Here is a 144,179-nt window from a genome sequence, read left to right on the forward strand (position 1 = left end):
ATTCCTTTGAAGCCCTAGCCATTCCCTTTGTTCCATGATATCCTATTGTTCGATTTCATCATTATTCGGTTGATTCGAGAGTGTTTTGATCAAGTTTTTGCATCCTCTTTGTAATCTCCAGGTATCCAAGGTATAATAACATTGATTTTATGTCCTTTCAATCATATAATCAGATCCATAACTGGTCTAGGTTATTAGAAGATCAATTGATGTCAAAAACGTGTGTTTTGATCGATTCGGTAACCTAAAACGTTTAACTATGTGATGCAAATCAAGTAAGGATTAATCAATGATTTCATTGCATCATTATGGTCTTAAAATGGTGAATTTTGAGGTGCAAAAGTCGTTCATAAGGTTAGGGGTCATTTGGGGTGTGTTTGGTTAAGTTTTGGAGGTTAAACAATGAGTTTTGTGCAGAATCGGGACTAGTTGTGGCGCAACTCTATAGCTACGGCGCAACTGAAAAACAGTGACGTTTAGTTGCGACGCAATTTGGTAGTTGCGACGCAATAGCGACAAAATTTTCAAATGGCCATAACTTTTGAACCGTAACTCCGTTTTTGACAAATAAGATATCCACGAAATCGTAAGAGAGTCTACTTTCTAATGGAAATATTTTTGAAAGATGATTGTAATGTCAAGTTTCCAGAAAGGTTAATTTAGTGAGTGTATCCCGAGTTTCGTCGAGTTATGTAAGCTTTAAAGTATTAATCGAATGTCCGATGCATCAAGCATTGTCATGAGTCATGTTTATAGGTATTTATACGTGATTCATGACCATAAGTGAGTGGGTATTTATTAGCTCATTATGTCGTTTAATGATTATAGGTAGTCGGGAATACTTGCAAAGCTCGGTAACTTACGCTATCATTTGTTGCGTGCTTCTACGAGGTAAGATACACTACTTTGACATGCTGAGGGTTCAACAAAAGATGGTTTTCTTATAATAACTTCCATTTGATATCTTGATCGTTTATGGGTAATCGGGATTACACGGGAGGTGATATGGGCTATGTATATGCATATTGAAGCTTGAAATGCTACCCCGAAGATATGTGACGTTATGATATGATATGTAATGATATGCTATGAAATTTTATGCAAGGATCCGATATGAAATGAAATGCTATGAAATGTGATGTATGATGATGATATGTGAAATGTGCATGATTACATGGCTTGTTCATCTAGTTCACTAGAATTATTAAGTTGCCATGACACGTGCACGTTTAAGGGCCCAAACGTAAAAGATGTATATGTGATGATTGTTTAGGTTGTGTAAACACCTAACTATATGTGATGTGAAATCGAGCTCGTAAATTTGATGTGAAAGTGTTAAGCTTAACCCGTACTTGCCCTAGCCCGGTTAAGTGCGTTGATGTGGTTGCTTGGTGGCTCCTTGCAACATGGTACAACATGAAGAGTAATACGGGAGGTCTTACCACCCCATTGTCATTGAACATACGGATTACTCCTGGATTGGCTTGCCATTCCTTAACGACATTGATGTACTACTGAATGGTGGTTCATCTAGTCGGGTGCGACTTATGTCACACTTAACGAGATGCATATGTTATATGAGATGCGTGACTTTGTCACAATTATAAAGATGTTCAAATGTGATATGTGATGATGCAAAAGATGACTAGGCACATTTAGGATGACCCATCCTAATATGAAAGATGTTGATGCTATGATATGTGAGATGATATGTTGATGATAGTGTGCCTTAACGATTAATATGACTTTTATATAATGTTTTAAAGGACAACGTTTCATAACTTATGTGTTATCTTACTTAGCTAATTCATTAGCTAACACTTACTCTTAAAATGTGTTGTGCCCTCAGGTCCAACAATAGTGAGCAGGTAGATGTGAGAAGATGTGAGGCATAGGTAGATGATCTGAAGCTGGTTATAGTTTACCCATAGTGGCTGCTCGCTTTAGACATTTGCTTATTGTTTAGATAATAATGACTGTATTGATGATGTGCTCGGTTGTTTAATGTTGGGCAACCGATGGATTTCCATTTAGACTTATTTTGATGATATGGCTAGTAACACCATTTAACGAATAAACCAAACAGATTTTGCTGGTTTGGACTTTTAAAGTTTAATTCCGCTTTCTTTGACGCCGTTAGGCAAAAGTTTTTTGGAAATCCTTATTTTTAAATGATGGGTGTTACATGAATGTCAAGTAATTGATCTAATTAATATGGTTTTTTAAGGGTTGGAGAATTTATGTTGTAATTCATTTTATTAAGGGTATTATAGATCAATTGGTGAAGATATTTAAATTAGTGAATAAAGAAGATGGGTGATATGATCATTTCAATATCTTAATTACTTAAAAGAGAAAATGATAGTTTGTTTTATAGAGTAGTATAGAAGTATAGATAATACTTTAAATCTATCATTAATTTATTTATATTATTTTTTTTGATAATCAATAATGTTTTAAAAAACAAATCAAACACTGAAACGGTCTCATAATATTTTATTAGTTAGACCGATTGGACCATAGTCGGATCAAATAATTATACATTATACATGTACATATATATATCTTAAATAAATTGTTTATGTACTTTTAAAAGTTTAATATTGAATTGAATGAAACAATAAAATAACTTTGTGCTTCGTTGCGATTTTATTAGTTTTAGTTTTTGCTAACAATAAATTTATAATGTTTACTTTTAATACATTTTATCGAATATTATTTAAGAAAAATTAAAATGATTAATCATCTTAAAACTTTAGCTTAATAATCTTATTTATATAATAAAAATTTGATATGTATAATTCACTTATTATCTTTATTTATCTCTTCCCAATTGATTATGATGTTGACCAACTGATAAGATACTTAAACATTAAATTTTAATATATTTATAGCTTATTATTATGTGAATGTGAATAATTAGAACAAATTCTTAATTTTAACATACATATAGTCAAAAATCTTTTATATGAATGTTGCGGAAAAATTCTCTTAACTACTAGATGGAGACATGTGGCAAAATCAAAGGGCAAGATTAAAAAATAAAATTAATGAATATCACGTGTCACTTTTTTATACCTTTAGAAGGATTTTTGGCTAATATTTAGAAGGATATATTATTTTCCTAAATGTTTGTAAAATAATAAAGACAAAAAGAAATAATAAAGACAAAAAGAACAAATAAAAACCATCACTACCGTTTTGTCAGGATGGTTTTCAATACATATATTTACTCTATGCCTTTTACAGTTTATATCAATAAATGCACCACCAAACTTTTTCCCTTATCTATAACAAACAAAATCCAAAAACAAATTTTAGACAAAAGCTTTTGAAATAATTTGGATAATCCACAATGATTGCATCTTCATCCTCATCAATTACCGCTCAATCTCTCATTATCATATCTACCGTTATCAGGTTTATTTTTTATTATATATATATATATATATATATATATATATATATATATATAGGGGATAATCAAAATAAGAACAGTTTTAAAATAAGAACGGTGAGAACACTTAAAAAGCATCATTTTGATGCATTAAAAGTCCATAAAACTAACATACTGCTTAACTAATTATCATTATTTAAGTGTTTAACAACACATTGATCCGTCAAAATCGAAAAAATCACGTTTTTTTGTGGACGCATTATTTTGAAGAATATGCATCCAAGATGGATGCACAAAACAAAAAACATGATTTTCTTGATTTTGACAGGCCAATGTGTTGTTATACACTTAAATAATGATAATTAGTTAAGCACTATGTTAGTTTTATGGACTTTTAATGCATCAAAATGATGTTTTTTACGTGTTCTCACCGTTCTTATTTTAAAACTGTTCTCACTAGAGTGTTACCCTATATATATATATATAATATAACCAAAAGAGGGGGTTGGGGGTACACTTGACACCCCTAATCCACCTCCTTGAGTCTAATTCTCCCTCCTTATTAATCCTCTAGTTTTTTTAATATTAATCTAAATTAATTTACACTTTTTGGTTTTCCATCACCAATTTACACTTTAACCCCAATTTAAAACAATTAATTTACACTTTTTAGTTTTCCATCACCAATTTACACTTTAACCCAATTTAAAATAATTAACTTACACTTTTTGATTTTATATCACCAATTTACACTTTAACCTAATTTATATTTAATTATACTTTTATATATATAGTTTACATTTTTAGAATATAAGAAACTGTAAATTTTTTATTTAACTAAAGTTGAAAAAAAAGGGGTAAACTGAAATCAATATTTATATGGAGTTAATTTTCGTATGTTTCTTCGTTGGGCGGATAATTTTTGGAGTATTTTGACCGATGGAGTGACTATTCAGCTAGCAAATTTTCAAGTTGATTTCGATATATCTATTTAATATATTTGAAATCCAATTTTTTTAGCTTTGATTAATATATTTTGAGACTACCCGTCCATTGGACGGGCCTGACCACTAGTATATATATATAGGATAGAGATCAAATACCTTAAGGAGAGAAGGGAGAGAAGACTCGTTTTTTTTTATAATTTTTTTAGCATCTTTTTTTGAACTTATTTTCTTTTCTTTTTTTACTTTTTTCATTCTCTCTTTAATTAATCAATTTCATATAAAAATTTTAAAAATTTTTTAAAAATATTTTTTTTCCAAAGGGCGTAGCTCATAAGCTGTAGGCGAAGCCTCTCAGACTATGGCAGAGCCATGATAGCTAAGGGCGAAGCCCCTTAGGTAGGTCATCCCATCACCGATCACCCATGTGACCTATCACCCTCTCTATGATATATCACTCCCACCAGTCACCCCTTATTAATATCCTTAAGGGCAAAGCCCGTACCGTACCCTTAAATGTATAACTCATTAACTCGGGTTAGAAAAAAAAATAATTTTTTTAAAAATTTTTTTATGGATAGAGTTAATTAAAAAAAAGAATGAAAAAAGTGGAAAAAATGAAAAAATATCAAAAATACAAACTAAAAAAAATAAAAAATGAACCTTCTTTCCATTTTCTCCTTAGGAACCTTCTCTCTGGATCTCTACCCTATATATAATAATAATAATAATAATAAATAATAATAATAAATAATAATAATAATAATAATAATAATAATAATAATAATAATAATAATAATAATAATCTTATTAGTTATGGCTCCCCATACCCCGCCCAGGGTTAGGTAGAATTGTTGTTGTTGTTGTTGTTGTTAGTTATGGTTGGTATATGGTGGTCGGAAACCTGCAACCGATGATTTTCGAGCAAATATGTAATTAATGGTTGTAACTTGTGTGAATGAAGAATAGAGTGGTGGTGTGACTCGTCATATACTCGACGAGCAGAGTTCACTGGCAGCAGAAATGCGAAAACGACAGTGAGGTGGTGACGGCGTGGGACTGTGGGAGGCGGCGATGTGGGACTTTTCCGGCGTGTGTTTTTAACTTGACCTCACTCCTCCACCTTCATCTCAAAGGAAACTACTTTTCTGGTGAGATTCCACCGTCACGCGGTGGATTTCCGTCGCTTAGATACCTTACCATTCCCGGAAATGAGCTCACTGAATTCAACACATACTCCGCCGAAAGCGAAACACGGGAAATCGGGAAAGTCTCGGCAGTGGCAGCGACGATGACTGGCGGCGGTGGAGGTGTCGTTGGAGTTGGTGGCAGTGGAGGTGAAGCGGTGGTGGAGGTGGGAGACTTGGTGAATTGTTTTTTTTTTTTTTTTTTTTATCTCTTTATGATTTAACTTTAAACATATCAAAAAATATATATGAGTGTCTGAGCAATTAAGCTTGATTTTTCACTATGATTTCACTTACTACCTACTTACTTTAAACATGTTATTTCCATGATCGAAAAAGTTACTTCATGTTTTGACAACTTGACCAAAATTGACCCGCTATTCAGCCACTCGAGAACGATCAAGAAGAACTTGGAGATGTTTTTTGTCTTCATTTCCGAAGTAGCCAAAAAATTATGGGTGAGTGGAGTAATGAACAAAGTTTATCAAACCAACGTGGCGAAACAAGACTTTTGTACAGGGACATATCACACCCTTTATACAACCTGGGACACTATTCCGACTGGAGTAGACACATTAATATTGATTGGGTTACGATTTTTGAAGATCTTAAATAGGAAGATATAAGCCTATTGGAAGATCATGCTCCAACAAGGTGGAGGCAAAAGAATTTTGGCAGTTAAGAATCTTAATGAAGACGATACCATCAATAAGTGGGGACAGGTTGTTTTTGCGAGATATGTATAGTCTTCTGAGGTATTGTAGAGTTTGGTATTTCCATAAGTGAAATTAGAGTTTGTTGTTTGGAGTACCCGTAACTAATGAGGCACATAAAATCCAAAAACTTTCAACCAATAGTTTCACTGACGCAAATACCAAAACCTTACAACACCTCACAAGACTATACATATCTAGCAAAAACAACCACCTCCACTAGTTGGTGGTATCATGTTCATTAAATTTCTTGACTGCCAAAAATCTTTCTGCATCCATGAACCTTGTTAGAGCATGATCTTCCAATAGACTTATATCTTCCTCTTCAAAAAATTATTACCTGGGCAATACTGATGTGTCTACTCCAGTCGAAATAGTGCTCCCAGGTTGTATAAGGGGTGTGATGTTTCCCCGTAGAAAAATATTGTTCAACCAACGTTGCTTTGATAAACCTTGTTCATTGCCTTACTCACCCATAAATTTCTGGCCTCTTCGGAAATGAAGAAATAAAACATTTCTAAATTCTTCTTTATCGTTCGCGAGTCGCTGAGTCCTTTGGTCAAGTTGTTGAAACATGAATTAACTTTTTCGATCATTGAATTTGAAATAACATGTTTAAAGTAGGTTGTTAGTGAAATCACAATGACAAATCAAGCTTAATTGCTCGAACAAATAAAAGTTTTTACTACTTGTATATATCTTTTGTTTTGATATGTTTAAAGTTAAATTACAAAGGGATAAAAAAAAAAAAAAAAGATTTATTAGTAGTTGGTTGTTAAGTCGAGTATATTTCCAGAGATTATTAGCACGTTTTATTTTAGGAAGAATTGAGTCTTTATTAACCCGTTTTGTTGGTGTAAGTTACACATGAAAACTGGTTCTTTAGGTAGTGTTTTATTTAGTGGGTCACGTGTCTTGAATTTTTTGGCTACATATACTAGCCATTAGTTTATGAACGAAGGCACAACTAATTTTATTTCTGCAAACAAAAGCTAGCTTACTTAACTTCTTTATCATCTTTCTTGTAACACATTCAGTAAATAGAAAAACACGAAAGGGGCTTGATATCCAACATGGCAACATTTGTGACATTGGTGTTGAACGGGAGTCGAGAAAATAAAAAATAGTAGCCAAACTAGTGAGAAGCTAAATATATTCAAATACCATGTGTCGAAAATATGTACTCGACTCCACTTGACTATAATGTTCTGTTGTATTTGAGCTGTGTCGGTTTGTATGAATTTTACGAGTTTCTGTTGTCGAGTTCTCGTATGTAGTTCTTTGAGGTATCAATATAAGACCAGATACTTGTTCAAAATTTTAAATTATGGTGTCAAATTTGTTTAGTTTTTAGTCTATTTGATGCCTAATTATAGACTCTGCTTGTTTATTTTATTTATTGCTCAAAAGCTCAAAATCGAGTCCATAATGCATATCATTTGCAAGATGTACAGACTACAGAAGACTATGGATTCCTTTTCTTTCCACTCATTAGATTGAGCATATCATTTCCCAATAGTTAAACAAACTCCATATTGACAACCACTTTGACAAATCTTCTTTGTTTCCAAATTTACTATTACATACCTTTAATTTCGTCAAAGCTTCTTGAAGTTATATTTGATCTTAACTCTTGTACGAGCATGAATTCTTATGAGTTTATTATGAGATATAATATAATAAGTTAAGAAATATTGTAATTATTCATAACGGAATGTGGAAAGTTTGATCAGTTAAATTCAAGTATAAGTATTGATTTGCTTCTGTATAACCCCTTGGGATAGTAAATGTGGCCTTTTTTTTAAAAAAAAAAAAAATAATAATCATTAGGGAAAAATTATTTACTTAAAAAAACCGACCACAGTGGGAGTCGAACCCACGACCTTCTGATCCGAAGTCAGACGCGCTAATCCACTGCGCTATGCGGTCCACTTTGTTATTAGTTCATACAGAAATTATATAGAGAGTGCTTGTTTAAAAAAAAAAAAAAAAAACTGAAACAACCAACAAAGTTGCAAACAATCTTATAATACAGGAAAAGGTGTTTCAAATGGATGGAATGCAAAATGATTAACTTTGTTTTTGGCTATTAATTTGCTAGGAATGCGAACAAGTAATGTATTCCATACTTTCTACTACTTTCGGTTTTCCGCACATTGTAACAAAGTGGAGCTTGAACATGGAACATTTTGGTTAGGGGGTTTAGGTCGATAACCATCAGGCCAAGGCCGTTTGGTTCACTCAACAGATATCAAATTTAAAGGCAGGACACAAAACAAGCCAAACAGGAAAACACAACCAAAAGGCAGGTTGGGAGCGTAAATAACTAAATACCATGCAACTGAACAGACTATGATTTTACATACGATTTAAAAAAAAAACATTGAGTAACATCAGAAACAATACCCATTGTAGAAATAGTCAAATAACCATACATTGGGGTTTTAATCCCCAATAAATCAGAATTCAGAGACTTCGTGTGACTTTTCCTTTGTAAAGCTATTGCATCTTGATAACAAAACAATCTCCGCATTTCTCTAAATTAAGGTATCTTTCCTCTACATCCCATTAAAAGAAGGAAAAAATTTAACAAGCTTCCCCTATTCCTCAAGAGTTACATACATTAACTGCTACCCAACATTGTGAATCGCCCGTTTTAAATTCTTGTATCAATACATGACGGAAGGCTTCAAACTTTAGTATGGTAATAAAGTACAAAAAGTCCAGGAATCCGCTGCGAGTGTTCTTCCTACAAAAGGGTTCTAGTCGCATTTGATGTTTCGGTAGATCCTTCTTACAAAAAGGTTAGAGCCCAAATGACCAACCGCTCCTGAAAATATGAAAGAGTCCCAATTATTAGATATGCAGCGGCAGAAATTTCAACGCGTTAACACAGTGAAAGAGGGTTGTAATCTATCTCTCACTGGTCAAATTCAAGAGTGTAGCCGATGAAAAAACCAGTCAAGCATGTCAAAAGCTGTTCAAAGTCTACCTTTGAAGCATGCAGCCTCCTAAATCATTTTACTATAACTAATTTACCTTTTACTGAAATAAAAATAATGATTTGTAACCAAAGTTTCCATATCCACACTTGCTATAACAACAAAAAACCTGGACATAGGTTTCGGTAAGCTCACCCCTGACTCGCATAAAAAAAAAAAACTATTTTGACCAGTCACCCAACCCTTCAGTTTTGCCACCTCTGTAATGACGAAATTCACATCAAGTATTACGATTTCATAAGTTGTATATATAAAGAATAGGATTCTATAACTATCATTGGAGGGAGTACACAAACAAAAAACTAAGTATGATAAAGAGATAAAACTCACCACAGAGAATTCCTAAGCCAAGGCAGAACATGGCTGTATATCCAAAGTAAAAGCTGGTTTGGAAAAACCCAGACATTTTAGTCTTTACGTAGTAGTAATATATTGAATACAAATACACATAAATAGCTGTAGAGGCTGCAGAGAAGAATGAAGTCCATTGCCAGTAGTAATTCTCCGCGTTTAGTAAAAAGTATGTTCCCACGATTGTAACGCAAACAGTAACAATGACGAGAATGATAAAAACAAGTAGCATAAAGCCATAGACGTAGTACACCTGTAAAAGAAAATGAAAAGGAAACAAAGAATTGGAAGAGATTTTACAGCTCGGATTTGAGGTGAAACATCAAAGATTAATAACGGTAGATAAAATGGGTCAACCGGGTAGATAAAAGTGAAAACTTAATCTTCAAACTTCGTTACTCATTTCATAGAATACAATAGTTGTGATCATATTTGACACACTAAAATTAAGATTTCTGAGGAAAAGGTGTTCCAAGTCAACCCATTATGATGTGTTTTGGTTAATACAAAAAACACACTGGTTTTAACCCGGTTTCATTTAGACCAGTTACCCAAATCCACCCATTTTCCCATCTCTAGAGACCATATATGATATATCAATACAACTGTATAGTGTATCAAACTTGACCACACACACCCAATAGGAACCGTGTTGTATTAACACTCAACCTGATAGTGCATACATGGGTAGATAACTAGATATGATGTATACAGATTAGAGGGTACCTTGTAATTCCAAAAGGACGTGAATACAAAGTACATCTCAATAAAGATACTACCAAAAGGTAGCAGTCCTCCCATTATCGATACTACCGACGGAGTGAGATACCATTTCTTTTCAGGAATTGGGCGAGGAATGGTCTTCACACGACATGGGTTGTTTGGAGCACCACTCCAGTTCCTTCCCACAACCGTACCAAAAAGAGAAAGAGGGGCAGAGATACAACCCCATATAAGAAAAAGAACCACCATTGTGCCAAATGGAATGGCAGCTAGAGACCCATAAAATATAGCAACTGTATTTAGAACAAAACCAATCCCAAAGCATAAAAATGGGAAAAGCGAAGCTGTCAAGATCATCGACTTTATCCAATTTTTCCCTGTTCAATAACACAAAGTTTTAACATTACTATAAAAGTTTGCCTGGGGGTAGATAGACAATGCCATGATATGAGGTACATACCACCATTGCGCGAATACATCCCACCACTCACATAGCCAGAAACAAAAGAGGTAAGAGCATAGCAGACTATAAATGTTGTGACGATAGCTCCTCTCCTGAACATAAGTTAATACTAGAAATTACAGCTCAACAACTTTCTACAAAAACATAACATCAACAGAGGCATCATATAATAAACATTTAATGATTTTTTTCACATTTTTATATAAAATTTTTAAGATGAATGCAAAATATATAATCACCATCTTTCAATGAATAATTTAAAACTGGACCCTAGGATAAACAAGAGTATCACAATTTGCCACAGAAGGGCTGCAGTAGGTCAGAGTGGATCACTGTGAGACCTAAGTGTTTCATGGCTAGAGGTGGTTGAAACGAGCACTTTCGTTGTGGATCATAATAAGCTGAACCATGACATGTCAAAATTTTCTGGGCCAACGTTATCGCATCTTACAAATAACTAATGCACTAAATACTATCAAGATAGTATCTTGGTTATATACATCGATTTAGGAGATTTAACACATTTGAGCAATACTTTGGACGAACCTAAACCAATTGCCAAATTCAATTATAGCCAAATTTTAAATTGACCCATCCAACCCGATGGAGTCGAAATGTAATCCAAACCAACCCATTTTGAATAAATGGACCAAAACTGCCTCTTCTGGTGGTAGCAGATGCCTAACTGCAATATATAGCATACTTACGATTTGTTGACATGTATATTTCACTTTTTTAAAGCGAATCTTATCACGTACCCGACATACAACATTCCAACAATTGCAAGCAAGATGACAAGAAGTATCAATACTGCCATTTGGGCACCTGTACCAACAACAGCCGACAACAAAACCATATTGCGAGGGGGGCGGAAAACATCCCCATGAACAAGTTTCCAACCAGATTCTTCACTTACATCTCTCTCCTGAAAAACAAAAAAAAATCAAGAACTGGTGCATATCGATCACTAACACGTGGAAACTATGACCACCCAATGTCTTACCAAAGTTTCAAGATCATCATCTTCCCGTGCATACTTGGCATAGTCATTTCTGAGAGTGCGCATGAGTATCATTGAAACCAGTCCAGTAAGAAAGATAACCATCATAAATGAATTGAATATGGAGAACCAATGTATCTGCATGACAACATAGTGACTTAAAACCTTGTAATGAATGTATCATCAAATCGCAGGTAGTGAAAAATACAATTGCAAGTTTGAAAAGAAGTTAAGGCTGCAAGAAAAGGAGAAAAAAGTTCACCTGATGCTCAAAAAAATGGTAATCCAGGTAAACATCAAAACGGCGACCAAATGTGATGTTAGTTTCACTCCACTTGACTGAATATGTCATGTCTAACTTTTTCCCAACTTCCAAAGGTTTTGGGTTCTCTTGGGTAAGATTAACATGTATGATCTACAGGAGGAACAAACCATGAGTCTAAAAGCATGGTGACAATAGGATCCATCATTAATACTGATCAAATGAAGAAAGTCAGAGTGTCAGACCTTATCTTTGTTGTATTTTATAGTAATGTTTTTATGTGTGAACAGCATATGCTTGTTATCACTATTCCTATCAGAATTTAGCTCACCAACAAAACCTATAAGACCAGTAAAAACGCCAAATAAAAAAATTTGTTTGAAAGATACTAATGACTAATATAGATAGAGTTTGATGAATACATACCCCACAGTGGTAGATCATCTGGATCCGCATTCAGCACATCAACGATAAGAAAAATGAGATCAGGAGTGCAGATTACAAAATAAATATTTGCAACAAGATTGTTATTTAAGCATATGAAGGCATAAAAGTCAGTAATTACTATAGTTTAAAAAATTAGATTTCAAGATTGTGGTCAACATTTTAGGATTTATAGCTAAACATTTTGGTCATTTAGCCATCCCTTTTGTGGGTCCCATTTAAACGGTCAAAAAGAAAATGAAGTGACCAAAGCTCCTATTTATTTGTGTGATGCAATGAAGATAGGACTCAGATATGGAAAACCCAAAATGCAGGAATACATTACAAACCAGCAGAATATAAATACAACAGAGACTGCCTGGTAATGCATATAACCACATCTCGAAAACACAAAGAATTGCATACCCATGAAAAATTCGAACCAATAGTTATTCTCAATAGCTTGTTTAAACTGCAGGACCTTTGGTTCATCTAGTACGAGCTCACAAATAGTATCCTTTTCCACATTCTCTGCCAAAGAATATATACGTCATGTAAGCATTAATATGTCACTACAACAATTTCAACAAGAATGACACAAGAATTGAGCATATCTGCATACTTTGAAACTTGACATCGATTTGACTATCAATTAGCTCATTTCCACCCAATACTTCACCCAGACCACCCCATTTGTGCCCAGCATGACCAGGTGGGCGACAAAATGGAAGGACATAATAATTATATGTTTCCTGTGGGTTATTATAAGGCCCAACTTTATTCACCCAAAGGTCAACCACATCATCTGCTTGGTACTGCAAAATAAACAGCACGGATTCAAAATAGAAGCTAACCAGTTTGACAAGAATGAAAAGAACATATAGTCGAGGATAAGATTCCTTCAAATTAGTTACATTACATATAAATCCAAATCCAAGAGTAAATAACTACATACACGGTCATATACACACGTGAGCTTATGTAGATACATATACATTGTATGTATATCAACTAGCTAACCAAGGACAAATACCTTGGCCAAGAGAACCCCTGAAAAGCCAAGAGAACCCAGAAAAAAATAACTTTTACCAAGGTGTCAACTGTCAAATAAGTAAGCAACAAACTCATTAAAAAATGTAACGAGTCTTTGCCTGGCAAAATTAGCTTGTAGTTGGAGCTTTTGTTTATGGCCTGTACATGAAGCATTTGTTTGTACCAAGTACCAACATGTTCAAAAAAGTGATTGGAGGTTGAGTTGAAAACACAAAATAACAAACAAATATAACCCAATATGTGAAATGCGAATAAAGAAGGGGATTTAGGTTATTTATATTTTACATTAGCTCGAGCTCTTCTCTAGAAACTACTTCAACTAGCTTATGGTTTATGAATTTACTAGCTTATGATTTAGTAGCATAAGACTACAGTTTGGTAGCTTACTTTCTCAATAAGACAATAATCTCTTTAAAGTTTTGTAAACCAAGAAAGCTCGGGAATTTGAGCTTTAAAAAATACATTACGAAAATCTCTAGTAAGCTCCAATAAGCTATGCGCCAAATACCCTCTAACCGAAGAAAGGGTAGCCGGGTGGGTAGAGCTATGAACTATCAAGGCTAATTCTATAGCTTCACAAGTCTAAGTTTTTACTTCTTTCCAGTCAAACGAATCAAGCATTCGAGCCTATAGGATTTTAAATACCAGACGATTTTATTATACTTTACAGTCAACATACATGAAAATACAATGCAGTCAGGATACGATCACCGCGGTTTCACAAAGTAAGCTCGAGTCCCCATATGATTATATAAAGCATATATTTGAGTTACAAATATCTTCATGTATTTCATTTTTCATAAAATCATAATAAAATCCTACTACATTCTTGCATTATGGCATTATTTGTGTGTGTGTGTGTGTGTGTATATATATATATAACATACACAGTAAACCCTGACACTATAATCAAGACCTAAACTTTATCAGTAAAATTGCTCAAAAACTAAAAAAAAAATAATCCCAAAAGTGTAAATATAGATTAAATTGTTTAAAAAATACTGCAAGTAATTTAGAAGTCAAAATTGGGGTTGAGGTGTTACATAACCTTATGATCATAATCTGAAGCGAACGCCGGCGAGGAAATGAAAAGGAGCAAGGTGGTGACAGCGACGGAGAGAGTGGCGGAGGAACACATCGGAGCGCCGGCGATTGGATTTTGGATCTAACGGCAATGATTGTTTAGAAAAATAGTATGGTGTGATTTTATTTTATTTTATTTTTCTGACTTTCGAAATAAAACACGCACTAGTAGTGTATAAATTTCTTTTTTAATGAGACTGTGAGACTAATTTTTCTGTGCGTGTAAAAAATATTTAAAATATTATAAAGTTAATTTTTCTGGCTTTTATAGAAACAAACTTTGTACTGAAATCTCCATACTCAATTTTATAAAATAAACTATTTTTAAATTGATAAAATAACTATCATGTTTATTCTTTTTAGTTTTAGCTTAAAAAAACTTCTTTTTTACTCTAATTGCATTGGCAATTTTAGTTAACATAAGTAACTAACATTCTACCCGCGCAATGCGGTGGTTATGGTGATAGCGGCGGTGTGGTGGTGGCGGCGGCAGTTGGCAGTGGTGGTGGTGTGACGTTATTGTTATAAAAATAATCAATGCAAAAGGGTAGTGTAATATTTTAGGAATTGATGGTCAATTTCATTAAGGGTATTATAGTTATATTAAGTGAAGATATCTAATTCAATGAACAAAAAAGAGAGAATTAATTACTCGTAATTCATTAAGGGTAGAATGACCATTTTGCATAGATACATTTTTATAATAAAGACTGTTGGAAATTGTTAGGAGGAAGAGTATAATAATTTTTATAAAGTAATATAGATATATGCGTTTGTAAGACATAGAGAAAAAATTGCATAACAAGAAAGTAAGAAATGAGAATTCAAAGAATGGATAATCAACTAATCTATTATAAATTTGAATTCCATAACCATAATCATAATGGAGACTTGTAAAGTTTTGTACGAGAAAAACAAAATAGCTTAGATTTTTAAAAAGAATGATGAAAGAATATATGTTCATATTGTAGTCCTAATTTAAATTTGAATCTTTTAAGTTTAAAACTAATAAAAACCTAATAATAATATTTCTAATATAATAGCATTAAACTGGGAGCCCTAACTATCAACCTTATTTAAACAAATCACCTACTTTATTACTCGTATTTACTATAATAACTATATAAAGCATGTCTAATACGTGCTTTTAAAAGATTAAGATCCTTTAATGAGTGTTTATTTGTATTCTTACATTTACATTAAATAAACACAGATGAAACAAACATGAACCCAAATTTATGTTTCTTAATTAAGAAAATTGGATTGTTCATGTTCGTTGAGTTAAACAAACTAACATGAAAATTTTAATTTTAATATTCCGTCCGTTTTGTTTGACGCCCTAAATTAACAAAATTAACGAAAAACTGGACACTGTATTAATGAACACCTTGTCCTAAAATTATATCGGATACTTATCATGACTTGCTCGTAAAAATTTTATGCCGGTAATATCTGTTTGTTTGCTTATTTAGAGAAAATTACACTTTTAGTACCTTAAATTGGCAGCTTTTGCACTTTTAGTCTCCAACTCAAAAAATTGCAGTTTTCAAATCTAAAGTTTTGTGTTTTTTTTCAGTTTTGGTACCACTTACATACGACGTTAATTTTCGTTAACACCCTCACGTGAGGGGTATTTTTGTTTTTTGACCCCCCTCTTTTTAAGAAAATTACACTTTTGATACCTCAAATTGTTAATTTTTCCACTTTTGGCACCTCAAGTAGACAACATGTTTTTATTATACTCTCCAATTTTCATCTCACACATTAACATCTATCAAACAACACACACTCAAAAATCAACACACATTGCGATCATCCATATATCCATGTATACCTATATCTCTATACCATACCAAATCCAATACATAAACATGCGTAAACAAATTCAAATCTCTTATATGAATCCTACACCACCAGAAAGGGTTACCGACTATCTCCTTCCCCACCAGGCACCACGACCTCCACCTTAGCTAGATATTCCGATCTAATCGCGTCCGTAACAAATATATTCATCTGTAACTGATTCCGTTTAGATCTCGTTTGTACCAGATTCCAATCAAATTTCGTTTGTAACATATTCCGATCGAAGAATAGGGTAATTTAAGGGTGAAAGTGTTTTCAATAATATAAAGAAAAGAGATCGATGGTGGGTGCGTATTCCGACGACATGAGTTTTTTCCGGCCATCGATCCACCAATGCATTCAGTTCCTCCACCATCACCCGTAATTACACCAACAACATATAATATTTAAAGAATTGATACACACAATTGGGTGTTTTTTTAAGAGCCGTAAAAAAAAAAATCACGTGTGTTGATTTTTGAGTGTGTGTTGTTTGATAGATGCTAATATGTGAGATGAAAATTGGAGAGTGTAATAAAAATATGTTTGTCAAAAGTGAAAAAATTGACAACTTGAGGTATCAAAAGTGTAATTTTCTCAAAAAGAAGGGACAAAAGACTAAAATACCCCTCACGTGTTTGTCACATGAGGGCGTTAATGGCAAAAATTAACGCCGTATGAACGTGGTATCAAAATTGAAAAAAACACAAAACTTTAGGTATGAAAACTGCAATTTTTTTAGTTAGAGACTAAAAGTGCAAAAGTTGTCAACTTGAGGTACTAAAAGTATAATTTTCTCATTTATTTAAATGGAAAGAAATTCTTTTAAGTTATTTCTCTAACTTAACTCAAATTGTTTTTGAATCTTGTCCCTTAATTTTTAATGAAGGGTAAAGAACAAGTCTATGTTAAAGTAACTGGAATCCTCTCCCTTGAGTGCTTTCATATCACCAGCGACCAAAACCTTAAAAGTCAATCACCGACACCAACATATACATATACGTCATGCATACAAACTTGTACTATAATCCCAATATTTTACTTACAACCCTTGTAGAACAACAATCTTCCGATTCAATCCCTTCTTGTTTTTGTCTTCTTCCCTATCCCTTGTTTCACCATTTCCAGGAAACTTCAAAATATCTATATCTATATCTATCTATTTTTAGATATACCCATAATAATGTCATTTTCTCTCTCTCCATCTGAAAAGTGATAAATCCATAAACAAACACAATTTCTGATTGCATATTTTCTCACATTCAAAGATTCCCCTTTTTTTTGCATGTTTCTTTCATAATTCATAATAATAAAAATAACTTTTTAATTATTTTCTTTCAGTAATTTTCATTTCAATAAAGTTTCCATTTTATAACAATTAAACAAAAACCCATATAAGATTTTTAATCAATTTCTGAAATTTATCACAATCTCATCACCAAATTGGATTTCTTGAATAAGTTGGGGTTTCTTGTTTTCATGGTGAAAATTATAATATCAACAATGAATTGAACCTGAAAATTCGTGTAATTGTTTCTTAATTTATTATCTAAAAAACCCATATTCCCATTTTGAAGAAATTTGAGGTAATTTTTTATATATAAGTTTTTTTGGTACATAATTATTTGTATTTATAAGAAGATATTGTTTTTTTTTTAATATGTATTTGTTTTATTTTTGGTTAGAAAATGGAAAAGTATGAGCTTGTGAAGGATATAGGATCTGGGAATTTTGGTGTTGCAAGGTTGATGAGGAACAAAGTTACAAAAGAACTTGTTGCTATGAAATATATAGAAAGAGGGCATAAGGTATATATATAATATTATTATAATAAATTAATTTATCTTTGTGTTATTGGTAGGATTTTGCATGATGGAATTGTTTTAACATACTTTATGATTGTTAGTTGGAATTTGGTTGTTGATTATATATATGGCCCACTTATGATGATTTCTTTATCTATATATAAAAGTGAGTTTGTGTTTTACTAATTTGGATGTATTGATGACACATAGGCTGAATTTTGAAGCTGCTATATGTTCTTTTGTTTTGTCGTTGTAGATTGATGAGAATGTTGCTCGAGAAATTATTAATCACAGATATCTTCGACACCCTAATATTATTCGGTTTAAAGAGGTAAGCAGCCTTTTTTTGCTTATTGCGGTTGATATTTGAGTATTCTTACCTCACAATACAAGTACTTCTATGGTCCCATGGGAAATACAAAGTTTTATAATAAATGATATAGTCTACGTGTGGCAATTTTGACCCTGTTACTGTTGGGTGGGTCGATTTGGGTTATGTTGTGTTTCCTAACAGGAATTTACTTGAAGAGAGTTGATCAAATGGGTTGAAAGTTACCAAAAGTGTATTTTTAGTGTATAAACCTCTTAATTCATTTATCTGAGATATGATGTTTATCAAAATAGTATAATTATTGTAATCATATTTGACACGCGAGTTATTTATCAAAGTTTTAATTTGGGAGCAAACGTGCCCAGGTCAAGTCAATCAACCTGTTTTAACCTGCGCTAAAAGTTACATGTTTGACGCAGTTAAACGACCTGCCTACCAGCCTATTTTCCCTTATCCTATATAATGGTAACTTTGGATTATGAACTTATAATCATGCTGATGCTCATAGGTGGTGCTGACTCCCACCCACCTTGCTATTGTCATGGAGTATGCTGCGGGAGGTGAACTTTTTGATAGGATTTGCAATGCTGGAAGATTTAGCGAAGACGAGGTTTGTTTCAATGGCACAAATCCCTTAAGATATACAGTCAAAATATTAAAAGTTAGCTTATAATGTTCATATATCTTGATGCTATCTGTCAAAAATTACAGGCTAGATACTTCTTCCAACAGCTTATATCAGGAGTTCACTACTGCCATTTCATGGTAAGCAGCTTTATCAATGATGAACTCTCAAAATAAATGTTGAAGGTTAATACTATGTATCAACGTTCTGCAGCAAATATGCCATAGAGATTTGAAGCTCGAGAACACTCTATTAGATGGAAGCCCTGCACCGCGCCTGAAAATCTGTGATTTTGGCTACTCAAAGGTGTTCTATTATCTATTGAATTTGAGGCGAACTTGTAAATATATGTATCCAGATGCTAATAGTGTGACGTTTTTCAGTCATCTCTGCTTCACTCGAGACCCAAATCCACAGTTGGAACTCCTGCATACATTGCCCCGGAGGTTCTTTCTCGTAGAGAGTATGATGGCAAGGTAAAAGTTATAAGCTGTCATATAGAATGAAAACATTGTTTGAATTTTGAGATGAAATATGGTTCTTCTTTGTACATTTCAATATTTAAAATTCCGGTGTTTATTTACAACTTGAAGTCTCAATCATCCGCTTTTCTTGTTTGAGAAAAGTGATTTAGATTAGCTGCTAATATTCAAAGAACCATTTTCAAATATAAGAATTCTGCAAGTTAATCGGAATTTTTCCTTATTTTAAACACCAAAAACTTTAAGCAGCTTAAACACGTCTAAACATTATTTTCATCAAATATTTCTTTTAGGCCATGGCTTACTTTGTTGATGTAATTTCTTATTCTCATTACAAAGATTGGTTTGAATTCTGTATGCTTATTTTCTACATGTATCAATAAGGCTTTGCAGTATTTTGATTTTTGTTTATCCTCAGTTGGCTGATGTGTGGTCTTGTGGAGTGACACTTTATGTTATGCTCGTGGGAGCATACCCTTTTGAAGACCAAGAAGATCCTAAAAATTTTAGGAAGACTATCCAAGTAAGTTAAAAAAAATTCTTTCTGATTAATTATTACTGTAACTTTTCTTATGTATGATGACGTTGTCTTTTGATTTTTGTTTTGGCAGCGAATTATGGCTGTGCAATATAAGATCCCCGACTATGTTCACATTTCTCAAGAGTGCAAACATCTTCTTTCTCGGATATTCGTCGCCAGTGCTTCCAGGGTACGTATATACCGATACATCTATACCGAACTCGTTATATATATTTAATAACTCCAAGTTGTTTTAGCTTCTTAAAACATGAAGTCTTTGATTGAGGATTTGATCAATGATTTAGTGCATTGTCCAATGTCCACTTCTCATTTCTTAGTTACGGAACTTGCAAAATAAAAGTCAACATGTCAAATGGCTTTACTTTGTTCACACTTAAAGTCAGAGTTGAAACATTATGCAATATGCCAAGTTGTTCCCTGTTTATATAACAAACTATTAATCTTTGTTTAATGTGTGACTTAAGTGAACTTCTTTGACTATCATGACTTCATGAGTTTTTTTTTTGTCTTCTGTTTGCAACGTTTATCTGTATGTGGGCCCCATCTTTATGTCTCTTTGCTGCATCTCCTTAAATTAGGTGTACAATATCAAATAGTAAACAGACAAAATGAATTAGGACACTCATTTGGTATATTTTATTCTAGTTTATATGAATTTCCAATACTTGATTTTATTTATGTTAGAGGTGTCAAAATAGGCGGACAGGTTGAGTTCCTTGTTAAAAACGAGTAAGTTATAGTAGTTGGCGTTGTTTTGGTAGGTCTAACTCATGAACTTTTTGTCATTTTGGAACCATATTTAGTAATTTTTATAGGTTTTTAGTCTATTAAATAAGATTTCAAATATATATGTTTTGACGAGTTATTATACTATGAACTTAATAGTGTGTCAAAGTTTCTGTTGGCTTAAATACACCTTTGTCGACTTTGACCTCTCGACCCATCTGATCTGTTTTTTTTAAGTTAATATTTTTGAAAAATTTAGGGTTACCCGTTATAGATAAATTTGACCCAAATCGACCCAATTACATATCAATGGGTCAAAATTTGCCACCTTTAGTTAAAATATTAGATGTTCAGCATTGATTTACTCCGGTGGTTAACTTCTCAATACAACTCCATATCTTTGTATCGCTGCATTTTACTGCCAGATCTTTTAGTTGACTAGCATTTGCTAACTTTGCCTTCTTGTGTGTTTTGACTTTTGATAACACAAAGTGCGTAAAATTTGACTTATTACTGTTCCCTTTTGCATAGAGGATTAGCCTAAAAGACATCAAAAGCCACTCATGGTTCCTGAAGAATCTGCCAAGGGAATTGACCGAAGCTGCTCAAGCCGTGTACTACAGGAAGGAAAACCCGACATTTTCACCACAAAGTGTAGAGGAAATCATGAAAATTGTTGAAGAAGCAAGGTCCCCTCCTGCAGCTTCTCGTTCTATTGGAGGGTTCGGGTGGGGCGAGGAAGAAGAAGACGATGACGACAAAGAAGCCGGTGAGAATGACGCCGAGGATGATGAAGATGAATATGACAAAAGGGTCAAAGAAGCTCATCAAAGTGGAGAAGTATGTCTCACCTGAAAAGTTATCTATGTTTTAAGTTTGTAAAAAGAGTCAGGGAGCTTAATAAGCAAAGTATGTAAATCTCTACGACATCTTGCCGTGTGAGAATATTTAGGTGTGTTGATGACTTGATGCTGTTGTATACTGATATCTGGTTTGAGTCATTGAATTTTTGTGTTTTATGGAAGCCAGAAATGCCGGTCCTTGGGGTAAATTTGGTATTGTTGAAAGACCTTAGTATTACTAATCGATAAAAATGTTTGATCTCGTTTTAAGGCTGCTATATGTGACTTCTATTGCATATAACATGGTCATGATATGGTTCGTGTTTCTTTGATTCTTGGCTTCTAGCATTAGTTAAATTTACAACTGAATTTTCAAGCTCTTTGTAATTTGTACCGACTCTGTATGCTGTCTCTTAGGCAGGGCAAAAATTTAGATATCTTTTTACAATCAAGAAAAGAAAACATCTACAAACAGCAGAAAGGTGTCAATGTTGTTAATCCTAGTTCTTGAGATGCAGACAGGGGCAGGCGGGTACCTTTTCTTACTACTTGAAACCAAGGAACACTATCCGCAATGCGGATACGTGAAATAGGGGTGTTCATTGGTTCGGTTTTTGGTTATTCGGCTTATTTGGTTCGGGTTTTTCGGGTTTTTTATTTTTAATTTTCAAAACTGAAACCAAACCAAAACCTAATTCAAAATATAAAAAACCAAACCAAAAACCAAATTACAATTCGGTTCGGTTTCGGTTTAAAACCGAGAAAACCAAATATGAAAAACACAAATTCACCATTTTTTTGTGTCTAAATTGTGTTCAACTAAGATAGGTTCCTAATTTCAATTTTCACCAGAGTAGTAAATTTAGAGTGTAAACACAATATGGATAAATAATTAACATAGTCATCGGCAAAGAAACTAGTTTTAGAAAGTAATGAAACAACTAAACTCTTGTTTGTCATCATTATTAAAAATTATTCATCAAGTTCTTCATTGTTTGTCACTTGAATTTTTATAATTTCGAGAAAAGCTAATTTAATAAATAAATAGACTTAAAAAGTAAAAAATACATTAATAATTACCCATAAAAAAGATATGTGTTAAATATTTTTAAAAATACATAATAATAATATTAATTATTCGGTTTTTTCGGTTTAACCAAATTCATTATCATGTATCCATAACCAAACCATAAACCAATTATATAATTCAGTTTCGGTTACAAACCAAACCCAAAACCAAATTTAAAAACGGTTTGGATTTTTTCGGTTTTTTAAACGGTTCGGTTTACAGTTTAACCGGTTAAAAACCAAACCGCGAATACCCCTAACGTGAAAACTTACTTGCGGTTTGGATAACGGGTAATCATTTTGTTACTATAAAAGTTCAAGTCATCTCTAAGTAGTCAATGTTAGCTACTCAATTTCCTAGTCGGTTTCCTAGTCGGTTTAGATTGTTACCTGCTTAATTTCTCATAACTAATATTAGCTGTGTTTATATTTTGTTTATAATCAAAACATACTTATATCTGATTTTGAATTTTCAAGATTGTATATCTATGTAATATAATAAGTTTCTAAGTACAAGTTCTCTATTATAATCCTTAGAGTATTCACAGTTCCAGGACTCATCCTTGAACTAGTCCCTGTTAGCACCACATCAACCCAAAGACTAACCAAAGACTAATTCCCCAAAACACTCACAATGTCAGGATTAGTTTAGGACTCACCATTTATTTAATTTTACTTTTTCATACCAATATTCTATCATCTATTTAATTATACACTTTAACACTTTAACTTATACAACTTCAATTTTTTTAATAAAAACACGCTTAAAGATTTCATTAAATAAGAAAACGTAGGCTAGTGTTGATCCTATTGTGTTATGATTATTATGTGATATTAATAGTTATGAAATGATTTTGTTAATAATATAAAAAATCAGCAAATGTTTTCAAATGCTTGTTATCTTACTTAGCTTTGAAAGCTAACACTTGCTCTTTTGAAAAACATTGTTCCCTCAGGTTAAGCAGGTTTGAGCTAGTGAAAGACTTAGCTTGGTGAGGCGGGTAGTTGCTATAAAGAAGACGTTTAGTTTTCCCGCTTAAACATTCATGTTTAGCCATAATGATGTTGGGCTACTTTTATCAAGACTTATGTAATATTTATGTTGGCATTCATGTTGGTACAAAATCTAGATTATCTCATACTATTTTGATGATATGAACATAATAACACCACTTTTTATAATTAAACTATCCGCTGAGGATTAGTTATGTTTTAATGGTTCTATTTCCGCATTTATAAACGCCGTTAAGCAAAAGTTTTTGAAAATTCAGGTTTTAAAATGACGGGTGTTACAAATCGCTGATATACAAGGGGGATCCTGGATATAAGTGACATCATTAGCCTTACATAACACAACGCACGCGTTTTGGGTGCATTGGCTATGGATGAGAGGAGAACTCCATAGTTAAGTGTGCTCGGGCGGCAACAATGCCAAATGGGTGACCCTTTTGGGAAGTTTGCCCGAGCAACAAGAAACAAGACCGTTAGCCTGTGGGCAAAGCGGACAATATTGTGTTGTGGTAAGAGAGTGTTACAAGTGGTATCAGAGCGAGATTTGTCGGAAGTGTATGACGCACTTACATACCAAAATGCCCCTAATGAAAAGAGTTCTCAAAAGTCCTTTCTCAATATAACCTTTCCTAGGAAAATGTTCAAGCGAGAAACATTTGAAATGGAAGAACCATGAGAACCTTTTAATTATAACTTGGTGATGTCCTTCACTGATTACCTCAGGGTTGGACACCCGGACTTTTGTCCAAGAGGTCACAGGTTCGATACTCTCGGCCTATGATTGCCCGCCAGGATTTTGTCCTGGCTTTCGTGGAGCTTTTACCGGGTGGGCCGGGGGGGGGGGGGGGGGATCAGGTAGGTCCACGGTATCCAGTCCGGATACCCGTGATCCGGCCCTTGCTGTTCTAAAAAAAAAATTAAAAATAAAAATATTATAACTTGGTGCTCATATGTGAATAGTATATGTGAACAAATTCATGCACATATGAACATGTCAAGTTATCACTAATAGTATCTATGTTCATATATGAATATTTCTCAAATAAACTTTAAATATATATATATACATATATATATAGGGGTGAGATATTTTGAGACCTCCTCTTATTTTAGGACCAACTAGGACCATTGATTTTTGTACACCATCATCATTTACTACGATATACAAGACTTTTTTGTAAAAACACTAAGACTTTCCAGCGACGGACCCACAGAAAAATCATGTGTAAGTAACTTACACACACTTACACACACATGTGTAAGTTACTTACACATGATTTTTCTGTGGGTCCGTCGCTGGAAAGTCTTAGTGTTTTTACAAAAAAGTCTTGTATATCGTAGTAGATGATGGTGGTGGTATGTAAGTTACGAAAATCAATGGTCCTTTTTTAGTTGGTCTCAAATTATCTTTCCCATATATATATATAATTTGTTAAGTGGGTTAAGAAATTAGATGTCATATTTCATACTAAAATATGCTTTAAAGTTAAACAGTGAAGTATAATGATTTATTTAAGAAGATTTGAGTAAACATTAGACTATTGGACAAACTATAAACTTTTGACGTATACATATTGGTGTTCGGCATTATTAATAATGTCTTAATAATTAATTTATAAGTGGGGATTATATATGTAGGATTGTAGGTAATTATACTGGATAAATCAAGTTATATAACAAGGAGTCAAGGTGAGTTCAAGTTATTTATAAATTGGGATACATATTATTACGGTTTTTTTCATGCATTTATTTTATTAGAGTTATATTTATTTATGCATCATTAGATTTGAGTTATTTTATAATACATTTGTGTGGATTTTGTTGGGACGCCGACTTATTACAGATATACATGTTATTACCGATATAAGTGTTTACTCACTAAATTATTCGGTAACATACAACTAGAGTACAGTTCCACATGATATATTTTCTACAGTATGAGCTCTTTATGTTGTTTACAGTATATTATTTGATAATATTATTGTATATTATGAACTTTTGAACTCACTAGGCCATTTTCCGTTTATTAGTAAATAAACATGTATCTCAGGATCTGATTAGTAGGTACTTCAAAGGGAAAGAGAAAGTGTAAAGTTCTACGAGATAGCTATCATGTTACTAAGTTATGCGTAAAATAAGTTAAGGTTATACTTAAGTTATCATAAAAAGGCTGTAAGACTTCCGCTCTTCTGTATTGTATGACTTAAGTACAAGACCTTATTGTGTACTAATATGGAATTAACAGTGTCTTGAAATAACATGTGTGATAAGACCGCGGTCAGACAAGTCTGACCGACCGACTTGAAAACAATGTTTTTCACCAATCTTCATCTTCTTGACCACCACTACTAGCCATTGTGTCCTCACCATTTTCATTAGTCATCGGCCAAAAAATCACTACCCAAAAAATGTCAAGTTTGTTGCGACCCTCATTAACGATACCAAAAGTCACAACCATAACAATGAAGACCATTTGTGGGACATGTATCAAAAAAGTAACCTAAACAATCAAGCTACATGAAATGTCACATTGACAAAATTATGAAGACCCGTCAAACTATATCTTATTTGCCTTAGTTTTTATATATAATTTTTCGATTGTTATGAAACTAATGTTACTCATAACAAAAAATCAATTTACTAAAACATAAGGAAAGTGTTAAATGTGGGTTACACTTATAAAAAAATTACTTTTTTTTTATAAAAAAGTTCACTATTGAATTTTATATTCTATGTTAACTTTATAACTATTGAATGAAAATGAAATAAAAAGGTTTCTCAATATTAAAATATCGAATTTTACAAACTTTCATGGTATAATTGAGTATTCTTCCAAAGGGTCTAAAAATACAAAATACTTAGAAGGGTGGAATATGACATATCCTATATTCATACGGACACAATTAGGGCACAAAATATCTTCATCCCCAAGCTAAAACCCTGCAACATAACAATTATTATATCCCTTTTCTACAAACACTCGAATCACATTCAGTTTCACTTCATATTATTATTATAATTATATCTATACTTTTTATTATATTTTGTAGATATAAACTTTCATCAATGGCTACACGAAAGCTTGTTCGAGATATTTTTCTTTCTAATAGATTACCTATATATCGCCATCTTTTAGGTTACAAACAGGTATATATATATATATATTTTATCGATTAATTATGTTTTAATTGTGTTGAATTTGATAAATTTGATTGCTTTTTGTAATGGGTTTAGGGTTTAACAGCAGCTCCGAGATTAAGGCTACTTGGTAATGGGAATTCAACGTATCGTGAATTCAGTGTTTTTAATAAGATTAAAGAAGAATATAAAAGGTAGTTTTTTTATTTTTTATTTTATATATTTGAATCTACTATATGTATATGCATATGTATAGAATGAATGGTTTGTTCAAGAAACTATATCTGCGAGAACTTTTATATCATGAGTTGTATGTGTACATAAGATTGGTTATACTGAAATAAGTAAGAAAAAAACGAGAGGGCAAACGGGTTGAGGCGTGTTTTGTTGTACCGGTGTGGATCAGATTCTATACAAGTGATGCATACCTGCTCGTAAGAACTGTTTTATATGAACTAGTCTCTAGATATAAGTGACATGAATTCCTAAAAGGAAAAAGGAGCGCCTTTAATAGTATACGACATTACGACTTTGGGAATGGTGGTTTGAAAGGGAATTTAATTAGTAGAAGTGAGAAATATCGATATGGTAGAATCTGTTTGAATGTGATAAAGTCCCGTGCTTTTTATGTGATATGAATACTATATTGTCTTATATAAACAAATACGACTTTGGGAATGATTTTTTTTTCCTGATAAAATCTCGTGTTATGTGATATGAATACTATTTTGTTTCGTGACAAAAATTGGTAACGAAGCTAAAATGAAAACGAAGACAGATAAATGTTACTTTTGGCTGGTATAAATTCCTGGCATTGTGTTTCTGACCTAGAAATGGTAATTGGAAAGTATTCCTCCATAGTGATAATTTACTGTCCTTCAGAAATCAGGATTTTCAACAAACCGTGAAAGAATTTAAGGAAAAGACCGAAGAGCTAAAAGGGGCGACAGAAGATCTAAAAGTTAGGTAATTTGTACCACAAAGCCCTTTTAAAGTTTTAAAGTTTTGCTTTAGTAGTTGCTTATAGGCTGAGACATACCGTTGTATGTCAAAGCTGGGCAGACACTTCTATTGAAGGCCCTGAGATGGTGAACTGGCGAATGCAGAACGAAGCAGACAACTGAGCAGCTTTACAAGCATGTGGATGGTGCATGGACTGAAGCTGAAGCTACAGCGAAGAAGGTTACTTTCTAATATATATTTGGATAATCTTTCTATATCATTCTAGTTCTTTCAAGTTGAAATAGTGACCGACTATTTTCAAGAAAATTAACTATACCAGGTATGTGGAAATCGTAATAGATGGAATTATTATATTGTATACCACCACACACCAAACCCCCAATAGTGATGAAAAGTGAGGCCCGTTATTGGGATATTTGCTCTGTTCTGGATCATAAACTCTATCGAAATTTGAGAACGAAGCACAAAATGTCAACTATAAAGTTAGCATATATAAATGAAGAAAGATAGCACAAATAATTTTATTTGTTGCTGTTACTTCCGATAATGAGGTATTTGCTCTGTTCTGGATCATAAACTCTTTATCGAAATTGGAGAACGAAGCACAAAATGTCAACTATAAAGTTAGCATATTTAAATGAAGAAAGTTAGCACAAATATATTATATTTGTAGCTGATACTTCCTCTCTCCACCCCTCCCAAGATGTGTACCCTTTCTACACCACATTGTAATTATAACTAGGATGCTGCTATTTAAAATATCATATGTTATGACATTATGATCTGAAGCTGAGTAATATAGAAATTGTGACATATTATTGCAGGTATCCGAGAATCTTAAGGAAACGGTTTCTGCCGCTACAGAGGAGGTTTGTGGAGCTATATATTCTTTACATTGAATGACTATGTTAGAAGTGGTAAAATAAGTGAGGATTTGGCAATGGGTCAAAATCAACACCTTATGGGCCAGGGCCGGATTTTAAACCTGGTTTTCTTTGCCTTTGTTTTATAAAACTTAATGTGTTTAATATGATAATTGTTGAGAAAACTATATTTTTAAACACATATGATTTAAATATCGAAAAGGACAAGCTAGGAGTTTTCCATGTATATTCAATATGTGTTGGGTTTGTTTTCATGTTCCCAGTTATGTTAGTTAATTGAAAGATACCCATCAAACCCGTTAAAACAATGTATATCTTTAACAGACCCGTTTACCAATTAATGAGTTGAAATTCCCATCTTTAACTTTAATGCCGCCATAAGTTATTTGAGAACGAGCATATAAACCTGTTCCATCTTGTTATAGATGAAAGAAACCTTAGGAATGGGGAAGCAGGAATCCTCGGAATCGTCCAGCTTTTCAGCTGACAATGCATCTGCAGAAAAAGATGGTAAGACTGATAAGCAGTCGGCAGATGGAGAAGATACGAAACAACAGTCTGGATCTGATCATGCAGCAGAAACAATTTTTGGCAAGGTCCGGTCTGGTGTTTCTTCTTCCTTTCAAAAGGCTAAGGATGCAAAGGTCATTGACCTAGCCAAGAAGGGTTATGACATCGTGAAGGAGGAGCTGAGTACTAGCCCAAGTAAGAGGAAAAGGGCCATGGCTGCTTATGCTGCTGCCGCACAAGCTAATGTTGAAAGAAGTACTAGAACAGATGTCACCGTTGTACCTGTAAAACAGTCACGATTTAGCAAGAAGTGGGAGGAGTTTAAGTTAAAAGTAAGAATTCACATTTTTTTGAGTTTTGAATTATAGCTGTGTGCTCGAAATCTGTGTTTTGGAACTGATTATCTAATGACAAGTTTTTAGTTTTTAGGATGAAACAAGTTCTGCTTTTGATTTTCTAATCATAGGGTGTTTTAATGTCCAGTTTTGGATTATCTGTTTTATATGAACTACTGCAGAACTGACTATCTATCTGTTAAATGAAGTTTGGCTATATTCCGTTTGAGTATATTTCTAAAATCTCTCATTTATTAACAATACGTGTCTCCTTTTCTAAAATCGATGTCTTTTATATTTTCATACATCAATGTCTGATTATCTGAGTTATATAACCCTTAGTGTGAAATGCTCTCAGCTGATATAGTTTGTCTTATTATCTAGATGCAAGGACATCCAGTCTTCAAGCGAGTCAGTGGCTTTAGTGAACCTGTCGTGACAAAGAGCCAGGAGGTACAATCACTGTCAGTTTTGCTAATCATCTCTTCTTTGTTTATCATGATTTATGACAAATCATGGTAGTTGGTGCAATTTGCTTGTTTAATTGGGTTGTGTAGTTAATCTACGTTCACAGTGGTATTATTTTTCTCAGTATACAGCTCTGCGGATGGCTATTGTTTCTTTGTGTTTTCGGTAGTTCATTCCTGATATTTTTTGATGATGTGATTCTCAGATTGCAGAAGATATACGGGAAAAATGGGAGACTAGTGATCATCCAGTAGTTCACAAAATTCAGGAGTATGCTGCTAATTTATATAGCTTTCACATTATAAAGCTTGTATTTTATGATTCCAAGGTAATGATTTATTGATATGGATGTTTTTTGTGCATCAGTATCACTGAAAGTGTTTCTAGAGAGACAGATGCAGCAACATCATTCAAGGAGATTCGGCGGCGTGACCCGTATGTTGATGAATTTTGGTTTCCTTATTTGTTGTTTTCGTAGAATTTGATGACCCCCTAACCAGCAAGTTTTTAATTTGGCCCTGTTCAGGTACTTCTCTTTACCTGACTTTGTATCTGATATCCAAGAAATCGTGAAACCAGTTCTCGTAGCTTACATTAAAGTAAGTTTGAAGTCTTATTAAATGGTGGAGAGGTTATCCTACATTACCTTGGATTTTTATGTTAACTGCCAAGTATCTTTTTTCCCATAGTAAAGTAAATGTTTCAATTCGATCTGTATGCTGTCTGATATTTGCCATTATTGTGTTTCTGATCTTAAATGTGACTGTTTGTAGGGAGAAATTGAAGTACTGGAGAAATATTGTACCAATGAAATAGTTGAGCGGTGTAAAGCCGAGCATAAGCATTGTGAGGCGGCAGGAACTTTTTATGATAACAAGGTTAGTTAACTTAACAAAACTAATTAAGAAGCTTTATAAACTGAAGCAATCTGAACTTGTTGAACAACATTTTGCTAATTGTTTTGCTTGACAGATACTGCATATATCTGATGTTGATATAAGAGAGACAAAAATGATGGGTGACAGTCCATTAATTATTGTTGGGGTATATACCTTTTAGTCCTAAAGCTAATATCCCCCTTCCTAACACCCAAAAAGTTATACTGAATCTATTTAATTTTGCTTGTGCAGTTCAATACACAGCAGGTCTTTTGTGTGCGGGATAAGCTTGGTGAAATAACAGATGGAGGCCAGGTAATTTGCTTCATGTTACTTGTTGTGCACATACATTTACACTTGCACATGTTCATCTTGAATGATAATGTATAGCAATGAATTCCAATATCATTTTAACTCTTGTACTCGAAACTGATACTAAGAAGTCTGATCCTATGTTGATAAAATGTATGGCTTGACATTTCTAAAATCATATCCAGAAAAAGATAATCTCGTTGTGGACTTCATTCTATGTTCAAAGTTTTGTTGAACGTTGAAAGATGCAACAAAAGACGGGGTTCTGTGATGCTGTTTTTTTGCTGTGCCACTATTTCTACTTACCTTTTCATGCATTAGTACTCTCTTGTCACTACAAAACATTGATTTATTTTTATCTGCAAGATTTTTTGGTTACTATTGGGTATATTAGAATTTAAATACTTCTCTTATTTTAGTAGACATACATCAATGATGCCTAGAGGCAGTAAAGAAGTGACAAAAATTGGAACTAATGAATAATTTTGTACTTAAGAGTTATGGGTTGAGAATTGATGTTTCAAACACCCTTTTCATAAATTTGGGCTTCTTGTTAATGACTAAGTATGGTCAATGATTTGGGTTTCCAGGATACCATTCACCATGTCTTCTATTTGTGGGCGATGCAACTTGTGGAGGCAGAAGAAGGTGCAGAAATACCACACATGCCTATGTGGAAGCTTAGAGATATGCAACAAGTTGGCATCCGGGCACTTATTTGATCATAATATTGTTCCCATGAGGTCGATTATAGTCGCATTAATCTTTTGGCTGCAGGGAAATTTTTGTTTTTTAGCTTTAGTTTACTTTTGTTATAAATTCCTATTTATCTAAGGAATGAGATTGACATGAGTTCCATTTTCTATTTTCTTACAAATTTTCTCATTGGAGTAGAGTTTACACATGAGCAGTTGCTCCATAAAATTGAGCAGCATAATAAGGTTTTGATGCTTGGAAGAGGCTAATTGGAGATGTAATTGTTATAGGTTTCTTTCCTATTTGGTGGATAGTTTTTTTTTTCCAGTTTTTTTGGAAGGCGTTGGATGCGTCTCATGTTTTTTGTTTTGAGGCATTACTGTACATCTATGCAATGATTAATGGGTAACTTATATTAATTTCTCATATTCCGCTCTATATTTGATCTATGAGTAAACTCACTCTAATCCAACCCATCCTCTGCGGGTGTTTCTAATTTGTTACCCATCTTTTCATTTTAAAACCCAATACATACTAGAATAGCTGGAGGAGGTAATTTTGTTCGGGATATTTGGATGGTGATCCTTTTATCTTTTGACTCACCTTCTGTTTACCACGGGCTAGGCAGCTAGGATAAAGTGGCCTTCTTGCTCTTTTTTTAAAACGTTATGGCCTGTTCTAAACATAGTCACTAAGAATCCAACTGAGGCAGATCAAAAAATAAAAATGGTACTATCGGTATGGAAAAACCAAATTATTTCTTTTGACCCAAATGACATACAATTCAGAATTCAGACTATAAGCAGTGAAGCATCCGACTATCCGAGGGGCCAGGACCACTTGTCATGTTCTATTAGACTAGTCGTACGTCCACGCAATGTATCGGCGATGGTGGTCGGCAGTTGTGTGGTGGCGGCGGTTTAGTGGCGTTGGTGGTGGTGATGGGTGTCGGCACTTGACGGTGGTGGTGAGTGGCGGTGATAGGTGTTTGGGGCGGCAATGTTGGTGAATACAAAGCCAATTGATGTTAAATATGATATAGTTATATAATAAATTATTTCATTAAGTGTATTATAAGTATATTAGGTTGAGAGATTTAAATGAGTGAACAAAGTATAGAGGTATTTTAGGTCGTTTTAAGTTTTAATTTGAGAAAAAAAGAGAGGAGTTGAAGCTTTTATATAGTGTTTTTAACTAAGATAATTAAAATGGATGGTCCAGATTGATCCATTTATCCTCTCTTGATTGCTTGTCCCTACTTTTACCCAACCAACCAACATCAAACTAAAGATGTTCTATTTTTTCCGGGTTATAAACTTTGTTCAAGTTCCCTATGCATATTTCCATAATTCTGTTCCAATAAGGTTCATGGCGTTCATCCACAATTGAAGTTTGCTACTTTTCACAGTTTACAGAAACAACATACGATAATTAATCTTTTCCAATGTAGAACCACGTATTTAAGTTCAAAGGAAAAAAAAAGTATATATTTTAAAACATCTTTAATGGTGAATTGTAATTAAGATGTATTAAAATGTATTAGATTGTTAAGATTTTTTAGTTAAAAGACATAATTAAATCATATATAAACTACATGGATGGTAACTGAAACATACTGGTTTGAACAAACCAAAATAGTTCTCAACGAAATGTGACAACCGTCAGAAATAAATATTGTCCGGTTAAAAATTTACAAGTTGGGCTGGGGTATGGTCCGAATTGAAGATCAAAAATTTGTATCCAAAAGTAAATATAAAAGCCCTTCCATTCCCCCTGCTGCTTGTTTAAATAAACCCTAATTTATCAACGATCCAAAATCATAATCGATCGTACTGGCAGACATGAATATACCACCATTCGAAATCCAAGGGCAAATCTTAAAAGTGAAGTCACTCCTTCGGTTTAGATCCGTTTCGAAATCATGGAATCGGTTACAAACCCCAGCGACCACGTCGTCATATATTTGTAGAGCATTATGATCCTGAGCCAATTGATAATTTTGAAATTTATGGTAGTTCTCGAGGCTATATCGAAGTTTTGGAAATTCACCTGTAGCTTATCTGTGGAACCCTACCATTAGAAAATTATCTGTTGCTATTGATGTGCCGTTTGATACACCTACTAAACCTATAATCGGTTTTGGGGTCAGCCCCTATTCTAGTGACCCTAAGCTCGTCAAGATTCAAAGCAGGGTTTTTGTGTCGGATTTGAAACCTTGGCGAGTCGAAGTTTTGCCTCGTTTGTCAGTTGTATTTAACCGTGATCACCATATTTTGCTCAAGATAGTAAATATGTGAATGGTATGTATATGGAACGAGAGATGATTACGTTATTTGATATGATTAGTGATAAGTTTATGGAAATATACCGAGTGGCCATCCTATAATCCGAGTGGAACAATGGTGGTGAGTATGAACTTGCTGTTTATGAACCTGACACGGAACAGTTCACTCTGATAACGGCTTCTAGTTATAGATTTACATGGTATGCGTGTTCCTACATAGAAACGCTACTTTTGCATAATCACTAAGATTGTAGTTTTTTATTTTTGCTCGGCGTATATCAACGGCAAAGAGAATGCCAACATTTGAAACTGTGGAGCTCAAAACAAGCGACTTTCGGAGCAAGCAAAGTAGATTGAGGTATACGGCTGATTTGGCGAAACTTAAATAGGTCGCTACTAGTGGTTGTAGTAAGATAATATTTTGGTTTTGTCAGCGAAATATATATAACGTACATACATGCTCAGTTATTTTGGTTTTTATCATGCGGGCATTTATTTGATCGTGAAATTGTTCCCGTAAGGGTTGATTATTGTAGCGTTAATCCTTTCGGCTGCAAGATTTTTTTTGTTTTTGTTTATTAATTTACTTTTGTTATTAGCTTCCTATTTATCAAAGGTATGAGATTGATATGAGTTTTTCGGATCCTTTGGTAATTTTGGAGGGCGTTAGATTCCTGTAAATGTATCTGATTTGAGGCATGACTTTATATTTTTGCGGGTCAACTTATATTTCATATTCTGCTCTATATCTGTAAGTTGATTCAGCCTAATCCGACCCATCCTATGTGGGTGTTTCTAATTTGTTACCTGTCTTTTCTTTTTGAAAGCCAAAACATACTAGAATAGTTGTAAACGGAGGAGGTTCTCCTGTTTGGGTTATTCATGATGGCGATCCATTTATTTGACTAAGATGAATTGGCTTTACTTGGTTTTTTTAGGCAATGGATAGTTGCCTATGACAGGATTTGAAACTTAGATCTCTTCATAAACATACTAAAATAGTCATTTAACAAAAAAAAAAAAAAAAAATTTAAATCTGTAAGAGGCACACACTGGTACATGGACAAAAACAATTAAAGTAAATTCAACTTCAGCTAGCTACATGCCTACATGACATCTCGATACTGATCGACAAACCAAAATTTGATTTAGTGGTTACCTACGTGTTGATGCGTTCGACTTTCCCTTCCATATATCTTAAATTTTTCTTTGGGTGCGATATTTTTACAGATTACATCTGATCATATTTGAAACTCCAGGAACACATTCTTCCGCGTGTTGTGTTATAGTCGAAAATCAAATTGTTTCTTTTGACCCAAATGGCCATATGACATACAACCGCTTGCCATGTTTTCGTTCAGACTACAATGGACGCATACCAGGACCACTTAATTACCAGTTACCATGTTTGATTAGATCTATAGCCAACATCAAGATCTCGCGTTTGATAGATTGATGCCACCACAAGTAGCTTTGAAGCCAAGCAAACCTCTTTCAGGCCATCCAAACCAATGGTCCAGCCGTTCACTTTCGTGTTTGTAGGGAATACGCCTCCTGATCCTATGTAATCAGAACCACCTGCCCATGCTTTTAGAGCATGCTCTGGTGTCTTGCATGATACACCAATAATCTTTTTTGACCCATCTTTTCTTTTTGAAATCCAAAACATAGTAGAATAGTCATCTGACAGGCCGGGAGGTTTTTCTATTTGGGTCAGGGGGATAGTTCTAACCGGCAGCTTACAGTTCATTTAAACCATTAACCAGGTTCTATATACAAGTCAAGATAAAAAACAACTTTTTTGTGATAACTTTTGTAGTATCTTATTGTTGGTTTTGAAGAAACAATCACAACCAAAATAGTTGAACATGAAAGTTTAAAATCAGATAGTAGCTATTTTAAGTCACCAAACTTACATAACCATTAACCACCTTCTAGATACAAGTGCAAAGACTCCCTCTAGATTACCTTAATGTTAAACAAAATTATGTAACTTGTATAAACAGATCTTTAAAAGGAGACTGAGAATTCGACAATGAAGCTTGATGTTGCACATAACTCCAATAAATTACTCTTATATGATGGTGTCATCGATCCAAAGGTCGTTCTTTCAATACCGGTTCATAAGGTAAAATTATTTATTACTACCAGTTTTGATGTGATCTCTATATATCCATAATGTAAATCTCAATTTTGTAACATTTTCTGAGTCCTCCGTTCACAGGTCCTTTTCTCACCACTGATTAAAGAGTTAAAGAAGGCAGGATCGATATAGTGAGAGATGCAAGAATGTTCCCAATGAGTTTGGAAGGCTCACTTAGTCATGTCAGATTCTCTCAATGTCCACAATGACAACGTATACCTCGTCTGGTCTTTGCATTGGTTCGAAGCCCTCGTCTACGTTTTTATGCAGAAGGCATTCTCATAGATTATCGGATATATATACCTTTAATGTCACACGTATTATATCCTTGTTTTTTGATTTTCATTTTTGAGTTATGTTATTGATAAGAGTATAATAATTTTATAAATCTTTACCAGTAATATAAAAAAAATATAGTATAATTCAAAAGCCCAACGAAAAGTAAAAGCAGAGCCCATATATGGGCCTGGACAGAGTGTGCAGGGGCCGGGTTGTTTATTTAAAAAGAAACATCTTCCGTTTCATTCCATCATCAAAAGTTGAAAACCCTAATCGAAAATTCAAATCATTAATATCATATCATCAAATAGATATTTAGACTGAAATGAAAAGAATGATGATGTTACAATTGGGATTGGATATAGAGATTGAAATAATGAAAAGGCTTCCCCCGAAATCATTAATTGGTTAGGTTCACTTCAGTTTCTAAACAATGGAAATCCGTCATCCGATTCATCTCCGGTTACAGCAGCAGCAGACTTTTGATTTCTTTTTTGTAGGTTTTAATAATAGCAGAAATTTAAAGAAAAACAAGCGAACAAATTATATATGCAATGATGATGATGATATGGGTTTTAAACAACTCCTTACTCTTCCGGAGTCAGATGATAATTTTCAGGACTTGGACTCCCGGTGTGAATTGATAGGTTACTCGCAAGGATTGTTTGGATTTTCCAATGGAAAGGATAGATTAGTCATTTGGAATCCGTCTATTAGAAAATCCAAAGTTTATTTATTGGATTGTTTATGATCGGAGTGACGATGATCATTCATCAATATATGTGATTTTGTCATTTAATATCATTAATGAACAGTTTACAGAATTATGCCTCCCCCCTACTTTAGCAGAATCAGAAAACACTTGTTTGCAATTATCTAAGCTTAGGGAGTCCCTTGTTGTGATTCAAATCCATGAAAGGAAACAAGAAATGAGTGTATGGATGATGAAGATGGAGGCGCGTGGTGTTGAAAACTCATTCACACTATCAACCCACCAAACCATCCAACATATTGGGAAAGCTGGAAAGTAAAAGTACTTTGATTCACAATAGATGGCCAAATTATATTACAAATGAAGGTCGATCCTGGGAAATCGCAACTTCTTTATTTTGAACCTGACTCGAAAAGCTTCAAATATATTGGAAAACCTATGAATAAGTTTCTACGCCTTGCAGGTTCATACATGGAAACACTATTGTTGCTTGATCACTAATATTTTTCTCATATGTTGTTTTTGAAATACACTTGTTGGGTACCGGCCAAGTGTGGAACTTAGCGATGAGGACTTACGTGAGATGTAGATTTTCATATCTTTATCCCATTAGCGAGGTCAACTCTTTAACGTAGTTTTTTAATCAAACGTTGTATGTGAAACATTTTGTGTTCTTTAATGCTGTCCTACATTAACACTTGTAATGAGATGATGTTTCGTAGAAATTTATTCACACTTTTATCTAAAGCAACAAGTGAGTATCATGCTCGACCACTGCAACTGAGATGATGTTATAAGTATAAGTAACTGAATTGATTCTTATTTTCTGTTATTTTAGGCTGATTCTTATAAACTTTGTCCAAGACCCCTTCTTGCATATTTCTGGGATTCTTGGACCCAACTCAATATAGTTGAATCTTTCATTCATAGGTTCATCCACAATTGGAGTTTCCTACTTTCCACAGTTCACAGAAACAAGATATGATAATTAATCTCTTTCAATAATCAACCACCATCAGATATTTAAGTTCAAACAACTGATGATCTTCTATTGTTACAGCCTAAAGAAAAATAAAACAGTCAAAACACCAACACTTGCAACATGTCACAGCTAATTACATGATTCTTGTTGTTTTGTTATAGAAACCTTTCAAAACGAATCCCCAAACACTTGTGTAACTTATTACGAGGGAGTATCATCACATATTGCATTTGCATATGAGGTAAATGGTTTTTCAGCGAAAACCACATTTTCTTTGTTTTACCATAACCCCCAAGCCTAAGGAGCCTTCAGTTAGCAGTTGCTCCTACTTTTGCAACGGTTTCCGTCAACAAACCATGGAGTTTTCTTGTCTCCGCAGAAACACATTCTCTATCAAACAGGGCAGAAACAACAGCCACCCCTTCCAGATTCACCACCCCTAATTCCATCACAGATCTCGCATTCGAGAGATTGATGCCGCCAATAGCCACCACAGGTAGCTTTGAAGCCAAGCAAACCTCTTTCAGACCATCCAAACCAATGGTCCGGTTGTTCGCTTTGGTGTTTGTAGGGAATACGCCTCCTGATCCTATGTAATCAGCACCATCTGCCCATGCTTTTAGAGCGTGCTCTGGTGTCTTGCATGATACACCAATAATCTTTTCTGGCCCAAGAAGAGCTCGTACAGTGTGGACTGGCATGTCGGATTGACCAACGTGGACTCCATCAGCATCACAAGCCATTGCAATATCAATCCGATCATTGATCAGTAAAGGGATGCTATGGGCACGACAAATTTCAAGACATGCTTTAGCTGCTTCTAGGAAATCTCCTGTTTCAGCATCTTTTTCCCTGATGAACAGTAGAAGAAATAGTCTATGTTAGGGTACCATATACTAAGTCATTTATGTGATAGCACTCTAACAGGTTGATGTGGTCTGTGATGTTGACAGGCTGAAACTAGCCAAAGCATAACCAACATTTTTAACATAATGAAATATTTTATAATCATATTCAATATCCTAATGTTTACAATAAAAAGTAAGCAGATTAACTAAACCTGCCTGTTTTGACATTACCCAACCGACCGACCTGTTCATTTTGCCATAACTCTATGCCATACAAAAAAAAATTGCATTACTTGCAGTATATAAGTATATAACTTTGTTACTAATTACATAACAAGTACTATGATTATCTGAATAGAATTGGCAATAGAACCCAGTATGAAGATTCTTAACTGTATAGTTCTGTACATTTTATGCAAGCATTGCAATGCTTCCCATTTTGACAAACATTTTCAAGCTAAATTTACATAAGGTGTTGACTCTGTCCAGGAGACTATCTCCTCTCTTGTCAACTTTGAAGTTCAACAACACATCTTTTGAAGCATGTATGAAGAAGAAAAAAAAACTGCTCTCTAGGGCAGTCAAGATTGGCTCGTGAGTCAGAATGGATTTGCGTTGAAGTGGGTCATTATTTGGTTTAAGGGTCAAAACAAGATGAGTTGGGTTAGGTTGACTTGCAAACACTTTTTTGTTCGTTTAAAAAAAGAAAAACTGAGGAACTAATGCACAAACCATTATTCCAAAAAAAATATTATCATAACATAAGTAATCCAGATCTTATTAAAGCCAAAAGAACCTTTGCACCTATTTATAGTCTTCTAAAACATTGCTTCTTGTTGCAAAACTTAGTGCTCATGGATCAATTTCGCTATAATGATAACTTATCTGCACTAAAAAGCATAATATTATGGTCGTAAATCCCTCCAGCTGGATATGATGACATACCCATTGCTAAAGCCTAACATACTCAAAACATCCGAGTGACTTTTCAAGGAAGTATCACACAAAGTTGGGACCCATACCCCATAGAGATGTAATAAGAAGATTTACATCTCATAATCATAAACCAAGAAAGCAGGGGATGGAAAGGGAAAAAAAAAAAAAGATAAACCTTATCTGCACAATAGTGGCACCTCCTTCGATGGCAGCTTTAACAGCATCTGTAATGGGACGACCCCATTTTTTATTCATCCCTGAATCTGTGACGGCATATAAGAAGAGATCACTAGGATCAAACGGTTGCAGCCTGCTTAAAATGTTCCTCTTTAGCTTAAATGTATGATCAAAAGGACCTTGAGGTCCGTTTCCAATATAAATGCATTTGCTATATTCCAGGGCAGTCTCAATATATCGTTTTGCTACCTTCATAAGACAGTTCAATTAAATGAGGGCTAGAGCTACAATCAAGGAAACACAAATGCAATATCGGAGCCTTAGCCAATACAATATCCTAACTTTTCATATTAAGATAGGTTTCAGATCTTCCTTTTTGCTTTTACCATTGGTTATAACTTAACTCAACACATTATGTGCTCATATGATCATTTCTTATCAAGCGTATACTCAACACATTATGTGCTCATATGATCATTTCTTATCAAGCGTATACTCAACACATTATGTGCTCATATGATCATTTCTTATCAAGCGTATACACTGAGCTGAGTTTCAATCAGTGATATAATGAAACTTGTCTAATTCCTCAACATTTTAGAACTAAACCTATAACATCAAGATATAATGAGACTTAGGCACTATATAAGAAAGCTTGCGAGATGCTCATTGACACATTGAGCACCACTTACTTACGAGAAGCTAAGATCTCCCAAAGTTATAAAAGTAGTAAAATACCTTAACAGCTGATAACATTGAAGCACCCTTTGCCAACTCAGCTGCTATACATGATGCCATGGTACAACCAGTTCCATGAGAATTTCGAGTTTGTATCCGTGATGAACGTAATTCATAAATATCATTACCTGCATGATCAATTTAAGCATATATAAAAAAAGTAGATACGAAGGTAACAAAGAAAAGTACAAATACGCCCCAAACACAAATTATATATGAAAACATAAACTATAATACAGAACAAAAGAATAATTAGGCTCGAGCCTTTAAAATGTAGTATTATTGATATGAAAAACTACCATCAAAGAATATATCTACAGCATCTGAGGAAGAAGGAAGGTCGCCTCCTTTCACAAGAACATTTCTGAAACAATTTGAAATATGTTACTTCCATTACTAGTATAAAAGAGAGCAAGAGTAATGTTGACTAAAAGTGGCAAAAGGACATAAAAGATGTGATCAATGATGCATGTTAAAAGAATTACCGTGGTCCCAAATCATGTAAAGATTTTGCAGCAGTGCGCATGTCACTAACCGTCTCCAATTGCCAACCACCAAGTAAAGCAGACGCCTCTTTTAGATTTGGGGTCACAATGTCAGCCATAGGAAGAAGATCCTTCCTGCAATAAACAAACATATTGAAACCAGTCACAAATTATTTAGTATAATACAAATGCATCTAGAAGATACTGATTATTTTGCAAAACAACAAAAGAGCACTTGAAATGACGAGGGTATAACTATCAATATTGGCATAAGCGGATATAGTATAAGAAGTGATATCATACCGGAACGTGTCAAGCATTGAAGGCCCGGCAAGCACATCTCCACTGGTAGAAACCATGACAGGATCAACCACCAAAGCTGCCTCTAATAATGTTAGACCAACTCAATTCAGAAGTCATATTTACTGTAATTCAAATCAATGTGTCATACCTTGAACAGGAAATTGCTTTAGACTGTCATGAAGAATCTTGACCATAGTGATAGACGGAAGCATGCCCGTTTTCACCTAAGTTCATATCCATATTAAATTGATGTCAATACGTATGCACAAAACAACATTATGGAAGAACTCAAAATCACACAATTATCAAAAACAAATATAACAAGTAGATTGTAAGCAAATGTAAAATCAATCTTACAACATCAACCCGCATGTCTGACAGCACAGACTTAAATTGTGCTGCAACCGACTCTTCTGGAAGAATGCTCACATCCTAAGTAGCAGCAAAAATACTCGTCAATGTTCAAAAAATAAAACTAAGAAAACAAAAGAAACATCTTCATGTTACTTGTACTAAATATATATATATATGAATGTTTTCAAAACCTGAACTCCAAGGGTATTTTGTGCAGTAACAGCAGTGATCACAGTGGAACAGTAGACTCCGCGTGCAGCACAAGTTTTGATATCGGCTTGAATTCCTGCACCAGCTCCTGAATCCGAGCCAGCCACAGTCAGAACATGTGGGACCTTTTTAGCACTGGATCCATTTGTGTCGGTTAACGCCTTTTCCTCCGGCATTGCCTTGACAGTTAAACCACCAAACTGATCAACCCCTTGTTTCGAACTGAATACTGTACATATCTAATTGGGTGATCATCCACAAAGTTAGAAAACATCTAATACATATTATTTTCATTACTACATACAATTACAGTACCGATTAATCGCCAAATACAACGGTTATCGTTTTAGTTAAAAAAAAAAATATTATTATTAACTGCAGAGGTACTCAAGCACTAAAGTGGACAGTCATTTTGGGCCGAAAATTGAGTAATTCTTTTTAACAATAATTTACCTAGAAAATAAGTACATATAAATAAATACATGTAATAAATTTACATACTAGATTATTTCTGTTTAAGAATTAACATTAATTTACAAGAAATAACAAACTAGCATCAATTTCACTCTCAATTTTTACAGCGGGTAACAAAATTGAGGTGTGAATTACGTATGAAGGTATTAAAAATACGAGAGTAAATAAAAAGTGTGTGTGTACCTTGTTGGTGGTGTGATGAAAAATTGGGGTTGAAATGGTGCTTGAAATTGTTATGGAATTCATGTAATTTTTGTTTATTCAGTTAATAAAATAATAATGAGTAAAGTGTGAGAGATATAGCAGTCTTTTTAAGAAGTACATTGTCTGTTACTTAAAATAGGACACGTGGTAACTAGCTATTTGTCAGTCACACAAATTAACATAAAACTGGATTTAGGTGTTTTCTCGTAATTCTTTGGATTTTGATATTGAAAATTGTCGTAAAAAATAACCTAAAATTTATTTTTTGATTATTTTTTTTATAAGGTTGCTTTTATTTTCACTAAGGTCAAAACTAACAATTACAGTAACTAGAAATTTTACCCGCACTTCGCCGCGAGAGTAAATACATAATTTGCGTTATTAGAAAAAGTAATTAGTGAACATATAAGTTGGCACGTAAATATATTTATGAGTTGTATCATTTGAAACGTAATATGGCTTTGTCAATTGGACTTCTATATGTTTATTACCCAGAAAATATAAATGTAAGAGGTTTTTTTTATTTAAATTGGTTGTGAACCACTAAAATCTAATCTATAATATGAAATAATATAAGTGTAAATTAAACGACAACCTATGAGTGTGTACCTTATGCAAAAGTGTTTGTACAGTCAGATATTGGTAAACAGTGTGCAAGTATTTTTATGCTGTTATTAAATCCAGTAGATGTTAATGATGTTGATAATATATTTTGTGTGAAATTAACCACTGTTGTATTAGTTATACTTTACGCATTAAATATTGTACATTTTAGCTATAGTATGATGAACATTTAAAAGAATATGTAGGAAATATTTTGTAGGGCCCACCAACTAAGTTTTTACTATATTTTAAGCTTATGTATTTGTACCTTGCGCATGAAGAATTTTTGTTTGGGCCCACCAAGTAAGTTGTTACTATATAGTAGTGATATATTAAAGCTTATTTACTTGTACCTTATGCATGAAAAAGTGTACTAATAGCTACAGTAAAAAGTTGTGCAATAAGTACTTGTAACTTAAGCATGTAGGGGTGTACTTTTAGCTACAGTACTCCCCCTTCACATGCCAAAGTTACATTTTAGTATATATATATATAATTTGCATTGTTTATGACTTTATCAGTACAAACATGAGGTTAAGTTAGGAAACTTCATTTCATTTATAGTTTTCCATATATATAGCAAATAGGAAAAAATTTCAAAAGAGAAAAAATTAAAAAATTCATAAAAAATAATTTTAAAAGGGGACAAAATGTTAAAACCTATTAGAAAATTTTAAAAAATCCATGAAAAATACAAAATTTAAATTTAGGGGGAGCCTAGGCCCCTCTTGCTCCTTTCATGTAAAGATCTTTTTAGTAACCCAATATAGGCAAAAAGACATGTTTCCAAAAGCACGCTTCATACATATATGAAAATGTGTCACAAGTTGCTGATTTTGATTATTATGTGTTATTTTGACTATTCAATACAAGAATATTGACTTTCTTAACCCTAAAACGGTAATGATGATAATGCAAGAACATGAAAAAGATAGATTGAGTGATAGATGAAATGTAAGGAAAAAGGAAAAAAATAGAGGAAGACAAACACAAACGACCCACCGAAATAGCTAAAGGGGTTAAGCAATAGTCTACAACCCCCACGTAGCTAAGACCCTCAAGTTTATACACTAGGTTGGTTTTATGGGCTTCAAATTTTATATAAAATAGGGCAAGTTACAAAATTATGAAAGTGAGAGAAAACAACAACAAAAAAAGTCATTATTTCTAACAAAATTAAAATATCTTGTCTATTTAATCGAAAATTGGACTACAGCCACTCAAAATTTAACATCACCCTTAGTCAATGTTAGCCTGTCTTGAGGATTCATATGCTCATGGCTAGATGGTAGAAAATACGCCCATGCCAAAAACTTTATATAATACAACTCAATTTTTTCAAGGGTTTGAAACCTAAGTCAAGATATGTGGCTCATCACACACGATTTATTGAATAAATAAAAAGTTATACGTTTACAATCCGAGAAGTTAAATTTTGAACTGAAACCAGAACATACCAATCGCCTAAAATGATGTCTAAGTGCATTTTTTGATGCAAGAACCTCGATATTCCGTCATAATTTACATTAGCTAAAATCTACTTTCAATAATTAAAATTGCTAACTGTTTAACTGCTTTTGACTCGTGAGATATATTATATATATCCTATACAGCGTAAGTTATATTGAACTATATATAAGAAAAAATTAAGAGAAGTTATAAGTTAGATAGCTATAACGCCCCAAACCATTTTGACTCGAAAAGCATACAACCATTTAAAAACTTATGTTAGATAAGTTGGACATTTTTATACTTAGAAAAATATTGCCGATTTTCGTCAAAAATCAAAGTCATCAAAATTGAAAAATAACAAATATAACCTTCTTAGGATGTTAATATAAGTCTATGGTGTGAGTTTCAGGTTCCGGAAAAGTCGTACAAAGCCTCGGCAAATTTTTAGTAAATTTCACAGAAGAGCACAGCTCTTGTGTCCTGCATAGGTCGTGCTCAAAGGCCGTCTTGCACATAAAGGCCGTCCCCTGCAGTTTCGTACAATTTGATACTTTAAACTTCATTTAACCTATTTTACTCAAAACCGGGCTTTTAACAACTGATAATCAACTTTATTTTGACCAAAAACACAAAACAAAACATTTCAAAAGTCTTCATACCATTCATTTATACAAACCAAGTTTATACAAGTAAATGGGTCATTTTACCCATTTTGCCAAACCAAATTTCACACTTTAACCTAATTCTTACAATACTAAATGTTGAGTTGAAACAAAACAAGACACATTACCATAACATTCAAATTCATCATTTCATAAACAAAACCACAAGTTTTGGGGGTACTTGGGAGCAGATGGACCAAAAAGGGAATTCTAACCGTCAAATACGACCAACCATCACATGATGGTTTATTACCCAAAAGCTTCTTCAAATCACTTCTATTTAGCCGCTTCCTTACCTCGGCTACTACCTTCTCCTATAAGAAAATTTAAACAACTAAACCATAAGCAAAACGCTTAGTGAATGCATATACATATGATCATAATCAAGTTACCGAAACATCAAAGCAACATATATATAGCCTATCTTTTGATAGCCATTACATTCATATCTAGCATAAACACAAAATCATCACAAATCATTTTCAACATGGCCATGGATAATGCTAGTAGGACTTTACCCACGACTAGTCTTAATTAAACAACTCACTAGTAGGAATTTACCCACCTACTAGTTTCACATTAATTTGGCTAGTAAGAATTTACCCACCTACTAGCTCATAAAATCAACAATCATAATATGCTAGTAGGAATTTACCCACCTACTAGCTTACATAATCAACAAATATATGGGTCATAGGAATTTACCCACCTATGACCTCTATTAACAAGAACATGATTATATGCATATACACTCACCTTAATTTTTGTCTATTAGGCTCTACTTGACTATTAAGCACAATTTGGTGGTCTTCACCATCACCTATTCATATACAATACATAAGAGTTTAATATTCTTAACTCTTTCACAATCATCTAACTAAATTCACCATAAACTCAATCATTATGGTGTTTGGCTACTCAAGACATTTCAACACAATTTCTATAATCATTTTCATAACATAATTTTAGCCAAACACCTAAAACATAAGGTTTATCACTATGGGGTTTTATTATAAAAACTCATTTAAATTAACCTAATTTTCCCCTTTTTAATTCCATTAGGGTTCATTTCTAAAAATCCCCAAAAATAACAAAAAACCCTAATTTCAATAATCAAGAACCCTAATTTCTTAATTCAATTAGTAGGATAAGTCTTACCTCAAGAAGAAAACCACTAAAACAATTGAAATTCTAATTTTCTTCCTTTCTTCCTTGCTAAATTTGATCCCACCAAGCAACCACAATTTCTCAATTAATTTCTTAATTCTTTAAATTAGATAGAAGAATTTAGGGGATTAGTTTCATAGACTAATTTTGTGAATTGGAAGAATGAATGGAAGAAAGACTTGAGAGGAAAGTCTAACTAATGGATTTGTGAATCATCAAATATGTTGGCTGGCTAGTCTCCCTATTTGCCACGTTTTGTTTAATTTTAAATAGGTATTATACCCGCTAGCTACTATGATCCCAACTAAATTAACCCCTTATCCCAAAACAAAATACTAGTAAATTAATTAAATGTCAAAACTATGATAAGGGTTAATTTTATATTACCTTAAATTATTGGGGTGTTACAATAGCTATCACCTTAAAAAAACAAAAATTGTTTGTATCATTTTTAAAAATCTTTTTATGTGTTGGGCTCTTGCAAAAACAAAGATTTCTTCAAGAAAAAATTACATAAATATATATAGCTAATATAGAAACACCAAAATATATATAGGTTCATGTGTTATGTGTAGGTTTATGATTGATGATTAAAGGTAAAGACTTATGATTGATGAAGTATTTCTCATCAATTATGAAAAAAAGATAAGAAAAAAACTATCGACCAATAGAATAATATTTGAAAACCCTATGCGTTAAGTTAAAACCCTTGTGTGGTTTCATTTAATGGGTTGTAAACCTAATATTGTATATGAATTATACAAAAAGACTAAAATTAAACCTACTATATAATAATTAGGGCTGAAGTCTTATTGGTCCTAGTCCATAGGTTGCTCAGGTCTTGAGATCAACATGCCCATAGCCAAGGCCGACATTCACATCTCATGGTGAACTCAAAGAGTGTTCAAGAGGTCTTAAGCTTGATCAAGTAAAGAAGGAAGATTTTGTTAGACTTTAAATAAAGTCCCCAAACAAATCCCCTTTAAAGTTAAAGAATACACACAATGAAAATAAATATTGAACAATTGTTATTTCATGTCCTCTGAATTGATGACTACATATAAGAGATATCAAAACTATATTGGGTAATGCCCACTCATCAAGACCAATCACTAATATATGTGTACAACTATAACTTTGTAATTATCTACTAAGTGACAACTAGAGTATATCCACATGATACGTTAATTAAAATAACTAAAAATCTTGAAGTGACATTGCAAACACGTACATATATTAATGATCATTTTGGAACTTTTTATAGAGCCAGATAACAACCACGATATAATTTTTCGAGATAAAAACGATTAACAATTTGTACAAGCCACACATATAAGTATACAACCGTGTATATATCATAGTTGGTCCATTGGTTGGTGAGTGCCTTGGTGACATCCTTGTCCCAACTTCGAATCCTATTGCCAATTTTGATATATATTGGAGGTCCCTTTATGAGGGTTTGTTCTGGGTATACCCAGGTTTAAGTTTGAGGGGGCAGGGTTTACCTCAATTTAAAGGTTCTGTCTTCAAACGGTTTAATTGGGGGTTTTCCCCCCACGTGGTCATGGTGATGCGAATCTGAGGTGTCCTAGCACGGGTCCGGTTAAAACAACGTATGTTTAGACCCTCAGAAATTCACCTTTCCAAAAGAAAAAAAAAGTATACAACCGTGTAACTTACTCTAAAACAAAAATAGAATAGATACAATTATTGAAACTAGGGTTGCCAACGGCCGAGCTTTTTCGAGCAAGCTCGAGCTCGACTCGATCGAGTCGAACTATTATCAAGTTCGAGCTCGAGCCCTAAATTAAGGTTCGAAATAACTATCGAGTCGAGCTAGAGCTTTACATAGCTCGGCTCGAGTACTTATTGAGCTTTTCGAGTATTCATATATTATGTATATATTTATATATATAATTCTTAAATACAAGTAGTAAATTTCTAATCTAAAAGAGCTATTTATATAAATTTTGTTATAGGTGATATATATTTTCAAGCCGAGCTCAAGTCATGTTTATAGATACAAGCCAAAATCGAGCCTTTTTCAAGCTGAGCTCGAACCGTATTGTAGATAGAACGAGTCGACTCGATAACGCTCCTAATTCAAACAAGTGATTCGGTAAGACAAAAATATAATAAGAAAACCACCCACGTGTCAACACGCTATTCCTTTTTTAGCAACTCATCCGAGCCCGGTCCATCAAACCCCAAACACCTCACCTGACCTCATTTCTTGTCCAGATACATCCATCCCCTCCGTCAAACCCACGCCATTCTCATTCCCATCCCATTCTCTCTCCATCACTAATCAAAATCAATATCAAAGAATCTAAATCCCCAAATTTAAACAAATCTCTTCATCTCCACACACACACACACTCACACACAGAGGTACGCCCAAATACATATACATATATCTATAATTCTGTATCTATCTTTATCTATATCTATACATATGTAAATTAGGGTTTATTATTACAAATCATAAATTTAATGGACAATGAATTTATTAATCACTGTAATCACTTCATTGTTATTCTCTTCAGGCACTGTTATTAGTCTTTCATAATTCGAAACGACACCGTTTCCTTATTCTATCTATATACATATCTATACACATATATCTATATATATATATATATATATATTCTATATCTATCTCTATATAAATGGACATGACTCGTGCAACACAATCAAACTTATCCTTAGGGTTTGTACCCCACAACATACCAAACGACACAGTTTCATTTCAAATTGATTCGAGTTTTCGAAATGGTTCGAGTCATGCTGGTTCCGCGGTTCCGTTACAGTTAATGGAACAGCAGACGGTAACAGACGCTAAAAACGTTGATTTGAATGAAACGAATGGTGTGAGTATGGACTTGAATGAAGAGAGTAGAGTTGGTGGTGATGATGATGAGGAGGAGGGGGAGAAAGATGTTGAGGAGTTTCGAATTTTAGGTCATTCGATGTGTTTGAAAAGACGACGAGATAATAATAATAATAACAATAATAGTGTTAATAATAATCATAATAGTAGTTTGGCTATTGCTGATTCGGGGTCTTCGAATGTGTTATCTAAACGAGTTCATGTAGAGTCAACATGGCAAGGACAGAGTTTGGAATCGCGTAGGCAGGCGGTTAGGGCTTGGGGGAATCAGTCTTTGCAGGCTGCTGATCCGGATATATTTGAGATTTTGGAGAAAGAAAAGTGTAGACAGTATAAAGGGATTGAATTGATTGCGTCGGAGAATTTTGTTTGTAAAGCTGTTATGGAAGCGTTAGGTAGTCATGTGACGAATAAGTATTCTGAAGGTATGCCTGGTGCTAGGTACTATACTGGGAATCAGTATATTGATGAAATTGAGATGATTTGTTGTCAACGTGCTTTGACTGCTTTTGGACTTGATTCGGAGAGTTGGGGTGTGAATGTTCAGCCGTATTCATGTACTTCTGCAAATTTTGCTGTTTATACTGGTTTGTTGTTGCCAGGTGATCGGATTATGGGGCTGGATACTCCTTCGGGAGGTAATACAAGTCATGGATATTATACACCGAATGGGAGGAAAGTTTCTGGTGCTTCAATCTTCTTTGAAAGTCTTTCATATAAAGTTAACCCGAAAACGGGGATTATTGATTTTGAGAAACTTGAAGAGAGAGCACTTGATTTTCGTCCCAAGATTCTTATTTGTGGTGGTAGCTCGTATCCTCGGGAATGGGAGTATTGTAAGTTTAGGCAGATTGCTGATAAGTGTGGTGCGGTTTTGATGTGTGACATGGCTCAAATTAGTGGGCTTATTGCTGCCAAGGTATATTATTTTTTAGTTTTTTACTAATTGCTAAATTGATGCTGGCTGCTTTATGTTAGTATCGGTTCATCATTTTTGAACTACATTGTGATGTAGGTTATATTATGGCTTGAGTATACATTATTTTTTGTTTTGTTTTGTTTTAAACTTACTATTATTTTTGCAAGTTCTATTTTTGCTATTAAAGTTTTTTTTGTCAATTGTTTCTCATTTGCACTCCCTTTTTCATTTTACTGGACTAAACATGAATTTTTTTTAATGTTTCATTTTTTAAAAGGATTTTTGGCACTTTTAGTAGTTTTTCCTTATCATTTAGTTGTAAAGATACATCTTTATAAGTTTTATTGATAAAAAAATGTTTCAAAAGTTTAAAGTTGGTTACATGACCGGTATCCCATATTTATTTGACCCGTAGCACCAATAAAAAATACATCATTTTTTGAAAAATTTAAACTACGTGAATTTAGCGGACCCATAGCCCAGGCTACCCCTATAAACAATGTAGTTCCGCCCCTGACTAAACATTGATGTGAAATTGAGTTTTTTCATTTATACTTCCTTCACTAGACTACCTTTTTAGGTGTATCATTGGCTTATTATGTTCTGCCATTGAGTAACAAGAATATTTTCATCTATTTACATTTGTTGGTGTCTATTGTTTGTGTAACAATTCTTATTCCTTATACGAGTAACAATTTCTGTTTACGAATCCATATTATTCTTTCATTTGACTTCCATGTATTGACGTATTGTTATATGTTAACAATTTTGTGCCCTGTGTTCTATAGGAATGTGCAAGCCCCTTTGAGTTATGTGACATTGTAACCTCAACTACTCATAAAAGTCTTCGTGGCCCTCGAGGAGGTATAATTTTTTACAGAAAGGGTCTTAAGGCTAAGAAAAGAGGCATGCTTTTGAATCAAGGTGATGGTAGTGACAAATATGACTTTGAAGAGAAGATTAATTTTGCTGTATGCCCTGCGCTTCAAGGTGGGCCACACAACAATCACATTGCTGCCCTTGCGATTGCACTTAAACAGTTGGCTACTCCAGAGTACATGGAATACATGCAACAGGTGAAGAAAAATGCCCAAGCATTGGCATCTGCTTTATTGAGAAAGAACTGCAGGCTGGTAACAGGAGGGACTGACAATCATTTAATACTTTGGGATCTTAGAAATCTTGGATTGACTGGTACCAGTTCTCTCTTTTCATATTATTCTTTTTTTCTGTGTATTCTTGTACTTCTAGTTGTTTTGCTTCACTACCCAGTGCCATATTTGTCATCATCTCATCACTAGTTTACTTTTCTTTAAAAGGCCTGTAATGACCCAGGAGTTTCCAGTAGTTTATAAGGATGTGTTTTATATGAATATAGTGCCAGTTAAATAGAAATATTCTGGTACAATCTTATATTCTGAAAAGGTAAGGACAATTTTTAGTTAATAAGACCTCTGGTAGTAAAAAGGTGTGCCAAATCTATACATTGCAGAACTGTTAAAAGTTAAAACACGGAATAGAACAGAATGAAATCCACATCTTCTATATGGTTATCGAAAGACATTTATTGCTGAGATTTAATAAGACCCGGGAGATGATGAAATAGGCCTCTGCCAGTGTGTTTAGTTCAATGGGTCTTTTAGTTAGTGACATAGTGTTAAGTTTGTTTTTTGTGTATCTCGGAGGTTTGTTATATCACTATATATGCATTAATTTATGAAGGGATTTGCTAACTAGTGCCCCTAGTGCACTAGTTAAGACCATTGACCCCCCCCCCCCCCCCCCCCCCCCCCTTATTTTTCCTCTCTCTCTCTCTGATAACATGGGTTTTCTGAATTGGCGTGTACTTTCTCTATACGAGACTTCTGTTTCAGCCCCTTGAACTTAAAAAAATATTTATTAAAGTTATAATCTGCCTCTTAAATTTAATTGCTAGCTTTTTTAACCATGTTACTTTTTCTTTTTATGGAGGGGTGTAGTAGCTTCATTTTTTTTTTTTTTGCATCCGTACCTTTTTTAGATTACTTCATGTTTATTGGGGCTAGAAATAAGATGCAACATGTGTTTAATATTATATATCTTTTAGTTATATCTCTCAGTTAGTTTTTTGTATTTGTTACCTTTTATTCCTTTTGGCACAATGTCTTGCTCTTGCATATAGGTTAATCTTTTAAGTTATCTGTTAAATTTAGTTGATAACATTTTTTAACCATATCGCCTTTTCCTTTTATGGCAGTGTGCTCTTCAATTTTCTTTCTTTCCATCCGTGCTAGTTTTTGATTACTTTATGTTTATTTGGGCTAGAAAACGGGTGCTTAAGTTTGTTATATCTTTTAAGTAATTTTTTTTTACAATTTTTAAATTTTTTTTGGTCAAAAATTCTTGCATATAGATAAGTATCAAATAAATTATTGTCACAAATGTATTAACAAGTAAAATAAAACTTTCTTTTCGTCTCCTCGAACTTATGAAAATAATTTTTCTGCCATATTATTTTCTCCCTCTGGATGCTCCTTGCTAATGTAAAACCTTTGTTTCACCCCATCGAGCTTTATCATTTTTTATTTCAGTTTTTCTAGAATTTAATTGCTAACTGTTTTTTAACCATACAATTTTCTTCTTTTATCTCACTGTGCACTAATTTTTTTCATTCCACATGTTTATTGGAGCTAAAAATAAGATGCAGTAATGCAGTATATGCTTGAATTTAATATATCTTGTTTAATGCCTTGAGTTATCTTTTATGTTACTGGAGGTTCTAAATAAGCTATCTTTTACGTTACTGGAGGTAATAACTAATAAACGAGTTGCCATCGCGTATGTATATATATAAACGATTACATATTGATATTTGTTCGCGCTCCACTTCCACAGCGAAGCGCGGTTCCTTTTGTGGAGTACATGTTGCTGCACATGGCCTTGCCTTTTCCCTCCCACAGTTAGATTCCACTTAGAGTTTAGATATTTTCACTTGTATGCAACATTAGAAAATTGTAGTTCAGGAGCTATTTTATTACAACCAAACTTTTAGAGGAACTTATGATGGCTGCTACTTTGTATTGCATTATTTATTCATGTATGTCGAATGTTCACAAATGTTGCAGGGTGTCTCAAATTGCGTTGTATATAAATAATTCAATGCTGCTAAAGCAGGATATGTGCTTGTTTGTAAAAGCCCAAGGTGTTTACGGTTATTGTCACTTTTTCTGTTTGGGCTTTTTGCTATTTAGTCGTTGTGGGAATTGGAGCCATCGTTCTCAGATAACAAAATAAGAATTGCTTTCATAGTATGTCTCTTGGACTTGTCGTATGATTGTCTTTGAATTCAATAGTTGAATCTGAACTTGACCACCTCATGCGTAGAATCATATTACAATAACTAAGAGCCAACTCGTTTACTGACATGGAGTATATACTCACATTTTCTTTTACGGACTCGTTACTAGTTGCATCGCCTTGTACTAGACTGTTCTAGACATCAAACAATTTCACCGGTCTTTACTCTGACTATTGGTTCAGCCTCACCCATGATCATCTGTCCAGCCTCAAGTTTAGTTTTAGGTTACCTTCTTCACTATGATCATCTGTCCTCAAGTTTGCATGGATTCTTGCTCAAGTCTTCAGTTCTGTGGTTGTCATTTCCTTGGTCCTGTGTCTGCCTAGAACACACATTCAAATATATATAAATAGGTTAATGTCTTTTTAGCTGGACACATTAACTGCTTTTTAATTATTTCATGTAATTCCGCCTTATATAGATTTTATAATGATATAGTTTTTATTTTCGATCTTTTAAAAATATGTTATATTCTTCAATAACATAGGTGGTCTGTTTTTCGAAAGGATTTCTTTGATTTTAGTTTTCCCACGTATTTTTTGTTTGTTATATAAATTCACCAATATTTAATATCTTTGCTTGTCGCCTTGCCGGTTACGAGTTGAAGTTTTAGGATTTTGAGTCATGAGTTGACAACTATGGTTGTGGTAATTCGTTATTTATTTTTGTTCCTGTCTTTTGAGCGACAGAATTATCACATATTCACATACAATCACCTATTATTTACACAATTTATTTCAAGCGAGAGTTGAACTCCCAAGTCCCAACCTTTTGGTTTATGGGTCACCCCGGTGGCCAAAGGTCATTAGCATGGGTGTGGGAATTGAGGTCAACTAAGTTACAAAACAGTAGTTTCTTGCAGTTGCCCGTAGAAGTATATGTTCCTAGAAACCTATTCTATGATGCCTATAGATATAGTATATATGGAACAATACAAAGTTTTTATTCAGTTTTTATATTTTTAGGAAACATTATTTTCAGACGTGATGATTTAATGCATGGTCTGGGATAGATGGTGTGGTGTTCTATCCAACGAGGAACAAACTAAAACTGCAAGTTATTGCGTATATTGAGAAAGTGGTATTACGTACTAACATGTTTCAGCGCTTGCTTTGTGTTTGTGTTGTGATAGACAACTGGGACATATCCTTGAGAATACAGTTTGACCATGTGCATTTGTCCTAGCACATACATTCTTTGGTTTTTATCAAAAGAATGTGGTCCTCATTTTTGTTGCTCTCTTTTTCAGGTAAAAACTTGGAGAAAGTATGTGAAATGTGTCATATTACTGTCAACAAAATTGCCATATTTGATGATAATGGTACTCTGATCCCAGGAGGAGTGAGGATTGGTGAGTAGAAACGTTTAGTCTTTTTTTGTCTATTCATGTAATAATTTATCATCATTAAACTAAGGAAAGAAGGCAATTTTGACCCATTTATGGGTGAACTTGTCCTCCTGGTTATACTTTGTCTGCAACTGGTCAGATGAGAAAAATTTTAAACATTAGTATAAATGGAAGCAGTCTAGCAGATCAAATAGGGTGAAGTAACCCAAAATGTGTTCAAAATGCATAACCTATGAAATTGTTCTATTTTACAAGTTATAATGTTAAGATTATTGTTGTACATTTGTACTTTCGTAATTACATAAAACATTGTAACTTTTGTGGGGACCTTCCCCTTTACCTAAAAAAAAAGTAACCGTAAATTTAGTCGTTTTAGCCAGCTGCCCAAACTGACCAGCATGACCCATTTAAAATTGATCTAAAAATGTGTTGCCCATTACCGCCTCGACTTGTTTGTCCTTTATATATACACAATTTGAACATACTCATGAATATTTGTACTTCAGGTACTCCTGCGATGACTTCACGAGGTTGCCTGGAATCTGATTTCGAGACAATGGCGGACTTTCTTTTTCGAGCAGCTCAAATTACAAGTACAGTGCAGAGGGAACATGGAAAAGTGCTCAAATCTTTCTTGAAAGGACTTGAAAACAACAAAGACATTACTGATCTTAGAGCCCAAGTTGAGAACTTTGCAACTCAGTTTGCGATGCCAGGTCAAGATTTGTAGTAAAACCCTTTATGTGCCTCGGTGTCCATAAAGGAAGATTGCAAGTGCATATTGGTGTTGATGTGTTATGCTGGAACCTATGAAGTCTTCTCTGGATGCCATGTTGCCATAGGTTTTCCATCAAAACCAAGTTGGTCGCAGGTAAACAGAATTTCCTGCATATTTAGTTAATATTACGTGGAAGGTGAATTAGAAAAACGAAAAAGAAAAATCGAAGAATGACAGCTGGGTCAGTTACTATTCTTTTGACTTTGTGATTAAATGTTGATAATATTGAATAGCATTTTTTGTTTTGTTGGTATTATTGTTGTCCGATCTTTTTGTGTTGAAATTTGTTCTAGCCTTATCAAATATAAAAAAAGTTATTATCAATGGAAGGAGTGTTATTTTATTTTGGTATTGGAAGTACGTAAATTAGAGCAACATGAGTTTAAGATTTAAACCTGGAAATATGATCTGAAACATGCAAGCATTCTTCCAAAATTGTCTTTACAAATCCACCATCTGGTTGAACTGGCGGTTTCTGGCTTATGAAATAGGGAAAAAGAATTGTTGTAGGTGTTTTATTTCTAGGTGTTGGGTACTTGATCTTGCTTTGACATAATCTTCCAATCTTCCATCCTGGATTGTTTTGGTGACATGGATTTTAAAGCGTTGTATGATACCATGGTTATAGAGAGATCAAATTGTGAATTGTCTAGTTACCATTTTGTCAATTGTGACAGTTTATTAGTGTAGTTATGTCTATTGCCAGTTTCCCTTACGTAAATTCTTTTCCTCATATATATGATGATTCATAATCATATTCAACTTGGTAGTTGCTTTCATCAATGTTGAATCAGATAATAATAAGAAATTAGCTTGAAAAATACCAAGTCAAATGACATTCTTTTTGTATTAAAAAAAACTTATCATACAGAACAAAATTTTGGTGGGAATAAATTGAAAAATAATTATTGGTATGGAGAATATAAAATGCTCTTGTGACACACATGTATGTGCGTTTGTGCTTTCTTTTGAAGCTACATTTATCATGATTTTATTATATTCTTTCTGTCCCCTAACTTGTATGCAAATCTCTTTTACTTTAAAAGAAGAATCCACAACCCATTTCCATATTTCGATAGTTATATCATATCACTTGAGCTCAAAACAAAAGCGAATTCTAGAAGTTGTATTTGTCAATCAATAAAGATAGAAAGAAAAAACATATCAACGGTTTTGATATTGCTATATTTTCAAATCAATTTATATATAGCTCTCTATATATATAGACTTTTTGCATGGTCAAAATCATCATATTGATAAACAATTTATTGTATCTATCATGATCATTCATAAAATGGGTGGACCCACGTTAATAATAGAAGAAAGTTAAAAAGATAGAAGCTGAATACAAATAAAAATAATATAGAAGGGCAAATAGCTAATATGTCAAAAAAAATTATAGTTCCAAGAGTTTCTTCCTACTTTCAACAATCTCATCAAATAAATCATCAAGTTGGACAATAGTATTCTCAACTCCACATTGCAACCTTCCAAAACAATTCTTTAAATATTCAATCCTTTCACTTGTATCAATTTCCAAGTCAAATTCTCTAATTCTCTCCAACTCTGTTTTTAACTTGTCAATGGTGTGTCTTGTGTTTTGAAACTCATAGAGTAAGATGCCAGTTTGCCCCTCTTCTTGCTCATTCACTCTCTCGTTTAATCTTGTAGCCGAGACCATAAAACTTGATCCGAATACCTTGTGATTTTCGTTGTAACTAGTACTAGTATTCTCATAGTACGAAGAAGAGGAACAAGTTGTTTCGTTTGAACAATAAACTAGTCCATTAACCATCATCTTTAAAAGCAACGAGCTTATGTTCTTTAATGCATATAGTACTCCTCTAAAACCATTAAAACCATTATACTTTGATTGGATTAGAATACTTTCATCAAATTTGATTGACAATGGTTTAATTCTAGTTTCTAACAAGCTCCTATTTTCTTCCTCCAATCTAGCACTCTCCCTTTGGCAACGATTGATCGCTCTAAGCACCTGAAATATTCAACGTATAAGTTTATAATTCAATATATAGTGCTACTAAAGACTAAAGAAAACAAGTTTTTATATAATTAAGATGATTTTACCTCGCGTGATAGTTGTGAATTTAAATCATGGTTTTCAAGAATAGAAAGGATGTTGGCACCCGTGGAACAATAATTTTCTACATTTGAGATGCCCGATTTCAAGACATGACATACTTCCCAAAGGCGAGCACTCTCATCCATATATTCATCAAGCCATTTGTCGCCTACGGGCAAGTGTAGTTTATGAACCAAAAGGGTCAATTGAGCATGGAAAGATTGGAGGGATGAGAGGACAAGTTGTAGAAAGTTGATGGACATGACATTTTGAGAATGATACGACCGATAAAGATCGTCGAGACTACGAGTAAGAAAGTTATAGTAGCCATTAACGGATGTAGTGCTAGTGGTGGTGGAGGAGGAACAAGAAGAAGAATGATGCATCATATCATGTGGTGGTGGAGTTTAAATTATGAAAATGTGAAAGAATAGAAAGTGAGTAAAACTTTGGAGGTGAGGTTTAAATATGTTGAAAAGAGAGGGGTAGTTGGGTGCTATTATGGGTGTTTTCTATTGGAGTGGAAGGGATGATTAAAAATCTAGCACTTTTATTGTTTAACGCGACAGAAAATGTATCATTATAACTTTAGATATTTAATGGTTGTTACAAAAAATTGATGTTGTGGACATTATCCTTATAAAGTTCTATTTATTACTTTCCCTGTCTCATAAATATTATTATTTTTGTCAAATAAAGTGTCTAAAAATATGGTAGATATAAATATGATAAATAAGTTTGTTATCACATAATTGATAAATAGGTTTGTCATTATATTACCAATAACACCCTTGCATTCAAAACTTTTTGCCTCACTAAATTGAAATGGAAAATAATTGTTAGGGAATAAAAGTGGGTAGTTGGTAAAATTAGCAATTAAATAGAAAAACCGAAAAAGCAGACAATAGAGTTAGGAAAAACAAAATCAGTAATGTAATTCATAAAATAGGTAGAATGAAGTATGTTTTACTAAAATTGATGATAGTGTAAATATGTGATCAAACTAGCATGCAATAAAGTGTAATGAAATTTCATAATGTCCGACAATTTATTATGTGATTTATATATAGTTTAATTTAATAGTCAGACAAATAATATGATTTGTTACATGTATTGCTTTTGATAAATTAACATCCATTTGAAAATTTAGAACTAATAATATATCACGTACAAAAAAGTTTCTTTAATTATTATTCATAAACCATGTTTTCATGTAATTTTTAAGGACAAAGTTACAAGTTATGTTGGTAGCTAATTGATATAATCATTGAAATGTAGAAATTTGATTAAAAGTCCAAGGAAAGTATAAATTAAGGTGCAAGTTACGGTAAACATTTGATATTTGTTTGTGAGTACGTGTCTATGAGATATTTTCTGGGGGTCACTTTATGTTACCATATATATGATCGGTTAAAACATTGAGTGATACCTTTTCTTGTATAATGAGTTAGAGGCGATTGAAAACACATTGTTTCATAAAAAAAAAAAAATAGTTAGATATTGATCAACTTAAACTAAATGAACTTATAACTGATAATTATTATTTATATATTTTAAAATTTGAAAAATTAAAGGATTAGACAGAAGTAATAAAATGTTTATCAGGATTTTCAGATTTTATGTACGTAAAAGATGAAATGCCAAATGAAAAGATAGCAAATTGTAAGTATTGGCAAGGTACCAAGTAAGAATCACATGAAAGTAATTTGTGGCTGAAAATATGTGTACTATGTTTATTGATTCACCCTTATCATTTTCACGAATCGTGTCATTTGGGATTTTAAAATTTCTTCAAACAAAACTACTAATACATCATACAATTATTAATATATATGATCTAATGTTATTTTATATATTGGTGAATGGTGATGGTAACTGACTTTAAGCCATGATGATGAAACATGGTTTATGTCGTTCATGTTGTTTCAAATGCCACTAAAACTCACAGCCTATAAATCATGTTTTGTTGGATACATTAAAAGTTTTTTTGTCAGAAATTAAAAGATGATAACGCAAAAGGGAAATATACGAAAATTACTTGATGTACCCTGCACATGATTCATCATTCTTTTGGTTATAAAGAAACATACATAGATGTCTATTTTTTCATATACACAAAAAGTTGACAAATGGGATCTAAAACGAATAGAAACCTTAAAAAAGTGAGTGTTTTTTCTTCATAATGTTGTTTAGAACAATCAAAGTATGATGTTACGATGTTGCATATTACATATGGGGATGAGAATATAAAGCTGTTATGTATCTAAGTTTAGGTGTTAAACACTCACATATTGTTTTTTTAATCCATAAAATTCATAGGGGCCTAAACATTTACTCATTAATTGAAAAAATATTAAAAATTTTGTATGTGAGGGATTTCACACCCAAGCTTAGGTGCCGGATAACCTTATATTCACTTTTCCATATATATATATAGGGTAACACTCCGGTGAGAACAGTTTTAAAATAAGAACGGTGAGGACACATTTAAAACATCATTTTGATGCATTAAAAGTCCATAAAACTAACATAGTGCATAACTAATTATCTTTATTTAAGTGTTTAACAACACATTTATCCGTCAAAATCGAAATAATCATGTTTTTTGTTTTGTGCATCCATCTTGGATGCATAATCATCAAAATGATGCATCCAACAAAAAACGTGATTTTTTTTATTTTAATGAATCAATGTGTTGTTATACACTTAAATAATGATAATTAATTATGCACTATGTTAGTTTTATGGACTTTTAATGCATCAAAATGATGTTTTTTAAGTGTTCTCACCGTTCTTATTTTAAAACTGTTCTTATTTGATTGTCCCTATATATATATATATATATAGCGAATGCGAATATAAGATTATCCCGATCTAAACTAATTAGATGAGGGACCTCACCTGTTATTATATTTTTATTTGTTTTGAAAATAAATCAATGATGGAACACCTATGAATTTTATGATTAAAATTATAATATACGAGGGGTTTCTCATTTAAGCGTAAATAAACTTCATATTCACCTTCTCTGTATATGTAAGTATGTCCTATGTGTACACACACACACACATATATACACACACAACTAGACAGATGCCCGCGTGATGTAGCGCTGATGGTGGTTTCGACGACGGTGTGGCGACAAGGCAATGGTGGTGCCGATGTGCGACGACAATGGTTATAGCGTGATAGTGATTGTAAATTAATTTGATGTAAGAGAGGTTAATATGGTTATTTAAGAGTTGAAAAATCTATGTTGTAAGTTATTTCATTGAGGGTATTATTGGTATATAGGTCAGAATGCATGTTTAAATTGATGAATAAAGAAAAAGGGTAATACTGTCATTTCAAAGTCTTAATTACTTCAAAAAGGAAGGAGAGTTTGCTTTATATAGAAGTATACATATAGATATAGAAGTATAGAAGTATAGATGTAGATATAGATATAGATGAGATAGATATATAGATCATAACAGCACCTTTGTATTAACAATACATCTTTCAAGTGGTTTCTAGTAAAAGTAATATTAATAATGATAATAATGTGTTAAATCACCTCTTAAACGATTAACAAGTCGATAATAAAGTTGTTGATATCAAGTAAATTTAATAAATAAAAACAACAAAATGTACCTACTTGTATAGTAGTCGACTCTCTTGGGGTCCAATGTATGATGATAATTAGCAAAGAAAATCTTGAAAGTTGTTTTCTTTAATGTATTTTATTGAATGATGTTAGATTATGTTTCTTGGGTATTGATAAGTCAATATAAAAAATTACTCAAGATTCTGTTTCACATTTTTCCATTTTGATTTGGTTTCCACTTCGGAATCGAGTATTATGTTGTGTCTTGTTTTTAACAATTACAATCATTATGTGGTAAAAAGTTGCAAATCCCTACATTATATAAATTTCACTTCAAAATTTGTTAGTTATTGCCTATGTGGCATGCTTAAAAATGCAAGAAAGCCTAAAAGTCATTACAATATCGTTCCTTGGAAGGTCTATGGATTAGTTACTTTTATAAGTTCAAATTTTCGAAAACGGATTAGTTATGCTTTCAAGAAGTTCAAGTTTTCGAAAATTTGAATACGTAACCGTTCGTGTATTGCTTGTGGCAGTTACTTCCTTGCATGTCTATGTCTATATAAGGCCACTTCCATTAAGTTTTAAGGCATTTCAAAACGTAAACACATAACAGATCAATTTTAGCATGGCTTCACTAAACCATGTTTCAATTAGAAATTTGCATCCAAATAATAAGCCATGTACGATAACGGTTAGAATTTGCGGCTATGGAAGCAACCTCTATATGGAGATGTTAATAACATAGGTAGTATTGGGATGATCCTGATGGACGAACATGTAAGTATTCATTGTTTGTGAATTTTTCTTTTTTGATTAGATTACTTTTTAACATAACTTTCTTTCGAATTTATAACTAGCTTTTTAACATTCTAATGTATAAACATTTTCATTTTGACAGTTTGATAAAGTGGTTGTTGTTGCAACAATCGGTTTTATTCCAACCGACCAGTTATGGTATTCAATGGAATGTGTGAACTGTTCTCAAGAAGTTAAGTTGACCGATCTCTACATGAATGCAGTCGACATTATTGATGCTTTAAGGGACAACAAAATGTGGATTTGTTGTTCATGTAACAAGGAAGGAGTTCTCATCAATCCTAGGTATATATTTATATTTCATATTAAAACTCTATAATCATTAAGTTGTGTGGTAAAATTGTATCTCTGTTTTTTTTTTTTTTGGTAGGTTTAATGTGCAAGTTAGGATTGTAGATGCCACTGGTGCTATTGGAGTTAAAATGAATGATCAACAAATTTCAAATTTTATACAAAGAACAGCCTATCAAATTTGTGATGAAAATTATGAGGTATATATGGTTTATTTTAGTGCTAAATAAGACTATTCTATGCATTTTAAGTCATTAATTTTTTTTAAAATGGTCATTAGTTGTAATAGGAGTACATTTACTTCGCTACATGCATGCTTGAACTGGTGTTAAAGAAATTATTTAAGGTTATAGCGCATCCACGTGGGTCTATATATCAAAGTGGGGGAAAATTCTTAATACCTATTACATCCAGGTAACCAACATAATCCTTCTTATATGCGCCTACTATGGGCAATCAATTTTATAATTTCTCTCCGGCGTGCAATGTACTCGTTTAAAGCCCTCGTGTATCATTAATAAATCCTAAGGTATATATAGCATTCTTCTTCTTTAAATTAATCAACTCATAAGAATATTTTTATTATGTTCAACTCAATTATATTTATTCATTGATACAATCTTAAAATAAAGTTTAAGAAAAATTATTTAGGGTTGTCCGTGCATCGCACGGGATCTAAGTACTAGTTGTAGTATAAAGAAAACCAAAGTGTAAACTGCATATAAATGTAGACGCATATAACAACGGAAAACATTTTGAACAAAATATCAAACGTTTACGAATATAAATAAATGAACAAGAGTTATGTTCATATTAATTCGTTTAATTAAATGTATGTATTTTTCTTATTTGTATTCTTTTGGTTAGGAACTATTCATAAACGACTCATCAAAGTAAACAAACTTTTACTTTGTTTACATCCCTATGTATGATAATTATATAAGAATAATTGAACAACTAAATCAAGTGTATGTGGTATATATTTTTCGCATTGAGATTCTTTAAAATAGAATATATAACCTTTTTTTTTCTAAGAATATAAATATATGATATTTTTGTTTTTATTTTTAACTGATTTAACCATTTATTGACCAATCATAACTCTCTATTTCAAAATTGAATATTGATAATGTCATTATTAATCTAATTATAAATTATAAATTCTAATAATGAATATTCAGATATACTAGTATATTAGTATTCATATTAATATTTGTAAAAAACTCTCTACTAATTTATACTTTTTTTTTTGTATACATTAAAAATTTACACTTTTTAGCTTCACTAATACTTTATTTATAATTTATAAATTTTGCAACTATTAATTTGAGAAATTTTTTTAAATTAGTCGTCATTTAATTAATTAAAAAATTTTCAATATATTATCTGTAAAAAAAAAATTTTCTCCATAAAATATTAAAGCTATATGTTAACTTACATTTTCAATGAGTATATAAATCATAAATGTTAAATATGTAACAAAAATTATTTTTAAATACTTTAATGCAGTTATGTAAACCTACTTATGATATTAAAATCTAATAAATAAGTTATATAAATAATGATATAACAATGTTTATAATTTTTTAAATATATAATATTATAAAAAGTAATCCATATAATAAGACTCATCTAATCCATATGAATTTCATTATGAAATATGCATTTTTATAATACTTCGTGTCTATATGTGTATATAAAAATATTATTTTGAAAACCTATTAACTGTTCAAAATTCTTGATTTGACAATATTTTTAAAATCTAGACCCAATATTTATTATGATTAGCAAAAGTCATCGATGATTTTTACATAACTTTTTCATTTTTAAATTATAAATTTTTTTCTTTTAGTTTTATTAACCGATAACTCACAAACTCTTTAGGAACATCAATTATTTGTTACACTATTATAAACTTAGTAAAAGAACCAAATGAATATTATTTTTTGTTTCAGAGAAAATGAATGATGAGGTTTTTCTTATTGTCTATGAAGTTAACGACAACTTTATTCTTTTGGGTCTCAAAATTCAAAAAAAAGAAAATTACATGTTTTTACGTTTGGTTAATGTCTTTTTCATTAACTATTTAACTTTAATCACTGACTATTTAGCATGACATTTGAGGTGCAAAATTTGTTTTTTTTTTGGATTAGTAAAAGACTAAAAGCAAAAATTCAGATGAGAGTGCAATAGAATTCACACGTAAAATATTGTTATAGAAATTCAAAATTTCCTTTTTATTATTATATATCCAACACAACTACAATAATTAGCTTAAAAATTGAAATATTTATCAATAAAGATGATCAGTTATATGGAATTTAACATTATAGACAAAATTGCTTATAGCCTGGTCGACATCACATGTTTGGTTTATTAGTTAGTTAGAAGGTGTTTGGGATTGAGTTTCGAAGTGACTATCTAATTATTGCGCTTACATAACGCAATTAATGAAAAAAAATGTTAAACAAAAAAGTTGATTAATTGCGTTTTTACAAAAACAAAACGTAGTTTTGGAAAAACATGTTGAGAGATGCTTTTACAATACGTAGTTTATTAACGCAAAACCTATTATAAAAATCCATCCCAAACACCCCTTAAAAAATCGTAGGTTTACTGAAAAAGTTATTTTTATCAATAAAATGAAAGCATCATCACTTGTGTGCCCCAAGTGGTTAGGTAATCTGACATTTCACAAAAATGTCTCAAGCTTCAAACTCGTTAGGTAACATCTTGAGGTGCTCAAAGAAAATCTCCAAAGATGAAACTAAACGATGAATTATCTTACCAATGTCATCAAAGCTCGTTCTTAAAAAGTTTGTATCAAACATAATCTTATTCAGTAATTAATTGACACTTTAACAAAAGAGAAATTATCATAAATCGTCCATGTGGTTTGCTCGATTCGCATTTTCATCCTTGTGGTTTTTTTTATCATTAGGTGTCCTTGGCACTAACAGCCGTTAGTTTTCATCCGTTAAACCCCTCATGTGCATTGCACTTGAGGGCATTTTCGTCCAGTTTGTAACCACATGGACTATTTGTGATAAAACTAACATCTTTAAGGTTTACACACTTCATCATCTTCCCCCACAATTTCGGCCACCATCCTTGATCGGCCGGTCACCGCCAGAAAACTCCCCGAAAGCCGAGAACCACCACCTCACTTCATCTTTCCGTTCTCTCTCGTCTCAGATTTCCGGCCGCCCCTCTTGGCAAGTGGTGGGGTTGGTGGTGTTCACAGCAATTTAACCCAGGGAGAAAAAGGAACTCGTTTTCATAGTTGTAAATCTCGGTTATCTCAACCGATATATCCCCGATATATCGCTTATCGGTGATCGACCAAAAATATATTTTCAATATATCCCCAACAATCCGATATATACCCGATATATCGCTTATCGGTGGTCAATCGAGATGATATCGAAAAGCGATACTTACAACCTTGCCCGTTTTAGGGTTTTAGAAAGAGATCACATGAGGTGGAGGTCAAAAATGGAGGTTTGTCGGCGTGGGGTAGTGCTTCTCAGCTTTCAGCGACTTTTCCAGCGTTGGCAGATGGTGACCGGCCGGTCAGAGATAGTGACGTAAATTGTGGAGGAAGATGATGAAGTGTGTAAACCTCAAAGATGTTAGTTTTATCACAAATAGTCCGTGTGGTTACAAACTGGATGAAAATGCCCTCATGTGCATTGCACATGAGGGGTTGAACGGATGAAAACTAACAGTTGTTAGTGTCTGGGACGACTGCCAATGAAAATGAAAAGTACAGGGACACCTAATGATAAAAAAAAACACAAGGATGAAAATGCGAATCGAGCAAAATATAGGGACGATTTGTGATAATTTCTCTTAACAAAATATAAGTTTATACTGTAATCTATTCGGCCTCTTTAGACCTAAAGTTGTAACTTCGGCACCGAAACAATGGACTAGTATGTCAAAATATTAATGAGTGTGAAAGGACACATCTGAAACACCTAAAAAAAATGGGGAACTAGGTTTCCATATGGTGTTTTATTATGGTGTTTTATAAGCTCTTGGTGCAAGATTACCCCAATTTTTGCCTTCTCTATTCGTGACCTCTTAAGCCTTTTTTGACAAGGACTGGACTGGAAACAACCCGATCACCCATATGATTATTCTCATGGCATGTTGGTGCATATGGAAAGAAAGAAATAGAGCTGGTTTTGACCAGGTCACTCCTTCATGGCGGAGACTCAAGGATGATGTCCAGAGTTTGAGTTTTCTTCGGTTCAAAAGTCGTGCGAAACACCAAGAACTAACATGGGAGAGATAGATGCAGTTCAAGATTTAATCAAGATTCCAACCCACTATTTTCTGGTTTGTACACTAGACAACATTTGGAGTATCTAATTGCTTTGTATTGTTTTTGCTTGGTGTCTAATGCGGGTCCGGTTCTGAATGGGGTACTATAAAAGACGAACTAGGGTGAAAACCTATGGTTCGGGCCCTAGTCTCAAAAGTTTTTTCCTGGACATCTCAAGTTTTTTTCACCTTTTTTAGTCCCCTCACAGTTAAGATCCGGACAAATTGGTGATACTTGTAGCTTTCGGTATATTTGTATATATAGCTTAGTTACTCTCTTATACATCTTTGAGTCTTATAGCTGTATTAAACTTTTTTATACTCTTTCTCTACCTAGCATTTCTTTTGCCAGTTGTAGATTCTAATAAAATCTTCTCTTAAAAAAAAAAAAGTTTTCCATATGGTGGAATAACATAGTAATATACAAATTTTCAAAAAAAAAAAAAAACAAAAAAAGAAAAATATAGTCACATACAAATGTTCATGTTTATATCAAGACATGATAGGAAAGTGCAAATTTTCACTACTACAAATTGTTTGATTATTCACACTTATTTAGGTTAGATCTACACACTTGAAAATGTGTAAAATAAAAAAGTTCACACTTTATTGGTGTTACAAAATTAAAAAGATTCTTTATATTTTAAAATGTGAATATATCTAAACAATTTTTGACATTTTTGAGTGTAAAAATAATTAAGAAGTTATTGACACATACAAGCGTGAACATTTAATAGTAAATTTTCATATCTCCAAGTGTGAAGATTCTAGAGATAATTTTCACACTTTCAAGTGTGAAAATTTTAGATATAATACTTCACACTTTTAAGTGTGAAGATTTAAAAGTAATCTGAAAAATTTACAATAATTATTCACACTTCTTGCTGTGAAAATTCTAATGCGCGCGTACACACATATACATAGGAAGTAATACAGTAACCAAAATATCAATCTACATATCAAAAAAGACATGTAAATTAGTAATACAATACATGTATCTATATATATATATATATACATATATATACTCTTCACCAACCAAAATTTCAAATTACATAGCATAAAAGACATGTAAATTCTGTATTCTCACATAAGGATATTTTAATACAGAATTCCTATGACTCTTTCCAAAAACTTCATTATTAATCCATCAGCCATATTTGCTCCCAGGCATATCGTTATATCGGTTATTTCCTGCAATAACGTTATTTTGTTATTAACATATACTGTGCATATATGTCAAAATATTAATAAGTGTGAAAGGACACATCTGAAACACCTAAAAAAATGGGGAACTAGGTTTCCATATGGAGGAATAACATAGTAATATACAAGTTTTTAAAAAAAATAAAAATAAAAATAAAAAAAGAAAAACATAGTCACATACAAATGTTCATGTTTATATTAAGACATGATATAGGAAAGTGCAAATTTTAGTGGGAGTTTGTTCTATTCTGTACCAATACCATCATGGTCTTAGACTTTTGGTGAATGTGGTTTGTGCTTCTTTAATCTTAATCATGTAGTTGACAATATATTTGGTTAAAATAACGTTAATGTAGTTGACTATTGATAATTATTTATCATGATTTAGTTGATTTAGAGGCTATCGATCGGCAAGTTGCATAATATCATGCAAAAGCATAAAAATTGGAAATTAATATATTAAAGCCCATTAAAAATGTAATGTGTGACTAGGGTGTTTTTTGTGACTTTTGGCGCATTGATTTTTTAATTGTATTTTTTTACGACAGGTTCCAAATCACCTCTAACTTACCATAACTTACCATATAAGGGTGAATACTATTCAGGTTAGACTATATTATCTTAAAAGGACATACATTATCGCAAAGTGGCTCTCAAATAGAATAATATCATATCCCACATTCAAGTTCGAACCAACAACCTATGAGTAAAAACACAAATGTATCTACTATACATGTTGAATCGACTTCTTAGTTTTCACTTTTAACTTTTTTGGCACATTAATTTTTATTTGTTAATTTAATAAGATTGAGATCGTTGCAACTCTATATGTTTGAGAGTGAAATTGAGCTTATCGGCATAAGTAGATGGTTTTCAACAACAATAGATGAAAAGTAGAGTTTGGATAACCAAATTGGGGATTGAGCTCGAGATACTTTCAAATTCCTTATCTATGGAAACAATTAGGCTACACCTAAAGACCTTTGATGATGCTTGTGTATGGTTATCAACAATGAGAGATTAACTTAGTCATAATACTAAATTTTTTTTAAATGTGAATTTCGCTTGAATCTTCGTGTCGCGATTTAATAACAAGAGGTCTAACATACGTGATTTTAACCGGGTCCATGCTAGAGAACTCTCGAAGAAGAAGAAATGCCTATTCCGAATTTCCAATAGGGGAAAACTCCCTACTAATCCGTCCGAAAACATGACAATTAATAGGAGTATATACTGCATGTCCTCTTACTTGGGTATAAGTTAAATAGTTTATATTAATTAACTTTCTATTTTATTTAGTTGAATATATGATCATATCCTATTAGTGATATAAGTTTTCTATCTAGTTTAATTTTGGCAAGATGGCGAAGAAAAAGAAAAGCTAAATCATATGTGACGGATTAATGTACCAAAAAGGCCACGAAAGACTAGGATTAATTATTACAACATGACAATAACCAAAGTTAAAAAGTAACACAACCGAACAAAAATTAATTAAATTGTCATACTCCGATGGGAATTCCGCCTTATTTCTATTTAGCCATATAGTTAACCACTCGCTTAAACCCCAGTGGCCAGGGGTATTTACTCTTCCCACTATGTGGAGCCCCGGTGGGTTTTCTCCCAAGGTTGTGGGTTCGAGCCTTGGCTGACACAAATCCTTGGGTTTCCCATCTAGAAATTTTTCACAAGGAGGGGGTTGAGAGACTGCAGCGAATGCTCAGCATCTCGTAAGGTCCAACGATTGTTGGTTAAAATTGTCTCCAACCACGTCTGAGTCGAAATACACCTTTCAAAAAAATTTAGCCATTTAGTCGACTGCCAAGTTGATAAAATGCCATTAAGGATCGATCTAAAATTTGGAAGGCAGTGTAGCTTATCTACCCGTGATCGTAGCACAGTAGGAATGTATAAAATTTGGAAGACAGTATAGATTATCTACCTATAAAATTTGAACCGTATTAATGTATAAAAATGTTTTATACTTCTATTTATACACGAGTCAGTAGTTCACTATTGTAAGTTTGTAACAGAATATACATAGAAGGGAAAAACAAATTCACTACTTGGGCCTGTGACTGGGCTTTTTAAAACAAGGCTTAGAAGTAAGTTAAAACTTCAAAACTAGCCAGTTTGTGCACCTGTTTGACTATTATTTCTGTAGTTTTGTTACTTTTGTGCCCAATAAACAGTGTAACCATGGAAGGACTAATGTGTAAGATTGCGGGGTGTAAATTATCAATTGTATAAATTGTATAAATTATCAATACGCCATTTTTCTCTTTAGTTTGTAACTAATTGAGTTTTGTGTGTATGTACGAATGTGTAAACGTGTGATCATGTGATTACGATTACCACATTCGGTTATTGAAATAAAGTGACCATGTTACCCTTGTTACTTGAACTCGATTCATATTATCACCATTGATTTAGTTTACATAGTATCACAACGAATCAATGGTGTTTTTAGTTATTTAATTAGTTCGACATTTATCTATTTTTGATTCATTACATGTTTTCGCTTAATTGTTTGTAAGAGTTGAATCCCTGGGCTTGTTCATGGTGTTGTACGTGTTGTTGCAAATGTGGTTCACTTTTTTTCACCCTTGATTTATTTTGGTCGGAGTTACAAGTTTTTTAATGACTTGTTACAGTGGTATTGCGGTGGTTCTGATGACTGTTAGTGTAGAGTGTGGTGTTTCCGATATTTGCTCTATTTGGCATTTTTTTTTTACACATATACATGCATGACAAAAACGCACACATCCTAAAAAACCCTTTTAACAACCGCCCCATTTGACAACCGCTTTTTAACGGTTCCGCTGCAACGCGTATGCACAATATTGCTAGTTTCACATAACTAATTAATCTTTTGTAACTTAATTAGAATATAACTAAAAACATTCACTTCGTCAAGATTAACCTCGTCTAAATTGTGACTAGATATATAACCTTTTCATACAATCTCAAAAAGTCACCAGTCGACATTTATTGTGGTGAATAATAGTTTTAGAAAAATGTATCTTCCCCATTAAAATTGTGATAAATTATTAGATTTTAAAAAAAAACATTTTTTATACAAAATTTACATCATATATAATAAAAATAAAAATAAAATAAAGTTTAAGAAGGAAACTATTTATGACATCACAAGTAGGTCAAACAAAAATAGAATTAAGCTTTAAGAAAAAATTGTGAAGGTGACACATAAGTTAATCTTATAAAATGTTTATGTCATAACAATCTTCTTTTATTATATACAGAGATTTTTGTTTGCAGCGTCAATATCACCTTTTTATCACCATCATTCTTTTTTACTCTTAACAATTCATCTTTAAATTTAATATAAATACTCACTATACCTTATAATATATCACTATATATCCAAGGAAAACAATAAAAATAAAATATATAAAAATGAAATGAGTCCCACCTTTTATCTTTTACCTAAATGATCCAATCACTTTTCTTTATTCACCTTCTCTCATTACCCTTGACCACCTTTAACTTTCATCTACCCTTTCACCTATTTTTATAAATGGTCTTGGAAGGAAGTAGGATAAAATGATGCCTCATGTCCATTGTCTTAAGAAATGAAAAACAAAATAGTGAGCTTGAAATAGCTCACAAATAGTCTCGCTTTTTTACAACCTTACACATGGTACATGTATATAAAATAGGTTTATCTGTGTAAACATACATGCTTTTATACTATGGTTACATCCTGTTGTTGAAAATCACATTTTTGAGATGTGATTTTATCAAATTAAGCTTAATAAATTAACTTTTACATCCATTCATTTATATTATGAATATTTCTACCATTCACTTTACATCAATTACATATACCACTCGATACCATCATCACAACCTGTCTTCGCTATCGCCATCAGTCGCCGCCATCATCACACTGTCGTCGCATTATGCGGATACCCATGTCTTTACTATTATAATAACCCCCTCCCAATTCGCCCATTCTACCCCACTTTAGTTCCATAAATGTTTGTTGGACGAATTGACTTAAATATCCTTGATGAACCCCTCCTATGAAAAGAATTAGATGTTAATGATCATTCTATACATAATAAATTAATTAAAACCATCAGCCCCTAATCTTCTAAAATATCTCTATTACCCATAAATAAATAGCATCATCACTCGTCGTCACTGCCGCCACCACCACCATCTCGTCATCGCCCTCACTGTCACGCATTACGCGGATACCAATAGTATATATAATAAGGCTAATTGGATGGGAACCCCCTGATCTCATGTACCATTTGGTACCCACTAAAACCTCAGCTAGGCTAGTGTCCAGGTGAATTTCAACCACTTAATAATCCCCTGATTATCTCAAGTTTGCCTTTGGCAAGACTCGAATCCAGGACCTCTCCTGAAAAGTGGTGACTAGTGGCGACTAGGCTATTACCTAGTGGTTGGAGTATATATATATATATATATATATATATATATATATATATATATATAAGGCTGAGTTAATTTAGAGACATATTAAATTAGGGACCATTAGAACCATGTAACTTACACATGTGTAAGTCGTGGTGGTGGTGGTCGCCGTCGCCGGAGGATCATGGTGGTGGTCGGAGATCATGGTGGTGGTGGGGGTGATGCTGGTTGTATAACTTACACATTTGTAAGTCTTCCTGGCCGTGGTCGCCGTCGCCGGATGATCATGGTGGTGGTCGAAGATGATGATGGTGGTGAAAAATGAATGATTGAGATTTGTTTCTAATGATCCTTAATTTAACTTATATATATATATATATATAGTGAAGTGATCAAGTGAGAACCAAAACAATGGAGAGAACGATGAGAACCGCTAAAAAACCATCTTTAAGGGCGTAACCCTTCGAGCTAAGGTTGGTTTTTTCATTGATTAAAGGGAAGGGTCAGCTGGAGCGAAAACCAATCAAAATGACAGTACCATATTTAACCACCACCATCTCTTAGATCGCCACTCATTAAATCTATATCATTCACAGATGCGTGCGGTGACAACCCCATTAAATCGAATAAAGCAACGCCTGTACTGTATCTATCCGTTTTTAACACATAACCCACATAACTTTTTATTTTGTATTTTTTTTTAAAAATGTTTTTGAAAATATTTTTGGAATGAGTTTTTATTTGAAAAAAACTCAAAAATTAAAAAAATCAAAAATTAAAAAAAATCAAAAACTATAAGTAAAAAATTAGAAAATTAAAAAACCACACAAAAAAGAAAAAAAGAAAGGAAAATCGTGCTTGTTCTCACCTTTTTTGTTATATACTAGCTAATCAACCCGAGTGATTATCCGGGCATAATTAAGAAAGTATAATTTATTACAGAACAATGGTAAAGCTCACAAAATGTTCAAGCATGCATATTTTGGTGTCATGTGACTTGAATATAATCAGTTGATTGTCCACCTTGTGTAGATCAAAATTAGAAGATGATCTAGAAAAAACAAAGTGTTACTATTAGATTTATAAAAATGAATAATTAAATGATACCACGGTTTATAGATTCTAAAGGATACGAGTAGCTAGATTCATAAATCATAATATACATCAGTGAAAAACTACAAAGTTTTGCAATTTATGAACTTATGTTGATAATCATTGATTTGAAGTTCATAGTAATTGGTAGACATTGTATTATATAATTATGTCAATTTAGCAATATATGCAAAAGCTATGTCACAAATTCTAAGCAAAAAGTAAGTAGGTTTCTACATGTATTATGTGTCATTTGCAATAATAGTATTTAATTATGAATGATATGCCAAATTGCACTTGATTTTTTTACAATCAAATTAAGCTCCAACCCACACAATTGCCAAAATCAAATATCCACTAAAGCTTGAAAATAAAAATATATTATTATATTCATATATCACTATATATGTGAGTATACGACTAATTTGAAATCATCTTCTTTTTATGAACTTTGTAGCTTGTGTAATGATTTACAGTATTATTTAATATATGTAGTAATTAATTGGGATTTGGTTTCCTGAAAAAGAATATGGGATTTAAGGTTATTTTTAACCCATTAAAAATGATTGAGAGTCAATTTAACTAGATTTAATTTAATTATTAAAAATAATATTAATATGACATCATTAAGAGAAAATTGGAGTCCGTAAATGAAAATATTAATATGACATCATCAATAGATGGAGTGGTATATGGTGTAGCCTGAGACTGTGAGGTCTTGGGTTCAAATCTTGGTGTGAGAAAAATGCTCACAGGAATGGAGACAGGGGTTTTCCCAGTATGAGTTTACTCTGGAATTGGAGTTGGGTATATGAAGAGGCATGCCGCTAAGCCCAAACTTGTCGTTAAAAAAAAAAGTTAAATGATGCCACGTTAGCAAATTTCTGAAAAAACTTCTAGAAAGAAGGGTGTTATATAAGAGAAGAGATTTTAACTACCTTATAAAATATTTGACCTTATTTTTTAAAAATTGAACTTGATTTACCCAAATTATCTATCTCATTTATTTACTAATTTAAATATCTCTACCTAATAGACCTATAATAACCTTAATATAATTATTTACAACATACATCCATTAACCATTAAAATAATTACAATACTTTTTTTTTATATATCAATTACTTTTATATTAATAACCATGCTACTACTGTCGGCGTTGCCACCTCCGTCGTCGCCGCCTCCATGACCACCCGTCGCCGCCTCCATGACCACCCGTCGCTGCAACCATCACAACCATACCACCGCATCGCGCAAGCATATGACTAATATATTATAATCAAGAAAAAAATATATATTATAATCAAGATGAGTCATTTGGGCCGGCTAGATGTAACCAAAGTCCAAAGGTATAACCAAAGCCCCATGAGGCACCATGTGTTCAAAAGTTAGCACCTTAATCTTGACTCCGAAACAATAACACGTAGTTAGACAAAAAGTACAAAGACTAAAACGAATTAATCAAATTAAATAACCTATAAACATGTCTCACCTATATTACCTTTTTTTAAATAACTAAATCCCAACCTCTTAGATTCTATATTCCGGCACTTTATACATCTTTTAAAGTAAAATGTCACACTTTTTTCTTTATATAGAGTACTAAATTAAACCTGTACGATGTGCGAGACTGACCGAGAACATAAATAAATAAAAAATACAATAACTGATAACTGATAGCTATATTGTTATTTATAATTTATGATAATATAAAATACTGTCAGATTACGACTGATGCAAACAATAAAATTATAATTTATGAATATATGATGTATGTCTAATATGTTAAAGCAAAACTAATGAAACATAAATATTTATAAATCATAAAAGTCTTTTTTATAATATATATTTATTAAATATAATATAATAAATACTATTCAAATAAATAAACATAATATGATAAACAACCTCATTTGAAAAAAATAATTATCATTGACTTAATAAAAATCATAATAAATATCTTTGTACTCTGATAAAAATATAACATAATGACTATCTATTATTTATATTAAGAATTAAATATTAAATTAAAATGTATACAATTTTTTGCCTAGTTAACTATATTTTACCTAATATATATCTTATAATCTATACAAATATACGTACATGTAAAAAGATATAACATAATAGATAATCTATCTGGAAAAGTGATTCTTGTACCACATATTTTAATTAATCTACCACATATATGTTTTAATGGTTTGTACGGTATGTTTTAACAGTTGTATTGTACGATAGATTTATCATTATTTGTGGTACGAAAATCATTTTTCATAATTAATTAATATTAAACACTAAATTAAAGGCTGGTGATTTTTTCATGTACGGTTGGTTTTGATAGTACAAAGAACTCTAACATGAATAGACTATTATACCCTAAAATTATATTTACCCAATATATTTTCATCTTTACATGTCTGACCCTTCAAAGTTCCATGATCATCCAAAACCACATTTATTCCCTTTCCGAAAACTTATATACATCAACTTGCGTTAAACTTAAATTATGTTTATCCCTTTTTCACTCTTAGTTTTATCTTGGTCAACATTTTATACAATATAAAACTCATTTCTAATCATTTCTAGCATTCTAACTAAAAAATATTCAAAATTAGTTGATAAAGTCGGTCATGTATAATTGTATATACATCATCGTGATTTCTAAAAAGTTGAATAACTGAAATTCAAATATCCCCAGCTTCAACTATAGTTATATATATGGATATATATACACAGGGGCAGGTTATTTAGAGTCCAAAAAGGGTCCATATAAACTTATATACATCAACTTGCGTTAAACTTAAATTATGTTTATCCCTTTTTCACTCTTAGTTTTATCTTGGTCAACATTTTATACAATATAAAACTCATTTCTAATCATTTCTAGCATTCTAACTAAAAAATATTCAAAATTAGTTGATAAAGTCGGTCATGTATAATTGTATATACATCATCGTGATTTCTAAAAAGTTGAATAACTGAAATTCAAATATCCCCAGCTTCAACTATAGTTATATATATGGATATATATACACAGGGGCAGGTTATTTAGAGTCCAAAAAGGGTCCATATAACTTACACATGTGTAAGACCCTCCATCTTCTCCGGTGACTTTTCCGGTGAGAATCAGGTTCGTTACACATGTGTAAGTCGTGGTGGTAGTGGTGGTGACTTACACATGTGTAAGTTAACTTACATATGTTTAAGTCGTGGTGGCAGTGGTCGCCGTCGCCAGAAAATCATGGTGGTGGTCGGAGGACGGAGATGATGGTGGTGGTTGGAATTCCAGCTAGAGATGAAAGAAAATCAATGGACCCTTTTTAGATTCTAAATAAGGTGGACTCGATCTAAATAACTTTTTCCCTATATACACATACATATAATATATATAAATATAAAAAAACCTTTTATCCAAATTAGGAAAACGAGAACGTAGATGATCAACGACCAGTTTATGAACGAACTGGTATATCGGACGACGAACCCGGAGAACATTGAAGCTTTTGCACAAACCACAGGAGAATAAAAAGGATAAAAAGGGGAAACGAGTGACATCGAAAAATATGAATTTTTAAAAGCTTTTAAATAAATAACTAAGATGCGAAAATGTCCCAATAAAAACTATGGGGAAAAGAGAACAGGAGTAAAATAAAGAGATTTCATATATATAAAGAGAAAGAGAACAGAAGGATTGGATTAAAAAGGTTGTGGATTACAAGCCGAAAAAGATGATGGATCTTGTTTGGAGCTAGAATTGGAGGGTCAAAGTTGAAAGGGTAAAAATATATTGGGTAAAAATAACAAAAGGGCATGATAGTCCATTGACATTTAATTTCCTTGTATCTATGAATATCATCCGTGTAAGAATCAGCACCTCTAAGCAAAAATCTTTGTCATTTAACAAAAAAATGTCACATAAGCATTTTCATATCATCTTTTAGTTATATATAAAAATTATTATGTCTGTACCCTTCTAGGAGTAACCTGGGTTTGAATCTTATCAAAGGCGGAATTGAATTTAAGTAGTTGAATTACCTTGACACTATCCCTACTGGGGGTTATGTGGGTACCAATTCGGTACATAAGATCAAACGGTTCCTATCAATCTACCGTTTTTTACCCTTCGTTTTGGTCAGTGGTTACCGAATTGAACTAAGTGCTTTCTGCATGTCGAAAATAATAATGCCACTATATTAGTCACTGCATTATTGATTGTAGAAACTGACATTCATGCTTAATATATGTTAAGCTACATGAATTTATCAGGTTTTGTTCTAGAAGATGTTTCTTGTATAAACTTTTGCACAATAAAACACGCATGTTGGTTTATGAAAACTTGCTAGCATAATAAGCACACTTTTATGAGTACAATTAACTATTGTCATTACAAAATAATTAGCTTTTGCCTAACATACTAGAAATATTATATGCTAGCGGTATTCGAGTTGATATAACAATGAAAAATAACACGTCTTATTTGACCAAATGGGTTAAAATTTTGTGTTGTCTAAGTCCATTAAACAAAAAAAAAACAAAAAACTCAGGGCCTGAATCTTTAGTAAAGCCGGCTTAAAAGAGGTTCAAGAGATGCCATCGAGTCGGGCCTACTTTGAGTGCATTTTTTTTTGTATTGAATAAATAAGAATGAAGATTTCTTCAAGTTCTCCAACTTGAATGACTGCTTTTAAACAAAGCCTTATTTTTGTGGCTGCTCATGAAGATGAGACAAAGCTTGATGTCAATATAGAAATGACCTGTTTAACTATTAGATTAAAATTAATTGTCAAGATTTAAAATTTATCTTTGAACCTTAATTATTAATTTTCATCAAATGTTTAAAGTTTTTTTTAAATTAACCCTTCAAGTAAGACCTCTCCACCCATTGAATATAAACCCATAATCAATAATTTCAATTTGCAAATTCATTCAAGACATTATAGTCTAAAAGAATAATAATTGAATTACTTTATAATTTAGTAAAACATATACATAGTATTATCTACAAGTCTTGAGTTGCCTCCATATAATCTAGCCACTTATGGCTACCTAAAGTCCTAACGAACAAGAAATCCAAACAATCTTGTTATCTTGGCAGCTACTGTTGCTCGAACTCCTAAATGACACATAATTTCCATGGAAATTACCAATTTTGATCATCATCCACAAGGTTTTAGACCTCCATGCTCCATATACTAAATGATCACTCACAAAAATTTCACACAAACTAAGATCATAATATGATTCTAGTTTCTAATTATTTCTCAGATTTGTCTACCTAAGCATGTCGCATGCTTGTCTTTGCAGCCCGCTTAAGACCGGCGAAATGCTAAAACTACTACCGTCTCCAGTGAACGTAGGATGCCCGAGAGGGGATGGCCTATCAGGAATTGCAGGCACCTCAATATCCCCTTCCAACATCTTCAATGCATCCATAATTGTAGGCCTTAAAGCCACCATTACATGAGCACATAAAATTCCCACAAGCACAAATCTTTCCATGATCCCTTTTGGGTTCATAGCCTCATTGGTTGCACCATGTCCTAATAACGAATGATCCAAAACCTGCCCGATTTCCCCTTCTTTTATTAGTGACCAAGCCCAATCTGTAATCAAGAAGCCACGAGGCGAAGAGCAAGAAAGATCAAGAGCTTTTCTCCCACACATAATTTCCAAAATTACAACCCCAAAACTATAAACATCACTTTTTTCTGTAAGTTGACCATAGAGGGCATATTCGGGTGCTAAATAGCCATGGGTTCCGGCTACTCTAGTAGTAAGATGTGATTGACCCTCTCTGCTTTGCTTGGCTAAACCAAAATCTGCAACTCTAGCTCTCATGTCCGCGTCTAGAAGTATATTTGTAGCCTTGATATCTCTATGATAAATCGCGGGTTTCACTCCATAGTGCAAATAAGCTAAACCTTTCGCGACATCCAAAATTATAGCCTTCCTTTGAGGCCAAGTCAATCGTGGTTTTTGAGGCGTCGATGGAAACAAATGGTCATCAAGATTCCCATTCTTCATATACTCATAAACAAGAAACCTTTGATCATCTCTTCTATCAAAATCCTCATCTTCTCCATATATACAACACCCTTTAAGTGGAACAAGATTTCTATGCCTCAAATTACTAATAATCTCAACTTCATTACAAAACTCCTCATTCCCTTCAAACTCCGAATCTATAATCTTTTTAACAGCAACCACCGATCCATCGTGTAAAACACCCTTATACACAATCCCAAATCCCCCTCTACCTATAAAATTTTTAGGCGAAAAATTATCAGTCGCTTTTTCAAGCTCATCAATCTTGAACCAAATAGACCCAGTATTCGGCCGCCTTCTAACCCTACCCGATTCGAAATCATCCATACCCAATTCATCAATTTCTCCCCTTTTTCTCTTCCTATCCCACCAAAAATACATCCCAACTAAAAAAGACATAACAAAAACCGCAACAAGTCCTCCAACTAATCCAAATATCAAACTAGACCTATTACTTTTCCCCTGTTTTGGCAAATTAGTAATCCCTAACGCACATCTAACAGCACCATCACTTTCAGGCCCAAATTTATTGACAATTCCAGCAGCATACAATACAACAGAATAAAAACAAATATTCGAATGCGATACATTTCCATCAATACCATTTAACACACTATGCAATCTTAATCCAGCATCAAGACAATTAGCACAAGTAGTAAGATCAGTTAAATCATCTCCACAAGACGAATCAAGAGCCGTCGAATTATTTCCTAACTTTTTATGCCAATTATCCACACTTTTTATCCCAGCACACGAAATCGTCGATATATCAAACTGTATAGGATCAAAACAAATGTTTGCAAGATTATTTGGTAACTTTAAAGAATCTAGCTTTTTTTGAAAATCCATTAGACAACTTTTTGATGTACCAAGATCAGGAAGATTAAATAATGATGTTGTTTTTAAATGTCTAGATAACCCGATACCGTAAACACTAAGTAATGAACGACAACATGATGTGTAGTTGGTAACAACGTTTGTAGAATCAGGACGACATTCGTTTGTTGGCCATGGGATTTGTACAACATAGTTTAAATCTAATGGACATGGTTCTGAGAAAACAAAAAATGGGGGACTGATTACAAGAATTGTGAAAATGGTTGTTGTGACAAAAAGTTTCATTTTTTATGAAAGTTCAGAAGTGGAAATGAAATGGGTAAGAAGTAGATTTTGATAAAATTGAGTTGCGTTGAAGATATTCGTGAATGGTTGGCTAAAAGAAAGAAAGAAAGAACGTAGAAATGAATGGTGGATGGTGATGTTTTCGAACAGATAACAAGTCAAAGACTGCACTTATGATGGTGGGATCATGAGAAAAAATGATGACTGTTTTTGTCACTCTTGTAGTCTTGTTTGATGATAATTGACAAAGGACAGGTTAAAGTATTTATTGTCTTATTCTTAATTGTGTTATGTGGCATGAGGTCATACAATCTAGAGTTTAAATTGGTTCATTGAATAGTGATGTACGTTATTTTATATGGCAGCTTTGTCATGACAGTTTTATTCCGTCACTTTTAAACCTAGTACACCTTAATTATTACATTTCTATACTCTATATATAAACAAACTATCCATCTCTAAATTAAACACTCTATCTTTAACTTTCTTATTTTACCCTTTTAATTTATACTACTACCAAACACTTTAATCCTAAAATATCAAAAATACCCTTAAGAAAACCTTACGCCTAATTTGTCTCCCTCCCCCCCCCCCCCCGAACAACAAAAGACACACATACATTACCTCAGAACCACCTCCCTTTAAAACACACGAGCACAGTACCCGCGCATTGCGGCGGCTAGAAGGCGATGACACTATAAAAGGAAGGCGGTGGTGGAGATCGAGGGAGACGGTAAAGAAAGAGGGCGTCGCAGAAGGTGAAAGAAGGTTGATGGGAGCGTGTAATAATTAAAAAGAATGAGGGAAGATGATATATAAGGGTTTTATGTTTAAGTAGGGGTGTGAGGGGTATTATGGGAATGCTGAAAAAAGTGCTTAATTTCCTAAAATAGATGTTCAATATGTTTTATAAGGGAGTATAGATATAGCCACCGCCCCCAAAACCGTCGTCGTCTCCGCCGTCTAAAACACACATAGCCATAGGTACGGTGATCTAGTAATCGCACGGGTACCGCTAATTAACCAGCTTTTTTTTCCTATGCCCCGCCGCATCACGCGGATACAAAACTAGTTTGTCATACATATATATGATTTCTGTTTTAATAAGGTGAATATAAAAAACATACTCATGAATAAGGGTGAAAATAAAAAACATATAGGTCAGCTAACTAACTGAACCAACTGATTTCTGAACCGATATAGCACTGCCCATGATGTTAGTTTGGAAAGTAGATGAGGTGCCTTGACGAGCAACTGATTTGAGAGCCCTCTCGAAGAACACCACATATGATTTAGCAGGCAAGATCAAGTGTTTGTGGATAGATGAAAGATGGTGACACCATTCAACTATGATGTCTTGTCAATCTTAGATTTATTATGGTCATTAGTATTATCTAATATAAAAATAAATATTAAAGTAAAACATAAAATAACATTTTGTTCATTAAATTGTGATAAAATTAATAAATGAAGATCCGTACAGCGAAATATATACAATACACGAAAATTTCATGATGCTCATTGATACACAAAAGATTTAATGATGCTCAACAATTTTAATTTTCATTAAAAAAGAGAATTGTTTTTATTTTTATATTTAGAATAGCGAAGGGCCAGACCACAGGTATCCGAACTGGATACCGAGGATCCCCTCCCACCGCAGGCCCCACTTGGTAAATTCAACTCGCACGCCAAGAATATTGGCTAGTAACAATGCTCGAGACGAGATTCGAACATGTGACCCTTGTTACAATATCCGGGGTGTCCAACCACTGTGCTAGCAAGTGAAGAACATAAAATTGTTTTATTTCTTTTACATTAATACGTGATTTCTACCCTGCGTTGGGTGCATAATATTTTTGAAAGAAATGGAAAGAAATTAAAATTTGGAATAATGAAATTTGACAGTATATTTATTATTTTATTTTTGTCTTCTATGATTTGGGTATTTGATGACCAGTGACACTAAATTGGTGAGGGTGACAAATTGGGGAGTTTTGAGTTGAAAGGTTTTTTTAGAGGTGATAAGAAAATTTGTAAAGTTTCACCAAATCGGTGACCATTACCGCCTAAATCAACAACCACCACCGCTGGCTATCTTTCTCCCCCATTGAAACATCAACCACCACTACCACTAAAAATGCAAAATGTAATCAACATTTACTATACCAATATAAAGATCATTTGAGTTACAGTTCAGTGGCCACTTGCCTCTTAAAAAGCAACTTGGTGGAAACACCACTCAGATTTGAATCTCTACGAAAGCATATCCAACCAGCTAAGGTTTTTGAGGTCTCGTCGTTAGCTTGAGAGGAAAATTCCTCTATGAGACTAAGGGTTCCTGGACATTTTTTTTTTCTCGTTAGAAGGTTGACTCTTTTCTTTTGTTTAAAAAAAAAGGTTCGAATCTATTAACAAAATATAGCTTACTCCTCGTTCAAACAATGGGAGAATCTCTCTCTCTTTTTTTTTTTTTATATATATTTTTTCCTTTTAGCTAAAACAAGCTAAGAAAGGATGGAAGAATTTGACTCTGCCCGGCCATGCATTAATATTCCCCATCTAGAGCTTAGCATGTTCGTTATTGCAACAAACACACGTAAGACAATGCTATTTTATACATTTTAAAATATCACCAGAATATGTGGGAAGTTTACTGTTTACAACTTACGTTAACAATTTTACATCCCTTATATTAGTTGACTTTGATTCAGTTGGCTAGTTGCTACATTTTAGATGACTTTTCTGAAGCCAACGTGAGCAGTAAGACATCTAGGTTTTATTGAAATAGTTAGATGTTTAAATCTCGGTTGGGATCTTATGGGTTCTTTTTTCGAATGGTGTAACTAGACCACTTATTCTGGACCTCGATTGTTTGGGGACATCTGTTGTGAGCCTGTGAGTTATCCGGCAGAGTTCCAGATTTGATAATCTAGAATTTGCTGGTTGTTAAAAAACATTGTTTTCTTATAAGAATATACTATAACTAAGAAATGGAAAAATAATTCTGATACGTAAGAGTAAAGCATACCTAATAAATGATACACTTTGGTGGTTCAGACAGTTATGGGTTTGACCACAATTTTATAAGGGAATCATTGATATCATATGTATTTTTGAGATCGACTTGTATTATTATAATAAAATTGTTGTGTGCTGTCAAGGTCAAAGTGGCTGTATGTTAACAGATTTTTGTTAAGGCTATACAAATTAGTTGGTCACAATTTAATCCGGATAAACGAATTAAATTTTTCCTGTTCAAATTATTCGGCAAGGGTGACTCGTTGTCTGAGATGTAAACGACTTAACCGAGATGACCATTTTCATACAACCTCCATGATGTTTGCAAAAAAAGATTCAAACATGAACCTCTAGTGAGAACATCAAACGCCTGACCACTAGGTAAGTAACTCCCAATGCCGTCTTTCACAGGTTTTGGGTCCCAATACCGTCTTCGACGGTGTATGGGGGAGGTTGATATGTAGACAGCCTTACCCTTACCAAAGGTAGAGAGGCTGCTTCCAGGTTCTACCATAGGTAGAAAAGGACCTCCAGCCTTGCTGGGCATGAGGATCGAACCCATGACCTCTGTTTCCAGAGGCATGAACTCCAACCACTGATCCAACCCAGTTGGTTATCAAACGCCTGACCACTAGGTCACATTTTATAATCCCGGTCTTTTCATAAAATGATCACCTTATGATAATTGATACACAACGAAATAACATGGGCATGGATCAGATGCGCTCATGGGCATAACATAACTACATTTTATTAAAATTTATTCATTTCAGTTTCTCAGTTCTCACTAGTGTTATCCTATGCCCGCCTACGTGTTGTGATGTTGTGTACAATCCAATATGTCAACTTTGGCATTCCCTTAGATGGCTAGAAAGTTCTTGACTAAGATACATCGTGTAGGGTTCTAATCTAAATGTATAACAAACATTTCATGAAATCGTATCATATCTCATGACTCATGGAGTCATGGTGCCATGGTGGAAAAAAAAAACTTCGAAGAGGAATGCCAGATGATACAACGGGAACTAACATATATACATTCATCTGAGAATCTTCTTTCTTTAAAGGGTAAAAAGCATATATTACCAATTGCCAAACTTATCAATATGGTTTAACTAGAATTATGGGAATACTTTTTTTGTGATTATGCTTGCTAGAGATATAATAAGTATGTATTAACTGTACTCTTGGGAAGGCCAAAACCTGCATCAAGTATTATACAGGAATCAACATGCTAACAGTCAATAAAGCATTACTTTCGGAAAAAAAAAATTCTGCACATTCGACTCTAGAAGATTTTAAATGGAAGTTGTGCAGGATGGCGGGCCGGGTACTGGGTCAAAGCGGTTTTAGGTTGAAATTGGTTGTTTTGGTACTAGTTACTGCCCAAATCCGCCCAAATCCCAATTGGGTCTGGTTGAACCAGAAACAAGTTTTTAATATTTTATACAGATTAATGTGTTATTTATTGTTACAATGACTAGATTTTGAACCCATGTGTATACACAAACAAAAACAAAACGAGATTTAAAGTTAGAAACTGTGCCTATTAATCAATGGGAGGCTTTTCTAAATTTATATATCTTGTTATATTATTAAAGATTAATCAATAAGATCTTTGTAAAAAGCAAAACTAGGACTTGGGCAACTTTCATCCATTAGCTCAATTACCATTTTAGTTATTTTTATGAACTTCACCACATATCTCCTTAAGTAACTGAATTATAATTTTTTTTTTCGGGTTATCATTATAAGGCAAGAAACTAGTTGGTAGATAGCATACCTTGGTAAAATGATAGTTAATCATCTGGGCTGAAAAATCAACGAAGTAAACTCCAGAATGATTCCTATTGGAGGGAGATGTATTATCAATTGAATCTGGAAATGTTGCTGCACTTGATGTTCATCAACTCTTTGGTACAATAGCAGCCAACGCACGAGCATATGTTGGTTGGAGGTTTCTCAAAATGGGCTGCATTTTTCGCCCATAGAGTGATATTAAGTGAGAGATAGCTGCTCCTATTTGAAGTTTAACTTCTCGTGTTTCGTATGGTGAAGCGGCCACTTGTGCAAATACCATAACCAAATCTGAAACTAGTTGAAGGATCTGATGAACAGTTGATAGCATTGATCAAAGAAATGTGTTAGCAATATGATGAACAAACTTTGAGTTGTTTAGGGGGAGGGAATGCATTCTAAGATCTAAATAACTACCTGTGAGTTGGATTGCAAAACAAGGTTGCAAATGCAATTATAAACAGGTGCAGATTCCTCTCGATCTTCTTTTATGGGAAGAACTTTGATAAGAAGAGGGAGAACCTGGTCGTTATTAGGAAAATAGTTTTAGCATCTTCTAAGAGATTACAGAGTTAATAAGACCAAAACCAGGAGGTGGCAATAACGGGTTGGGTTAAAACAGGTTCAGATTAAAACAGAGTCTTCTTTGTATGGTTATGACCTAGCTGAATGGTGTTGAACCCCAAACACTTGTGTCTCTAGTTTTTAAATTTCTATCGTACAAACATTAATATTAAGAATAATATTAGGTTGGAGGTTGTATGCGCTAAAGACTTCAGTGGCTTTCAACCCATTTGACCCTGTTCATCTTTTTTCTTTGGTCTTATTTGACCCATTTGACATGTTTGATATAAAAACTCAGAGCAACCCATTTATAAGTATATGGGTCAAAATTATCACCTCTACCAAAACCTGGAAAATCTAATAGCAGAATGAAAACCTGATTTAGTGGGACAGAATCCCGGTGTGTCATAATCATCTTTGCAATTGCACCTGCAGCATTATCTCTTACTGCATGGTCTGGCTCAGATTCTTCGAGCAGTGGATAAAGGCAGTGTAAAGCGTCACTTAAGTATCTGATGGATTATAGAGACAATGAACCCATCAGAAAAGTACCAGAATCACCGAGAATACTAGAAGTTAACTCCATCTCATAATAATTGTAGCATTTTTTACATATATTTAAAGTAAATGGTTAACTATTAATCTTCTATCCAAAATACTCCATAGTTTTCAATGAAGACAAACAAAAGAATCTTGCGGACTTATATTGTTATCATCAATCTATTTAGTGATGAGAGGGGCAATTGAAAAACTTGGGAAATAATTCTTAATAGATGTTTCAGTTTCCATATGATGTGTGTCACAAAGAAAATTACTGTAACTTATACTTGTTGAAGAATGTGTACTTTTCAATAGGCACAAAATTTATGTATATGAAAGGAGTTTACTTCAGACCGCAGTTTCCACCATTCTTGAACAGCTCACCGACACAGAATGCAGCATTCCTCCTATTGGTTGCCGATGATGAAGCTAATTCTTTTAATACAAAGGGCATCACTGGCTGAAAGAAGATGAAATATTCCAAAACTCAACTTCATAAATCTAAAACTCCATGAATGCAATTAGAAATGAAACAGCAAATCCACTTAGAAATTACGTCTATGTAGTCAGATACTGGAGAGCCCATATTCTGAGCAACTTCCGCAAGACAAGCAACCACCATAGTCCAATCTTGAGGTGAGCGTGATCCTTTCTGCAGGCCCACAATTCGACATAAGTTGGATAGAGAATCACAGATGCCATATTGGTATAAATCTACATGCAATACAAGCGTCTAATACATAATTAATAGTGGTAGATTTATAAAAAGGTGTGGTACTATTATCAATTCCCATTTATTTATGAATGGGTCAAATAAAAAAAGTAGCATAAAAGGAAATGTGTCAAACTCAAACCGATTAGACATCGCCCAAAGTGTACTTTTAATGCACAAAAACCTCCAAACCATTTTATTCACAGAATTACAATATTGTGGAAATATTATGACTTCTGTAACCATATTTAGAAAACTGAATACTAAAAAAAACCTACCACTCAAGGATGGCCAAGTGTTTTAATGCTTGGGAAATAAATTACTCCAGATATCCAAAGGAGTTGCCTCAGGTTCGATTACCACCAGTTTCAACCCTTGGTGATCTGCTACCATAAATTTAGAAAAACTAGACGGGTTCCCGCGCGATATAGCGGCAATGGTGGTAGCGACGACTGTGTGGCGACGGCGGCAGTGGTGGCGTGGTAGTGAATGTAAATAATTATATGGTTATTAAAGGGTTGGAGGATCAATGTTGTAAGTTATTTCATTGAGAGTATTATAGGTATATAGGTAAAGATGTTTAAATTAACGAATAAAGAAAAGGGGTAATATGGTCATTTCAAACTCTTAATTACTTGAGGGGAAGGGGTAGTTTGCTTTATATGATAGTATAGATATAGATGGGACAATATGTTTTCGGTCAACCAGCAAGACCCAACCTATTTTGACCAGTTACCCATGCGCCAATTATGCAAGCTTTACAAAATATTAACATAACATAGTCCAGAGTAAGCTCACCGCAAATTCCATTAAGGCATCATAGAGAGTTGCAAAGCTTGTTGCGAAGTTAGAACCCATAGCCTTTGAAAAAGCAGAAAGGAGGTCTGTAACAGCATCCATAAGCATTTTATCATGTCCAAAATCATCCTTATCGCTATCACTGTAAGATTCTACTTGCTGGCAAGCTGACTTCTGCTGCAACAATATCAGAGTCGACTCTACAAGCTGAGGAATATCTGAGTTCAGAAATTAAGAGCACAGAAGGATCAGGACACTTGATCACTAAGTTTAACTAAAAGCAACAGAAAGGTGTTTGAATGTACATTTTGAAAGTAATAATGTGGTATTGATTAATGAAATTCAGATAATGAGTTTTATCAAGATGTGTTGTAAAAGATAGTGTTGTATGAGTGATAATCATTTCAAAATGTCAATCGAAACACCCCTTGGAATATGAAACTCATAGAAAACAAAAATAGCAAAAGTCATACAAGGTTCAATGGCGACATATTCAAAATCCTTAGTGATTTTTGCTACACTCATGCAAGCTTGAGCAACTACTTCCTTGTCATCATCTTCATTCAGAGTCTTGGTATAAATGGTCATCACAGTACCTGGAATAGGAATATCATGCATCATAAAGGATAAAAGAACCATTTAACACCTAAAGGCAACACAAGGGATCCTCTGGTCATATGCTGCCAAAGATTCATGAACTTACCAAGAAGTTGTTTTGTCTTTGATGTTCCTTCCTGAAAAGGAAAAATAGCAAACTTGATCAAAAAGAAGTAGATTATGAAAGATGGTGATTATATTGATATTAAACACATATAATAGCTTATTCATCTATATGCATAAGCGATAACTAAGATATGCATAAAAAGGAAGATTTCAATGAAGTACTCTTACATTCTGACCTTGTAAAAAGGCATGGGCAGCTGTCAAAATATCTGCAACCAGAATCCAACTGATTCTCAGATATGGAAAGGACACTCAATTAGTCATTACCGGGTGCATCATTTCTATATTTCTTTAGTTAGATAAAGTGGAAACATTGCTCATAAATGGATTATTTTGAACACACCTATCTTAGTGTCAAAACAAATATAGCATTTCCCATTAACTAAGTACATTATTTCCTCTATATTTACATATATGTGTATACCATATCTAACTGGTGCTTTAACCAATTAACCTACATAGGAAAACTGTGGCTGCATATGAAATTGACTATCCAAAGACCGACACCAGCCATTTGTAATTAAAATATATGTTACTTACGTTGCAAACCAGTAATGGCCTGAAGTCGGACATCTCCATGGAAGTATATGGAATGCTTCACCATAATCTTCACTGACTCTTCTAAATATCTAGAAATGATTAAAGATTTACATTGCTAGGTGATGGTAAATTACTAATTGATCATAGATCTACTAGTACCGCCACCATGTGACCACATGGGCCCACAGATGAAGGCTGCAAGTCACAGGTTCAAATCTTGCTAAAGGCAAGAGGAGAAACTATATTTAGTGACCCATGTGGAGAATGGTGAGTCACCGGGAATGAGTTCTATGCGGTGTGCACTCTGGGTACCAAGACGGTACATGGGACTAGAGGGTTCCCACCCATTTACCCTTTTTTTCAGGTGATGGTAAATTTTGACAGAGTGGGATACAATAAACAAAAGGATACGGAGCATATGCAATCTTTGTATGAAGAGCAAATAGACCAAGGGATTGAGTGGCAGCAGCCTTTTCATCTACAACCTTGGTTCTTATACTGATGTTCCCAACTCTCGGGTCATCTTGAGCTTCGTCATCTGATGAAATTGCACCTAATCCAATGACATCTTCATCCTCATCTGAATCATCAATATGAATTGAAGGCTCATCATCAAGATTGCAAGAAAAAAATGCCAAAGGTACCACATGAGGAAGATACTGTTGACAAAATATCATGCCACGTTTTAAAACATATCTCAGGGTTACCCGAAAATAGTAAAACAGGTCTAGTGAATACCTGAACAACTCTGTCTCTCAAAATTTCTGTCACATTGCTGAAAAATCCATGAGTATACTCACGCAGTTCACTGCACCCCAGCCAATACCCCTAAGTCACATTTAATAGGTCAGACCATTTCACATAGGCTATTGAGGTGGAAATATGGGTGGGTCGGGTGGACTCAATAACAGATTGAAACAGGACAGGTCGGGGTTACCTGAAAACACTTTTTTCCATTTCTTAATGTTTCTGATGCATAATCAGTGCATTTCATATGATTAGAAAAGCAACACTACTACAATAGTAATCTGACTATTTGAATAACAACTTTTTAGAGGTGGTGTTCACTAAAAATACACATAGGGTAACTTTTGTCCCATTTGACCCTTCTTTTTAGCAACTCTTTTTAGTTGACCATTAGAAATAAAACGTGATCCAAAGTGACAAATTTATAAGTTAATGGGTTCAAATTTCCACCTCTGTTAAGCTGGAATTATAGGCACTAATAATGAGATTTATTACAGAAACTGCAGCTTCAATAAAAGGTGGTAAGATTGCTTCCATTCTTTCCTGTCCTGCAATCTTTGCAACTATTCCCATCAATTCAGTAGCGGTTGCTCGTAACAGGAGGTCATCGTCATTTCTAAGCATCATGAAAGTTTTCATCAATTCCAAAACCCTTTCAGCATATGGAATAAATGCTTTCTCTGCAGCAGATGCAATTGAACCAATTGCGGACTGTAAAAAAGAAACAGTTTAAAGAGATCACTGATGTAGCAGCTGAAGTAAATCATGAAGCATGCATCATTACCCTTACCAAGCATGCTTTCTGTGATGTTCTCGGACTATTTTGAAGAGAATCGAGTAGTTTTCCCATTAGTGGGTCAATAAATTGGATGATATCCACACCAAAATTCTCACAAAATGCTGCCAAGGCATAGTAAGTTTTCTCCTGCGAGAATATGATATAAATGAGTAATTTTTACAGGGATTGACCAATACTTTATTCGTCTGTAGTTAAAAAATTTTATAAATAACTAGTGTATCAACTATGGTCCAATTTCCTAATAGAACAAATTTAAAAGTCAAGCGCATCAATAATACACTTTGGTGACTTTCATGCTATTTCCTTTCTAGCCAACTCTTTTTGTTGTACCCATTTGAGATCAAACATAGCCTCAATTCTTAGGTATAATTAAAATTGTCAACTCTAACAATGAAGGTATTTTACATGAAAAGATGAAGCTCTGATGCTACTAATGTACCTTCACATCATCTGATGGATCGTGTAGTGATTTCAATATACGAGGGAGAATCCTTTCATAGTGAGAGATAATGTCGGGCTGCAGATACTTGGCAAATTGACCTAATGCATACGATGCAGCTCCTCTTACAACCTGCTCAGGATCTCTTAAAGCTTCTAAGACAATATCAAGATCTGGTTTAATATTCTCCTTCATCAACTCTAAACAACCCTCTGAGATCAAACCCAAAACCATGACAGACGCTTCTCTTAGCTTTGGATCGAAGCTGCGGTTGTTCCCAGAAGCAAATTCAAAGACAGATGGAAACACATACTTTGACAGCTTTAGTGACATAGTATCAAGAACTTCTGCAGCAGCTCGATCTGGTGAGAGATCATCATCTTCATCACTGTTAGTTGCTTCTGTAAGCAACTGACACATAATTTGGAGGATCGGAATGATCAAACTGTTCTCCTTAAGAGAATTTGATTTATATTTTGCAAGCCATGAAATAATTTGAATAGCCTGATCCATGAAACATAAGGGAAGGAATAAGGCATCACAGTTGAATAAACAGACATTTTCACAAAGTATTCAAGGCGTCGCTAACCTGATGACGGGTACTAATTTCCATGTTTGTATTTGAGCAAACCTCAAGAGAGAACTGCACTACATACTTAATTGATTCTCCAGGAAGGGGTGCTGGAGATTCAATCAGTTCATCAAATATCTCAAAAGCAATTATGGAAATATCTTCGTCACCAGACACAAGGCATTCTCTCGAAAAGTTTAATATGCTGGGAATAAGCTCACAAAATTTAACCTGCATATATATGATAATGATCGATCCTCGGAAATCTAAAGAAGAAAAACTATATAGTTAGACTCACCACTTGGGATTCATCATGAGTAGACTCGAGAAAAGCTCCAACTGCCCTGTCCAATATATAGAGTTCCAAAGTGGTTATAAGAAAATTCATTTTACATACTACAATAGAATTAGGTTAAGTTAAAATCTAATATATTACTTAAGAGCAGAAACTCTAATATCACTGAGCTCATCTTGTAGGCATTTGAGTAAAAGTAATTGCAAGTCTGCGTAATATGGTTGGAATGAATCCCCGATTGTCTCTGTTAAGGAGCTGCACAACAATAATCCCACCTTGTATCATGAAAATGACAAAATTAGATTTAGTTGGTCTAAAATGAACCGAAACAAATGTTGAGACACCGAGACATGATTGAAACTAAATACTGATACACTAACACTTTAGAAAATTAAATTTTGGATTAATGAGCAAAAGTTATCACCTGTCTGAGATCTTCTTGTGGACTTTGACCGCACTGGAACACAAATGGCAGTAGATCAGGCCATTCACCACCTGGAACAGCATACTTCGCAATGATACTTGCCGCATTTGCACTAGCTCGTCTAACAGCTGGACTGACAATACAAGATAGTCATAAGACAATCAGGTTGCTTTGTGAATGAGGTGAGGACGAAGTACAAGATGAAGATTAGGAAGCATAAATCTACATAACTCAAGTTATCCAAGCTTATATACAGCAGATAAGGTGTAATGAAGTCTTCCACATTACTTGAATCCAATGGAGTTGTGTGTGTAGCTTACCTCTTGGACCAACTCAAATGTGGATTCAGCCGACTTATTGACTCTTGGGGCTATATGAACACGCCGATGTATAGCAAATTGACAGGCATCACATTGCATGTAAGAAGTTAGGCCTCTCCCAACCCACGACGAGAGTCTTCGTCTTGGGCTCTCCCAGGCTCTCCTTGGGAAAAGACAATGGCACAGGTTCGTTGTAGTCCTCTTCCTAGGAATTGTGTCGTGGTGACGACGAGCGAAGATGAGAGAGGGTGGCGTTGGGGTTGGGGGCCGGTGTTGCCAATTAGCTTTTCAAAAAATTAAAAAAAAGAAAATTTTTGGTTTTTTTTATAAAAATTAATAAAATATTTGAGGAAAAAGTAAGGAACATGTATATTTGGTAGTACTAGTATTTCTACCCGGACGTTGCCCCGGGAGAAAAACATAACTCTGGTGATAAAAGTTACAAAAACATTAAGCCGAAAAACAAAATTTGCGTGACAAAAGTTAAGAAAATAAAAGTTGTGGTTCAAAGTAAAGAAAATGAAACTTTGGTAATAAAATTTAGAAATCAAAAGTTATATCATAAAAGAAAATAAAATAAAACTTTCAGAGCAAAGTTTAAAAACAAAGTTATATGAAAAAAAGTACAAAAGTTAATAAACTTTATACCTAAAAACAAAGTTTGTATGTTGAAAGTTTAAAAAGCAAGAGCTATGTGACGAAAGGTAAAAGGGGAAATGTAAAAAAAAAAAAAAATTTTGGTGGAAAGTTTAAAAAGTAAAAGTTATGTAGTAAAAAAAAAAGAAAATAAGGGTCGTTAAGTCCGTCACCTAACAGTCGTTAAGTCTGTTACCTAACCGTCGTTAAGTCCGCTAATTATGTTGGATGCTTTAAAGGCTTGTACCTTATGCTAAAGGGGGAGTACTTTTAGCTACAGTAACTCCCCCTCACATTCCAACTTTAGTTTTTAGTATATATATATAATTACATTTTCCTACAAACTTTCCTTTCTAATCAATCCATCATTTAAAGAAGGCATTTATCTATTTTTACTCCTCCATAAAACAAACTACCCGAACCCCTTTTAACTTTTTTACCTTTAAAATACTCAAAATTCCCTTACTAACACAGCTAACATTATCCATGAACCCAATATACTTTAACAAAATTAATTTACAGTATGTATCCCTTAATTACTAAAATAACCACACTACCCCTTTTACATCGATAACCTACACTACGCTGCCGCCGCTACCACCATCACCGCCGCATTGCGCGGGTATTTGTCTAGTTATCACAAAAATGAATGCTCATTTCTACTGTCAAATATAAAAATGATAACAATTTTTTCCACTAAATTCAGCTTTCTCCTAATTCATGGCACTTATGGACTAACCAATTATCTCTACTATCTTACACTTAAACTAGCATAGTATCCGCGCAATGTGGCGGCGGTGACGGCGACAACAGTTTAGTGGTGTTGGTGACCGGTGATGACATCGACAACTGGTGTCGAGTGGTGTAACCGTGTAAGTTGATGTAATGGTGATAGTGGAATATTTTAAAAGATAAGGACTTAGAGAGTAAATTAGCAAGATAAGGTTCTAAAATGTAAATTAATTCATTAAGGGCAAATTTGGTAATCTCTAATAACCCTTCCCGTATAGCGGTGTTTATTAAGGATAATATAGTACTTTTGCATCTAACCATTTTTTAACACTCAAGGGTTGATAATCATGAAACAATATACGTTCAGACATAATCAAGCAAAAAATGAAGAAATATACGTTCAGACATAACAAAATTCAATAAAATTTAAAATTGAATTAAATTAATATCAACCTGGATTCAGTAGTGATGCTTTCAATGAGAGATTGTTTGACAAGCTGGCGAATATCATCCGGAAGCTTCGGCCAATGACCGGTGATCTTCTTACGAAGGATAACGGCGGAGAGTTGCCGGACATGAGGCAATTTCGCGGACCGGATATGATCGATAAGCTCCGGAACAACGAGCGGATCCCGAGCCAAACGTTTTATTTGATTCTCGGCTTGCATTCGCGCCTCGTTGTCCGGCATTAGGAATTGAAGGAGAAGAAGCTCCAGTGATTGCGCCATTTTTGTTATATGTCTCCTTCGGTTTAGCTATCATTCTATATATCTATTTATCAATTATTATATGTATAATTGTATACGTATAGGTTGAGGAGAAAAAATGGTGACGGTTTTGATTGTGGCTCTGGACGAACTCACAAACATATGATTTGTTAATTGATATAGTTGGCTTCTGGAACAGACCGTACGTTAAGATCATTTTATATCGACACTACAAAAATAAATACAAATTATTTTAGAATCAGATATACGTAGTTTTACTTTTTTTTTTTTTTTCCTTTTTCTTTTTCTATTGGAAATTAGTTATAATGTGGCTATTTTGTTTCTTGACAACTTTTTGCTTACGTGTCATTTTACACTAATCTTAGTGGTTTTTTCAAATATATTGAGTATTGATACTTAGAGGCTGTTTGATTCACGGAATGTTTTTGAAGAAATTAGAACGTTTCCAAGGAATTGGAATTTAAAGAGATTGAAATCTTAATGTTTTAAATTATATCGTGTGTTTGGTTGACAGAATTCAACGGAATTCGCTTAAATGAATTCATAGCAAATGACGAAATTGCCCATGATTATACTTTCATAATTTCTTTTATACTTTATACATCTTTAATAATAATAATGAGATACGACGTGAAAATATACCAGCGGTGCAATGCTTTACATCAACATAAAATTTTGTTGCTTCAAAACTTTTAAAAGCTTATGGTTAATAATTTAAAACTCTTAAAACTCTATTGTAAAACTAAATAAAAACTTTCAAAAATTTTGTGGCAAAATTTAAAACCTTTAAAACTTCACTATTCATTTCCATTTGCTCGAAGATAATATTTTTGTGCATTAAAATTTAATTAAACAAAAAGTCAAAAACCAAAAAAATGTGCAAGAAACCATTATTAAAACAAAAAAAAAACCAAAAAATAAAGAATTGAAATGGGATGTCATATATTAAAATCTAAATTAAACGGGATATGACGAGAAAATATACAAGCGGTGCAATGCTTTACATCAACAAAAAAATTTGTTGCTTCAAAACTTATAAGAGTTTATAGTTAATAATTTAAAACTCTTCAAAACTTTATTGTAAAACTAAATAAATATTTTCAATAATTTTGTGGCAAAATTACTATTCATTTCCATTGTAATTAATAAAAATAAAGAAGCCTGAGTTTTGAACTCAGGTCAATCCACATGTGTGACAAATCACAAACCAACTCATCTATCACCACTTTCAATAAAAATTACGCGACTTAAATATATAACTTAATCTTCATTGATCACTATTCACATTGAATTGTCATATTAAAGAGATAATAATAATAATAATAATAATAATAATAATAATTTCTTTTATACTTTATACTTTATAGATTCCAATTTATATGAATTCCAACAAATTCTATGAACTAAACACCCCATAAATCTATATATTTTAATGTTTATTTGACATTTTATTTGTCACGTCATTATTTTCTTACATGTTATTTATATGTGAACATTTGCATTTATCACTTTTAAATAGCAAATAAAAGAACCAAAGCTAAGATTAAAACTTGTAACCTCTAACTTCTAATATTATGCACAAATCATTTTATTAAACTTAATATTTGTTTATTTTTATAAACTATAATAGATATTCAGTGAATATTAAAACTAGTTTAAAGACATTGATAATATAATTGTCGATCTTTGTATATTAATTATCTTTGTACGATAAAATATAATTTATTTTTAATATAATATAAAATTAAATTATATTGATAATTACATATAATTTTTTTACTAACCGATTATATTGTACGATATATATTTTCTTATTTTAATCTACTTTTTGTAAAATATAAATGTTAAATTACATATTATTCTATCAATTTCACACATATATTTTGATATTTGCATTTAAATTTAACTTAAATTTTCTATTCACTTTTATATCTTTTTTTTTTTTTTTAAAATTTACTATATGTTTCTTTCAAATTTTACATACATAAAAATAGTATAATCTCTACTACATTATAAAGTATTTGTCCTCGTCAAAATTTTCAACTTTCAACCACTCATTTTCATCTCTTTTCTCAAATCTTAACCACTAATTTTTTCTCTCTCTCCTCCATAATCATCTAATTTATTCAAAATTCTTTATCTCAAAAACCGTACATCGATAAATTATAAAAACTATATGGATGTCCTTAAAATTTCATGCTTTTTCATTAGAGAGATCATTCGATATACTTTCAGCGGTTTTTTAAATCCGATGGCATAGTTCGTACGACTAAGGCATTTGGATATCACACTCTATGACCTATCACCTCCTATGACTTATCACACTCTATGACTTATCACCCCATTGTCTCACCGCTGCAACGCTTGGATACTTTTTCTCGTATCATTAAGAACCATTTAGTCATATTGTAAAATTTATAGGTAAATGATACAATCAACTTTTATAGAGGGTTAAAACTTAATATCTTTTATTACATTTATTTGGTCTTACATATGATTTAATTTATCATTTGATAAACTAACATTCATAATAAGTAATTAATAATTACTTTTGTTTATAATGTCCCTGTCCATCATACATATATAATCTAGTTTTCTAATAAAACTACAACTTTTTTTCTTTATAAAACTGATAACAGTTTTTTTACATTTAATTTAGATCCGATTATATTTTAAAGAGAAAATTTCTTAATTTTTTAACCTAACATAAAAAACATAACCTTTTTAGTATGAAATAAAAGATATGACCTCTTTATTATTAAAAATCAATAAGTCTCATCTTAATCATTTAAACTTGAAGTTATGAATAATTCTTACATAGACGAAGTTTGTTTTTAAACTTTTTTTTTACTAACATCTTATATTATTCATTAATAATTATCCATTTTATATTATATGTTAACAATAAAAACCATCCAAAGGGATAAATTAGTTTAAATATATATATATATATATATATATATATATATATATATATATATATACTGAAAACCATCTTTTATTCCGACGTGGGTCATTCTATATATATATATACTGAAAACCATCTTTTATTTCAACGTGGGTCATTCTATAAGTTAGGTTGCAAGTTGCAACCTTATTTTGTCCAAATATCAAATAATGAGTGGATGGGTTTATTTTATTTTATTTTTACTATCTTTTGATCCATCAACTTTATTAAAAGTTGAATTGGTATGGATGGGGATCTTTTAAAGTTGCATTCAACTTTACAAGTAAAGTTGGAAGCATCTTGACTTTTTGATTAAAATCAACAGTCAAAATTTAAAAGTCATCTTTAAATCTTGACCTTTAATTTTATTTCAAATGTTAGGATCAACAACTTTAACAATAGGGAAAAATACATAAAAGAGGAACCTATTTACCTAAAATTGCTAAAAAGGAGAACCTATTTTGTTTTCGTTTATTTAAAGGATACAGTTTTAATAAATTTCCTAAAAAGAGGAATATCGTTAGTTTTAAACGCCAGACATCCGTTAACATCCTTAGTTTGCTTACATGACATTTACTAAAACAGATTATACATTAAAATTTAATTATTGGATGAATAAACAAATATTAGATGAATATAAAATTAAGAGCGAAACAAATAGTCATCTTAATTCGTCCCCTACATATATTAAGTACCAAATTTCTTTTTTCGATCCAATTTTCATTTTCCACTCCGCGTGAAGACTTGTTTTTGTTTGAAACAAAAAAATAATAAAATAAAAAATTACAGTAGATCTAATTGAACAAGAAACGGAATGGATGTTGGAGAAGCTCGGATTGCCATCGAAACCATCGCTGAGAGGAAATAATTGGGTGGTTGATGCCTCACATTGTCAATCCTATTTTTCTCACTTTATTTTCATCAATCGCAATTTTTCTTTTTTATTAATTATGTATCCCTCTTTTCTATTTTCTAGTATTCTACATAATTCCGTTAACAATAGCAACGAGTAACACCTTCTCCAGGTATGTTAGACATTTAATTGTGTTTAATTGATAAGAAATCGAACAAATTTGATAATAGACAAATTAGGGTTCATGGGATTTGGGGAAATAGAAAAGGAGGAAAAGAAGAATTGGGGAGAGAGAAAGTGGAAAGAAGGGGGAAAGGTTTGTGTATATATATATATATATATATGTATAATATACGTATACATATGGTTTTTTTAATGTATAATCTGTTTTAGTAAATGTCACGTAAGCAAACTAATGATGTTAACGGCTGCCTGGCTCTAAAACTAACGATATTCCCCCTTTTAGGAGATTTATTAAAATTGTATCATTTAAATAAACGAAAACAAGATAGATTTCCCTTTTTAGGAATTTTAGGTAAATAGGTTCCCGTTTATGTATTTTTCCCTTAACAATAAAGTTGTAAATAACTTAGATCTCAATCCAATTGGCATACAATCCAATTGGTATACGTACTAAGGGTGGGGGGAGAGCTTCCCCACTCCTCCCCTTCCCTCCCTTTTTGCTAGGAGCACCTCGCAACCCCTTCCCTCCCCACCCTTTTCTATTTAATTTAATTTCTATTTATTTTTAAAACTAAAACATTTTATTTAATAATTTAAAACTACTACAATATTAAAAATAAAACAAACAACAAAATAAAACATCAAACTACAATATTAAACGAAACGACAACACAATACATAAATAAACTAGCGATCGAGGCCCGAGATGAATGTACGATGAATATGGTCAATGAATATGTTTAGATGGTGTGTGTGATATATGTGGGTATATGATATATGTGTGTGTGATTGGTGTGTGTTCAAAGAAAAGAAAAAGAAACAGAAAGTGCAGCAACAAAAGAAAGAAGAAAGAAAGAAAAGAAAGAAGAAAGAAAAGAGAGAGAGAAAGCTGGGCCCACGCTTTTTTTTTTTTGTAACAGTCGACTACATAAGCATGGGATCCGGCACCACGCTCCCCATTTCGCTCCCCTCCCCACCATTACCGGTGGGTCGGCGCGATGTGCCATCCGGTACCGGCCTGGTACCGGTCCCCTCCCCACACGACTCCGTCCACCCTAATGGGTGTAAAAAGTGTAGTTAAATTTGGGCTGGTGTGGCGGAGACAATCACATTTCACTAGATAGTCAACTTATTGGCATTATGTGTTGAATGACTTAAGTTCAATTTTTGCTATTTATACCTTATACCGCGTAGCATCATGCTCAATGAAGGATGACCGAGGGGGCTTCGATTACCGGCCAATACCAATGTATTAAAATGTCTATCTTTAACTAGTGGAGCGTTACCTAACATTATCTTAGTTATCAGTTGTAAAAAATGGGTTGTTTACGTTGAAAGAAAATTTTAAAAAAGTTTTCAATAAAAATCGGGTTGATGTAGGTTGTTAGTATATATGGATGATCGTTAAAACATTTATTCTTACTTTACATTCCTCACGAGCTTCCTACAATTACAGGTTTTTAGCTATATTTGAAACCAAACATCCCCATTAATCCATTATTTAGAATAGTACATCATCCAGGAGAGAATTTTGACAGTTTGTTCTTGTTCCCTATATGCTTTTCAATCAAATTATGCAAAGTTGGCGAAGTGAGTATCTTTTATCATTTTTTTATAACATTCTAATATTTTTTTAACAGTGCTAGAAAATTGATCGAGTTTCCACAAACTTGCTAAATGAATCTAGAAGATAATAAGGAGAGCATTTAATTTCTGAACTAAAATGTATGTCCATGTAGCTCTAGTCGATCATCCAAAATGGTCAAGGAATAACTATACTTGTCATAAGTATTACGTAGGAACATGATGTGGTCTCCAAATATCGATGTGAATATGGTCAAACACAATCTTAGCATGAGAATCGCCCAAAGAATATGACAATTTCGTAAACATTAATGCCATAGGACAAGTTATTAGTAACGAGAGAAAGTATCTTCGCGTTGCGGCGATGAAATGGTGTGGGTGATAGGTCATATAGTGTGATAATCAAATGCCTTAACCGTTTGAGCTCCACCATCGGATTTAAAATTTGGTCGAAAATATATCGAATGACCTCTCTAATGAAAGAGCATGAAATTTTAAGAACACTCATATAATTTTTATAATTTATCGATGCACGATATTTGAGATAAAAGATTTTGAATGAATTAGAGGAATAAAAAGATTTGTGGATAAGAGAGAAAAAAAAAAGAGTGGTTGAAATTTGAGAAGAGAGATGAAAATAAGTGAACGAGATTTTCTGTATTATAGTTGAAAAGTTGGAAAAATTTGGAATGAACAAATACTTTATAATGTAGTAGAGATATATGTAAAATTAGGCAATGCACCGAGGATACGCTTGAGATTAGAGTTTGAAACGTGACCACAAAACTACTCGTAATAGTAAAGGCATCAGCCTCTTGGAGTTCCTACACTAAAGAGTAAAGAGGCTATCATCTTCTAGACTTCAAGATCTACCTCTTCCTCAACAACATTCTTCAAATAGTACATTTTTTAACTCATGCCTAGCAACATTAGATGCATGCCAAGTCCTAAATAACACACACACACAATAATAATAATAATAATAATAATAATAATAATAATAATAATAATAATAATAATAATAATAATAATAATAAAAAAATGGATAAGACTTAGCAAAACACCAACCATCAGAGGTCAGTTTAGAAATAGAAAGAGGGCTATTTAAATTTATTTTTAATTTTTATGAATATTGAGTAAGTAGTTAGTGGAGCTCCTATAAAGGTAGGAAGTAGACTCGAACCCTGGTGGATTTTTTTAAGGTCTAATACTTTAACAATGAGCCACCAATCCATTGGCCTATATATATTTAAACGACGAAACTAACAAAACTTCGATCATTATTTTTTCAAAGACATATGACCAGTATAAGTAATGATAGACGTTTGACCATTTGGAAAGACTAATATGAGGCTTACTCTTTGGGTTAAAATATAGTCACTTCTTTATCTTTGCCTTGCAATCCTCTTCTAATAGATCTCGTACTGTCTCTCTTGTTATATAGTTGTCAATTAAATTGATCCTCGTATTATTTTCATATGAAAACGTACATGTATAAGTTGGATGGTTGCGTTCAATTAAAATTTTCTAAAAGTGGCATGATTAATTCAAATCAAATTCTCTCATCTTTGAAAACTCTTTTTATATATATAATCTCGTTGTTAATTAAGATCGATGCTTAATTATATATTGAGTTTTGCGCACTTAAGTGCTTAACATGTTGTATATCTTTTTGTGTATACCTTTACCGCTTTTCGTGTCTCCGGCCAAGACTATTTGACTTCTGAATTTACGATAATTCAAAGTCAACCTTAGCTAATTTGCAAAACAAAACTACATAGTCAAAAAGTTTAAGCGTTCACAATTGACCCCGTTACTGGACAATGCAACCAAGTCGTTCCAATCTATGATGACGTATTCATGATGCACAAATTAGCCGGCAGAAATGCTCTGTATGTTTTTTATTATACTACTGCTACTGATGCGTGTGCTGCTCGTGAGTTATTTGACTACACATTCCCTGGAGATGTTCAAGGTGTGATGGCACTTTCGTCTTCTCTGTATGCATTTCCAGCAAATTTACGTGATCCGGTTAAATAAAATTGTAGCTCTATGTTTGCCAAGCATATTATCTTCTTCCAGTCCCGGGGTTCTGTTTTTTGGAGATGGTCCGTATTACCTTCCTCAATCTGATGTGGATGTATTTAAGAAGTATACTTTCTTATACACCATTGATCAAACAACCCGATTCTTTTGGATGCTTTATTGGAGTTGATCACATTGCGATTACAACTGCCAAGATAAGTACACTTGACCCATACACCACTCTTAGAACTGACATTTATAATGGCGTGGTGCGACGGTTTTCATTGGTGACAAAACGAATCCCTCCTGCAAAGCCAGTCGCACCCTTTGGCCTTTGTTTCAACACGTCTACCATTGATCCCAAAGTTGGTATAAAAGTACCAGATATTGATTTAGGTCTACAAGGCGGAAACAAATGAACTATATCCACAGCTAACTCCATTAAGCAAGTCACAAATGATGTGGCATGTTTGGCGTTCATTCATGCTGGTGTTACAAGTAAAAACGCAATTGTGGTGGGAACTTTTCAGTTCGAGGAGAACTTCGTGACGTTTAATCTAGAGAACTCGACGTTTGGGTTTAGTTCCTCGTTGTTACGTGGAAAGACATCTTGTTCCAACTTTAACTATTGATCAAATAACTCAAACAGCTGATAATGGAGCCATACAAACATTAAGAATTTACCTTCCTAATAATGAACTTCTTTTTCAATGTAATCTAACAAGTAGTCAAAGTTGTTTTATCTTGTAATTTAGATGAATTCAAATTGACACTTTACTAAAAATCTTCAATATTTTAAACTTTATTTGTCTTAAAATCTTTAATATTGAGTTTGTAGAGTGAATTGGGCAGCATTAGCATCAGATGGTGGAAGGCCATTGGCATTAACAATATATGAAATGAGGATTCCTTCAAGTTTTCTCAACTTTGACTAGTCAAGTTGATAGATTTTTAACCTTTGAATTAAAATCAAAAGTCAAGATTAAAAGTTGGAGTAGTTACATTTCAGGAAACTAATCCCTTATATATTAAACCTAAGTTGGCTTAGAGATAGATGAGACATGCAAGGCTCGATGGATTGACAGGTCAAATGGGTTGGTTTTGGGTCGAGTAGCTAGGTTAAATGTTAATGTTCTCAAATGTATTAATGGTTTTTTATATCGATTTCAAGTCGAGTTTCGGATTGTGACACGTATAAAAGTCCATGGCCGTACTTTAGGCTAAAATAGTCACTTCCTTAACTTAGCCTTAAAATCCTCTTCTAATCCATCTCATGCTGTCTCACTTGTTATTTAATTAACTTAATGATCATCGTGTTGTCTGGATCACTCATGTTATTTTTAAATCAAAACATCTAAGTTGGATGGTTTCTTTCAATCAAAAACTTCTAAAAGTTGCATGATTACTTTAAATCAAATTCTCTCATCTTAACTAGAAACTATTTTTATACATTTACCCTGGTTATAATATTGAATGTTGGGTACTTAACATGTTGTACTTCCTTTGATTATAACCAAGTTATTAAAGAATGAGCTAAATTATTCAATTCTCGTGTATACCTTTTCGTGTCTCCAAGACGATTGACTTCTAAAATTACCATAATACTTCATACTTTCATGTAGTTGACTTTCTAAAATTGGTTTGTATATCTATCATAATCACCTTATGATGATTTCCTTGTAAAGTTTAAGCATTCATAACTTTTTTAATGTCGTTTACTAAATAAATAACCGACCTCTTGTTGGCCCGAACGAGCGGTCCCACGACCAATATGTGGGAAGATAAATCACGTAGAACTATAATTAACGTGATATGGAGTGAAAATGAACCTCTAAATTTGGCGTAACTGTTGCATGTCTTCTACCGCTAGGCTAGTGAGACTTGATGTTAGTTACTGAGGTTTCAACCTAGCTTTTAGGAAATTGGATTTTTTTTATAAAAAAAAAAAAATTCTACACACAATGTTATATCTGTTGTAGATAACTTCAGCTAGGAGAATAATTTGACATAAGCCTTTCTTAGTCTTTACATTACCTTTTGGGTTTCGTAAGAAAAGAAATACGTACAACCCAAATGAAAGACCAAACAATTACCTTATAAATCTTCATGATGCCCATTCGAAAGCTACATTCATATAAAGTATATATGCACAAGCTTTCAAAAAATGCTTTTTCTTTTTCAAGTAATTGTTCTAGCCTTGATCTCTCAGGGACATGAAGCAATAGCCGCAGATGGACCCACATGGTCTTCCGTAGTTGTTCCAGTTAATAAGCATACCGATACTGCTAATCCTCTTTACAGCGTTCGGATGTATATTAACAACATGGGATACACGCAGCAAAAATTTGTTATAGATCTTGATGCCCCATTTATATGGCACTATGCCTGGCCGTATCAAGAAAGTTGCGAGACTTGCCCTGTTGCCATGACATGCGGTGCATCTCAATGCACAGAGATGCGGACTACTTACTCATATCAGGCTCCTTCCTGCCCTCCCCCAAATAATGCCTCTTATGGAGATAGGTATTGGGACTGTGAATATTGCCCAGTCAACGTAATCCACCCTGTTACTGGAGAATGCGAGCAAGTCCTTCCAATGTTTGATGACAAGTTCATGATGAACAAATTCGATGGCAGACATGTTCTATCTGATTTATATTCTACTACTGTTAATGATGCGTGTGCGGCTCCTTGGATATTTGAAAACAAATTCCCTGCAGGTGTTGAAGGTGTGATGGCACTTTCATCCTCTTTATATGCATTTCCAGCAAATTTACATGATCCGGTTAAAAAAATTGTAGCTCTATGCTTGCCAAGCGCCTTATGGCCTCCCGGGCTTCTGTTTTTTGGAAATGGCCCGTATTACCTTCCTACTCAATCGGATGTGGATGTAAGAAGTTTACTTTCTTATACTCCATTGCTCAAGCAACCCGATTCTTTTGGATACTTTATTGGAGTCGATCACATTGTGATTAAAAAGAGATCCCTCAAAGTTCCCGCAAATACAACTGCCAAGATAAGTACACTTGACCCTTATACCACCCTTAGAACTGACATTTATAACAGCGTGGTACATAGGTTTTCTATGGTGACAAAACGAATCCCTCCTGCAAAGCCAGTGGCACCCTTTGGTCTTTGTTTCAACACGTCTACCATTGATCCCAAAGTCGGTATAAAAGTACCAAGTATTGATTTAGCTCTACAAGGCGGAAAGACCTGGAGTATATCCACACGTAACTCCATCAAGCAAGTCACAAATGATGTGGCATGCCTGGCGTTTATTGATGCTGGTGCGACAAGTAAAAACGCAATTGTGGTGGGAGCATTTCAGTTCGAGGATAACTTCCTGACGTTTAATCTAGAGAATTCAACCTTTGGGTTTAGTTCCTCATTGTCACGTGCAAACATTTCTTGTGCCAACTTTTTTTACTTCGGTCCATAAGCGATATGCTTAAGCATAAACAACTGAAAAAGGATCAAACCATACTTGCCTTCCTAATAATGAACTTCTTTTTCAATGTATTCTACTAAGTAGTCGAAATTGCTTTATCTTGTAATTTTGATGAATTCATGACACTTCAATAAAAATATTCGATATTTTATACATTTGATTTGTCGTAAAATGTTCAATATGAGAGTATTTAACTGGCATTCACTAGCTAGTTTTCTGACTTATAAACGCACAAGTCAGCTCTCAGCCCACATTAACACCGGGCTACAACCGTAGCACTGATATCATTTATTAATACTGTTTCTAGTCCAACTCATCAAGCCCAAAAAGAGGTCCATCTGGTGATAAAGGAATAGCCCATAAACGAATATACATGCTTAGAGTTATTTTAACTTTCTATTGTTGGATATGAGTTTACACCCATGTGACCCGACACTTTAAACACAAAATTTTGCCCGTATTGAAAGTTGAAGCTCAACTCGAACACTTTTTTTTGGTTTCAAGACTAATAATTAAACTTTTTGATTAATAGGCCTGAGAGATTTTGATCATGTAATATATGTAGAAGTTTTGACTTTTGCCCATATATTGGGTAGGAGAAATTTGGTAAAACAAGATGATCATTTTCATATACTTTTCAAAACATCAGCGTCTTTAAATGAATCACATTGAGAAAAAAGTAACAGCATATATACACCAGCATCACAGTCTACTTGCCAATAAATTTTCATATATATACGAAGTGTATATATAAAAGAAATGTGAAACGTCTAACAACAATGGGGTGGTGGCGCAGTTGGCTAGCGCGTAGGTCTCATAGCTTTCTGAGTAATCCTGAGGTCGAGAGTTCGAGCCTCTCTCACCCCATTGCTTTTTATTTTAAGCTACTTTGCTCAGATTCTGGTCATTCAGACCTTGTAAATTTCGTCAAGTCCAACACAGAAATCCACAGAACTAGTAAGGCGTAAACAAGTCATTACTAATTACTTATACAAATATATTTAGTTCGGTTATAGATTGTCTAGTTAGTCAAGTCCCTAACTAAGCTCGGTGGTCGTTGGGCAACCTAACCGGGGTTCATTTCCGTCCACATCCCAACTGCAACCAGGGTTCTTCTTTATGCCTCTAGTCTTTAACAAATTCCTAAGTTTATTCACTTCTCCCCAGATTCCAGCTTCGGCGTACATATTCCAAAGAATCACATAGTTCCCACTGTTTTCGGGTTCCAAAACAAACAACTTTTTAGCTGATATTTCAGCTATCTCGAGGTTTCTATGGTTTTGGCTGGCTGATAACAATGCACCCCATATACTTTCCCCTGGTTCCATTGGCATTATTGATGTGAGTTCATATGCTTCTTTCAATCTCGCGGCTCGCCCCAATAGATCCACAATACAAGCATAATGTTCGTGTGTTGGTTCTATATTGTATTGTCTTTTCATAGAGTTAAAATAGCTTAAACCATTATCAACAAGTCCCGAATGACTACACGCAGATAATAAGCCAGTAAATGTAATTGCATCTGGTTGGAACCCACATTGTATCATGTCACTGAATATGGACAGCGATTCAACCCCGTAGCCATGAGAAGCGTACGCACTAATCATCGTGTTCCACGTAACCAAGTTTTTCTTATACCAGGGAATTTTTTCAAAACAAATTTGGGCGTCATTAAGAGAGCCGCATTTAGCATACATTGCAACAAGCGCAGTTAGCACTGACCCATTCGACTCAACCCCAATACTCTTGGCATAATCATGAATCTTCCTCCCACGGGCAATATCAGAAAACTGCGCACAAGCGGGCAATACACTCATAATCGTCACCCTATTCGGTTTCACAATCGAATTCCCACTCACCATCTCATCAAACAACTCCAAAGCCTGATTCGCCAACCCATTCTGCGTATACCCCGATATCATACACGTCCACGTCACAATATTCTTCTGATCAAACATTTTCAAAAACAACTCTTCAGCAACACCCAGCATCCCATTTTTCATATACCCCGAAATCAACGCGTTCCACGACGCAACATCTCTCACAGACATTTCATCAAACACCTTTCGCGCATCATCGATCATGCCACATTTTACATAAAAACCAATCAAACTCGTCCCAAAATAAAAATCAAACCCTAACCCGAATTTCAACCCTTTCCCATGCACCAATCTCCCAAACCAAACACACCCTAACTCCCCAACACTTTTTAACACAAAAGGAAAAGTAAAATAATCCCCCTTGACCCCACCACTATCCATATCTATATATATTTCAACGCATTTTTTAGTAAATCCGTACAGCGTACAAGCACGTATAACCGAGTTATACAAAACGGTTGTAGTTGAAAAGTTAGTACGAATTTTGTTAAAAACAAGTGTAGCGGAATCTATATCGCCGGAGCTAGCGTACATTGCGATAATTTTAGCACCTAAAAAAGAGTTGGGGTGAATTCCATGAAGAATAGAATGTGCATGGATTTGTTGGCCTAGTTTGAGGAGGTTTTTGCCTGTTAGAAACTTGAAAATGGGTGGGTATGAGTTTGGGGTTGGGGGTCGAAAATGAAGTGGGTGTAACAGGGCTGTTAGCATTGAGGTTTTTGACGTTAAGTTCTTCCATTTCATTGGATACCAATTGATCGACAGTAGAACAAGAAGAAGATGTTAATTGACTTGATTCATGAATCATGAATGGTTGGTTTTTATCAATTTGGGCCAGGATAATTTATTGGGTTTGTTCAACCCAACAAAATATTGGGTTTTTATGTACTTGGGCCTAATACCTTTTATATATATATTTTTTAAGAGCATTGGATTTATTTTTGTTTACATTTGATTTATTTTTTACTATACAAAATATATCAATGTTATATATCATATGTTTTTAGTGTAACCATTTTTCTAATGCTTTTATTTGAATCTTCATATGATATTTTTTTTACTTACAAATTACAACTAACAGAATAATACCACATCAATAATAAATACAAGCATAGAAGTTTAAAGTCTCTCAACGCGGGCTAAGCTCACTAGTTTTATATGAGAACAAACATTGCAAATATATAATATAATAAATATATAAATGTTTTACATGATGTAAAATGAGTACATATACTACAGTTTCGACCCATTTCATTTTGTGGCGATATTCTAAATTTTACAACTATTTTAATAACTTCAATTAGTATGTCTTTCATGATCAACATCATTGTTATGCATGGTTGATAACATTATTATCCAACTTAATCAAATTATCGGCTTAATCAATGGACAAATAACTTTGTCCATGCGGAAATGTAGATGTCAATGTACAAAAACTAATTGTATCCCGAAAAAATTCTTGATATTCCTTTGTTTTAGATTGTTTGTTTCACATGTGAGTAAATAAGTATTAGAACAAGATCCAATATATCCACAAAGTTATCCTATTTATCTGTTCTTGACTAATTAAATCTTCAAATATGTGCAAATTAATTAATTTAATTACAACCACGAATTAAGCTCACACTTGCTTATATATACACAACAAGCACACTCATTTTCATAGTTTACATCATATTAACTTGAGCTTCTAAAACAAATATACAATTGGTGTTGTGTCGTTTGTTCTGTAGCAGGTGTTGAGCTTTTGTTCATTTTACTATACCCGTTTGGACCCATTTCGATTGGTTTACTTTCGTTGTGATTAACCATTGCAAAGTTAAAAACATCGTGCATGAGTAGTTAGAACTTATCAAAATTTGTACTCAAATTAAGCCGATATTCCTTATATTCATTTGGAAATATAATCCCTTTCGAAGTAAAATGGCTTTAAACCTTGAAAAAGTACTCTTATTGATCATGGTTTTGGTATCTGCCCATAAGCTGTTAGCGAAAACGACTAGCAATGTAGGTGATTTTACACAAGCTTTAGCAACATGGTATGGAGATCCATATGGTGCTGGAAGTGGTAATTACATTCTCTCATAAGTTTATCATACATACACACATTGCACGACATATACACGGGCATTGGCGAATGCAAAGAACATTTAGGGTGGTCATTTGTGTATTTATTTTTTACACAAGGCCACAACCTTAGTTTAAGGGGAAAAAAACTTTCATGGGGGCTTAAGCATAGGGAGAAGTAGACGATCGCACAAGGTCTGGTATTCAAGGGGACGGATTTCTAATATTTTATATATAAATATATATGTAATGTAAATTGTATATATTATATGTCAAGTTAATAGCATCTATACCTTTAATAATTAATTATGAGCATTCTAATGAGATGGTTAAGCTTTTGGATACACACTAATCCCGGAATTCTTTAAAGCCGGCCTTGAAAACTTTAGACCCTCATCATCTAGAAATCTTGGATCTGTCACCGCACATGTGCATGACCATGTACAATGATATAAACATAAACTTATCTCAAGCTAGCTTGACGGTATGTATGAGTCAAGTCTTTACACCATGGTTTCTTGATTACGCAGGGGGAGCTTGTGGATGGGCTAATGATGTGCAATCACCTCCATTTTCTGCCATGATAGCCGCAGGCAATGCAAAATTGTATTTGCAAGGAAAAGGGTGTGGAAATTGTTATCAGGTAAATATAGTGTGTATGAATTTCCAACTAATTATTTCATTTTACAAGAGAGCTTAGTATATAGTTCATCATGATAAATATTTCAGGTTTTATGCACCCGACAACCATATTGCTCGGCCAAACCTATTACTGTAACCATAACCGATGAGTGCCCTGGTACGTGCAATGACGTCCCATTTGCTTTTGATCTAAGTGGAACTGCTTTTGGTGCAATGGCAAATCCAGGACAGGCTGATAACCTACGAAATCTTGGCCGAGTTGACATTCAATTTCGAAGGTATCTACAAAAAAAGTTAAAATCTACATACTCTCTCCATCCAATTAGAAGTGTCCTGTTTATTAAAATATATAAGATCAAAGTTATATATATATAAAAAAAAAAGACTTTGAAAATTATAAAAAGATCTAATATTGGGACAGAGGGATGAGTATTATGAAAGGCCTGTAACATTAATTACAATTTTAAAACTGTTTATTTATAGGGTGCCATGCAACTATGGTGTTACAACAATTGCATTCAAGATTGATCCAATGTCGAACCCTTACTGGTTTGGAATGGCAATAGAGTTTTGTGAGGGAGATGGTGGCCTTATCTCAGTAGAAGTATCAGCAAATGGTGCACAACAATTTAGATGGATGAAGAACATATGGGGTGCAGTTTGGGCAGCACAAGTTGACCCATCTTTTCGTGGTCCATATACGATTAGGCTCATCTCCGGAAACCATGAACCAGTCGTTGCATTCAATGCAATTCCGTATGGGTTTGCTCCCGGACAAACTTATTACTCACATGTCAATTTTAGAAGCTAGAATCGAGTTGAGCCCTAAATCTTTGGCATGTACATCATTGAGTACTGATTGGTATCATCCGGGAAACCAATTTTCCCAGGGATGGATTAGCCGTCTTCCTATTTAGCTTTCCATGATTTTCAAGGTTAATAGTTACCAAGGTTAGTCTAGCAAATGATTCATATAGGCAAGAAATGAATCAAGTTTATTCCAAAGCAAGAGCAAGAAGAATTGCACTTGCTTTTTTAGTTACCTTTTCCTTTAATGCAAAATGGCATTGAAGGACACTGAATAACAATTTATTCATTGTATTTGTTCATCTGTTGCAACAATAAATAGCAGAAAGCATTTTTTTTGTAGCTACATCCGAGCTATATATCCAAACTAAGATTTCAGTTGGATCAACTTTTACAGATTGTTCATACATTGTTACCAAACTAGTTTGTTTAGGAGTCGAGACACTCAGACAAAATCATACACCAGTAGTTTGTTTAGTGTTGGATGAAAAAATAATTTTCACATAACGCAAAGGATCCCTGATTAGAATAGGGATTATGACATCAAAGTGTAATATACTATCCACGAATATCTATATAGTATGTATCCAATATAATCTAACATTTTTTGAAAAGATGTGCCTTACATACAACTCTTCAGAAATTGCAACCAAGAATAAGTTAAAACAACATATTTTCTCTCATTGTACGTCTAACTACTAGCACTATTAATATCCACAAATTTAACACAAGTACAATATATAAACCGCATTTTATTCTTTGTTTCCAGAGCCATATTTCTGTAACACAAGCCCACACTTTGTAATTACCTAGCTATTTGTAATAACTTGAAACCAAATTAAGGGTGTCGTAACGTGTCACTAGCACGCAAATACAAATGACTTGTAAAATCCGATTTACTAACGCATGGTTGTATTTGCAAGGAAAAGGATGTGGAAATTGCTATCAGGCCCAAATTGTCATTTTCGAAATCGAGATGTTCACATGTACTCAGCAGCCGCCAAGATGTATCACAACCACAACAACAAGTACCTAAACCCGGATTACAGGAGATCGAGTTGTGATGTATAGTAGCCAGACTTCGAAATGCTTCTCGATCAGGTTTCCATTCCAAGCACAAACAATAGAGGGGAGCCCATTAACCTTTTTAATGCGGTCCGAGAAGAGATTAAACATTTAGGGGCCATATCGAGCATAAAAGGTGTTGGATAAATAATTTTTTTAAGTGGTTGTTCTAAGAAAAGCAAGATATGGTGCCAAAAATAAGTGCATCTATAATTTAAAGACGTCTCGGTTTTTTTTGCTAGACATTTTCTTTATTTTATTATACTAGTTAATCAACCCAGACACTTTAAAACATAAATTTATTCTAAATACAAAATAAAAATATTTGTATTAGGTATATATAGATATAGATGTTGTACATATTGTATATTTGAAACTTTTGGGAATTTGAATAAATACACATATAAAAGTGTTTTTCGAAAAAACAGAGAATCGACAATGTTAAGATGTAATGTGCAAATTCTAACAAAGAACATATTTGAGAATCGAGATGATGTGAGTCAAAAATAAGTAAGAGAAAATAATAAATAAAAATTGAATAGTAAAACTGAAAAGGAAAGAAGGAAAATTAAAAAAAAACTGTTAAATTAAAAAGAAATACTTTTTGTAATATGACATCATTTTTAAAAAAAAATAAGGTGTATAGACAAATTATAGTTTGTCACATCAACTTTTTTCAAAAAATACTTTTTGTAAGCAATCCTCTTTTATTTAGAATAGAAAGGAGATATTTTTATGGGTTTTGTTAAACGAAACCATAAGGGCTTTTGTTAACGTGTATTAATTAGTTGTACATTTACCATAAAATTTAAGGGGTGAGCTTTTTTTATATTAATTTACTATTTTTTTTATGCACGTTAAGTGAAGCCCTAAGGCTTTGTTTAAGCAGTTTCCTTTTTTTATTTCTTTTTTATGAGATACCAGACATTTATATTTCAAACAATACCTTATCATTTTTATATATTATGCGTGATATAATTTTCCATATATATATATATATATTGCATGTACAGGGCAGAATTATTTTAACATTAAAAAATATCTAATAAAGTTGAGAACACTAATAAAGTTGAATATACATGCCACATTGCCATGTAACGACTTTTAAATTCAAAGGGGAACTTCACGCAATCTTCTAAACATGTATAGACACCCAGCAAGATGACAATTTGTCTTAATTTACAAATCTAGATTCATTCTTGAGTACCAAAACCTTTTAAAAATGGATCAATCTGGTTTCAATTAACTTTTTCATATATGTGATTAATTCATATGAATTTCATTCTTTTTTTTATTCTTTCAGCAAGGATATTTGTTCTCTCATAAAAGATTTAGGTTTGGGTTTTATCCTATACATATTTAGAGGTAGATATAGGTCTTTATTTTTCACTTGATAGACCTGGTTGAATTTTCCTCAAAAGCTTTTTCATCGAGTGGTTCAAATTGAAAACCTATTTGATGAGAAGTTTTTCAAGCACCGACCCTATTAAGATATATTGAATTTTCTGATATTTGCAAGTAATTAACACCTTCAATATGTATAAAAAATGATAAGAGTTAAATGCAAGAAGGGTCCCCGTGGTTTGTCGTTTTTTGAAACGGCAGTCCCTCTATTGAATTTTTAGCAACGGTGGTCCCTAAAGACATGTATCAGTTGCAACGGAAGTCCCTCTCTAACGAATCCGTTAGTTAGTGTCGTTAAGTTTTCCATGTGAGTAGCACGTGAGGGTACTAATGTCCTTTTACCTACACAAACACTGGTGTTCAAAAGTATCCGTGTCCGACCATGTAATTTAAAAATCTGATCTGATTTTATTTGGAAAGTCAGATATTCGAACTTTAGATATCCTAAACTTTGCATCTGGATAATGATTTTTGAAAATCTTGGGCATTAGAAAAAATCCAAGAATATTCAAAAAGTTTGGATATTGAAATTCACTATGCGAAAGTTTGAATAATTAAAAATCGGATAGCTGAAACTTGGATATCCCCCAAAATTTCGGATAAAGGATTTCAATATCCGAACATATTCAAAATTTTGGATATTCGAAGTCTTCGGATACCTGAACTATCCAAATTTTAGAAATTAAATAAATATCCTAGATATTTTCGTATTGAGACTAAGTTTCAGATATTTTCATAAAGTTAAGAATAATTTCTGATATTAAAAATAATCTTTTTCGATATTTTTTTAGCATTTTCGGATATTTTCAGATTTAAGAAAAAATATATTAAAATTCTAAAACCTTTTCAAAAGTCACTATCTGAATTTAAGTCTCGAATATAGGGTTTCTGACTTTTCGAAGAAAACAAAATAAGATTTTCGGATAACATGTTTGGATATGCATGGATAGTTCTAAACTAACATGGGTTTGTGTAAATGGAAAAACATTAATACCACTCATGTGCTACTCACATGGAAAAGTTAATGACATTATTTAACGGTTCTGTTAGGGAGGGACTGCCGTTGCAACTGAAACATATCTTCAGGGACCATCATTGCTAAAAATTCAAGAGAGGGACTGTCTTTGCAAAAACTAACAAATCACAGGGACCATTCTTGCATTTAACTCAAATAATAATATTAGCACCTGTGAGTATTAGCTTTACTATCTATATATGGTGGCCGGTAGATTCATAGCTTACATCTTTGGGGATGTGAAATAAGGCTTAAACTAAATTAAATATAACAACATTTAACATATTAAATGTCTAAATCGATCTTTTAAAAATGTATGTATGGATGAGAACTTGTTAACAACGTACCTAGCTATGGTTATCACTGCACTGTTTTCACTATTCTCTGACTGACCGCCTTATTTGTTTATCTACTATTCATTTACCCCCACAACAAATTCCAAAAGCCCATTGACCATCTTGATTTTTGGAATGCATAAATGGCCTACAACTTTTTGTAATTTGGGGGCTATTTTCTTTCTTGATTCCCTCGTTTTTGCTCTTCATTTATTGTGTTTGACTTCTTTCAGAAAGCATGTTTTGCCGATATATTCTTGCAACACTAAAATAACCCTCGTGTACAATTAATTAATTAAACTTAATGTCTAAAAGAGTTAAAAAGAACATCCAGTTAAATTTCACAATTGGTATCCAACCCTTTTATATATAAACTTATATTATTTGTCAATTTTAATGTACCATATTAATTAGATTTTACTGGAAGTCAAACTCTAGTTGTATGATGGTCATTGCATTAAGTTTTTCAACGTACAATATGTTCCCTTTTTTATATATAATGGATTATAAATTATTAATATATATTTAATAAATAGAGAATTTGGTTTAGGAACCACTATGTTTGAAAAGAGATGAAATGTTAAGAAGAATCATTAGTCATGATTTATCATTTTGAGACTATATCTAATATGTAATTTCTATGCAAAGTGTATACTATATTCTACTCATTAGTTATTATCCACAGTACCGAAATATATTGAAATTATTGTAGAGATGGGAAGTTGTTAAGTCCAATAGCGTCTCTAGTGTCATTGAATTTTTTTTTTGTAAATCTAAAAACACTGGTGTTTGAAACACCGAATTTCACTTTTTAAGGCAAGATAGACATTCTAAACGCCGAACTTTTATTAAGCGGCAATAAATTTTCATACATTATTAAAATTTATTACTATTAAAAAGCCATACAATTTATTGACACGCATTAAAAGTCTGGTGTTTAGAATGCTTCCCTTGCATTAAATAGCGAAGTTCAACGTTTTAAACGGTGAATTGAAGTTCTTAGTTTTACAAAACTTTTCCCCGTAAACACCATTGGGATTTAAAAAGTTCTCATCTCTACAATTTCTCAATTATATATGTGAAAATGAAGTTTTACAGTATTAAATCTCAAGTACTGTTGTCACGGGACTATCTTTTCATATAAGCAATTAATTAAAGTGATTAATTTAACGTAGATCAACCTAAACATTCTAAGTTAAACTCTAACGAGTATTAGGGATTTAGAGTGCTTTTAATTAAAGAATTTATGATATGATTTATGATCTTTTATAGTTAAATGAGAAAGATATATGTTTTTAATATGAAAAACCCTACCAAATAACTAAAGATAATGACTTGGATATCAATGATTAGAAAATGATTGTGTATCTACTTAGAACTTTATGGGTTTCATGAACTCATCATGAACTCATCATGAAACTACGATGAAACCCAAAATAATATACATCAAAGAATCAAAAATCTTTTTTTAACTAAAAATCCACTTACTATATATACCTCTAAACCATCTCAAATAATTCAGCCATTTACAACAACTGCATTTTACAGTTATAGACTGTACCATTGTACCATTGTTGTATATGACTAATTATTATTATATCAATATCACTACCTTAATTTTAAGTATCCTGTGTTAAGGATTATTATATCTTAGAAAAATAAAAGTCTCTGTTAAGTAGACTAACCTTACATTATAAAGAACAATAATCTTGACTGTTAAAAACCAAAACATATATAGTACACACATTGAAAAGAAAAACTTTAATTTTGACCTAACCTACGGTATGTGAAATAATTCATCATTTATCAATAATCAAGTAAATTGTGGTTCTAATTACACCCGATGTACGTAGTATTTGTAAATACGTACGTGTGTATTAAATTTAAAAACAACAAGAATCAAGTAATTAAAAGTATTAATATCTCTCATATATACTCTAAATATATCTATATCGAAATACAAATATAAATGCATTACTATATAAGATATATTTATGAATTAGCAAAGGGGTTTAAGAGGAATGAAGCCTGGTCCGACGCCGTCACTATTTCTGAAAAAATTTGAGAGAGTTAGCTAGCTAGCTAGCTAGAACTCATTTTTTTTTTTTCTCATTTAAGTGAATGCAGCGAGCCAGCCAACATCCCCCAAAAACCACTAAGACCATCTTGCGTTACACAAGGTTACATATATAGAGAGAGATATAGATATTGATATAGAGAGTGAGAGGAGAGAAATTAGGAGATGGCAAACCCTAAGACCACATAGAATTAAGCTATATAGAGAGAGAGCCAAGGAAGAGTGGTTGGGGGAGGAAAATAAATAATTGTTGATGTCTTGAATCACGTAGACACATCATTTGTTTGACGACACACACATGTACACTCCACATTTATTTTATTTAATAATATTATCATCCAACTTGCATCTTCAAACCGCCTACTAACAACTACACTATATATGTTTCCCTTTCCTTTTAATATTTCAAATTTAAGTTTTGCAAAATTAGCACGAAATATATTATATATATTTGATGAATGAGTATCATATATTTTAATAATTTGATTGGAAGTGATGATAATTTTTTAGTTATGTATACTTAATTAAGTGGTCTCACATTACTACATATGTATGTTTCCCAATACTTGTACGTCTTGCATCATATGTTACAAGTACATTGTATAGTCCTACAAGCAATCTGGTCGACAGTATTGACATGACAATTAACTAGCTAGCTAGGCCTTTATTTTATGCGAACAAAAACATATTTGATTGAAAATATATACATATCATATAGATACACAAGCGCAAAGTGAAAATGGCCGGTATCATTACATATATACGAGTAATACAGTAATATATTATGATTATGATACACATCAATACATGTACTAGGAACAAGTTTTAAAGGCTCCTAAGAATATGATATATAGATAAATTATTATATTGAGGAAATTGAAACCTTGAAGTGTTACATCAATTTGTGTGAGCAAAATGCTACAAAGAATAATAGAGACAAGAATTTTTTTTCAAAAATGAATTTTTTTTAAAATTGGAATCATGTATATGAAAAAGTATCTCTCTAAACAAACACTACAACAAATTTATTAATTATTCACACATTTTTGTTCACATTTTATGAATGTGTAAAAATTTTTATAAAAAATTCACATTTAAAAAACGTTTAATATTGAATTATACACATTGTTTAATATATCAAAGATTATTAAAAGCTCACACACTAAAAAAAAAAAAAAAAGTTAATTTGTACACACTTGGTTATGAAAAGTGTGAACAAATTTATGAATTTAATCACATATAAAAATATGTAGAAAAAACTTTACATTTAAAAGTGTGAAAAATTTTTATAAGGTATAATTTATTTCACATTTATAAATGTGTAAAGAAAATGTTAACACTTAAAAGTGTGAACAATTGTCAAATATTTTCACACTTAAAAGTGTGAAAATTAATTTGTAACACATGATTTCTTCACACTCTCCATGTGTGAAAAAAATAAGTGTTGTAAATTAACTTTCACACTTTGAAGTGTGAACAATTGATATATTTATACACGCTTTTAAATATAAGTGTGTAAGTTTTTCTTTTCCACATGTATAAGTGTGTAATTGTGATTTTTAAAATTTTTTCACACTTTTAAATATAAGTTATTTCTACACACTTTTAAATGTGTTCAAGTTATCAAATGAAATCCTAACCACTAGAATTTCCACACAATACTTCACTCTCACTAGAATGAAGTTTACAATGATTTGTAGTAATAATTATTTCACTAATAAGCTCACTACACAATTCACTCTTGCTAGTATATCAAATTTGAATAGATGATTGATTTGATAATTGAAAGTAGAATCACAGGAACTTGGTATGCAAGAGGTGAGTCTTCATGTGACACCAAGGAAGGATTATATAGAGAAGTGAGAGAAAGACCCGTTTGAATTCGAGGATGCTTTATCATCCGCCCTTACCATCCGTCGATCTACTTTCTGCAACACCACCTTATTCTTGACAAAAAGTAACAATCCGTTCAAGCCATGTCTAACTCACTTTCAGACTTCATTCCCTTACCATAATAGTATAGAAACAAGGATTGAAAAAGGTAGGAAGATGCTTACTCAAAATGTTGAAGTCTTGGTAAAAGAGAGGTCACATGAAAGCATAAAGATGGGTGAAGATGAGAAGATAAGGTGAGTTTCCAGGATTTTAAGCCTTTTAAAAACATTGACTTTAGTTGACTAGAACTTGTTGACTTTTATTGACCATCCCATACTTAGAAAAAATTTGGCCCAAAATCAGGTGAAAAATCAAAGTGTTTAAAAGTGAAATTTAACAAATTGGAACACCTACATATGTTATAACAAACATATTCTATAAGTTACGGAACCTGAAAACGTCGAACGATGCTCGAACAAATGTTAAATCGAGAACAGCAGTTGGAGGATGCTGTGGCGGACGTCCGCCAATCTGCATACCATCCGCAGATTTTGCAAGAGACACATAGTGCTACATTTTTGCCAAACTTGATCCATTTTCAGTTTTTGGCTTGGAAATAGCGTATACATGCATAAATCAATATTTATCTTGTTTTACATTCGTATCGTGTATTATTTAGCATCATCAAAATCAAAGAGACTTTATTTGACTTGAAAGTGCCTAAAATGCACTAACAAAAATCTATATCAAAAAGACGTGAACAATCCATCATTTTTGTTGTAGTGCAAATATATATTACTTTGATTCCGTTTGGATTATTTATAAAAGTTAAAATGTCGTACTCGTGTTTTGAATAAGGAAAACGTAAACTTGTATGTATTTACCAATATACTAAAACAGGATTGTGTAATTTTTTGATCGACACTTGGCGCATTCCTTGCACGACATGTGTCACTTGGTGTAACTAATTACCTAATTGTAATCAAATACTAATATTTAGATTTAATATATATATATATATATATATATATATATATCTCATTATAGATTTTATTATTATTATTATACTAAGTTTCCATATATATATGATTTATAAAAAAAAAAAACTAATACTGTTAACAGCTAATATATTAACACAGAACACAAATATCTTAAAAGATAAGATATACGACTCAAAAAATTTGACTTCACGATCATAAATCGATCACAAGTCTATTTGTCGTTATCCACTATGCTTACAAGTTCCAATTTTGATGTGATTGTAAAAATTTAAGGTAAATCTAAAACTCTAACTAAACATATATTATATTTATCATTAATGTTTGTTATAATTTAGATTTGATCATCGGTTTACTTTAACCATAATTTATTTCATACCCTTGAATCATGTATAAGGCATATACAAATTCTTTTATAATACAATTTATATAGCTATCGTACATCGTACGCGTACTAGGACTAGTATATATAACAAATTAAGGATTTACCCATATTTTAAAGACCATGTAAAATAAGAATTGAAGAGGCATGTAGTTATATACTACTATTACTAGATTTTAAACTGTGTCAAATACACGGGTATTACAACATTTTTAATATAAGAATAATTAATATATTGAAAAAAAAATACTTAGACGTTAAAAGGAAAAAATACTTAGAAAAAAATGAGATATTAAAATGTAATCTAAATGTTAAATTGAAGATTGTGTATCTTAGATATAGTTTGATTCCAATTACTAATAACAACAATGATTATCATAATTATAGTTTAATTACAATTAATTATAACAATAATGATTATCCTAATCATAGTTTGATTACAATTATTAATAACAACAATATTATAATTAATTTGATTACAATTAACAATATTATAATTAATTTGATTACAATTAACAACATAAAATAAAATATTGATATAAATATTAATATGTATTGATCCAAATGTTGTAACCTTTCTAAGTTATAACTATATTTTGTTATTGGAAAGACATTATGCAATAAAAGTATTAATTATTTTTGAATTGGGTTAAAAGTGTAAATAAGTGATGAAAAACCACAAAGTGTAAATTATATTAATTATTTTTGAATTGGATTAAAAGTGTAAATTAGTATTGAAAAATTAAAAAGTGTAAATTAATTTAGAAATGTGTTGATTTCATTAATTTTGAGAAATGTATTTTGTGAATTGGGTTAAAAGTGTAAATTAGTGATAGAAAATCAAAAAATGTAATTAATTTAGACATGTGTTGATTTACTTAATTTGAAAACTTTGAGGGTTGGTTTTTTGAAAGTTGTGGATCATTTGCTCGCAATTGGGAATCTAGCTTATGTTGTCTTAACCGGGTCCGCGCTAGATTTCCCTTCACCCTCAATACCCAGTAGGAGGAGAAATTCCCAACTAAAACCGCCTGAAGGCACGACATGTAATTGGGATAAAAACCTGCCCTCTCTGCAGAACTCAAACCTGCTTCACTGGAGGACTTTAATGTTAAATTCCTTTAAATGTCATTTCCATGTCTCGAACTCGAGACCTCCAGCATGTAAAGTTGGTGCTCAACCACTGAGTTATAATGGAAAGTTGTTGTAACACCCCACATTTAAAAACAAGGATTTCCAAAAACTTTTGCCTAACGGCGTTAAAAGAAGCGGAATTAACTTTAAAAGTCCAAACCAGTAAAATCTGTTTGGTTTATTCATTAAATGGTGTTACTAGCCATATCATCAAAATAAGTCTAAATGGAAATCCATCGGTTGCCCAACATTAAGCAACTGTGTACATTATCAATACAAGTCATTAATATTTAAACATAAAGCAAATGTCTAAAGCGAGCAGCCACTATGGGTAAACTATAGCTAGCTTCAAGATCGTCTACCCATGCCTCACATCTTCTCACATCTACCTGCTCACTATTGTTGGACCTGAGGGCACAACATATTTAAAAGAGCAGGTGTTAGCTAACGAATTAGCTAAGTAAGATAACACATATGTTATAAAATATTTGTCCATTTAAAACATTATATAAAAGTCATATTAAGTCGTTAAGGCACATATCCTCAAACATATCATCACACATACATATCATATCATCAACATCATTTATATTAGGATGGGTCATCCTAAATGTGCCTAGTCATCTTTTGCATCATCACATATCACATTTGAACATCTTTATAATTGTGACAAAAGTCACGCATCTCATATAACATATGCATCTCGTTAAGTGTGACATAAGTCGCACCCGACTAGATGAACCACCATTCAGTAGTACATCAATGTCGTTAAGGAATGGCAAGCCAATCCAGGAGTAATCCGTATGTTCAATGACAATGGGGCTGGTAAGACCTCCCGTATTACTCTTCACGTTGTACCTCGTTGCAAGGAGCCACCCGAGCAACCACATCAACGCACTTAACCGGGCTAGGGCAAGTACGGGTTAAGCTTAACACTTTCACGTTAAATTTACGAGCTCGATTTCACATCACATCTAGTTTAGGTGTTTACACAACCTAAACAATCATCACATATATACATCTTTACGTTTGGGCCCTTAAACGTGCACGTGTCATGGCAACATAATAAGTCTAGTGAACTAGATGAACAAGCCATGTAATCATGCACATTTCACATATCATCATCATACATCACATTTCATAGCATTTCATATCAGTACATATCATTGGGGTAGCATTTCAGGCTTCAATATGCATCTACATAGCCCATATCACCTCCCGTATAATCCCGAATACACATAAGCAAACAAGATACCATTTGGGGAAGTTATTATATGAAAACTATGTTTTTGTTGAACCCTCAGCGTGTCAAAGTAGTGTATCTTACCTCGTAGAAGAGCACAAAAAGATAACGTAAATTAACGAGCTTTGCAAATATTCCCGACTACCTATAATCATTAAACGATATAATAAGCTAAACAAGTACTTACTTACTTTTGTTCATGAATCAAGCCTAAGTATCTATAAACATGACCCATGACAAGGCTTGATGCATCGGACATTCGATTAATACTTTAAAGCTTACATAACTCGACGAAACTCGACATTCACTCACTAAATTAACCTTTCTGGAAACTTGACATCACAATCATCTTTTTAAAACATAACCATTAGAAAGTAGACTCTCTTACGATTCCGTGGATAGCTTATTTGTTAAAAACGGAGTTACGGTTCAAAAGTTATGGCCATTTGAAAATTCTATCGCTGTTGCGTCGCAATTACCAAGTTGCGTCGCAACTAAAGGTCACTGTTTTCTAGTTGCGCAGCAGCTTAGTAGCTGCGGCGCAGCTAGCCCCGAATCTGCACAAACCTTATTGTTTAACCTCCAAAACTTAACCAAACACACCCCAAACGACCCATAACCTTATGAACGACTTTTGTACCTCAAAATTCACCATTTTAAGACCATAATGATGCAATGAAATCATTGATTAATCCTTACTTGATTTGCATCACATAATTAAACGTTTTAGGTCAACGAATCAACGTTTAAGACATCAATTGATCTTCTAATAACCTAGACCAGTTTTGGATCTGATTATATGATTGAAAGGACATAAAATCAATGTTATTATACCTTGGATACCTGGAGATTACAAAGAGGATGCAAAAACTTGATCAAAACACTCTCGAATCAACCGAATAACGATGAAATTGAACAATAGGATGCCATGGAACAAAGGGAACGGCTAGGGCTTCAAAGGAAATGTATATTCTCTTATTTATGAGTCTAATGACAGATTATTAGACCCTTAACCCGTTTTTTAGTTTCCAGCTTTATCAAAACTAGTCCTTAGACTTCCTTATGGCTCATATTTAGCTTAAAACACCTATGGGGATACTTACAACACATTAAACACTTTAAGCACCTCCAAAGACATTAAAATATACCTTTAGACACATTAACACATGAATCATTAAGGCTTTAAAACCTTACACATAATGCACATTAATCACACATAAACATTAAATCTCTTAGAGACTTAACGGACACGTTGTGTTGACTTAACGACTGAAGTCAACCGTTAATTAAAAGTTCGGGATGTTACAGTTGTGATTGGTCAATTGAAGTTAAGTCAGTTGTCTTTTAGTATATATTAAGATTAAGATTGGAATTGGTTGTAAATAGTAACTCGCCCGCGTGGCGACAAGCGAGTTACTATTCGCCTATGCTACAACTCGTATTATTATTCGGATTTTGCCAAATTGTATTTCATTCCTTTTGGGTTTTCAAATAGTTATATCAAAAACTTTTATTCTATTATTTTTTTACAATATTCAGATTTTATCACACTGAATCCCTTTCGGGTTTAAAACTACATGTTATTTCTTGGTTTCTTACATTATTTTTTTTCGGGTTTTTAAATAATATATTAAAAGTTTTATTCTTTTTTTGTGTTATTTCCTTTGAATAAGTATCTATTTAATATGTCAAAGATTTTAACAAACAAATATAGTGATACATTAATAACAAAACATAATCGTTTTCAGTTTTCAAACAATATAATTAAACCTTATACTCATTTTTTTTATTCTGGTATTGCTTTTGAATATACAGTAATACATCATCAATAACAAACTTTAATCACAATAATTGAAACCACGCAATGCGCAGATGGAAACTATTGTGATTTTCCCCTTAAATAAATATATATTTGATATGATAAACTTTTAAACAAACCTATCACGAACAGAATGATTATTAATTTAACGATTGAAAGTTCAATACAAATACACTGGAATAACACAGTCATTGCAACATGACAACTGATGCCCCGCAACGCGGACCGAAAATTGCTAGTTTCATATGATAAACATTAAAAATTACGTATTCTTTATTTTATTTTTATTAAAAAACATTAGTTAAAAATTAGTTGTTTTTAGTATATAATAATTATGTGGGTCCATAATTTATATTTTAATTAGAAATTATGACATTATCAAATCTTAATTTTATCAAATTGAGGTTTGTGATTGGTTAATAAACTATTAGATCAGTTGTCTTTTAGTATATATAAAGATAAAGATAAAGATTATTATTATTATTATTATTATTATTATTATTATTAAAACTTTACATAGCATGATGTGGTCGTAGTGAATGATTTTCTAAAAATATTAAATCCTAGTGTAAGATATTTAAATTAAAACGTTTAAAAAAATAAAATTTATAAACTTTAGTTGGTACACATATATGGTAACTTGAGCATTCAAGTTTGCCAAAAGAAAAAAGCATTGCATATATATGGATTATGTAACACTTAGGTTAATTAGCTGTAAGATATATATTTAATCTGCTTTTGTCATTGACATGGTACGTTGTTAGGGCAAATGGTCAGATAACGGAGATTCACCCGACTTCTAATTTAAGACGTATAAAATCGGAATGCATAATATTTTACAATTTAAATCGGACGATATGTAGATGCTTTTGGCGAATTCATCACATGAACATGATAGAGCGCTTCTATATATATGTTGTCAATTGTCATCTCTCAAGGGCGGGCTCAGGTTGGTCGTTGGCTACCTTAATTTATGTGGGTTCTTTTTGACGAAAAAGATATATGTTGGGGCATTTTTGACGACATGAGTTGATAAAGGTAGCATTTGGATTTAGGGATGAGCAAAAAAACCGAAATACCGAAACCGAACCGGTACCGTACCGGTACCGAAAATCGGTACCGATAGGGATTCGGGATCGGTATCGGTTCTTCTTTTAAGACGTATTCGGTTTCGGTACTATTCGGTTCGGTACCGGTTCAGTACGGGAAAACCGAAAAAGAATACCGATTTCTTTAATACATATAGTACTATGTCAGGTTGCATTAGATTTTACATATATTATAGTACTACTACTGCTACTTTAGTAAATAACTATATACTGATACGTCATTTACATATATTATACTACTGTCTACTACTGCTACTGTTAGGAAATACAGATATAGAATAGTGTCAAAATCGAAGATCATTTGCTGATAAGTTAAAGTTGTCCATCTATATATTAAAATAAAAATTACTCATTAAAAGACATGTTAAAAGATAAAGTCGTCCAAAAATTAATATGTATATGAGTTCTTATATAACATGGATGAATGTTTTCGGTACTATTCGGTATTGATACCGAAAAACCGGTACCGGTACCGTACCCATATAATCGGTGCGGTATTCGGTTCTCATTTTAGGTTGTATTCAGTTTCGGAACGATTCCGTACCGAAAACCATCCCTATTTGGATTGGAGGGTCATCAGTACACAACTATACCAAGAAAACAACTCTGGTTGCAGTCATGGTTACATAGTTGATGAAATATCATATATCACAACAAATTTTATAAGCTTCAATTTATTTTACCTATATAAGTTTCATTAGAAGCATATTTCTTTAGACTACGTTTATTTCAAAGATTACACTATCAAAAATCAATCAGAGAATGAAAAAAAATTCCCGTGCACTGCTCAATTGTGAAAATCCATACGCGACCCGCTGACTCTTTCCCGTGTCTCAAAAGTGTTCTTTAGAACACACGTAAATGTTTTATAACAACATTTCTTAAATCGTAAATGGGTTTTCAAATCCAATTCAAGAGTCCAACTGAAATTTTTTGTGCCAAAGCCACGTTTGTATAGTTTAAATAGGTTCCCTTTCAGAAAATATAGGTAAAAAACCAATGGCAGAACGAGAGAATCAAAATCTAGTTTTTTTTTCTCACAAACATGTCTGAAATACACGAGGAATGTAAAAGGTCATTCATGATACAACTGCTTGTAAATATTGATACTGAATGGAAATGGGATATAAGATTGCTATATCATCATTTTGAACCTAATGCAAAAGATAACTTGGGTCGAGATTTGTTCTTGCCAAGCAATTTCTGCTGGTTTGCACGCTCTTCTTCCTCTTGTTGCTTTTTCCTCCGTAGAGCTGCTTCTTTTTGACGTTGGAGCTCTTCTAGCTCCTTGTATCGTTCTTCCTCACGTTTTTGCTGCTCCAATGCTTCTCTCCTTTGAGCTTCTTCAATCCTCCTTCGGTTTTCTTCAACTAGCCTCTCTAGCTCTTCTTTCTCTTTTTGAGCTTCTTCCTGTACGTATACATAGACTAAGGTTATGATATGCATGTTTGTTTATTGAGATTTGGGAATGACAAGCTGATACCAAGTGATCATAGATCAACTAGTCCCGCCACATGTGACCACATGGGCCCACAAATGAAGGCTGCAAGTCACCAGTTTCAAATCTTGCCAAAGGCAAGTGGAGAAACTATATCTTTTGATCCATGTGTATGAATGATGAGTCACCGGACATGAGTTCTATGCGGTGTGCCCTTTGGGTACCAAGATGATACATGGAACCAAAGAGTTCCCGACTCCCCCCCCCCCCCCCCCCCCCGGCCCCACCTTTTTCCCCCTTTTTTAAATTAGAATGACAAGCTGATTATCAATGGAGTATATATGTTTGTTAACTGAATATGACGAGCTTATTAGAGATGGAGCCAAGAAATTGGCCCTAAGTCAGATATCTAAAATAGAGTGATAAATCTATTCATCGAGACAAGCGGCCCAGACAAATGGGTACCATTTCATAAAATTACCAAAAGGAAACTTGGACAGACGTAGCCAACCCATGCAACCGCTTTTGTCACATCAGGGAAACGATAATTTTGACAATATGCCAATACCTAACATGAAACACGTGTCGACAACCAAAACGTTATTAATGCATATTGAAGATAAGGTAGAATTAGCTTGCCTCTTTTCGTCTAGCTTCGTTAATTGCGGCTTCCTTCTCTTTCTCAAGTTGAGCTACAACTTCAATAAGAACTTTCTTCCGACCCTCCTCCAGCTGCCTCTGGATTTCTAGCCTGATCTCCTCTGACCCTAACCTTTCTTCCACTTTCTTCCTTATCGCCTCCTCCACTCTTTTTGCAGTTTCTTCCTCCACCAACTTAAACTCTGCTTCCTGCTGACGCCTAATAAATTAACATAAGTTGTTAAATGGGAGGTAATCATTGAGCACAAACCAAGATGCCTTGGAGCATTTAAAAACGAATGTTTTTTCCATATCAAAATACGTTCACATTTGCCGCCCTTTTTTACTTCTTACACAGGTGACAAACTGACCTTCATGTAGACAAGAGGACTATATATGCTTATAAAGCATACCTCTAACGAGTTCCTGATCCAAACAAATCAGTTTCAAAACTGGTGAATAGTAGAAAAACGAGGCATCCAATTGATCATCAAATATAACAAGTTGAACTATAGCAGTATCTTCCTTCACAATAGCCTGTGGAGAAAAACGTCAAGTAACCTTTCACAGTTCTAAAGCTCATTACTAAATAAGTTTATGTTTAAATTCAGAGTCATATCTGCAAACCAAAATTTTATACTTTCCAGCAACACATGACACAATCTTGTGCTGGTGTTATTCTAATCTAACCCTGGCCACTGAAAACTACACGGAAGGGCCTCTTGTCTCAATTCTGCACCTAATTACTAACTAAGTTTATGTTTAAATTCAGAGTCATATCTGCAAACCAAAATTTTATAGGATCCAGCAACACATGACACAATGTTGTGTTGGTGTTATTTTAATCTAACCCTGGCCACTGAAAACTAAATGGAAGGGCCTCTTGTCTCAATTCTGCACCTAATTGAATGACAACTTTAATATCTCAAATGAGAAAGTAAGACACTAAAACCACAGGAAATCTAAATCGGCAGGAAACAGCCTGTTCGGCTGTTCTACAAACCAAATGCAAGCTTGAAATAACATGATATAGGCAATATAGGTTTATAAATCTGTTCCTTCAAATATTAGAGATGCCAATTTCACCCCTATTTACTCAAAGGGTATTTTTGGGGGTCAAACAAAAAAACAGATGATAGAAAAACTAGTTGTATGGGTAAAACAGGTTGAAACTTGAAAGTCACCAAAACGTGTATTTTGAAAGCATACAACGTCCAGAACGATTTTGTTGAAAAATAAATTAGACTAATATAAAAATAATAGAGATTTTAGTGATCCAACTTGAGATATTTCTTTACTATATAAAATAATCTAAAAAACAATTAAATTTTGGAATAACTATGTTTCCGGTCAACCGGGTCCATTTCTTATGCTACAAACATAACCAGCCTGACCCATTCAAATCATCACCTTTAAGACAACCTATCAAGAAAAAGACACCTTGAACCAAAAAAGACAACCAAAATATAAAAGTTTAAACCAAGAACACCTGAAAAAATGAAAATTAAAAAACATAATATGGTCTCAGTCTCTCAGATTAAATGTACCGGTTCTAGAAATCTTAAGGGGAAAAATCAACATGCCAAAAGACAATTGAAAGAGAAATTTGGAAATCAAGTACAACAATAAAAAGGTTCCAAAACTTTGAGTGAAACCAGGGGAAAGGGACAGAAGATAGATTAGAAATTTAACTATAGACAAATTTGGTAAGATTGATAAAAGATGACTTTCTACCAGCAAATAGAATAGCATGCTAAAAATAAGATTACCCATTTTGCCATACGCATTTGTTGGCGGTAAAGGTAAAGTTCTGTAAAAATAGGACTACCCCACACCTGGAAAAGTAATGTCTCATTTGGTTGGTATCTTGGAATAATTTTAGATATTTAATGTTATTATTGTACTGATTCTAGTGTTGGATGTTAGCCATAAAAAAGATTCATAATGAAAAAAAAAATTATTATAATATCATTATTTTCAATCGTGAAATTTAACCAAAGTTCACTATATAAATGAATTCCAAACAGGTAATGAACTTTATAGTTAGTTGATATGTGTTTGCCATTGATACAAGCACATAGAAAGTGATGTGCAGACTTGTGTAGTTGTGTATTGATCACCCATATAACAGTTGAAAACGTATGACGTTCAGAGAATACTTGACTCATGAATCAAAGTTATACACTAAGCCAGGTGTTTGAAGCACTTGAAAGCCACTCAAGATATAGACAGACTTATAAATATGTCTGCACATATCAGTCTGGAATAAGTATGTTCCGGGAGATACTCAATTCTAGTATTATCGTCTATTGATAATCATGTGTCATCATTTTACAATAAGCTTAGCTAAGGGAGGGTATTAACGCAACATATACAGTTTTCTTATCTTTTACAGAGTAATCTGTTCACTTATGAGTGCAAGTAGGCCAATGAGCACCCGGAACAAGAATTATTATAAAACAGCAGGCTAAAGTCAGATACTTTTATTTGTTCCATGACAGAATCAAGAAAGGTGACAGCAATATGTTTCCATATTCATTTTAATAGAGAAGTAGAATGCAGATATGCAACAGTAAGAGTATAATCACAATACAGACTCAAATATACATTAACAAAAAAATTCCAAGTTTTTATGTGGCATTTGAAGGCTAAAAAGTAATTATTGTGTACATGGTGATATGCTAAAGGTGTAAATGCCAATTAGTAGTCAGCAGTGATAAAATTGAAATGTTAAGAAAAAATGAAAAAAAGATAAAAATTGAGGAATGCAATTATGCAATTAAGTTTTTTTGAAAATGAGATACCTTTTCTTTTCATCTTCATCTTCTGTTTTCAATTTGTCAACCACAATTTTGCCCTCTATAGGCCCAATACTGGAAGATTTGGCTATAGGAGACAATGAAGAGCTTCTGCTTTTTCCCCGCTTATGGCGCCTTGGTGTTGCAGAGCGACTTCTGTGTCGTCTAGAAGCTGGTGAACGGCTTCGACGACGGCGACGTGGAGATATGGAGCGGCTTTTTCTCCTGTAAAACAACGATATATGAGCATGCCCTAATGTTTCAAACAACAGATAAGATCAAAAAGCATCGTAGCATCCCACCATCTAGCACCATAATACGAAAGCATTTACATTTACCTCTTATATATTGCAAGTATAAACTGAGAGCTCCATCTTTTATCACAAGAAACCGCTAAACGTAACCCAGCATGTATATAATATGAATCAGCACCAATCACCAGCTCACTTCTCATAGGAAACTGCTTTTTTAAGTTTTGAGTTTAAACAGAAGGACTTTTAAATAATTTTATTTACATTTGGCATGCTTTTCCAATTATTCTTCTACATACAATTTTGTTTTTAAATTTCTTTTGAATCCAGATCAACACAGGCCCACATTATCCTCTCATGACATGACAACACTTCAACAAAGCTAGAGGCTCATCAAAAACAGATATAAGGGTCGTCACACAAAAGAAAGTGGCCCCCTCAGGCCAGCAACATATCATATGAGAAATACCCAGAAATAGTGAAATACACAACTTGATTCTCGAGACATAAGACATCTGCTAAAATATGGCAAATAGCCAAATGATGCCAATTCTACATGTAGCAATACTACAGTTTCTGTTAAGAATAAATTGTTCCCATGAAAGCCTTGACGTCTTGTTCTGGAAAAAGCAAGTAGCTAAAATACTTGAAACTTATATCTCCATTCCTGAGACTAATTAACCCTTAACAAGAAAAGTATGCTTTGACAACAACAGAATTCTGAATTCTAGATTTCTGTTTCTGTCCTTCCAAGAAGTTACGAATAATACACGTATCAGAACATGATTTGAACCATGCATCACCGGAAAGTTATTTGACCCAAATCAGTTTCTGCCAGGTCCCGTTTCAATACCAATTTATGTGTAAAATGTAGAATTCGGCTCACCAGTCCAAACATCAATAGATCACAATTCACAAGCACAATTATTTTAGCTAGACTCTCTTAAAGTAGCAATATACTCGGTCTGAGCAAGAAGCTAGTGTTTCTAGTAACTATATTATCTCATTGAGATGGATATAAGTTAAGTGCATAAAACTCTATCTAACTTATCACATAGTGCTTCCATGTGCATCATATTTTCAAATCTTCTTTCATGTGTATCAGACTTCAATGTTTGAGTTCATCAAGTAACCATTAATTTACAACTTTTGTAGGATATTTTTTTTAGCCAGACATGTCAACCAAATACATAAAACTGTACGCTCATAAAAGCATACAACAGCATGAATTAAAGTCCGTTACCCTCGAATAAAAAGTATGAAAATATACTGCTCACAAAAGCAATATGTTATCAATAAAGAAAGGAGGTGACTTTCCCCCAATGTTTGTTATACCCACAAGCTCTGTAAAGCTTCAAAAACGTGATCAAGAATACGCTACTATTAACAAGTTCAGAAATTTATCAAAGAAATCAAATTCAAGAATCCGTCTAAATTATACGCTCAACAAAGATTTACACTAGGATGAAAAAGTTAAGACTACACAGCTTCAACTTAGCCAATTAATATACACAAACTCTAACTTCATCTAATATACATACAAATAGGAGTATATCTATAATCTATAACTTCATATACATCAGGAAAATTAGTTCAAACTAAAAACAATTTAAAAAACAAAATGCCAAAAAAAAAAAAAGCCTAGGCGAAATCGGATATCAATCACCTGCTATACGAATAAGGAGAACGATCTCTTCGGCTTCTCTCTCTTCGACCGTTGTGTCTCTGCACCACCGCCGGAGAAGGCGACCTCGAATACCTACTACTACGCCTCCGTTTATACGACGGCGATCGAGATACTTCCCTATCTCTAGCCATTTTCTACTTAATAATTTTAATATCTACAAAATAAACAGAAATTATTCATCTGAAAAACCAAAACTTTACATAAATTCAATCCAACCATTATTTATTAACATCTAAAACAGAAACAATAACGTGTATGTATGATGCTCCCAAAAACACAAACTCAATAAATATAGATACATATATATATATTATATATATGTATATGTATATAAGTGAAGAACTAATAAAACAAAATAAAAATGAATCAGATAATAAACAGTAATTAGATTCGATTATTGATACACTGTGTAAATACATGATAATTAAATTAATTGATTAATTATAACTTTTACCTTATTGCGATGATCGTTGAGGTGATGATTAGCAGAAAACGATGTCGTATTGAAAACCTGGTACAGATAAATTAGGGTAAAATTTTTGGCGTAGGAGAAAGCTGAAAGTGATGAATTTTAAATTAATTTTATTTATTTATTTATTTATCAATCAATTATTGTTTCGCTGATAAATAAATTTAATAAAATGAGTATTTAGTACTTATTTATTGAATCTATGGAACTATGGAAGTGTGTCTGTGGGCTTGATTTATGGGGCAGACTAGCAGAGTTATCAGGGTTAACAATGAGGATGGGCTTTTTGGAAAAACAATTTTGGGCTTATTTTCAATTTTTTTGGTCATGAATTCATGATTAACCCTTCACAAAGAAGTTTTGTGTGAAAATTGTACGTGGCTTTGATCGGGATATGTCTTTAATAGTATCATCGAACTTTTTTTTTTTTTTCCGAAACATCTCATAATGCAACTTAATGAAACTTGAAGGGTACCTATGTAAATGGCGATGATGATGACGGCTTGGTAGTGATGGGCGGGCGTCAGTGATGACAGTCACGATGTGGTTATTATTAACATAAAAACAATTAATGTAAATGAATAGTTCAATTATTTTAAGGGTTCAGGAAAACATTAACCTTAGACAACCTTTTAACTCGTGACGTGCATAAGAAAAAAGTATCGACAAAAGGTCTTTATTCAAGAAATTAGAGTCACTAAACTCGTAACTATGAGCCAATGGGTTGGTGGTCCATTAGTAAGGTCTTTTTGGGGAAATCCACCAGGGTTTGAATTTCACTCACTACATTTGTAAGAATGGATTATTAAGGGGTTTTTTGAGAGTCATGGGTTTCATCCTGCCTAATTGGATGTCACTATGGTGTCTCGAATGCTAACTGTTAACTATTAATTCGCTGTTAAATAAAAAAAAACTAAACTCGTAGCTATATAATCATGTCTCGCCCCCATTTTCAAATTCTTCTTTAATTTTCCAACAAGCCAACTTACGTATCATATGATATGTTAAGTATACCTAAAAAAAGGTTAAAAACCATTCATAACCCTTATTAGGAGGTCAAAATCAGTATTTGACAAATCATAGATAAACTTAGGCTAATTTATAACATGTAATTTCTCCTAATGCTAGCTAATAATCAAAGCTGGATTTAAGTGATCTAGCTGTATATAGAACCATAATTCATATATTGTAGAAAAATAAATACATTTAAATATTGATTCCAAGACCAAATAGTACACCTATTCTTAATTCTCAGATATGGCAATGAACATGGAGAATATCATATTCATTTTAAAAATCACAGCTCAACAAACCCAACCAACATTTAGCAAATGTACAATCAACCTCTTAGTTGTTGGCCCATCTCTCATGGGTTTTGTAGCATGCCCAAGTTTTCTTTTTCAGAGTATCGTTGTTGTTTAAAAGAATGTTTGTAATTTCATATTTTGTAATTTGTGTGAGTGTGAGGTTAATAAAAGAAGAGAAAGTAATAAAATGTGTTATTGTGTTTGATATCTTGAAACTCTTATTTTGTCGCCTACATTTAGATCATATTTTGCGATTTTCTTATATTAAATATTACCAATTGTGGTTCATTCATTTCTCATGATGGATAAATTACGAATAGGTAGATACATGTGGAAGTGTAGATGTTTACCTTAGAAGTTAAATTAAAATTATATGTATCTATATTTCTTAAATTTTCAGCATTATTTTCATACTTAAATATTTTTATGCTTACTCTACTTATTCATTTCTATATCAAATAGTCCACCAATAAAAACACAATTTATATATGTGTGTTTTGGACAATCTAAAGTCGGATCAGTAGTCGGCAAAACTGTCTCTCATACCTCATATTCGGTGTCTTAACCAAAATTACAAATAGTTATATATTAATAAGTCAATAATCACCACATATCGTGCGTGTACGATTTGTCGATTTATAGTGAATAGTAATAGTAATCAGCTTACAAGTTGTACTCTTTTCTAAAGCATTTAAAACATAGATGTAAATCCCTTAATAAATAATAAAATGGAAACTAAGGGGGGAAAATAGTTTTCTATAATTATTATCATCATTTTGAGAATCTTAATCAAAAGAAAGCTTAAAGTTCAATGATGTTAGGCCCAAATCTATAAGTTAAGTTAAATTGTTTAAGAGGGAAAATTAGGCTTAGTTACACGGTTAAAATTACAAGAAGGTTTCTTTTATTCATCTTATAGCTTGTAAATACAACTCACATAATGCAAAACCATGAATAAGAGTAATAGGTTCCTAACAAATATCCATTGATTTTCGTACTAAACTTTGCATTATTTTAAGTCATTGACAAAACCTTGAATATCAATTTCGAAATATTAAACCAAAGATGTTGATTATAAAATGGCCACCCCTTATGGGACTAAAGTATATTAATAAGAGAATGAATACAAGTCCTAAGTTTATTGGGACCATTATCAGTTATTATCTTATTTAGAAAAGCAACAACCTAAAAGATTAGGTTAATTATACATTATAATAATGGTAATGAGTGTCAATTCTATAATGTAATCACGTTGGATAAAGAGCATTATATTAGAATCTTTGATAAATAAATAAAAAGGCAATATCTTCAAAATCACTACTTCAATATTTATATGATTGAACTGTTATTTTGCTTCTTCATCATCATACTCAAAAGCAAACGCACACTAACACATTGAGTGAAGCTCAAGTAGTGTGAAAAATATGGATAATAATCCAAACTATTGACTATTGGTTAGAAAAAAGATTTGGAATGCATACAATATCAATGCATTTTGTTAAAACATATAAAGCACCAACATATTTCATATCATACTTCATACATCAAAGTTTACTTCATGTATTTTTGTTTTACTTTATATATTCTAATAACAATAAGGTCCGGTGGTGTTTCTTCCATAACATAATATCAAAGCCATAACATATTTTAACACCACTAAAAATGTAAATGATACTTTTTTACTAACTACATTTAAGTGACAAAAGAAAAAAAAAATCTATTGATGTTTCCTAAAAATGTAACTAAAGTTTTAATTAAATACGAGGGAAAGTACTCGTGTATTGCAACAGTGAGATGGTAAGGGTGATAGGTCATAGGAAGTGATAAGTTATAGAGTGTGATAGTCAAATGCTTTATCCGTACGGGCTCTGCCTTCGTATTTAAAAATTCATCAAAAATATATCGAATGACATTTTTCATGAAAGAGCATGAAATTTTAAGAATACCCATACAATTTTTATAATTTATCGATATACGGTTTTTGAGATAAAAGATTTTGAATAAATTAGATGAATAAAATGATTTATGGATGAGAGAAAAAAAATGAGTGGTTAAGATTTGAGGAGAGAGAAGAAAATTAGTTGTTGAGATTTAAAGGTATTATAGGTATTTAGTTAAGGATGTTTAAATTAGTAAAGAAAGAAGAGGAGTATTTTAGGTACTTCAAATCATGAATTGAGATTTTAAAAAAGGGCAAAATACTTTATAAGATAGTATAGATAATATACCTTATCCATGACGTAAATATTCCATGTTAACAAAAACTTCAATTATTTGAACTTGTTAGTACTTTGAATTACACTAAACTTATGTCCACGCAATGCATCGACGATAGGAGTAGTGATGACGAAGGTGGTGGGGACGGTAGTGGGGACAGTGATGGGGGCGATGATGGTAGTGAATGTAAAAACAATTGATGTTAAATGTGGTATTGTAGTTATTTTAAGTGTTGGGGGATCTATACTGTAAATTATTTCATTAAGGGTATTATAGATATATTAAATGAAGATATTTAAATTAGTGAATAAAAAAGAAATATATTTCTGATTTCTCAAAGGCAGAAAGTTAATGTTAGTAAATAATTTTGGGACTTATTCCTCAAATATATGCTATATTTCCGGGCATTCATGAACAATGTAATTTTTTTAAAAACTTGGAAGATGATGGTTATGCTTTAGTTTAAGAGTATGTGTTTTTTATAAAAGGGACAATCCTATCTTATAAAACAAAAAGATTAAAATCGTTGAGTTTAGGTCTTTAATTATGAAATGGAGTAGAACGCGCACATGTGCATGAAAAGTCGAATGCACATGAATGGTTTATTGACTTTATTCTATCGATTTACTTGTAAGCATATATATAATATTGGTTGGGAGTTGGGACTTATTGATGCATATTAACATTTTAGCCATTTTAGGTGAGGAATTTACCTCTTTATTTATTTTGTTTTTGCACAGTACATATTGAATATTGAATTAGAAAAATAAATAAAATAAGTTTACAATCGGTTTTTTCCTTTTTGCCCTTTATCTTATTTTATGTTACAAAAGCAACCCGCTTTTTGTCCACCAATCCATAGCACTCAGATTCCTTTCGCCTTTGCTTCCTCTCAACGTTCGGTAGCCGTATCATCATTCATTTCTAAACTTTCACTTCCTCAAAATATGCTACAAAGTCACAATTTGGTCCTCATAGTTTCGAAAATAGAATTAGTGGAGTAATATCTTGGTTTTTCTATATAGCATTACAATATACTTTGCAAATGCTCGTATTTATGAAACAAAAGAAACTCACGTTTTAGAGTTTGTAATACGTACTTAAATCATACTAATAAAGAACACTCATTGTTCAAACATATGACATAATACACTCTCAATATTTAAGAAATAGTAGATACATTTTACAATTGATACATTTAGTTAATTAGTTGATCAAATAACTCCTTATATTGTATTTTCTTTTCATATATTTTTTTGGATAAAGTTCATGAACTATTTAAGTGGTCCTGTTCCATCATTTTCGATTGAAGAATAACATTGCATCTTTCTCATCGAATTACCTAACATAATGACACTTTTGATCCAAGATTTTTTAGAGACGTATCTTACTAGAAAATATAAACTTTATAATTGAAGAAGTACAAAACATGTGACTTTTTTAATATATAACATATATATTTGCTTACATATATTAGCAGTATTACATTGACTTATTAAACATACGTTCGTGAGTACAAGTTCCACTCTAAATAATATCACTAACAAATATTATCTTATTCATTGAAGGTGTATAAGTATTTACCCCTCTCAGTAAAGTAATTAAAAAAATACACATTTGGTGCTCCAGTGATCAACAAGTTACCATTTTGATCTTTTTAGGTGACTAGGTGTAATATTTCATTCAAAATTCATATTCCTCTAGCTTGTATTTTCAATGTTTTTGTAGTAAATCACTTAAACACCCCAACAAGAATACAGCAAACAATTTCAATCCATTGCTTGGTGGTAGTCAAATTGTGATCGAATTCATCAGTTTGAAGTAACAGATAGCAAGACTGAAATTCACAAGAACAATTAAATACACTACAAAAATAATCATGAGGACGAAAAGTCTTGAAACTTAAAAATAACACTAAAAAAATAATTTTTCAGACAAATTATTGATATAAATATCCTACTGAAAGAAGAAATGGAGGTTTGGACCCCTTAAAATCTTCGTTTTTAGGCTCGATTTTCTCATAGTAGTTACGATGTTTGATTTTAAATGAGTTCAGTTTTCTCAATGACATTATATGAAACAAATATTTTTACTTTTTATCTTTACTTCTATATAATAGAGGATTTTTTTTTAAAACTCAAATTATAACTTTGAACTACCTAAATTATCCATCTTCATTATTCACTATTATAACACATCTTTACCTAATATATCCATAATACCCTTAAATTTTAACAACTCATTATCCCATTTCTCCTCAAATCTCAAATACTCATTTTTTTATCTCCTTTATAAACCATTTTATTTCTCTAATTCATTCAAAATCCTTTATCTCAAAAACCGTACATCGATAAACTATAAAGTTATATCGGTGTTCTTAAAATTTCATACTCTTTCATTAGAGATGTCATTCGACATACTTTCGACGAATTTTTAAATCCGAGGGCGGAGTTTGTAAGACATTTTGCTATCACACTCTATGACTTATCATCTCCTATGATTTATCACCCCTACCCTCTCATTGCCGCAACGCACAGATACTTTCTCTCGTCTTATTAAAGCAAGTTGTAATAAAAAGGTTGAGGTCAAGAACTTCAACTATAACTAAAACCAAGGGTAGCTTATATAACTTCACCCTATTTCACTTTTCTTTCACCACTTACAAAATCTCACATTGGACAAAAAAAATTTCAAAAATAATATATAATTTTTTTTTAAATAAAAAACCCAAAATAGTAGTAAGTGGTACAAATCAGATGCTTCCTTCTCAGTGCTTAGTTACAGTTGTGCCAAACATATACATTTTAACATTAAAAAACACACACACACACACACAAAGAAAGAGAATGTGTATGTATGTATCATGTATCTATCTATCATCATCAATAGTTGTATAGTTACTCTCATCATCACCTTCAAATTCAATCAAAATTTCTCATCTTTATTTTAAACAAAACAAAAAAAGTGTGTACAGATGCTTTGCAAATGGGAAAATCACAACAAACCCAATTGCCAATACAACAACAACAACATCAAAATGATGATCAAAATCAAGATGGGTGTTGTTTTTTTGACATTGGTTTTTCAAGATTCACTCATTTGTTTAGTTTCAAGTGTGTTTTTGTGTTGTTGTTAAGTGTTTCTGTTGTTCTCACTGCTGTTTTTTCAATCTTGCATTTGCATCATATACAACTTGGTTTTGATGCCAAAGCTTCTATCAAGAATAGTGGTATGTATCATGTATGTATAATTGTATATAATCAATATTTGTATATGTTATATCTTAGTCTTTTTAGTTTGGTTAAATTTTGTTAATTTTGATTTTATGAATTATGTGTAAATGTGATGGGTTTCAGAAAGTAATAAACTTGGAGAAGAGAAAAGTAAGATATGCAACTTCTCATTTTAAAAAGTTACTAACTTGAAACAGTAAATTTTATAGGATTTTACCCTCTGGAGGTTAGATCTAGCTCATCCAAGATTTTTGAAATTAAATAGTGATTAGATGACTTGATGTTGATTTAAAACAGTATTATGTTGGAATAGTTTAATTAGCAGGAATTGGTAGATGGGTTTGTTTTGTTTTTAAGTAAGTTTTTAATTTATGATTTGATGGTTAGGTGATGATCTGGAACTGTCTATTATGATATTTAAAGCAAGTGATTTAATTGGAAGTATATGCAATTTTTTTAAGTGTCTTTGTATAATAAGGATTATTTGAAAACGGGTAAACGAAGAGGGATCCTTGTTCGGGCTACCTGGAGAGAGTCTTTGGCGTTATGGACATGGCCTGACCAGTCTTCCCGTGTTCGTTTCTTAGACTTCTTACCTGGCCCAGTTTAACTAGTGAGATTCTAACTTAGGTCTCTTATGATTAGGATTGTGAAAAACATGTTCGTTGTAATTTATCTTTTTACTTCTATGTTCTCACATAGTTCAAAGTACTTGATATATAAAATCTTTGTTGGTTTTACTCATCAAAATTAGAAGTCCCATAGGAAATGAAAGTTTTCTTCCCAGACATCTTAAAAAGATTGTTTTTTGATGTATTTTATAGACATGTTTGAGTTTAATGTAAATTTTGATATAAAACATGTTTTAAATGTTGATTCCCATTACCCTTTTTTCTACTTATGACAATTGGTAAGTTCATAAAAATGTTGAGAGTTGTGTAGATTTTCTGTTAAACAATAACTGATACTCCTTATTTGTTATTTCAGCCACGATACAAGCATACTTCAGATTACAAAAGTCTGTTTCATATCTTCTACCACAAATCAGGAGACTAGAGTATGATATTTACGCGGAAATAGGAGTTCCTTACACACAGGTCTGCTAATAGAAGTTATTCCCATTATCCATATTTCCTAAAGGTGGCAGTATGGGCGGGTCAGGTGACAAGTCAAATGGGTAGTGTGCGGTTTGGGTCGAATCGGGTCCTAATTTGTCGGCTTGAAACATGTGTTGTCAAACTTTATTAAATTCTTATGAATAATCCGCATCAAATATGATTACAAAACTACACATTATAACTTCAATAATAATAATCCAATGTTAAGAAAAAATTGATTTAGGGGCATTAAAATTTCTCTTGGGTGACTTTCGACCCATCTGACCTGTTCCTCACAATGCTTTCCATTTGAACAGTTACTCCGCTATTTACAAAAATTAACCCATTTCCGTTGTTTACCTCTAATATTTCTCTTCCAAAAATGCATCTAAAATCAGGAATGTATTAAAATTATACATGAAGGAAGATCATTCTAAATTTTCATTATGTTTTACAGGTTTCTATCTTATCTTTGCACAAAGCAAGTAAATCTAACTGGACCCATGTGGTGTTTGGCGTTCGTCCTGATCCCATGAACTCTACAATAAATCCTGTGTCTTTAAGTATGTTGAGATCATCTTTACTTGATCTGTTCAATCAACGGCCAAACTTGACTTTGACCACATCCATTTTTGGTGAACCGTCTTTGCTTGATATTATCAAGTTTCCTGGTGGGATCACAGTTATTCCTAAGCAATCTCCATCCATATGGATGCCAAGGCAAGCCTTTTTCAATTTCACCCTTCCTAATTCTGTGAGAGAAATCGAAGAAAACTTTGGTGAGTTGAAGGAGCAACTAAAGTCAGGATTGCACCTAAAGCCTTATGAGGTACAGTTTTTACTCAATTATTAATTGCTATATGCTTGGGGTTATTAGTTGGTGTGTTTGTTGGTAACTTCTTGAGATTTATTGAAGGTGGCAAGTTCATTCCATTTACATTTAATCATTTATATGGGATTATTACTGGTTATGTTTTATCACTAATGGGTTATTGTGATACTATAGCTTGTGTAATAAAGTTTAACATGTTTCTTAGTTATATAATTTAAAAATAGTGGAGAAACTGTTTGTGGGTCCGCATAAACCGAATGAACGGTACTAAAAGTTTACCCATTTGCACTTTGTTACTCAACTGGCCTGACTTGCTCATTAGCCATCTCAATTCATCCATAAGCAATTCCTTAAATGCTTCGATGACATTTTGTTAAATTGTATTATCATTACTTCCAAAAAATTAATTACTCAGATCATGCTAGTTTGTACTGTGTTTTTGGTTATGGTACTATATACATATCACAAGCCACAAACGTGATTTAGTTTGAACTGGGAAAACAGGGGGTGCTTCTAAGCTCGCCCAAATGGCCAAATCCTCATTTTGGGTCCTCTAGGAATGATGTTCCCAGGGGTATAATAGGGTGACATTGACCACATTACTACACATTATAGGATTCATAACTTTGGGAGATGAGACTTATAAATTTGGTCAATGATTTATTGAATATGGGAGACAACTAGTTTTGACTAGTATGGGTACCTGTATGCATTAATTTATATACGGGCATATGGCATATTAAGTAACATCAAATGCCCATATGGTATCATGTGTGTTTATCTTACTTATGTAATGCTTCAACTATGAAAGACTTAATGCTTCACTGTTTGTTTCTAGACTAATATATATCAACACCCATATCATTAAACTTTTAGATTTTCAGATCCTAATATCGATGGGTAATGCGCATATTTCAATGAAAACCGTTGCAACTATAAGATGACAAAATGGGCTGGTCGGTCAGCTCAAAACAAGTAATTGTTACTTGTTGAGTATAAGTGAAATGGGTTTGGTTGACCATCACTTTATATTTAACCTGTTTGCCTCATTTGAGATAAAGCATACCCGGATCAACCAATTCGCAAGTAATTGGTCAAAATTGCCACCTTTAATTTGTAGCATAGGTGTGGGCAAATTCGCTGTTCCAAAACTATTGTAATAACTGTTTTTTTATTTGTTTTCCCCAGAGTGTATATATACAAGTAACCAACAAAGCCGGTTCAACAAAAGATCCCCCAGTTACAGTCCAGGCATCGATTGTGTCAGATTTAGGCAACCTTGTGCCTCTAAGATTGAAACAATTGGCCCAAACAATCACAGGATCACCCCCAGCTAGAAATCTTGGCCTAGATCACTCTGTTTTTGGCAATGTAAAAGAAATCAGGTTATCGTCTTATCTATATCATACCCTTGATGCCCCTACCCCTTCACCTACACCAGCTCCAGAATTAAACGATTACGCGAGACCCATTACTCCCCCGTCTCCACCTATTTCTCCATCTCAGCATTCACAACATTCATCTCCGTGTTCTAATTGCGTGTTTTCTACACCAAGCCCTGAAAACGGGCATGAACCATCTTCACCACCTCTTCCAAATGCCCCACC

At 32.9% G+C, this 144,179-nt stretch overlaps 13 protein-coding genes, 2 non-coding genes and 1 pseudogene across 17 annotated transcripts in view; 8 read left to right on the top strand and 8 right to left on the bottom strand.

The window, feature by feature from the left end:
* Nucleotides 1-8,096: 8,096 nt before the first annotated feature.
* On the bottom strand, nucleotides 8,097-8,170 carry TRNAR-UCG. The gene has a single exon. It is a non-coding gene; the product is annotated as a tRNA-Arg (tRNA).
* Nucleotides 8,171-8,750: 580 nt separating this feature from the next.
* LOC122592604 (transmembrane 9 superfamily member 1) lies at nucleotides 8,751-14,738 on the bottom strand. The gene is made up of 12 exons (XM_043764879.1): nucleotides 14,567-14,738; nucleotides 13,088-13,280; nucleotides 12,892-12,996; nucleotides 12,469-12,486; nucleotides 12,288-12,382; nucleotides 12,043-12,195; nucleotides 11,784-11,918; nucleotides 11,539-11,705; nucleotides 10,778-10,872; nucleotides 10,321-10,694; nucleotides 9,574-9,847; nucleotides 8,751-9,071 (listed from the first exon to the last, which is right to left on the bottom strand). The coding sequence occupies exons 1-12, from the start codon at nucleotides 14,654-14,656 to the stop codon at nucleotides 9,004-9,006; spliced, it is 1,767 nt and encodes a 588-aa protein (XP_043620814.1). The 5' UTR covers nucleotides 14,657-14,738; the 3' UTR covers nucleotides 8,751-9,003.
* Nucleotides 14,739-17,804: 3,066 nt separating this feature from the next.
* Nucleotides 17,805-22,073, top strand: LOC122592058 (serine/threonine-protein kinase SRK2A-like). Its single transcript, XM_043764269.1, has 10 exons — nucleotides 17,805-18,029; nucleotides 18,129-18,251; nucleotides 18,505-18,579; nucleotides 19,088-19,189; nucleotides 19,291-19,344; nucleotides 19,418-19,510; nucleotides 19,588-19,680; nucleotides 20,105-20,209; nucleotides 20,298-20,396; nucleotides 21,485-22,073. The coding sequence occupies exons 2-10, from the start codon at nucleotides 18,132-18,134 to the stop codon at nucleotides 21,806-21,808; spliced, it is 1,065 nt and encodes a 354-aa protein (XP_043620204.1). The 5' UTR covers nucleotides 17,805-18,029; nucleotides 18,129-18,131; the 3' UTR covers nucleotides 21,809-22,073.
* A 4,761-nt stretch (nucleotides 22,074-26,834) lies between these two features.
* On the top strand, nucleotides 26,835-32,225 carry LOC122592512 (mitochondrial import inner membrane translocase subunit TIM44-2-like). The gene is made up of 14 exons (XM_043764761.1): nucleotides 26,835-27,021; nucleotides 27,109-27,206; nucleotides 27,895-27,978; nucleotides 28,119-28,194; nucleotides 28,800-28,844; nucleotides 29,285-29,701; nucleotides 30,089-30,157; nucleotides 30,378-30,442; nucleotides 30,539-30,607; nucleotides 30,699-30,771; nucleotides 30,946-31,050; nucleotides 31,145-31,216; nucleotides 31,303-31,365; nucleotides 31,953-32,225. The coding sequence occupies exons 1-14, from the start codon at nucleotides 26,941-26,943 to the stop codon at nucleotides 32,082-32,084; spliced, it is 1,449 nt and encodes a 482-aa protein (XP_043620696.1). The 5' UTR covers nucleotides 26,835-26,940; the 3' UTR covers nucleotides 32,085-32,225.
* Nucleotides 32,226-38,456: 6,231 nt separating this feature from the next.
* Nucleotides 38,457-43,254, bottom strand: LOC122591198 (thiamine biosynthetic bifunctional enzyme TH1, chloroplastic). Of its 2 annotated transcripts, none has more exons than XM_043763421.1 (10): nucleotides 43,167-43,254; nucleotides 42,491-42,688; nucleotides 42,303-42,377; nucleotides 42,094-42,169; nucleotides 41,946-42,021; nucleotides 41,643-41,777; nucleotides 41,457-41,521; nucleotides 41,158-41,285; nucleotides 40,418-40,668; nucleotides 38,457-39,310 (listed from the first exon to the last, which is right to left on the bottom strand). In XM_043763421.1, exons 1-10 carry the CDS (start codon nucleotides 43,227-43,229, stop codon nucleotides 38,767-38,769), a joined length of 1,611 nt encoding a protein of 536 aa, XP_043619356.1. In that variant the 5' UTR covers nucleotides 43,230-43,254; the 3' UTR covers nucleotides 38,457-38,766. The 2 variants fall into 2 exon arrangements, with proteins under 2 accessions (XP_043619356.1, XP_043619355.1); XM_043763420.1 differs by having other exon boundaries at nucleotides 42,491-42,748; nucleotides 43,167-43,248.
* A 6,039-nt stretch (nucleotides 43,255-49,293) lies between these two features.
* On the top strand, nucleotides 49,294-56,596 carry LOC122591317 (serine hydroxymethyltransferase 6-like). Its single transcript, XM_043763572.1, has 4 exons — nucleotides 49,294-50,880; nucleotides 51,669-52,074; nucleotides 55,467-55,568; nucleotides 56,072-56,596. The coding sequence occupies exons 1-4, from the start codon at nucleotides 49,741-49,743 to the stop codon at nucleotides 56,293-56,295; spliced, it is 1,872 nt and encodes a 623-aa protein (XP_043619507.1). The 5' UTR covers nucleotides 49,294-49,740; the 3' UTR covers nucleotides 56,296-56,596.
* Nucleotides 56,597-57,688: 1,092 nt separating this feature from the next.
* Nucleotides 57,689-58,833, bottom strand: LOC122594534. Its single transcript, XM_043766978.1, has 2 exons — nucleotides 58,432-58,833; nucleotides 57,689-58,339 (listed from the first exon to the last, which is right to left on the bottom strand). The coding sequence occupies exons 1-2, from the start codon at nucleotides 58,813-58,815 to the stop codon at nucleotides 57,740-57,742; spliced, it is 984 nt and encodes a 327-aa protein (XP_043622913.1). The 5' UTR covers nucleotides 58,816-58,833; the 3' UTR covers nucleotides 57,689-57,739.
* Nucleotides 58,834-79,098: 20,265 nt separating this feature from the next.
* LOC122592972 (probable receptor-like protein kinase At1g11050) lies at nucleotides 79,099-81,450 on the bottom strand. The gene has a single exon (XM_043765305.1). The coding sequence runs from the start codon at nucleotides 81,321-81,323 to the stop codon at nucleotides 79,428-79,430; it is 1,896 nt and encodes a 631-aa protein (XP_043621240.1). The 5' UTR covers nucleotides 81,324-81,450; the 3' UTR covers nucleotides 79,099-79,427.
* Nucleotides 81,451-85,374: 3,924 nt separating this feature from the next.
* On the bottom strand, nucleotides 85,375-95,709 carry LOC122594111 (importin-4-like). The gene is made up of 21 exons (XM_043766585.1): nucleotides 95,435-95,709; nucleotides 93,294-93,426; nucleotides 93,011-93,144; nucleotides 92,873-92,918; nucleotides 92,593-92,805; nucleotides 92,004-92,507; nucleotides 91,556-91,690; nucleotides 91,261-91,476; nucleotides 90,757-90,846; nucleotides 90,430-90,677; nucleotides 90,019-90,107; nucleotides 89,647-89,687; nucleotides 89,459-89,489; nucleotides 89,229-89,351; nucleotides 88,756-88,973; nucleotides 87,802-87,897; nucleotides 87,593-87,705; nucleotides 87,082-87,217; nucleotides 86,559-86,663; nucleotides 86,128-86,451; nucleotides 85,375-85,547 (listed from the first exon to the last, which is right to left on the bottom strand). The coding sequence occupies exons 1-20, from the start codon at nucleotides 95,707-95,709 to the stop codon at nucleotides 86,251-86,253; spliced, it is 3,147 nt and encodes a 1,048-aa protein (XP_043622520.1). The 3' UTR covers nucleotides 85,375-85,547; nucleotides 86,128-86,250.
* A 6,865-nt stretch (nucleotides 95,710-102,574) lies between these two features.
* Nucleotides 102,575-103,933, top strand: LOC122591798 (annotated as a pseudogene).
* Nucleotides 103,934-105,465: 1,532 nt separating this feature from the next.
* LOC122591799 (chitinase CLP-like) lies at nucleotides 105,466-106,743 on the top strand. The gene has a single exon (XM_043764035.1). It carries the CDS (start codon nucleotides 105,466-105,468, stop codon nucleotides 106,741-106,743), a length of 1,278 nt encoding a protein of 425 aa, XP_043619970.1.
* A 790-nt stretch (nucleotides 106,744-107,533) lies between these two features.
* On the top strand, nucleotides 107,534-107,619 carry TRNAM-CAU. Its single transcript is given in 2 exon segments — nucleotides 107,534-107,571; nucleotides 107,584-107,619. It is a non-coding gene; the product is annotated as a tRNA-Met (tRNA).
* Nucleotides 107,620-107,691: 72 nt separating this feature from the next.
* LOC122594550 (pentatricopeptide repeat-containing protein At2g20540-like) lies at nucleotides 107,692-109,376 on the bottom strand. The gene has a single exon (XM_043766992.1). The coding sequence runs from the start codon at nucleotides 109,374-109,376 to the stop codon at nucleotides 107,790-107,792; it is 1,587 nt and encodes a 528-aa protein (XP_043622927.1). The 3' UTR covers nucleotides 107,692-107,789.
* A 1,179-nt stretch (nucleotides 109,377-110,555) lies between these two features.
* Nucleotides 110,556-112,153, top strand: LOC122590592 (expansin-B15-like). Its single transcript, XM_043762782.1, has 4 exons — nucleotides 110,556-110,700; nucleotides 111,230-111,342; nucleotides 111,429-111,619; nucleotides 111,825-112,153. Exons 1-4 carry the CDS (start codon nucleotides 110,556-110,558, stop codon nucleotides 112,150-112,152), a joined length of 777 nt encoding a protein of 258 aa, XP_043618717.1. The 3' UTR covers nucleotide 112,153.
* Nucleotides 112,154-127,617: 15,464 nt separating this feature from the next.
* LOC122591145 (uncharacterized protein At1g10890) lies at nucleotides 127,618-133,984 on the bottom strand. 2 transcript variants are annotated; one of them, XM_043763361.1, is made up of 5 exons: nucleotides 133,872-133,984; nucleotides 133,397-133,571; nucleotides 131,486-131,704; nucleotides 128,682-128,901; nucleotides 127,618-128,014 (listed from the first exon to the last, which is right to left on the bottom strand). In XM_043763361.1, exons 2-5 carry the CDS (start codon nucleotides 133,546-133,548, stop codon nucleotides 127,748-127,750), a joined length of 858 nt encoding a protein of 285 aa, XP_043619296.1. In that variant the 5' UTR covers nucleotides 133,549-133,571; nucleotides 133,872-133,984; the 3' UTR covers nucleotides 127,618-127,747. The 2 variants fall into 2 exon arrangements, with proteins under 2 accessions (XP_043619296.1, XP_043619297.1); XM_043763362.1 differs by lacking the exons at nucleotides 133,397-133,571; nucleotides 133,872-133,984 and adding an exon at nucleotides 131,818-131,939.
* A 6,264-nt stretch (nucleotides 133,985-140,248) lies between these two features.
* The window catches only part of LOC122592865, a 6,180-nt gene continuing 2,249 nt past the window's right edge, over nucleotides 140,249-144,179 (top strand). Inside the window, exons 1-4 of the mRNA XM_043765185.1 lie at nucleotides 140,249-140,639; nucleotides 141,631-141,740; nucleotides 142,198-142,569; nucleotides 143,761-144,179. The exon at nucleotides 143,761-144,179 is cut by the window's right edge and continues 230 nt beyond it. Coding sequence (XP_043621120.1) covers nucleotides 140,396-140,639; nucleotides 141,631-141,740; nucleotides 142,198-142,569; nucleotides 143,761-144,179 — 1,145 coding nt within the window. The 5' untranslated portion in view covers nucleotides 140,249-140,395. The remainder of the gene's footprint in view (nucleotides 140,640-141,630; nucleotides 141,741-142,197; nucleotides 142,570-143,760) is intronic.

Source organism: Erigeron canadensis, chromosome 3, assembly GCF_010389155.1.
Source record: "Erigeron canadensis isolate Cc75 chromosome 3, C_canadensis_v1, whole genome shotgun sequence".
Taxonomy (NCBI): Eukaryota; Viridiplantae; Streptophyta; class Magnoliopsida; order Asterales; family Asteraceae; genus Erigeron; species Erigeron canadensis.

What these genes read in the sequence shown, in the direction of transcription:
- LOC122592604 (XM_043764879.1), bottom strand. Translation starts at nt 14,656, where the DNA reads ATGTGTTCCTCCGCCACTCTCTCCGTCGCTGTCACCACCTTGCTCCTT. An exon ending in TAAAATACAACAAAGATAAG is followed by an intron (nt 12,196 to 12,287) that starts GTCTGACACTCT and finishes TTCCTCCTGTAG; the next exon opens with ATCATACATGTTAATCTTAC. An exon ending in GTTGGAATGTTGTATGTCGG is followed by an intron (nt 10,873 to 11,538) that starts GTACGTGATAAG and finishes ACTTATGTTCAG; the next exon opens with GAGAGGAGCTATCGTCACAA.
- LOC122592058 (XM_043764269.1), top strand. Translation starts at nt 18,132, where the DNA reads ATGGAAAAGTATGAGCTTGTGAAGGATATAGGATCTGGGAATTTTGGT. An exon ending in GTAGAGAGTATGATGGCAAG is followed by an intron (nt 19,681 to 20,104) that starts GTAAAAGTTATA and finishes GTTTATCCTCAG; the next exon opens with TTGGCTGATGTGTGGTCTTG. An exon ending in TCGTCGCCAGTGCTTCCAGG is followed by an intron (nt 20,397 to 21,484) that starts GTACGTATATAC and finishes CCTTTTGCATAG; the next exon opens with AGGATTAGCCTAAAAGACAT.
- LOC122592512 (XM_043764761.1), top strand. Translation starts at nt 26,941, where the DNA reads ATGGCTACACGAAAGCTTGTTCGAGATATTTTTCTTTCTAATAGATTA. An exon ending in GAGATTCGGCGGCGTGACCC is followed by an intron (nt 30,608 to 30,698) that starts GTATGTTGATGA and finishes GGCCCTGTTCAG; the next exon opens with GTACTTCTCTTTACCTGACT. An exon ending in TTCTCGTAGCTTACATTAAA is followed by an intron (nt 30,772 to 30,945) that starts GTAAGTTTGAAG and finishes GACTGTTTGTAG; the next exon opens with GGAGAAATTGAAGTACTGGA.
- LOC122591198 (XM_043763420.1), bottom strand. Translation starts at nt 43,229, where the DNA reads ATGAATTCCATAACAATTTCAAGCACCATTTCAACCCCAATTTTTCAT. An exon ending in TTACATGATTTGGGACCACG is followed by an intron (nt 41,522 to 41,642) that starts GTAATTCTTTTA and finishes AAATTGTTTCAG; the next exon opens with AAATGTTCTTGTGAAAGGAG. An exon ending in GCCACTATTGTGCAGATAAG is followed by an intron (nt 39,311 to 40,417) that starts GTTTATCTTTTT and finishes ACTGTTCATCAG; the next exon opens with GGAAAAAGATGCTGAAACAG.
- LOC122591317 (XM_043763572.1), top strand. Translation starts at nt 49,741, where the DNA reads ATGGACATGACTCGTGCAACACAATCAAACTTATCCTTAGGGTTTGTA. An exon ending in GTGGGCTTATTGCTGCCAAG is followed by an intron (nt 50,881 to 51,668) that starts GTATATTATTTT and finishes TGTGTTCTATAG; the next exon opens with GAATGTGCAAGCCCCTTTGA. An exon ending in TAGAAATCTTGGATTGACTG is followed by an intron (nt 52,075 to 55,466) that starts GTACCAGTTCTC and finishes TCTCTTTTTCAG; the next exon opens with GTAAAAACTTGGAGAAAGTA.
- LOC122594534 (XM_043766978.1), bottom strand. Translation starts at nt 58,815, where the DNA reads ATGATGCATCATTCTTCTTCTTGTTCCTCCTCCACCACCACTAGCACT. An exon ending in ATTCACAACTATCACGCGAG is followed by an intron (nt 58,340 to 58,431) that starts GTAAAATCATCT and finishes TGAATATTTCAG; the next exon opens with GTGCTTAGAGCGATCAATCG.
- LOC122592972 (XM_043765305.1), bottom strand. Translation starts at nt 81,323, where the DNA reads ATGAAACTTTTTGTCACAACAACCATTTTCACAATTCTTGTAATCAGT.
- LOC122594111 (XM_043766585.1), bottom strand. Translation starts at nt 95,709, where the DNA reads ATGGCGCAATCACTGGAGCTTCTTCTCCTTCAATTCCTAATGCCGGAC. An exon ending in TTATTGAAGCTGCAGTTTCT is followed by an intron (nt 90,847 to 91,260) that starts GTAATAAATCTC and finishes AATGTGACTTAG; the next exon opens with GGGTATTGGCTGGGGTGCAG. An exon ending in ATATGTCGCCATTGAACCTT is followed by an intron (nt 88,974 to 89,228) that starts GTATGACTTTTG and finishes TTCTGAACTCAG; the next exon opens with ATATTCCTCAGCTTGTAGAG.
- LOC122591799 (XM_043764035.1), top strand. Translation starts at nt 105,466, where the DNA reads ATGCTTTTTCTTTTTCAAGTAATTGTTCTAGCCTTGATCTCTCAGGGA.
- LOC122594550 (XM_043766992.1), bottom strand. Translation starts at nt 109,376, where the DNA reads ATGAAATGGAAGAACTTAACGTCAAAAACCTCAATGCTAACAGCCCTG.
- LOC122590592 (XM_043762782.1), top strand. Translation starts at nt 110,556, where the DNA reads ATGGCTTTAAACCTTGAAAAAGTACTCTTATTGATCATGGTTTTGGTA. An exon ending in TCCATATGGTGCTGGAAGTG is followed by an intron (nt 110,701 to 111,229) that starts GTAATTACATTC and finishes TTGATTACGCAG; the next exon opens with GGGGAGCTTGTGGATGGGCT. An exon ending in GGTGTGGAAATTGTTATCAG is followed by an intron (nt 111,343 to 111,428) that starts GTAAATATAGTG and finishes TAAATATTTCAG; the next exon opens with GTTTTATGCACCCGACAACC.
- LOC122591145 (XM_043763361.1), bottom strand. Translation starts at nt 133,548, where the DNA reads ATGGCTAGAGATAGGGAAGTATCTCGATCGCCGTCGTATAAACGGAGG. An exon ending in TCTCCTTATTCGTATAGCAG is followed by an intron (nt 131,705 to 133,396) that starts GTGATTGATATC and finishes GTTGTTTTACAG; the next exon opens with GAGAAAAAGCCGCTCCATAT. An exon ending in ACGAAGCTAGACGAAAAGAG is followed by an intron (nt 128,015 to 128,681) that starts GCAAGCTAATTC and finishes GTATACGTACAG; the next exon opens with GAAGAAGCTCAAAAAGAGAA.